Source organism: Homarus americanus, unplaced genomic scaffold (assembly GCF_018991925.1).
Source record: "Homarus americanus isolate GMGI-L3 unplaced genomic scaffold, GMGI_Hamer_2.0 scaffold32929, whole genome shotgun sequence".
Classification (NCBI taxonomy): domain Eukaryota; kingdom Metazoa; phylum Arthropoda; class Malacostraca; order Decapoda; family Nephropidae; genus Homarus; species Homarus americanus.
The window spans coordinates 4381705-4525883 of NW_024737097.1; the positions used below are offsets into that span (position 1 = coordinate 4381705).

General features: G+C 42.1%; 4 protein-coding genes across 6 annotated transcripts; all 4 read right to left on the minus strand.

Moving 5' to 3' along the window:
- Nucleotides 1-32214: 32214 nt before the first annotated feature.
- On the minus strand, nt 32215-49937 carry LOC121873178. Of its 3 annotated transcripts, none has more exons than XM_042376512.1 (5): nt 49356-49937; nt 36155-36315; nt 34765-35899; nt 34053-34219; nt 32215-32516 (listed from the first exon to the last, which is right to left on the minus strand). In XM_042376512.1, exons 2-5 carry the CDS (start codon nt 36313-36315, stop codon nt 32276-32278), a joined length of 1704 nt encoding a protein of 567 aa, XP_042232446.1. In that variant the 5' UTR covers nt 49356-49937; the 3' UTR covers nt 32215-32275. The 3 variants fall into 3 exon arrangements, with proteins under 3 accessions (XP_042232446.1, XP_042232447.1, XP_042232445.1); XM_042376513.1 differs by lacking the exon at nt 49356-49937 and adding an exon at nt 40797-41476 and having other exon boundaries at nt 32215-32501; XM_042376511.1 differs by lacking the exon at nt 49356-49937 and adding an exon at nt 40797-41476.
- A 426-nt stretch (nt 49938-50363) lies between these two features.
- Nucleotides 50364-93076, minus strand: LOC121873179. Its single transcript, XM_042376514.1, has 5 exons — nt 92761-93076; nt 63388-63523; nt 59002-60265; nt 58241-58416; nt 50364-51172 (listed from the first exon to the last, which is right to left on the minus strand). Exons 1-5 carry the CDS (start codon nt 92783-92785, stop codon nt 51010-51012), a joined length of 1764 nt encoding a protein of 587 aa, XP_042232448.1. The 5' UTR covers nt 92786-93076; the 3' UTR covers nt 50364-51009.
- Nucleotides 93077-122746: 29670 nt separating this feature from the next.
- On the minus strand, nt 122747-125442 carry LOC121873180. Its single transcript, XM_042376515.1, has 5 exons — nt 125353-125442; nt 124672-124882; nt 124239-124402; nt 123383-123595; nt 122747-123114 (listed from the first exon to the last, which is right to left on the minus strand). The coding sequence occupies exons 1-5, from the start codon at nt 125396-125398 to the stop codon at nt 122780-122782; spliced, it is 969 nt and encodes a 322-aa protein (XP_042232449.1). The 5' UTR covers nt 125399-125442; the 3' UTR covers nt 122747-122779.
- Nucleotides 125443-140358: 14916 nt separating this feature from the next.
- On the minus strand, nt 140359-141511 carry LOC121873088 (pro-resilin-like). The gene is made up of 2 exons (XM_042376397.1): nt 141420-141511; nt 140359-141293 (listed from the first exon to the last, which is right to left on the minus strand). Exons 1-2 carry the CDS (start codon nt 141439-141441, stop codon nt 140554-140556), a joined length of 762 nt encoding a protein of 253 aa, XP_042232331.1. The 5' UTR covers nt 141442-141511; the 3' UTR covers nt 140359-140553.
- Nucleotides 141512-144179: the final 2668 nt, after the last annotated feature.

Sequence of the window (144179 nt, forward strand, 5' to 3'; positions counted from 1 at the left end):
TTACAGCTGGGTGAACTAGGAGTGCCCCGGGATCCAACCAGCGACTCTCGTTATAGGAGGTGAGCGCTGTATCCACTCTGCCACCGTATCCGCTGTGTTGATTTAGGCTAAATTTGCTCTTAATCTCTCCTTTTCTTTTCTCTCTTTTTTTTTCTCCGGTAATTTTTTTTTTCAATGAGCAAATCACCTATTCCCTCACTCCCCAGTTCTCTTGTAATTTCACCTCTGCTTTAAGGTGAAACAACACAAACTAGAAATCAATTAAAATTTTTCACACAATCCCTTAATGAAAACAACGTTGGTGTCAGGACATCTTCAACATTAAGGGAGGCTACGTGTAAACCAGCTTAGTAAACTAATCAAACAAATCAATAATGTAAAGTCACTGGGTAAACTGGAACACTGGGTCAACAAGGGGGGTTGAGTAATGAGGTTAAACAGCTAATCAAAGTTATTCACGTGAAGTACCAATTATACGACCCCAAAGTAGACAATTAACCCTTATCTTGTTCTAACCTGTAATTGTATTTTTTTTATAATTATTCTGGTTTTTTTTATTCTCTCTCTCTCTCTCTCTCTCAATCATCCAGGTCAGCAGTGTGGGACCCGGAAATGAAAGCCTAGCCATGACCTCACGTGGGAGTGATCTTGTATCGCGTGGCGAAAATCTCATGATCTTTATTGACGATTTGAGTTTTTGGGTCATCTGGGACACATTCTGGGGTAAGCTGTGGAAAAATCGTAAATTGTCTGAAGCATTTCGTGAATGTGACGTGGACTAGAAAATGTTATAGGTAGAAGGTGATGCTGGAGAGATCGGAAGTTTACTGATGTGAGTTTTTAAGCTTCGTGGACACAGACCTGTCAACCATGAAAAAGATAAACTGACGTGAGTATTTTGTAAATGTGCAAGTCACGTATGACACGAGGCTTGAGTCACTCCAGAGATGCTGACAAACTGAGCTTTCAATGAGATCTGTGATAGACGTTGTTTCAGAAGTAAACAAAGACTTTTGACGGGCTGTATATTAACACACGTAGATCTAAGATAAAAAGAAAATGTAGAAAATATACCAATGTGTTCAACTATCGACAAAATCATTTAATACTGAGCTGCTGTTTCAATGTGCTTCTTTCTTTCAACTCTTCAGAACTATTACCGAGGATACACTTCGGTAAATAGATTTGAGAGTGGCACTTCTAGATTGCACTGCTCCTTCATTGTTAAAAATAAATAATTTACGCTATGTAGGTCCATACATTAGACACAAACTACCAACTATTAAGGAAAGTAATCCTTTCCTACACGGACAATATTATAAGCTATCACATCAGGTTAATAAACTTTCAGTTATTTTGGTGTGTATGGTTTGCTTTGCTAACTGCAAAGGTTATCAATCACTGAATTTGAAATCTTAGTTTATACAGTAAACAACTATTACGGTAATATTCTGAAACAGGTGTCCAGGTTAACCAGCAGCTTTGGTTTGGATGTTCTTGAAGTAAGACATACTGTAGTTGTGTTCTCCAGTGGTTGCCAAGAGAATGCAATTGCCGGTTTAGGTGATATTCAACTTGTCATGTACAAAAATTGTCTTCAGATTTACTAAAAATCATATTCTGGAATCTCAACATTTATCGTTCATATTCCTCTAACAGTGAAACAGTCAACACAGTTAGTAAAGGTAACGGCTCTGCAATTTATTCTGTAATTTTAGGCGTCATCTCTAGTGTGTTATATCGACACCTGAGGCAGCGGTTCAACGCCCTTCATTATGGGAAAGAAATATAATGTGGGAGTCACTCAAGGGACCATTAGAGGCTGAGTTACGAGACGTTGCAGATACTCTCAGGTGAGAAGGTAAATAATCGTAGACACACTCCCAGGTCACCCACGAGAAGGTAAATAATCGTAGACACACTTCCAGGTCACCCACGAGAAGGTAAATAATCGTAGACACACTTCCAGGTCGCCCACGAGAAGGTAGCTAATCGTAGACACACTCCCAGGTCACCCATTAGAAGGTAGCTAATCGTAGACACACTTCCAGGTCACCCATTAGAAGGTAGCTAATCGTAGACAAACTCCCAGGTCACCCATGAGAAAATAAATCAAGTTTTCAATGTTTTATGATAAAACAGAATTCAGTAATAAATTTCCCGATCACGAAGGAAAAATTTCTAACTCATCTCGGTGTGTTGTAGGTAGTAGGCAGCTATCAAACAGGGATGTACTGCCGCCTGGGAAGATATTGGAAGCAAAATGTGTTGTCTAATGGTGGACCCTGCTGCTATATGGCACAACGAAAATTGTGACCATGTCCCAGGTTGCTGATCTGACTTGCTGCCACATTTACACACAACTGCAGGGACTCAATTATTTCTCTTACTTTGAGAACACAACATACATATATCGTTTCTCACTATTGATCTTTTATAATTTGTTGTATTTCTTTATGGTTCTTTATTATTATTATTATTTTTTTCATTATTATTATTATTATTATTATTATTATTATTATTATTATTATTATTATTATTATTATTATTATTATTATTATTATTATTATTATTATTATTATTATTGTTATTATTATTATTATCATTATTATTATTATTATCATTATTATTATTATTATTATTATTATTATTATTATTATTATTATTATTATTAGTAGTAGTAGTAGTAGTAGTAGTAGTAGTAGGAGGTGGGCGCCTCGAACTGGTTAACTACGTTACCGAGTAAGAAGGTTTGCCCTCCCAATGCGTGTGTGGCTCTTCCTATGATGGCGATCACGCCATGGTGTGCAAGAAGGGGGGCTTCATATGCATGAGGCATGACGAGGTAAGGGACCTCACAGCAAATATGTTGAAGGAAATCTGCCGGGATGTCATGGTAGAACCGACCCTCCTTCCATTGGATGGTGAGATCTTCCAACACAGGACTTCAAACACATCTAACGAAGCCCGTGTGGACAACAGTGCTCGAGGATTCTGGACGCGGGCACAGCGAGCTTTCTTCGACATCAGGATTTTTGATCCCATGGCCGCATGTCACCGTAACCTAGCTCTCGATGCTGCACATAGGAGGAACGAGAACGACAAGAGAAGGGCATATGGGGAGACAATTCAAAACGTTGATCAAGGCAGCTTCACTCCTCTAGTGGTCACAACCTCTGGTGGGATGGGACCAAGTGCATGATTTTTTTCTACGCCAGACTCGCGGAGGTGATCTCCGAACAGAAGCAGCAGCCCAGAAGTTATGTTACAGCCTGGATGAGATGTCGATTGTCTTTCTTTCTCCTTCGGTCGGCTTTGCTCTGCCTCAGGGGACCGCGAGCTTCTGCCCCAACACCGACAACTGCTGCAGATATTGACTATGAGGCTACTGTCCTGAATGCCGCATAGATCTGCGGCTCAACTAATTTAACACAGATAGGATAGCTTCTTATGTATTATTAAGATATTTATATTAAGGTAATGAAATGGTGGCGAAGGTGTGGTTATTGGGGGAGGCTGGAGGCCACTATAAAAAAAAAAAAGTAGTAGTAGTAGTAGTAGTAGTAGTAGGAATGTTCTTGTTTTTATTATTATTATTATTATTATTATTATTATTATTATTATTATTATTATCATTATTATTATTATGATTATTATTATTATTATTATTATTATTATTATTAGTGAGTGAATTTATTGCCAACTTTTCATATTTGACTTACGCTGACAACATTTTATAATCAATTATATATTGATAATGAGAAATTTACATATATAAAAAAAGTTGTTTTATAATAAAGATTTTGTGCATAAAAGAAATACGAGTATACTATATTACTGAAGACGTATTATGGTCCATTTGAATTAGATTTTTTTTTAATTGGAAAAAATTATTGCCGTTCGATTTTTTTTTAATTATCAAAATTTCAGTAATTACTCATTACAAATCGCAAGAAAAAAATATAAGGATAAATAAAGAAATAATTATTCAGTTTTACAGATATAAATAAAAACTGCAAGTGGAAACTAAATTACAGGAGTATTGGAAAATATATACAAATTGTACGTTGAAATTTTACACAAGATCATCGCAATGACTGTGCGAACTGCTCACGGCTGAGAAATTCACTTAAAGAATTGTAAATGGTGGTGGTAGTCATTCCTACCACTGTCTCAACTGAAACATCATTAACACCCACGCACGTTTCACATAATGGTATATACTGTACTGTAGTTACCGAAGAGTGCCCGGTTACACACACATCCACACACACACACACACACAAAACCGCCAAGAAACGCACTGATAGACTCTTGTATGCATTTCACTCATAAACACAATTTGGCACACATTCATACAAGTAACCTTCATGCAAAGAAACTAGGACACACCCACACACGTGTCTCTCTCTCTCTCTCTCTCTCTCTCTCTCTCTCTATGTTTTAATTTTAGGGGGAGAAGGAAAGACAAACACAGAGAAAGTAAAGGATAAAGAGAGGAAATGAGAAAGAACAACAAAACGTAAATAAAAAGAAGAAAAAGAATGAGAGAGAAAACAGAGTAATGGAAAGCTAAACAAATAAAGATAAAGATATGAGAGAGAGAGAGAGAGAGAGAGAGAGGGGGGGGGGGAGTACGATAAAAAGAGAAAAAATAAAATAAAGAGAGATAGAGAGATGAACATCATACACCACAGGTCAGCAAGGCTGGTAGTACGGTAAGGTACGGAATATTTTTCCGTACTCCGTACCTGGCTAAAATACGGTGCCGTAATTTCGTACCGTACCCCCAATTATTTTTCCGTACCGTACAGTACGGAAAAAAAATACCGTACCGTAATTCCGTACTTTTATCGCACCATCAGCAAAATATATTTACATCAAAATAATTCTCTATTTGTGAACAATTTATTAGAGTACATGTGTGGATTTGAAAGGGAACATTTACGAAGCGACTATAGCTGTAAATATGCCCACATAAAATTGTTGCCTTATTACGGAATTTTATTTCTTAGTCTACCTAATTTACAATGAAGCAAAAATATGTCATCTTACCAATAAGGTGCAATATTAGATAAAGTGCCCCTGTCTGCCTCTGATGACTGCTCCCGACGGCAATGGAAGGAGTGACTGTGGAGTGTGGAGAGTTGGAGACACTACTCTCAACTCTCAAGTTATACGTGAATAGTTCGCGTGACGCAACGTGATCAGTACTGGCAGTACCAGATTACCAACTGGCGCCTGGCAGACGGTACTGATCACATAAGTGCACTCACTGAAGCCACCAACACATTAACCCTCTGAAGATCGATGACACATTTCTTTTCTCTTTTCTGACTATTATTAGATGATTTTATTCAATTTAGGAAGGGTATATGAAAGACAATAGACAGATGGCTAATTCAGCTAGTCTATACTGTTTATTCCCATAAATCCTTCCTAAGTTGCATAAAAGTGTCTAATGATAGCCAGAATAAACTGTCAAAATGCGTCACAATCCTCAAAGGGTTAATAATTGCATGATCATGTTTTTAAGCCTGGGGTACGGTAGGGTACGGAATTTTTCTCATTTTTCCGTACCTAAATCGTACCGTACCGTACTTCAAGGAAAATATCGTACCTTAATTCCGTACCGTACATTCTGACTAAATATCAACCGTACCGTACCATAATGCCAGCCTTACCGGTCAGAGAAACACATACGACACACTCAGGGGTGGCCATACTTGCTCAAGGTCAATGCAGAGAGGTCGGCCGGACAGGGGTCTAGTTTTCTCTTCCTCTGAATAGTCGTGGTGTGACTTCCCGATCTTCCCACAAAGGTCCCCTCAGCCGGCAAGTTTTTGCCAGCATGGGGGGTCAACATAAACGTCCCAGAAGAGGCTCTCTCATGAACGCAAACATCTCTGATACCATTGGCCAACTCGCCTGGTCATACTGAATCCAACACCCTTCAAGAGTAGACCCCAGTGATTATGACAGTGACGGTAATGTTTCTATGGGAAACACAAGCCGGAGTGGAAACACCAATGCCACGGACCCTATCACCCTGCCCTCTGCCAACCAACGAAGTAAGATGAATCTGCACTTCCCCAAGGACTCTCTGAAAACTGTAGAGGAACGCTTAAATTGGATGATGAAGTACTGCAGACAACACGGTCTCAACATTCAATTCCGACAAGGTAAGAACCGGAACTTTATCAAGTGTCAGATTCTTGAGGTCTATGAAAACTTAGTACTGTTGGGTTTGCCGGGGTTGTCCTGGTGCCCCAGTAGAAGCTGATGAATGTTGCCACATCCTAGTAAAACAATTCCCCCTAGACGCTGACATCGAAGATGCGTGTGACTTTAATTCTAGTATACTCAGTATACGTCGACATTACCGGGGGAACACCCAACAAGCTGCTGTCATTGTCAAGTGGAAGGGAAGGGAATGCCCAACCACTGTGGAGGCCCACCCAATCCTCCCTCCACTTTATGCAGAACTCTATCATCTTGGGCCTGCATTTTGTGTTATCTGTTCTCATTGGGGTCACCACTTCACTGCCTGCTGCTGACGTGATCGTCCCAAATGTCACTTCTGTTCACGTAACCATGACTCCGCTGCCTGTGCCCAGAAAATCGAAGACCACCTTAATAGGGGTGGTGAGGGCTATGTGGTTGATCCCAGATGTTGTAACTGTGGCGGCTGGCACACTGGTGACTCACGGTAATGCCCCAATCGCCCGTCTGTCCCAGGGGAAAAGCCTCCCCGAAGGTGGCGTCTACCACAACGCCCCCCCCTCCAGTCTACTGGGCCTCCTCCCTCTGCATCCCCTCTGTCTCCAGCAACGCCTTCTTCAACAACACCGGCCCCTGTCTGGCCTCACCTGGCTGCAACACAGCAGTCCCGGCCGTCTCCTAACTCAACTACTATTGTGCCTCCTCCCCGTCTCTACTCTGACACTGCCAGGCCTTGTGCTCCCATCGGTGCCCCCCCCACAACCCTCTCCAGTGACATGACACAGACCATATCCCTCTTCCAAAAATTTACCAACCGTACTGAAAAACTCTTCGTTACACTCTGTTCCACCATCTCCGACCTACTCCTGCCCTCTGTTGCCACCCAGTCACTCCTCTCTTCTGGGTTGACAAAAGCTGGTAGTCCCCCTGTGAGCCCCCCTGCTCACGGCTTACTCCACCGCCGGCGGCCTTAACTACTGGTGTAGCGCCTACCTGGCCTGCCCTGGTGTGTCCTGCTACCCCGGGAAGAAGTCCTGCCTCATCTTCACGACACATGGTGCCTCAACCTGTCCACCCACCCCAAGCCGCGCCCGCTCCTGTGTCTGTGCTGTCTCCACCATGGCTACCTATTGGACCTGAGGACACCACCCCCGGCTACCCGTACCCCACCGGCATTTCGACGCACACGCCTTCACAATCACACTAAAAGGTATGTCCCTCAATATTGTCAATGCTGATGTGCCTCCCTCCACCCCTACTGTACCTGTCCCACCACACCATATCACCTCCACCCCTAGTGTACTTCGCCACGCCTAGTACAATGGCAACCCTGAGCCTGGCCGCACTATTTGTAAGCTTTGTGGTCAACCCGACTCTCACACCCTCTCTCACTACATCCTCACTTGCCCTATGACCTCCTCCTACAGGTCCCCAGCCGTTACCAACACCTCTTCCCTCCCTGACCAGATATCCCTCCGCCTAGAGACAGGTCTGGCACTTGACATTATTAGTGACCTGCCACACTTTGCCATAAACAGATAAATTGTACTGGGAATTTTCCCCCACACACTCATCATTCTGTCACTTTATGTAACTTGCTGACAAAACCCATGACCCTTCAGGCTTTTATGCCCTTAATGCATGAGTCATAAAGGCAAGCATGAACTACGCATGCTTCCCAGATGGGCGCTGTAAACGCTTCTGCGCTTCACCTTGCACAGGATGTAAGGGGGTGCCCAATAAACTAGCCCCCTCAGGGACAATCTAAAAAAAATCTTGTTCTGCGCAGTGACGTCACGTGAACTATAGCTGGCTGGCCGCTCCCTCTCTCTCTGTCTGTTTCTCTCTCTCTCCACTAGTCTGTCTCTTTCTCTCCACTACTCTGTTTCTCTCTCTCCACTGGTCTGTCTCTCTCTCTCCACTACTCTGTTTCTCTCTCTTCACTGGTCTGTCTCTCTCTCTCCACTGGTCTGTCTCTCTCTCTCCACTACTCTGTTTCTCTCTCTTCACTGGTCTGTCTCTCTCTCTCCACTAGTCTGTCTCTCTCTCTCTACTAGTCTGTCTATCTTTACGTATCATAAAGGGTCTGGTCACTTTCGTCCCTTCATTATGGAGGGAAGGACAGTTGGCATTATTTGAATATTCTTACTAATTTCCTGAAATTCATACGCTCATTTAAGTGCAATTTATATTGTATTTCCCCACATAGGTTATACATAAATAACATATATGATTTACATCAACTGTAACCCAAGGCAATCTGTTTTTCCTACTATCATTTTGATATTTTCATAAATTTTCTACTTTCACTTCTGCAGTTTTTACTTGTTTTCTTATTTATGTTAATACTAATGTTCAGTTTAAGGAGCACAGATATTTTGGCAAAGAAGGGTAAAGCATCATGGGGTACATCAACTCTCTATCTCAGACTATTGCTTTTAAACAGTCTTTCCCCTCTTGAAGACTGTCCCCATGTACAGCCTTAAATACGTCTCTCATAATGGTTAATTGAGAAAATAGAGTGTCGGAAGGTACATACAGTTCACTCTGTTTATTTCTTCTGTCCATATTTTGGTCACAGATGTGCACTCAGTGACTTTCTGGCCTAAGTGAGTGACACATTGCAGATAAGGCACAAAGGTTTTCCTTCTTTAATGGCGAATATAAAATCATCAACCCACTCTGGCTTAAATTTATGTTTTCATCTTCATACTTTCGAGTCCTACAATTTGATGATACCATCTCCCTTCACAGAATTTTCAGGCACTGCTATCAAATAATTTAACAGAATTTAAAAGCAACTTATTTTTATGAGCACTACTTGTATCCGGAGCGTACCGGTTAGATCTGGACACTTTAACATCCTGTGTTACACTGCGTTAATGTGTCAGGTCAGGACGTGAGGCTGGGTCCCCTGCCCTGCCCCTCCATCCGACTTTCCTCCGTAATCCCTGACATGAAATTTACTGACCTGACTCAGTACTGATGGGCGACATCTGACTAAATTCTAGCATTAAAATTAAGATTTAAATCCGCAAATATTTATTCTCACCTTGTATATTTAACTTATGTTTTAATCCAGTAGCCTCTCAGTTTATAAATACAAAATACAAAGGAGTTCAGCCGCATGAGGGCCGCGTTTTGGCTACCCCTGCGTGACTGTACACTGCTCTGATTAACATTCTGCAGACAGATGAACCCCGTGTTAATTAGTGTTACCTGAACCAATTAGTCTCACCTGAGACAACATCCAGCACACAGATAGTCGTGCTTGAGTCTGCAACCCCCCCAGCACCCATCCCCCCTCTCTCTCTCTCTCTCTCTCACTCTCTCTCAGCAGGAACCTCATTAAGGATTGTAGTGTAGTTAACCAGGTGATTAAAAAAGAATTTAAATAATTTCAGATACGTCATATTATTATTGTTTTATTAAAAGACAAGGTTCTGCACCTTGCCTCTCAGATTGGTCAGCCGGTAAGTGATATGTCAAGTTTGTTCTGCTTATAAGGCGTAAGTTGCATGTGCCTGAGGGTAACCTAGGGGGCCTTGGGATGACCTAGGGGGGGCCTGGGGAGTGACCTAGGGGCCTGGGGGTGAACTATGGGTGTCTGGGGTGTGACCTAGGGGGTAACCTATGGTTTCCTGGGGTGTGACCTGGGGTGACCTATGGGGTGCCTAGGGTGTGACCTGGGGGTGACCTAGGGTGAACTATGGGGGCCTGGGGTGAGCTAAAGGGCTGGGGGTGACCTACGGGTGCCTGGGGTGTGACCTGGGGTGACCTAAGGGGCTAGGGGTGTGACCTGGGGGCTGGGGTGATCTAACAGGCCTGGGAGTGACCTATGGGTAAAACGGGTGTACCCTAGGGGGTCTGGGGATGACCTACAGGTGCCTGGGGTGTGACCTAGGGGGCGTGGGGGTGATCTACGGGTTCCTGGGGTGTAACCTGGGGACATGGGGGTGACCTAGGGGACTGGGGGTGACTTATGGGTGCCTGGGAGGTGTCCTAGGGGGGCCTGGGGCTGACCTATAGGGCCTGGGGGTGATCTAGGGGAACCTGGGGGTGACCTAGGGGGCCTGGGGGTGATCTAAGGGGGCCTGGGGGGTGACCCACTAGTGCCTGGGGTGTGACCCAGGGGCCTGTGGGGTGACATGAGGGGTTGTTACGGGTTTGCGAGGAACTGGAATGATTCTGTTTGTGTTTGTGTTTCCACACCATTGACAATAATGTAATAGAGTATAGTATATCGCAACCATATCTGCACTACAGTAAGTAGACCAAACAATATGGATGTCCTGTGTTTTTTTTTTTTTTTTTCTATTTTGTTAAGCGTTTACAGTGCCCAACAGGGAAGCATGCTAAGGTTATGCTTGCCTTTATGTCTCATGAGTTAAGGGCGTAGAAGCCTGAAGAGTCAAGGGCATAGAAGCCTGAAGAGTCAAGGGCGTAGAAGCCTGAAGAGTCAATGGTTTATGTCTAAGCAAGTTATTGGAAGCTCCAACAACTCTCCCTGAAGACGAATTCGCAACTTTCGATTTACACCAGGTACCTACTTTACTGCTAGGTGAACAAAGACCAATTGGGGCTAGGAAGTATGTCCAAACAACTTTTCCACCGGCCCGGAAATCGAACCCGTGACATCTCGCTTGCGAGGAAAGAGCGGTACCGTTCTACCAACCGGCGCCCCTGTCCTGTGTTTGAGATACAGCAAACGTAAAGTTTTTTCGAGAGGTTAAGATCGAGGTCATTGAAAGTTCAAAGTTCACCCTTTTCGCGATAACTCTGAGATGAAGCATCCTAGAAGGGTGGGACTTTTTACTGTAGCTTTTTTCTTTTTCTGTTTTTTTCTATGGCGTCCCGTTTCTCAAGAAAATGCTTCGAGGATGATAATTAAAAAAAAAATCTAAATGCAAGCCAACAGTGAAATGACGTCACGAGCAAAGGGGTTTCCCTTTCCAGTATCAATAGCCCGGCTGGTACGTCATCTTTGATTACCTTGTTGATAATTCGGATGATTCTAATGAGTAGTCGTTTACACGATGATATAACCAAAGAGGAAGGGTTGAGATTCAAATGTGGTCGATAGGTGGTCGGATATGAAGACAGGTTGCTGATATATCGGATGGCCACAGCTCGGTTAACTGTGTTCCTAATTCAAATTACTTTTTTCAGGATAGCCTGTGATGGGTCACTGACACGTCTTTTATCGCCTACCTTGTTCCTCCTCCTCTGACAACGATGACGACGATGCGGAGACTTAACCGAGTATATAGACTTTTAAAAGACCTTAGTTATGGAAGTATTGTACAGCAACGCAATTGAACAGTAACTTCAACAACAGCTGAGTTTTCAACGTCGCTGAGTGTAACCTGCCTCCTCTTCCTCCTAGTTTTCCCCCTCATCCGGTCAAAATCTATGTCAAGTTTTACTCAAGACTGTGTTACAACAAATGATGGAGATGGCGTTGTAAACAGAAACGGTGGGGAAGGTACACACCTTTAGCAGCTCCTCACACTGGGGACGCATGACTCGAGACAAGTTTATCTGAGATCAGTCAACAGCAGGTGCAGGAGGAGGAAGAGGAGACAGCATGAGTCTTTCAACCACAAGACTAGAGAGATCCTGAGAACGCATAATAAAGGTTGAGGTCTTCCCACGCATACACAGTAAGCTCCTTAACAGTGCATTACTTGCAGTATTTTAAGATTTATATCTATATTTATGAACTTTATGATTCTAGAGGTAATTAAGATTTTAGTATGATGTCTTTACTGTTGATTTTATCTTATAACGTTGTGATTTGTTTTTAATGAATATAAACAAACGATGTCTTGAAATATAGTAATCTTATTCACGTCACCTGGAGATTCGTCCCCACCTATATTTTACCTTAAGATTAACAACCCTAACCTAACCTACAGGTACAGTAACTTAATCCAACCTAACCTAAGCTAACGTCGTCTATCCTGATTTAATCTAACCTAACCACCCTAACCAAACCTCATTTAACTTCCAGGTAGCGTTAGGATATCTGATCATCCGTTGTAAAAAGCTTGAGAGGGTGAATCATCAGGTGATCCCTTCATTCATGTTTTTCTCCTGAATGCTGTAATTATTATTGTAAAATACTTAGTGATATTCTGCTGAGGTTACAACGTTAATGTGAAGCATAGCGAGGAATTCATGGTAATAAAGATGGTGTTTTAGTATTGATAACAATAATGATAATAGAAGAAGCAGCATTAGTAAAAACTTTTATTATTTTGTACATAATTATTTGGTGCTGGAGTTTAAAAATTGCCTTATCGCCCACTAACTGCTCTTCCGTTTGGTTACCACCAACGATAGAATTATACACCAGGTCGGCCAGTAAGTAGGTCCCCTCCCACACTTGTCAGGTCTATGACGTCACGTGAGCCGATCTTGACCGTGTTGTGTTACGTTCAAGAGGTGTAGAGAAGATATTATTCACTGCCACCAACTCCACCATCACGAGCTAAGTTAGTCATCAACAAGATTTAAATACAATTAACATCGTAGGTAAATACTAGTAGTTAGCTTCCATTCAAGTGGTATCACATGAGACATAAAACCTAGTTCTCTGTAATTATTAATGTATAAAAAAAACAATTATGAACACTATTCATAGGAGATGACTGGTTGTGAAATTATCTCACTATTACTTGTACACTGGCTTACCTACTGTGTTAAAAACACTAAAAAATCAATAAAATAAAACACAGAGCTGCTGCTTGCTAGACTGTGCTATCCGGCACTGTATGTGGCTTGTGATTTTGTCCAATGTGGCCATTCGGTCACGCACAGACACACACACACACACACACACACACACACGCACACACTTCATTTGCAAATTTGGGGAGAAGCTTCTGCACCATCCTCAAGACCGGCTCTTGCTTCCACCCACGATCCCTCGTCCGCGAATTACCGTTCGACACCACAACCGCATCCAGCCTAAAGGATCACTTACTGATCCCTCTAAGAACAGCCCAGTCCCAACCATTGTAAAAATTATCAACAACTCGTAGTCAACCAATATGTTCACTTTCAGCCAATCTTATTTCTGCACTGTTGTTATGTTTAAATGCCCTGTAGTTAGATCTTCTCCCCAATTACGAAACTGTATAATTTCAGCCTTTTGGCTGCCATGCTCTTTCAATAAACCGCTAATTATTATTATAGTATTATTATTATTACACACACACACACACACACACACACACCACTCCTGGGTCAGGTTAATGGTTTTGACTTGACTGTATAAACGAATGTAGGGAAAACATGCAAAGCCAGTAACGTTCCCACAACACCAACTTGTAGTAAGACGGCACCATTGACAATTTCCCTTTGTGGACAAGAGCACCAACTCGTGCCTGGGCCTGACTAGTAGACTCAGGTAAGACTGTCATGATAGCGACATCACAGAGGAACCATGTATACTTGGTGTTAGGTCATGATGAAGCCGTGAACTCTTGTCATCAAAAGTGCCTAACTGGTCAGACGCCATTCTAATTTAACGTACTCTATTGTCATTTCCGCTACATAATAGCATTATTCCTCTGGGTGTAACGGTCACTTAATTTGGATTACGCTGTTCAGTTCTGGTCACCTTACGACAGAATGGATATAGAATCCCTAGAAAGAATTCAGAGGAGAATGACAATACTAATCCCGGGCATTAGGAACCTTGAGTACAGAGGCAGATTAAAGCATCTTAATTTGCACTCCCTTGAGAGAGGGAGAGTGAGGGGCGTGTATTAATGGAAGTCAGGGTTAAACAAAGTTGATATAACAAAGTTACTCAAACTATCCAACCAGGAGTGAACTCGTAGCAATGGTTTTAAATTAAGCAAATTTAAATTTAAGTGCGAGATATGGAAACACTGGTTTGGAAATACTGTAGAGTAGTGGATGAGTGGAACAATTTACCAAATTTCATCTAACTCGAACACGGTGGGTAACTTCAAATATGGGTTGGACGGATATATGAGCGATAGGGGTTGGGTGTAAATGGGGCTTCCTAGTATAAGCTAATAGGACAGCTGCAGTTTCCTCCATTCTTATGTTCTTGTCTTATTCTGCCGATGTACAGAATTGTACAATACTGGTATTATTAAACACCTTTCAAACTAGAAACTATTAATATTCTTTTATTTCCAAAGGGGAAATGTTTATTACCATTAGCAGTCTTGAAAATAATCAGTGAAATAAAAGTAACCAAGGAAAAAAAGTACTGTTGTTTAAACAGACTTGGGTTAGTGTGGCGGCTCACTGTCTCACTGGGGCTCACGTGAGGTCACGCACAGAATACTATCTGGCCGACCTGGTGTATAAGACCTTCCTTACCACTACCACCAACACCATCCCTACCAGTACTACCACCCCTATCAATACTACTATCACCATCCCAACCAGTACTACCACCATCACCACCAGGGGTGTTTTTCTCCTGGTACAGATGGACGTTTAGGGCAGTGCCGTGAGTCAGCGTTCTGTCGACTTTGACAGTTGCAGCATTTGGGATCAACTATAAGGCCCACACTACCACCGATAGGGTGGGTAGTCCCTGATTTTCTAGTGCAAAGAGGGAGGAGAAATGGCCACGTGAGCAGAACCAACATCTAGGATCACCACCCCTGCCAATACTACCATCATCACCACCCCTACCAATACTACCATCATCCCCACCCCTACCAATACTACCATCATCACCACCCCTACCAATACTACCATCATCCCCACCCCTACCAGTACTACCACCATCACCACTACCTACCAGTACTACCATCATCCCCACCCCTACCACCATTACTCCTACTACACCATCACCACCCCTACCAATACTATACCATCACCACCCCTACCAATTACACATCACCAGTACTACCATCATCACCACCCCTACCAATAATCACCCACCCCTACCAGTACTACCACCATCACCACCCCACCACTACCATCACCACCCCTACCCCATCACCATCACCATACCAATACTATCATCCCCACCCTACCCCTAGTACCCTACCACCACCATCACACCACTCCATCACCACCTACCCATCACCATCACCCTACCATACTACCATCACCACCACCTCCCACCAATACTACCATCATCCCCACCCCTACCAGTACTACCACCATCACCACCCCTACCAATACTATCACCATCACCTACCCTACCAATACTACCATCATCCCCACCCCTACCAGTACTCACCATCACCATACCAATACTATCACCATCACACTACCAATACTACATCATCCCCACCCTACCAGTACTACCACCATCACATCCCTACCAATACTATCACCATCACCACCCTACCAATACTATCATCATCCCCACCCCTACCAGTACTACACTCATCACCCCTACCACTATCACCATCACCACCTACCACCACCATCACCACCCCTACCAATACTACCATCATCCCCTACCAGTCACCATCACCATACCAATACTACAATCATCACCTATCACTTACTACTCACCATCACCACCCCTACCAGTACCACCATCACCACCTACCAATACCATCATCACCCCCACCACCATCACCCAACCACATCACCACCCCTACAATTACCATCACCACTCCTACCAGTACCCCTAGTACATACTGCATGGTGCATGATTGGTGATGTGTGAGAGGGATCAGACAAAAGCTCCGAGGACAAAAGACCTTCTGACAAAAGCACCGTGGACAAACCCCTGGACAAAACTTCTTGGACAAAAAACCCTCAGTTACAGTACAAAAGTAGGACAAAAGCACCTCAGTTAAAGTGCAAAATACGTTAGGTTAGGTGAGGTTAGGTTAGGTTAGGTTAGGTTAGGTTAGGTATTGCAATCTTATGATACAATAAGTGTAATATTTTTCATGTCAGAGACGTGTTCATAAACTATATATAATATAGAACAAAAATAATGTCCTAGGGATCTTTTGTCGTACACTAGTGTGTTGGTTGGTGAATGTTAGTAGTTGTTGTGTGTGGGGGTGAATGTTAGTAGTTGTTGTGTGTGGGGGTGAATGTTAGTAGTTGTTGTGTGTTGGTTTGTGTATGTTAGTAGTTGTTGTGTGGGGGGTGAATGTTAGTAGTTGTTGTGTGTTGGTGAATGTTAGTAGTTGTTGTGTGGGGGGTGAATGTTAGTAGTTGTTGTGTGTGGAGGTGAATGTTAGTAGTTGTGTGTTGGTTGGTGAATGTTAGTAGTTGTTGTGTGTGGGGTGTATGTTGTAGTTGTTTGTGTGGGGGTGGGTGTGTGTAGTAGTTGTTGTGTGTTGGTAAGTGCATGTTAGTAGTTGTTGTGTGTGGGGGTGCATGTTAGTAGTTGTTGTGTGTGGAGGGAATGTTAGTAGTTGTTGTGTGTGGAGGTGAATGTTAGTAGTTATTGTGTGTGGAGGTGAATGTTAGTAGTTGTTGTGTGTGGAGGTGTATGTTAGTAGTTGTTGTGTGTGGGGGTGAATGTTATAGTTGTTGTGTGTGGGGTGTATGTTAGTAGTTGTTGTGTGTGGAGGTGAATGTTAGTAGTTGTTGTGTGTGGTGAATGTTAGTAGTTGTTGTGTGTGAGTGTGAATGTTAGTAGTTGTTGTGTGTGGAGGTGAATGTTAGTAGTTGTTGTGTGTGGAGGTGTATGTTAGTAGTTGTTGTGTGGGGGTGCATGTTAGTAGTTGTGTGTGGGGTGAATGTTTGGTTGTTTTGTGTGGTAAGTGCATGTTAGTAGTTGTTGTGTGCTGTTGTGTGTGGAGGTGAATGTGTAGTTGTGTGTGTGGAGGTGAATGTTAGTAGTTGTTGTGTGTGGGGGTGCATGTTAGTAGTTGTTGTGTGTGGAGGTGAATGTTAGTAGTTGTTGTGGAGGTGCATGTTAGTAGTTGTTGTGTGTGGAGGTGTATGTTAGTAGTTGTTTTATGTTGAGGTGAATGTTAGTAGTTATTGTGTGTTGGTAAGTGCATGTTAGTAGTTGTTGTGTGTGTGGAGGTGAATGTTAGTAGTTGTTGTGTGTGGAGGTGCATGTTAGTAGTTGTTGTGTGGAGGTGAATGTTAGTAGTTATTGTGTGTGGAGGTGCATGTTAGTAGTTGTTGTGTGTGGAGGTGAATGTTAGTAGTTGTGTGTGTGTGGAGGTATGTTAGTAGTTGTTGTGTGGGGGTGAATGTTAGTAGTTGTTGTGTGGGGGTGAATGTTAGTTGTGTGTGTGGGGGTGTATGTTAGTAGTTGTTGTGTGTGGAGGTGAATGTTAGTAGTTGTTGTGTGGAGGTGAATGTTAGTAGTTGTTGTGTGTTGGTAAGTGCATGTTAGTAGTTGTTGTGTGTGGAGGTGAATGTTAGTAGTTGTTGTGTGTCGGGGTGAATGTTAGTAGTTGTTGTGTGGAGGTGAATGTTAGTAGGCTGTTGTGTGTGTGGAGGTGTATGTTAGTAGTTGTTGTGTGTGGAGGTGAATGTTAGTAGTTGTTGTGTGTGTGAAAGTAGTTATTGTGTGTGTGTGAATGTTAGTAGTTGTTGTGTGTGGGGGTGAATGTTAGTAGTTGTTGTGTGTGGGGGTGAATGTTAGTAGTTGTTGTGTGTTGGTTTGTGTATGTTAGTAGTTGTTGTGTGTGGGGGTGAATGTTATAGTTGTTGTGTGGAGTGTGAATGTTAGTAGTTGTTGTGTGGGGTGCATGTTAGTAGTTGTTGTGTGTGGAGGTGAATGTTAGTAGTTGTTTTGTGTTGGTAAGTGCATGTTAGTAGTTGTTGTGTGTGGAGGTGTATGTTAGTAGTTGTTGTGTGTGGGGGTGAATGTTAGTAGTTGTTGTGTGTGGAGGTGAATGTTAGTAGTTGTTGTGTGTGGGGGTGCATGTTAGTAGTTGTTGTGTGTGGAGGTGAATGTTAGTAGTTGTTGTGTGTGGGGGTGAATGTTAGTAGTTGTGTGTGGAGGTGTATGTTAGTAGTTGTTTTGTGTTGGGAAGTGCATGTTAGTAGTTGTTGTGTGTGGGGGTTGTAATGGCTGGTTTTAGGGGTAGAGAGTATAGATAGAATATGTAGTAGGAGGAATGTAAAGAGAGGAAGTTTGGTAGTGTGGCCGGTTAGTTATTAACTCTTATATTATCTTCTTAAGGGACAACTTCTCAAACACTGCTTCAATACAACTATTTATTAATTACGACAATGGCATGTACATATTAATAACCCCTTCTATCGAAGTTACTAGAACATCATATCTACGTTACTAGACACTGACTCTCGGACACAAACATGAATTGAATACACTTCCCACGTAAGTAACTCACCCTATGGATAGCTCTGACAAAGACTCACGTGACCTGAGGGAGGCCCAGCAGGTGTTTCTGGACTGTCTCCTATGGGAGACTGCTTAACTGATGACGCCGGGGTCTGGTTGGGAGATCTCCCTCCCGACCTGATATACTGCCAGATTCTGGGGTCACTAAGTCTAAGGGGATAACTAAACTCTAATCTTAATTTCTAAGGGTCGCTGCCACCAGACCCCCTCTGGACAGCATGTAGCTCGTTAGGTAGCGTGCAGAGTGGACTAGGCATTGGGTTAGGTTTTTCATTGACCAGATCGATAAGGGTAAAGAAGGGTGAAACCATAACATGTCTTAATTGATTTATTCCTTATAAAACATACTGGTAAAAAACATATACATGAATTGGCCTTCCTCAGAAGAACAACGGAAATGTGGTTACCCAGATGGGCCCCAGACTCTTACATTAATGGCGTGTCATCCACCTACTTATTGCATAACAATCTGTGACCACCTTACCTCGGTCATTCCTTCTTACACTATCCCTTAACACATCAGACTGCTCCACCTGTATGGAATATAGCACCGTCGGTTATCATACATAGTAGCACCATCTCAACACACATGTTACACTCCATACCTGCAAGTATGGGACTCCTTGTGACTTTCAGGTATACACAACAGGCACCTCGTTCGCACACAGCCCTTGATGGGTAAAGACGAGGGCTTCACCTAGAGACATACCAACACTATTTCTACGCCTGGTATTATAGGTCGCTCCAAGTGACGACCGCAGAGTTTCACACGGTCTCCTCATTTGTGACTATTCATTTGGAGTGGTGCACTGGAAATCCACAGGTTCACAGTGGATTGGCATAGCGGGGAGTAGTCACCACCTGTTGTGACGCTCAAAGGGATAATGGCGGCCGGGCGGCAAGGTACTCCGACAGCATGGAACCTGAGGTGACGGCAGAACGAGGAAGACTGAGAAATAATGCCTGACGGGCGGTTATCCCACCCCTTAACACATTCCTATTACACTTATATATCCGGCAAAGCTTTAAACTGTAATAACTTCTATTTATAAACCTTAATTATAGGGCGGGATATAGCCCGCTAGGACACTGACCTGAGGTGACGGTAGAACGAGGAAGACTGAGGGCATTGCCCCGCCACTCCTCATCAGGTAGGCCTACAGTTTCCAATCCTTAATTTTCACTTTTGTTTCTTATGGTTCTCACCTGAACACTTTTCGGTATATTGTCACTCATGCCTTATAAACACATATTTTAATCCTAAATTACACACTAAGGTTAGGTCTTGGTTTGCTAGTTCTTGGGTAAATTCATGGGGTTATAATATCAACGTGGCATCCGAGGCGGGTACATGACGTGCCTTGAAACAAAGGCTGAATGTTCATGGCGGGGGTGTATCAACTTCACTTAAAACTGTAATGAGGGATCCTCCTCTCACACATTGCACTATTTGAATACAGACATAAGATTCTCTGATCACTGTACCTGTCGTGGGTATATGTCACGTGAGGATACGAGGTGTATTAAGTTCATACCGACGCATACAAGATATTTCCTTTCAAGTATAGTTTCTGGGTCACTTCCAACACCTCACATAGTTCTGATACATTTATTATTTTTCCAGATCATTGTTCTCATGTATTTTCATATGATATCTGTGGAAGTTATGTTCGCTACACGCTCACAGACGTAAATAGTATGACCTTCAAACCCTGATCCACACTTAGTCTTACAGTACACTAGTCCGGCTCAACTGGACTTTAACATTCATCTTATGCATACCCTGAGTTCTCCTTAGTGCTATGAATACATACACTTAATATGATATAACTGTACCTGGGTACAATACAACACATGGTCTAGGAACATTGAGTAGGTGAGTTGTCCTTTATCAATGTTTCCCGTTTTCTGAGGTTCTACAAGCGCGGTGCATTTGAATGTTATATAGCGTAATATGAATTAAATGGGATTTTTAGGAATTACAATGATGTGCGCAGTACACTGAGGGGTCGGGCCTGACTCTGGGTGAATGAACAGAATGAAGACCCGAATGAGAGAGACAGAATGCTAGAATCTGAATGAGGCGAATGAGGCCGTGGACGGGACTGCAGGGCCTTTATATGGGGGATGAACCAGCCGGTGATTGATCTCTGTCAATTAACACTAAACTGGTTAGATCTAGACAGCTGTGTTTGCCCAGGTGCGTGGTCATGCCTAGGTGTGTCTTGGCTAGGTGTGGTTTGGTCAAGTCACCTGCTAACTCAAGTAATTAGTGGACGAGGTCAGGTCCCTTGAGTCCTGACCCAGGGTGTGTCATCTTAGTAGGTGGGGGTACCACGAGGCATGTACAGTACTCGCTGCTATATGTGTTGTAATTCTCTGGGCTGTGGTCTGATAAACAATCATTACAGGGTAAATGTTAGTAGTTGTTGTGTGTGGGAGTGAATGTTAGTAGTAGTTGTTGTGTGTGGGGGTGAATGTTAGTAGTAGTTGTGTGTTGGTAGGTGCATGTTAGTAGTTATTGTGTGTGGGGGTGAATGTTAGTAGTTGTTGTGTGTGGGCATCAATGTTAGTAGTTGTTGTGTGAGGGGGTGAATGTTAATAGTTGTTGTGTGTTGGTAAGTGCATGTTAGTAGTTGTTGTGTGTGGGGGTGAATGTTAGTAGTTGTTGTGTGTGGGGGTGAATGTTAGTATTGTTGTGTGTTGGTAGGCATGTTAGTAGTTGTTGTGTGTGGGGGTGTGTGTGGCATGTTAGTACATGTTTTTGTGTGTGGGGGTGAATGCTAATACATGTTGTTGCATGTGGGGGTGAATGGTAGTACATAATGTTGTGTGTGGGGGTGAATGTTAGTACATGTTGTTGTGTGTGGGGGTGAATGCTAGTACATATTGTTGTGTGTGGGGGTAAATGCTAGTACATATTGTTGTGTGTGGGGGTAAATGCATGATGTGTGTGATGGTAGTACATATTGTTGTGTGTGGGGTAAATGTAGTACATGTTGGTGTGTGAGGGGGTGAATGTTAGTACATGATGTTGTGTGTGGGGGTGAATGGTAGTACATATTGTTGTGTGTGGGGGTAAATGCTAGTACATATTGTTGTGTGTGGGGGTAAATGCTAGTATATATTGTTGTGTGTGGGGGTGCAGGAGAGTAATTGTTTTGTGAGGTGAATGTACGTAAGACTCAGATTCTCTTTCAGCCTGCCCCTGGTTCAGGCACACCTCCACCATTCATCCAGCTTAACGGTACTACCCTCTCTGATGTTACCCATTTTCGGGATCTCGGCTCCCACCTGTCCACCACTGCCGACATCGATGAAGAGATTCAGCATCGGATCAGGTGTGCATTTCAAGCCCTTGGCAGACTCCGAAACCGTGTCTTCAGCTGTAGGGAGCTGAAATTATCTACAAAGTTACACGTATATCGAGCAGGGGTCTTCCCAACTCTGCTATATGGCAGTGAGACATGGGTCACATACAGGAGGCACCTCAAGGCACTTGAAAACTCTTGCCAACGTAGTCTACTCTCCATCCTCCGAATTCGCTGGGAAGGCAAGAGTACAAATGCTAGTATTCTTGCTGACACCAACTGTAGGAGCATCGAGGCTACCATTATCCATGAATAACTACGCTGGACTGGCCATGTTACCTGCATGGACGACAGTAGACTGCCAAAGCAGCTACTTTACAGTCACCTAACGAATAGCAAACGTAACGCAGGCGGGAGACTGAAAAGGTATATACTGTAGATAGTCTTAAGACAAACTTGAAAAAGTGCCAAATCGACCCCTTCACCTGGGAGCCGATTTCTCCACATCATAACGCTTGGAGGATAACCACACGAGAAGGTGTCAATACGTTCGAGTTAGCCCAACTGCAAACCGAGGCAGACAAATGTTATAACCCTAGGTTAGATCGTTACATAAACACAAATCACTTAGGTCTTTCAAATATATCAGTATTTATTATTATATTATTAAATCCAAGTTCTCCTAACAAAGTTCAAGTTAACAGGTCAATAAAATATAAGAACATTCATTAACTTATTTCCACCACCACATATTTACATAAAATAAAATAAATAACAATAATAATATGACAAGATGTTTGAAAGTGGCTGAGGAAGGACTGGAGGTCCAACAAGATAACACAAAATCAATATCAAGCAAAACAAATCACCACAGTCAAATGCCAACTCCCAAAACACCAGAGAGAGGGTATACTACTTAACTTAAGACGGATGTGTGGCACTGTAGAGATTGACTACCGACTACCAGCCGGTCACTGACCTCACTAGGGGAAAGCTCACGGCAGGGTTAGCTCCCGAAGGATAATTATCAGATATGGCCAGTGCTATGTGCGGTCTTGGTTGTGTGAGTTTGTTGACCAAACTGGAGTGGTCCATGGAAGAATTGGCGAGGGCCAAGGAAGAAATTGAGAGGGTCACGTTGGAGAACCTGAAATTAAAGGAAGAGCTGGCGAGGTTAAAAGGGGAGGCTGGACAGGGAAAGCCAGTATCTGACGAAAACTCAAGCGAGTGGAAAGTTGTGAGGAGTGGGAGGACCAAGCTGGTGGTGAAGAAGTACACCAAGGATACGACAACAACGACAACAACAGCTAAGTGTACCAACTCGTTCAGTCCCTTGATAGACGAATTGGACATTAGTACAGTCAGGGAAAGGGATGACAAGGAAGGTAGAAAAACTTTAATTGTTGGTGACTCACAGGTAAGGTACATGGACAGGGCCTTTTGTGGAAAAAACAATAATAGGATGAGGGTGTGTTTGCCAGGAGCTGGGGTGGGGGATATAGTTGACAGGATGGACAATATCTTGTCTGGTAATGGGAACAAACCCATTGTCTGCCTCAGTGCAGGAGGCAATGATATTGGCCGGTGTAGGAGTGAGGAGCTTCTTGATAAGTTCAAGGCAGCTATAGATCGTATTAGGTCTAAGGGAGGGATCCCTATCATATGCTGTGTCCTGCCTAGAAGGAGAGTTGGCAGTGAATGGTTGTTAAGGGCGGTTGGTGTCAACGGCCGTCTTGACAGATATTGCAAGTCAATATCTGTCCCATTCATTGACAACTGGGACAACTTCTATGGCAGAAAGGACCTTTATGCTAGGGATGGGGTGCACCTGTCTCGGGATGGGGTGGCAACCCTGGCTGGGTCTCTAGAGGGGGCAGTTCAAAGGATATCGAAGTCTTTAAACTGCTAGGGGAACATATGGGCACGGGGGTGGGGGAAACTGCAGTGGGAGCGGGTAAACAAAGTAAAAGATTACAGGGAAATTGTGTTAGGAATGATGACAAAACTAAATTAATCAGGAAGTTTAAAACTAAACGCTGTTAAGGGAGGACTCAGAACACGACTAACTTAAATGTCTACTACGCGAACAGTAGAAGTATGAGAAACAAAATGGATGATATTAGGGCCTTGGTATGTACCGAAAAAATCGATATAATAGCATTCACTGAAACATGGATCAACCTAGACTCACGTGAGTTGCCGGTCGAATACCAAATTGCGGGTTACAAATTGTTCCATACCGATAGGCAGACCAGGAAAGGAGGCGGAGTAGCAATCTATAATAGGGATAATCTGAAGTGTGAAATAAATAAGGAAATAAAAACTGAGCGGAATACAGAAACAATTTGGATAGAATTAAGCGACGGTAGGGAAAAATTAATCACAGGAGTAATATATGGACCTCCCAATCTTGATAGAGTCAATGAGCGACTTATCTGGGATGAAATGCGCAGGGCTTCCATACACAACAAAGTCTGTATAGTAGGCGACTTTAACCTTGGCCAAATAGATTGGACTGACCTTACGGGTAACTCAGAATCAGAGCATTTTCTCGAGACGATCCAGGACTGTTTCTTAAGTCAACATATAACCGAACCCACACCGGGTAATAATATACTCGATTTAGTTCTGTCGAACAGAGAAAACCTCATTAGCAATGTCGAGGTAGGGAAGGAACTTGCAAACAGCGATCACAAAGAAATTAGATTCCAGTTAGATTTTCTGGGCAGACTTAAGGAAAATTCCACTAAAGTACCAGATTTCAGAAGGGCAAACTTTGACAGTTTAAAGAGGCAGCTGAGAGAGGGGGTGTGGCGCTTGGCCGTGAACCTGACAGATGACTCGGAACTGATAACGAGATCTGAGATTGCCGAGTTCCACGTCAATTTAAATAATGAGTTACTTAATGCACAAAGGCAGAAGATACCATACAAAAAACTCAGATCAGACAACAATGACCCTAAATGGATAAATAATTATTTAAAGAACATATTGGCCAAAGGAAGGCTATAGGTAGAAGGATAAAGTGTGGTGAAATTTTCCTCCAGGATTATTATAAGATATTGGCGAGTAGGGTTAAAACCGAGATAAGGAAAGCCAAGAGGAATAATGAGGTAAGGATAGCAAGGGAGGCCAAGACAAACCCCAAAGGATTCTACCAAATGTATCAAACTAAAACACGAGAAAAGATAGAACCAGTACGGTCAGATACCGGCGAGCTAACTGATAACGACAGAGAAATGAGCAATAATCTGAATAAATATTTTTCAACAGTTTTCACCACCGAAAATTTAAACATGATACCCGAGGCACCGACTCTATTCAGAGATAGTGAAGAAAACAAATGAAGAGAGATAGTAGTGACTAGTAACGATGTTAGTAAGCAAATAGACAAACTAAAGCCTAATAAGTCACCTGGTCCCGATGAGATATTTGCCAGAGTATTAAAGGAATGTAAGGAAGAGCTTAGTATGCCCTTAGCAAAGTTGTTTAACATGTCCTTAAAAACAGGTGTAGTACCAGAATCCTGGAGGATAGCGAATGTAATACCGATTTTCAAGAAGGGGGCTAGATCACTATCCTCTAACTACCGCCCAATCAGTCTAACATCAATAGTAGGCAAATTACTGGAAGCAATCATTTCAAACTCTATTCGAAATCACCTGGAGAAGCACGGATTGATCAATGATTCCCAGCATGGCTTCACAAGTGGACGTTCTTGTCTAACTAATCTATTAACATTCTTTTCATCAGTTTTCGAATCAGTGGACGAGGGGCACAATTATGATACGGCATATCTCGACTCTAGCAAAGCCTTCGACAGAGTCCCCCACGAAAGACTAATTAGAAAGGTAGAAGCACATGGCATCAAAGGTAACATCCTTAAATGGATTAGGGCGTGGTTACAGGACAGGAAACAGGGAGTGAGCATTAACGGCACTAAGTCCCATTGGAGCAACTTCACAAGTGGAGTTCCCCAAGGCTCAGTACTTGGACCATTATTATTCATTATATACATAAACGACATAGATATCGGCATAGACAGCAACATAAGTAAATTTGCTGATGACACTAAAATAGGATGTGTTATTAAATCTGACGAGGACTCCTCAAAACTACAGGAAGATCTTAACAATGTGTTTTTGCTGGTAACAAGGCTAATAAAGTACTTGGGTTCATACAAAGGAATGTTAGTTACAAGACTAGAGAGGTCATCCTAAAACTGTATCTTGCTCTTGTGAGACCACACCTGGATTACTCAGTTCAGTTCTGGTCACAGTATTACAGAATGGATATAGAATCATTGGAAAGAATTCAGAGGAGAATGACAAGACTAATCCCGGGCATTGGGAGCCTTGAGTATAGAGACAGGTTAAAGCATCTTATTTTGCACTCCCTCGAGAGACGTAGAGCGAGGGGCGACCTGATAGAGGTGTATAAGTGGAAGTCAGGGCTAAACAAAGGGGACATTACAAAGGTACTCAAACTATCCAACCAGGAGGGAACTCGTAACAATGGTTTTAAATTAGACAAATTTAGATTTAGGCGTGAAATAGGTAAACACTGGTTTGGAAACCGAGTAGTGGATGAATGGAATAAGTTACCAAACATCATCATTAACTCGAATCCGCTGAATAGCTTCAAACATAGGTTGGATGCTTATATGAGCAATAGGGGTTGGGTGTAAACGGGACTGCCCAGTATGGGCCAATGGGCCCGCTGCAGTTTCCTCCATTCTTATGTTCTTATGTTCTTATCACCTCTCTACCGCCAAATACTGACGTAACATATCCTGATTGGCCAAAACATAAACTTTATAAAAATTACCCTTCTGACATTAATTCCACTTATCTAACCTATATACAAACCTAATGCAATCAAACATAATACAATAAATACAAAAAGTAATAAACAAATTTAATACTTAATGATGACTCGGTCAGTGTGGCCGAGTAATGAGCGAAACTGCTCGAGCCAACCACACACCATCCGAACCAACGTACCGTATTTCATACCAAGAACAGAAACTTATGGCGGACACTCGTGATGCAAGCGCCAACGCCAAAAAGATGCTGCCACCGCCGTTCCTGCACTTGATGTAGCCTTCCACATGTGCAACTCATGTGAACGACTCTGCCGGTCCCGTATCGGCCTCTTTAGTCACCTCATAATTCATCAATGTAGGTGACATCCCTAACAACTCATATCATTGTATCATAGCTGGATGATTGTCATACTCGATTCCGAGGTGACAGCAAAGAAGTAGTAGTAGTAGTGTGTGTGTGTGTGTGTGTGTGTTATCAGTATCCTACCTTCATTAACAATATGAGTTGAGCACTATTTTAATTTTCAATGTCATTACCATTACCGCCATAATAATAATTTTAAGTCATTATTTTTAACATCTACAGTACATAATTTTTAAACATACACAGTTTGTTTCCATAATTACCGTCATTAACCACTTCTTCACTACTGCCAATAATAATAATAATAATTATAATAATAATAATAATCATAATAATAATAATAATAACAACAATAATAATAATAATAATAATAATAATAATAATAATAATAATAATAATAATAATAATAATAATAATAATAATAATAATAATAATAATAATAATTTTATTACTTATAAAGTTATGGTTATTTACAGACATAAACCTGACGATGACAGCTCCACAGACAAAATATAGACCATGAGCGAATGGGTCATCAGTCGTCAAAACCATGTGCTTTACGTCCTGTTATCTACATGTTCTCACCGCGAACTGAAGACATCATAACGGTTTGTATTATTACCTCATGCCGGTGTGCTGTGTGGCCTCTTGGTAAGGAATTGAAATATTTAGATTTAAATTTTTGCATTATGTTTTACTCTTGATTATATTATTATTATCATTAGTAGTTGTAGTAGTAGAAGGGCGGCCAGCTCGGCGTGGGTGTGGTGGAGTGTCCTCCCTGATCTAAAGTGTTATTGGAGGGGACATATTCGGAGTGTGGGAGCGGGAATTTCACAGTGTGTCGGTGAATATCGGATGTCACCCTAAGCATTGTCACCGAAGGTTCTTCTCATCCCTTACGGCATTAATCGCAAATATTTCGTGTGTTTACCGGCGATCATCAAGCGAGTTGTGAGTGCTTGGCTGGTGCAGGTGCCAGGTGCCAGTGCCAGTGTCGATAGGCCTACTTTGGGGGGGGTAGCCTCGCAACTCTCGCCCCTATGGTCAGTGACAGAAGACCAGGTGTTCTATGCTTGGGGTCACCTCCCACAGGTAACGGTCACTTCATGTAGTGACCGCCGACCAAATGAGTATACATAACTAATCTTACATCAGTGAGACCATATAAATAGTGGTCATTTCTGCCAAGGATATATAAACAAGTGTTAGGTGTGACAATTCTTGCTCCCAGTGTATCACTCTGATGTGTGGAATGTCGCCCTCATGGGGGGGGGGCGGGGGGGGGGTGGCCAACACACCCCTACTACCCGGATACAGCAGTCCAGCTTGTCACCTCTGCGCCCTTTCCTCATAAGAACTAGTTTCTTCTTCTGTATGGGACCAAAGCAGATGTCGGAGGCGGACGTAACTGTAGCCCGAAGTTCGAAACACTATGCAGGGTAACAGACATTGTTGCGTCTGTGCTAGCCAGAACCAAAATTACACTAGCTGTGATTGTGCGAGAAACAACCGAGCATGTGTGGTTTGCAGAAAGGAAAACAACTGTGGGAACCCACATAACAGGGAGCCGACACAGGAGGCCACAATGGATATCGCCAAGACCCAACCACCCGATGATATCCTAAATGATAGCACTGAGTCTAATTAACCTGAAAATGTAGTACCAATAAACGAGGCTCCAATAGTAGCAGGTGTCTACGAGGTGAATGGCAGACAGCCACCACAGTGGAATGGCATGTCGATTAAAAATGCGGACATATGGGTTAAAGAAACTTACTCAGAAATTGTCAGGTGGTCGCCAGCTAACCTGTTTGAACCACCCAAGTGTGCGGCCACCAAAGAAATGATTCGGGAGATGACTCGCCTCATAACCGAGTACAATGAGGACTGCTTCCTTGCTCTTTAGCTCTTCAAATGCTGACAATAATACCCCATCTATACTGTCAGACGACACACACAAGGACTAAGCACAAAGAAAATGTGGCACAGATGAAGAGAAGATTGACAATGTGGCAGAATGGGCCCCTTGATGATCTCCTATGTGAAGCAAGAACACTGAAGGAGAGACTAAAATTTATAGGAGACAGAAAGCAAAACACTGATGACGTAGCAAGAAAGTTTGGAAACAAAATGAGCGTGGGAAAAGTGTCTTTGGCGGTAAGATCTCTCACAGAGGAATCTTCCGGTGGTGTTATGCCAATAAACAGAGAGACATTAAAACACCTGAAGGAAAAACATCCCACTGCAAGTGAAGAGGAAGACATTAGGTTCCAGGGTGACTATATCCTACCAAATGCTGTCCTGTTCGAGAAAATAACAGGAGGGATGGTGTGGAAAAAAACACTGAAAACCCACGGAGGGGCTGGCCCTTCAGGCCTGGATGCAAACGGTTGGAGAGTCATCCTCAGCACTAACAAGTTTGGCCCCGTAACAAGTGATCTCTGCACTGTCATTGCCGCCCTTGCAAGAAACCTAGAAAGCTCGTGCTGCCAACCCTCCATGCTCTGGCGGCCTGCCGCCTCATTCCCCTGCTTAAGAATTCAGGATGTAGGCCTATAAGGGTGGAGGAAGTGCTGAGGAAGATCATCGGAAAATACATAATGGAGGTGGTAAAGGATGATATCAGGGCAGCGTCAGGGAACCAACAAGTTTGTGCTGGCCACCAGGCAGGAGGGAAAGCTGCCATTCACGCCATGAGAACGATAATTGAGCAGCGTTATTGTGAGGCTGTTCTCCTGGTTGCCGCTTCCAACGCATTCAGCATATTTAACCGCAAAGCCATACTGCACAACATCAAGACCAAGTGTCCAAGCTTTGCAATGTATGTTTAAAACACCTATAGAATTCCATTAGACCTCTATATACTAAACAACAAAGCTCTAAGAGGTGATACCAGCACACAATCAACTGAGGGAACAACGCAGGGGGACCCTGTTGCAATGTCAATGTACGCAATAGGGCTATCAGTGCTCCAACACACAAAAAAATTTGAAACAACCGAGGTCAAGCAAGTTGCGTATGCTGACAGCCTTAAAGGAGCAGGAAAGTAGAGGACATCAAAAAGTGGTGGGACCTGATAACATCACGAGGTCCACAAATAGGGTACCACCCAAATGCCAGCAAGTCCCTCCTCATTGTGAAGCCAGAACATTATGAACGGGCAATGGAGGTGTTCGGTGGAAGTGAGGTCAAAATAACAAAGGACGGCCAAAGACATCTAGGTGCGGTAATCGGTACGAATGATTTCAAGACCGAATACGTAACGGGAAAGGTAAATAAGTGGGTGAAGGAAATCCAAGCTCTGTTGGCTATTGCTAAAACAGATCCACATGTGGCTTATGCAGCATTCACCCATGGAATTACCTGATGTGCACTATCCTGATATCAGATCCCTCCTCCACCCTCTGGAAGAAGCCACCAGCGTCATTTTTATTCCAAAATTAGTGAAACACTTTCATTTAACCCCAGCAGAAAGGTCAATCCTTGTACTACCACCGAGACTGGGAGGAATGGGAACGACCAATCCAGAGGCGCTTGCTACCACCGAACAACATAACTCTGTCAAGGTCACGGCAGCCCTCACTGAGCACATAATAGCTAAGAATGCAACAAGTGAGATGGATACCAACGAATTAAACAAGATTCGACGGTCCATTACGAGAGATCGACAGCACACCCAAAATGATAAACTGCAGCAACTGATGCTGCAATTGCAAGAGAACCTGAAAAAAGTAGCTATTGCGCAGGAGGTGGGCTCCTCGAACTGGCTAACAACGTTACCGATAAGGACAAAAGGTTTCAGCCTTAATAAACAAGAATTCACAGATGCCATTGCTCTAAGGTACGGTTGGCCAGTAGAAAGATTGTCCTCTCAGTGTGTGTGTGGCTCATCCTACGACATCGACCACGCCATGGTGTGTAAGAAAGGGGTCTTCGTATTCATGAGGCATGACGGAGTATTGATCTCCTAGCAAATTTACTGAAGGAAATCTGCCACGATATCACGGTGGAACCGCCCCTCCTTCCATTGGACAGTGAGAACCTCCATCACAGGACTTCTAACACATCTAACGAAGCTCGTGTGGACATCAGTGCTCGAGGATTCTGTACGCGGAGACAGCGAGCCTTCTTCCATGTCAGGATATTCGACCCCATGGCCGCATGTCACCATACCTTGTCTCTTGAGACTGCACACAATAGGAACGAGAACGACAAGATTAGGGCGTATTCCAAGGGAATTCAGAATGCAGATCAGAGCAGCTTCACTCTTCTGGTGTTCACAACCTTTGGTGGGATGCGACCAAGTACAAGATGCTTCTATGCAAGACTGGCGGAGGTGCTGTCTGAGCAGAAACTGAGCCATGAAGCCACGTTGCAGCCTGGTTAGATGTCTATTGTCCTTCTCTCTGCTTTGGTCTGCATTGCTTTGCCTCAGGGGAACGAGACCATCGGCTCCAAAGCCGACAACAGTTGCAGATATTGACTATGAGGCTACAGTCACTGAATGCCGCATAGATCTGCGGCTCAACTAACTCAACACAGCTAGGATAGCTACTTATGTATTAGGATATTTAATATTAAGGTAATAAAATGGTGGCGAAGGTATGGCTGTTGGGGGAGGCTGGAGGCCATTTAAAAAAAAAATATTATTATTATTATTCGTATTAGTAGTAGTAGTAGTAGTAGTACCAAAACATGATACACTAGAAATTAAGACCCGTCTGTTGTTAATGCCAACTAACTTGCATTGTGGCGAGAAAAAATATTGAATATTTAAAAAATAGAGAATTGCGATTTAATGTTCGGGTGAAAGAAAATTAAACTGATATATTTCACACAAATTAAACTAACAAATACTTACATAGTATAATTAATATTCGAACAATCTCTTTTATTGCTGAATCTGGGTAGCCCAATGCTTGTCTTTGCTGTCTCAAGACAAATTAGTTTTATTAGAGCGTAAGCGAGTTTTTTCTTCACAATTGCGGTTTGTTGTAGCCATTGGCAGATTTTCAACCGCCTCCTTGTTTATTGTTAATATTGTTATCATTCCTGGTTAACCTGCTCAGCCTGGAGTGTTTTGAGAGTTTGATCTGTGTGTTGTGTTCGTCTGTTTGCCTGTCTGTGAGATCTTGTCCAGATATGATGAGCAAAAATAGGAATGTAAATAAAACACTAATATTCACGATTCTATGATATAAATCTTTATTAAATCCTTCCCAAATCGTTATAAAGAGAATCCACTCTCTCTACTTAGGTTCAGCCGTGACTCTGGTCCTCTTCCTATGGACATACACACCGTCTTCTTCCTCCTCCCTGCTCGTGACACTCTGGGGGCAAGGGCACTCTGGAGTGTTTGGTAGGATAGAGCAAGAGGCATAGCAATTGGAGATTCCCCTCAGCCATTTGTTCTTGTTTATCTGATCAGCTGTTCGGGCCGCCTCTGTCACCCCGAGAGTCTGAGCGAGACTCGACCTATGGGAGCAGAGACTGTTAGGGAGAGACACAGTGGGGGGAAGGGAGACCTTAAGTAAACGGGATATATAGTGTGAGGGGAGACACTGTGTGAGGGAAAGACTGCCTGAGAGACACTGAGGAAGATGCTAGAGATAGATACAGTACAGCGTAAGTGAAGAGGTTTATTAATGAATGAGAGGTCGAGAGGGAAACAGATGGAAGTTTGTGGGAGAGAGAAAAGACAATAAACTCGATAAAGATAATATACGAAAGGTGAGAGAGAGAGAGAGAGAGAGAGAGAGAGAGAGAGAGAGAGAGAGAGAGAGAGAGAGAGAGAGAGAGAGAGACGGGGAGATGTTAGAAAGAGAAACAGACAGGCAGACAGACAGACAGACAGACAGACAGACAGGGCATATAACTGACAGTAGGTCCAGTACCTTAATTTCCATTTTCAAAGCATAGAAAATTTTAATACCAAAACACGAAATATTTTGCCTTGAGATTTTGTTTACTATATTTAATAGATAATTCGTAAAATTCCAATTGAAGTTCGAGAATTAAAATGTTTTAATTCTTATGATCAAGTTTACTGAATTCTTTTATCGAGTTCATATTCAGTTCTGCAACAAAAATATTTCGACCTCCCAAAAACAGCCTTCAATATTTAGCTCTTTTTTTCATATTCTCGTTCTAACTCAGGTTTTTATAATATTTTAGTATTGTGATATTTATTAATTGTTCAGGTTTATTGGCTTCCTAAAAATATAGGATTGAGAATTTAGTTTTTTATCATTCTCAAATATGTTCATAATCTCATCACAGTTACTAATGAGCATGTTGATCCACATTTTGGGGCGTATAGTCAAGCACTACATGACACTTTTGACACTGAATGACAAGACATGTACGACTTCAAGATTATCTCCTGAATCATACTTCACTAATAACTATTGTATTTGTGTAATTACAAGAAGCTGACAGTGATGTATTGGTGTTCGTCATGCACTCATTATCACATGAATATTAATACACGCTGAGATAGCAATATACTGTATACTGTTATCAAATGAATCAACCACCTGAATATGGAGATGTGGTGCCACCCTCCTCCACCCTGAAGGCTTCCTGCATCCACTCCCTGATGTGTGTGTGTGAGAGAGGGGGAAAGAGAGATAAAGGAAGGGATGATAAAAGGTATGAATAGAAAAGAGATAGAGATAAAAATTTTGAGGTGAAAAGAGAGATAGAGAGTGTACTAGAGGTGAGAGAGAGAGAGAGAGAGAGAGAGAGAGAGAGAGAGAGAGAGAGAGAGAGCGAGAGAGAGAGAGAGAGAGAGAGAGAGAGTATCATACTTTCTCATATCTGTAGTTAAGGGGAATAAATTAACTTAGGTATCTTTAAAAATCCTTCTGTCTCGTATCTTCAGTAAAACACTACTTCTCACATAAAAAAAAACATAAACATCAGTGTGGTACCATAAGTGAGGAGAATGTAAACTAAAGGGGGAAAAAGTCACCACATAACTCTAGCTGAATCTGGACCTTACAGGAGATTTAGGATGGGACTTACACACTCAGCTGCATGAAGGACATCTCAGGACCCAGGAGGTAGGGGAGGTTATGGAGTTGCTGGCATAGGAACCTTCTCACACATATCCCAGACTCAGGTCCCCTTTTGTAGGATCTCCACAGGTTGTTGAAGGCGAGGGAGAGGGACTGTGTCGGGTCGTCGGGGTCCTGCAGGGGTGAGAGAGGAGATGGATGGTTAGCTTCTTGTTTACGGTGTTAAAGGAGAGAACTGTTTTTGTAATGCTAATAGAAATAACAGGAATAAGTGGTTACTGGCTGCTAAGGACATCAAAGTAGACGGAGATTGGTCGAGTGGTCTGAGCCCAGAACAAAGAAATGAGATTTGCAATTTCAAATGAATTAAGGTCAGAGGTCAACGTTTACGGCCAAAAGCCAGAATGGTCACGCAATGAGTTCCTTTAAAATATTCCTGCCATTAATTGACCTAGTTTTCTTATAATAATACCCATATTAAAATCCAATTAGAAAACGATATAATTTAGCTGAAAAAAAACCAATCTAGTCATAAAAACTATATACTGTAGTTTCGGAAAATTTTTAATAAATATTGTTGGATTTCTTGGGACATTTAAAGAGACAAGTATAGGCAGAAACATCGATCATTATCACCTAATGGAAAATTAAGTCATTTTGTACTGTATAGTCAAGACAGGTGTTCACCTCCCATATGTTCACCTCCCAGCTTTACTCACTTGGTTAAGGGCGTCATACGAGTAGAAGTTGTGGGCGTCCTCTACTAAAGCTAAAAGGTCGGGCAGGTCTGAAAGATCGAGGGAGTGAGGGAACTCAGATAAGCTGCGCTTGCTGGTCTTGCTGGATACGACGAGGTAGGTGAGGTAGGAGCAGAGGGTGAGGAAGGTGAGACCAGCCAGGATAACGAAGGGGTCGACCTTGGGCATATATTGCATGTATCCACCATACCCACCATACCCTCCAGAATGGTATCCTCCGCCATATCCACTGGGACTACCACTACCACCATAACCGTCAGAATGCCCGTACCCACCATCAGAGTACCCGTATCCACCATCAGGATACCCGTATCCACCATCAGAGTACCCGTATCCTCCGTGCGAGTCCCTCCTGAATCCTATGTTAGAACTAAATTGATCGCTTATATCCCTGGCTTGTTTAGATTTTGCCGTCCAGGTTTTGACTGGATGTTCTTCCTCCTCTAACATCGAGGACAGACCAAGCAGCTCAAAGATTAGGTATATCTCCTCATTTTTAAACCCAGAAGACTTCATCATCTCAAAAACAAAGTCGACCTCGTGAACGAAAGTTATCGCTTGTTGGTGAAATAAGTGTCCCACTTTGATCAGTAGGAGAGGAAAGAGTTCTTCCTTTATCGCCCTCATGTCTGGAAGCTGGATCGTCCGTAACAAGGGGTTCCTGAAGAGAAACTGCATAAAACGGTCATAGAGCTGTTTAAAGTGTTCATGAAGTTCAGGATCCAAGGAGTTATAGAAGATTTCGGCCATGACGAAGTAATCCTCGACCTTCAAAATCTGGTCGAGCACCGAAATAGGTACGTGACCCGGTTCAGTGCCCGCCTCATTGATCTTCGTCAGGATCGACTTCATGTTGGTGAAGATGCCTTTCAGTCGAGTCCAGTTAGCCAGAGAGTCGTGTGCGGGAGGTGTAGAGACTGAAGACCTGCTGGTAACCACCTCGTTGAAGGACAAATCCAGGTCACCAATGGAGGAGGAACTATATAAAAGATCAGCGTTCATAATCTGAGGTGTGTCTCTACCCCCGAGAGGTCCTCCTGTTCCTTTTATCTTGCTCGGCAGTCCAACTCGAGGCTCGTATGTATCTTGTAACACCCTGTCAATAATAATGATAAGAAGAGAAAGTATAATAATATATTTTAACAGATTTACTACAGTTGCATCCATGTAATACAAAAACACAAGTATAACAATTACTCGTCTTTCAGACACTCAGACAACCAGAGAAATGTATAATATTTTTTTTTCCAATTGTTTATGGTTAATATATTTGCTGAGCTAAAATATGCTCATGAAAACTTTAGCTGTAAAAAAATGCAAGTATACATTATAACATCGACAACACACTCACGTGATCTCATCTTCAGGAGCGATGGGGTAAAACTCTGAGGCAGCCAGACCACCACCCGCTACCACTACTACTACTACCACCTCCAGCATCGCCTTCTGCATCAACATCATCAGAAACATCCCTCCTGCCGCCTGATCAGATAATCCATGAGACCTTCTCATCTGTGTGGCGACGACATTGGCAAGAATTAATTATATATGTGGTAATTAAACCACATAACCTTCTTTCATCATAACTCAGTGTTGTATAAAATGAATAACAAGGGATTATATAATTACTTATGATTATTTAACTGATTTTAAGATTATACATCATCATCATCATCATCATCATCATCATCATCAGCCAGTAAGGGTCTTTGAATACCATTTTGTGTTCATGATATTTCAATAGTGTCTAGTAACTGAACGTGTGAGGAATTAATGATATCTTCCTACACAATGACGTTGTTATTACTCTCTAATCTATGTACTATATTCATTTGACCAATAATTTACAACTATTAGGTTATGTCCCACGTGCGAGCGTCTTGCGGCATCGAGCAACCACACGAGTAAATGGTGTCCACTACACCTTGGTGTAGTGGACATGCATGTATTTTCTTTGATGTGTCCCACATACACATGTGAAGCGTTCGTGAGCAACCAACGCGCTACCTGGAAGCAGTGATAAAATATTTTGATCGTCGCTACCTCAGTCTCGCGAGTCCTCGCATTCTACACCAAAACTAAAGAAATTTATAAATTAATTTCCCACTGTTAACAGCTTGATCTTGAAAAGAAATAGATCCTTGTTGAATACATAAATAGCTGCAAAATGTTTCTCTCACTTTCCTTGCAGAAAGATGTGAAGCATTGTTTATTCAAGAGGGTGCTGTGTTATTCTCAACTGTACAATCTTGAATTGCGTATCACTTTGCATCCAGACCCCTCTGTGTCAATGATAATATTATGGAAAAGTGTAGCACACTTTACAATGTCAACAGCAGTATCTACCTTTGTTTCAATAACTCTATTTAAAATTCTCCATTTACTTGTAAAAATTCCAAATGCACACTCTACAGCACGCCTGGCACGTGACAATCTGCAATTATTTTTCTTCTTTGTTCAGAACATTCCTAGGATATGGTTTCAACAAATATACACAGAGTGGGTAGGCCTCATCCTCAAATAGAATACATTCTGGTGTACTCGTGAAACTTCGTTTGATCTTGGCGAAGTTCCTTGTAGATTGTTTTTGTTTAACAAATTTATTGGCAGAGATTGTAGTACAGTTTGCCTATTCTGAATAATTCAGTCAGGTCTTGACACTGAGGGTGGTATCACTTCTCACTGTCACGCAGGACAGAGGTTCACACACAAAGAAATACATCATTTTCATTAAAAACTATAAATGTATATAGGTCGGGTTCATATGGGTAATGTCACTGTTCACTGCCATGCAGGACAGAGGTTCGTACACAAAGAGTTGCATCATATTCATTGACAGTACATATACATATATGTAAACACACACACACACACATATACATCCATATACGTATATACATACACATATACACGTACATGCACATATACATGCACACACGCACACATACATACATATACGTCGGTCAGATTCATGTGGGTAATGTCACTTTCCACTGCCATACAGGACAGAGGTTCGTACACAAAGAATGCATCATATTCATTGACACTATATATAGGTCAGATTCATGTGGGTAATGCCACTGTTCACTGCCACGCAGGACAGAGGTTCGTACACAAAGAAGGAAATACATCACATTCACCAGCAGCATATATAGGTCAGTGGATCACATACATTGGAGTCATATTCTAATTGAAGACTAATCAGTGTGGGCTAGCAAATTTGGGATAAACAGCAAGAATGTCCTCAAGCACACCTGATTCAATGAAGTAATTACATAGTTCAAGATACAATAAGTCAGGTGGCCTGAAGTCTTTGACAGTGTCACATTCAATAATATAGTGTTCAAGTGTATGCTTTAAAGGTTTATCACAAAGTTTACATGCTGAGTGTTCCGGTATGGGATGTAGTCGTGGCCAGAATTAGGTTAGGATACAGACACATCTGGCAAGTTAGTAACGCTGTACCCATTCCTTGTAGAGATAGTGATGATTTTTCCTGGGTACCTCTGCAGGTACCACACGTTGAAAAGCATTTTTTTCTAAAAGTACCAGCAAACGTCTGCGCTGCATAGACGGCATGTTTACGCTGACAGACACTGGCAGGTGGGACCCAGGTTGCTTTGGAAAGTAGGTCGCACGTCTACGCCATGATCACTCGATGCCGCAGGACGTTCGTACATGGGACATAGCCTTAGGTAATATTTTACCTGTTTAGTTTAATATTATAGCCTTTTTTAACATTTTGTCTTACAGAATTAAAAATGGTAGTTTGATTTCATAAACTGATTTATAGTATTATTGTACAGTCCCAAAAAGTATCGCTAGCCATGGGGGTCGATGTGATTCGTGTAATAAACGTTTTTATTTTACCTTTTTATTTCTTCTTCTTAGTTCTTATTACTATATTTTCTGTCTTCTCTTTATACTCGTGAGATAGAGGGGAGGTGAGGTGGGAGGATTTAGGAAGAGGAAGAGGGTGGCTATGGAATGTGAGAGGGAGAGGTGCAGGTAGTCACTCCGTATGGTCAACCTTCCACCACACTGAGGGAAAGTAGGGAGGGAAGGATGAGGGGAGACTGAGGAGGAGGGAATAACTGGGAATAGGAATAACATGTGATAACTGAGATACTAGAGGACACTGGCAATGGTTATTACTAATGGGTCAGTGTATCACTGCATAACACCAAGACACTTAGGAGGATATACTCTACTCCATACACAAGGGAAATGAGAACTAATCATATGATTCTTCGCTTATTAACAGCGTTACTCAGAATGGACAGTTGCACTTTAAAAACAATAAACCTATTCTCCTAGCTAGTTAAACAGGGGTCACATAAATCGCAATACATTTCGTGAAATGGATACAACATTAAGGGTACACTAAGATATATTAATACCATGCTTCACTACCTCTAACCAGATTCTGTGTTTGAAAACCGAGTGTCCCCTTGCTGGGGCACGAACTCAGCTTCCAGCCAATCATCACAGTTAGGCCTATGATGTCACACTCACAGGTCACTGTGATTGGCTAATTCCTCAGGCACTCCTGGTTTTGACGGGGACGCTGTCGTGTAGTGTGTTATGGCGGATAATCTTTGTCTAAGCAGAATTTATGTATTTCCTCTAAAACATGACACAATTTACTCCAAAAAACATGGCATTGTTACATTTGAGGCTTTGCGAGCATTGTTACTCGACCTGTTTCTGAATGGTTGGTAGTTCAACATCCGCAACCTTAGAGCGTGGATGAGTACTGTACAGTATATGTTTTCCAACAATGTGAATCCTCCGAGGCTTCAGATCATATATTACATGACTCGGAGTGGATGCTGTAAATTGACACCAACGCCATGCCAGTCATCAATGGGATCTAACCTCGAATGGAGCGAGGATATTATCGGGGGGACATAGCAAGATGTGCAAGGTGCTATCATTCCCCTTCACAACGAGGGTATACGTAACGCTGAGACAGTACGGCGAGAACCCCAAGTGTCATGATGGTTTAGGCACCATGAAACAACTGGTGACACACTGAAACTTGCAACCACAAGCGTTTCACTATATGTGGATGGGGGGTTCTGTCCCCGCAAGTCCCTTGATTTGAAACCTTATTCGGTGCTAAACCAATGCAATTTACATATCAGTATCATGGCAGATCCCATGTAGACCGATATAGTGTATATTGCTGTAGCTGTTCATTCTGATATCAAATACTGTTTACTTAATCACTTTTTATAAATCAGACATATCGTGAACAACGTAAGTAGGCATAATGTGAAACTCACTATGAATGAAACTCCGTTAATACAATGACGTCATGGCGAAATGTCCGTTTTGAGGTCTGTCTCAGTCTCAGTTATGATGTTCTGAAATACAGCATTTCCATTTAATGTACAGTATATTTCAGTGTTTTTGTAATCATCAGTCAGTGGCTTGTTTATATACTGTATGCCTTGTTTTTACCCTACACGATACATATATTAATATCATTAATATAAGTTAATGGATTTCTTGTTATAATGAAGTATTTAGTATGCCATACAAGAAGACCCCTCCACTTATTCTATCCCATCTCTAGCAGTTGCTGATATAGCGAGCAGGCATACCAATTAAAATGATGATGCACTGGGGATCATATCGAAGCATTTTGTCTAGCGTTTCAAATTGTAGCGACGGAAAATCTAACGACGCTTTTATGGGGACTGTACAGTACATTCTTTTATGGTAGGAATTATAACAAGTGTCTAATTAACATACCTAACAACAGTGACAACAGTGACAACAGGTAAATAATAATAATAACAATAATAATAATAATAATAATAATAATAATAATAATAATAATAATAATAATAATAATAATAATAATAATAATAATAATAATAATAATAATAATAATAATAATAATAATAACGACGTTTTCTCCGTATTTCGTTTACAAAGATGTACAGAATGTCTTGCCTGAGACTCTCTCTCTCTCTCTCTCTTACCTTTGTATATAACCGGACTTGGCAGACTTTTTTCAATGTTTCCCTCACTATAGCAAGTGCAGCAGAAGGAGGAAGACTTCAGCGTTAGCGAACACCTCCAGAAAGACACAGATGGTAACCCTCTCGACGAAGGCGTAAAGGGATACCCAGGTGTCCGTTAGCACGTCCAGTGGAGGAACAATAATAACACGTCCTTTGATGAATACTTTTTCCTCAGCAGAGACAGGAGACGGAGGAGGGTGAGGGGGGAGAAGACACAGGTGTTCGTCTTAAGGCAACAACTAACTCAACTCTCTTGGTGCTCAGTTCTTCCTTAACTACAACAGGTATCAGAGAACAGGCATCAGGCGTATTTTATCACATCTCCTAATACACACATACACATGTCGTCTCCCACTGCAGCAGAAGGGGCAGAAAAAGCACCAAGAACACGTACCAACAAACGATGCAAAAGCTAACTCTCCTGATGTTCAGTTTTTTCCTTTACTAAAGCGGGAATAGCAGTAAATGATGGACTAAAGACCACTCTTCACATCCATCAATACACATCACCTCTTCTTCCCTTACTACGGCAGAAAGCACAGACGATGCACCGGGCTCTCGTGGGGACGTCCAAACCAGTCACAAAACTCTTGGAGGAGGAGGAACAGCGGGAGGAGAACCATGCGTTCGCCATCACTTCCAAACCAACACAGTTAAACACACGCCTCCTGATGAACCTCTTACCTGTATTCCTGTGTTTACATTCACTGGCCACTGCTTACCCAGTCAATAATGAGTCGCAGGTGAAATTCAAGTTGCGCCCACCAGATGTATTCACGCAAATTCGGTGTCTTAACCATAGTTCTATAGGTTAATGTTGATGTACAATATCTTTAGTTATATGTGTACTTTCGGTGTTGGGTGTTTAAGAACAGATGTTAATACCCTTTAATATGGTTCAGTTGTTTTGTGGGATATTTTTGTTTACTGAGCCAATATTTTCTCCAGATACAAGACGCTTCCTATCTTATCTCTTCTCTTTTCTTTATTATCTTTTTTTTTTCTTTTCTATGTTCTTTTTCGTCTTCTCTTCGTTACTTCTATTATCCCTTCGGTCATACAGTTCATTTACTTCTTCAACTTTTATCTTTAAGTCTTGTTCATCTTTACTATAATAATAATAATAATAATAATAATAATAATAATAATAATAATAATAATAATAATAATAATAATAATAATAATAATAATAATAATAATAATAATAATAATAATAATAATAATAATAATACAAATAATAATAATAATAATAATAATAATAATAATAATAATAATAATAATAATAATAATAATAATAATAATAACAATAATAATAAATACTTCTTCGATTAAATACTAGTAGAGTCAGGGAAAGGTGTATCTATACCCTGTGTCGTATCCCCAGTCAAGATGTGGCAGTGTCGCAGTGCAGAAGTAAAGATGGGGAGAAAAGAGATTAGAGGTGGAGGGAAGGGAGTTATAGTTCGGAAATTGAAGAAATTTATGAGGAGGAGGAAGGAGGCGGGTTGACCGCCGCGCTACTGGTTGGCTAAGCTAACAGTGTGTTAGGTGCACATGGATCGCGCTTTAAGTCATCCCTTGCAGTCGTATATGGATGTGAATTCACGCATGATCTATATACATTTCCCTGACTGTACCAAATACCACCATTACTACCCCTAACTGTACCAAATACCACCATTACTACCCCTAGCTGTACCAAATAACACCATTACTACCCCTAACTGTACCAAATACCACCATTAATATCCCTAACTGTACCAAATACCACCATTACTACCCCTAACTGTACCAAATACCACCATGACTACCCCTAACTGTACCAAATACCACCATTACTACCCCTAACTGTACCAAATACCACAATTAATCTCCCTAACTGTACCAAATACCACCATTACTACCTTTGACTGTAGCAAATACCACCATTACTACCCCTAACTGTACCAAATACCACCATTAATATCCCTAATTGTACCAAATACCACCATTACTACCTTTGACTGTACCACATACCACCATTACTACCCCTGACTACCAAATACCACCATTACTACCTTTGACTGCACCAAATACCACCATTATTACCCCTGACTGTACCAAATACCACCATTACTGCATTTGACTGTACCAAATACCACCATTATTACCCCTGACTGTACCAAATACCACCATTACTACCCTTGACTGTACCAAATACCACCATTATTACCCCTGACTGTACCAAATACCACCATTATTACCCTGATTGTACCAAATACCACCATTATTATACCTGAATGTACCAAATACCACCATTACTACCCTTGACTGTACCAATACCACCATTATTACCCTTGACAGTACTGTACCAAATACCACCATTACTACCCCTGACTGTACCAAATACCATCATTATTACCATTGACTGTGCCAAATGCCACCATTATTACCCCTGACTTTACCAAATCCCACTATTACTACCATTGACTGTACCAAATACCACCATTACTACCCCTGACTCTACCAAATACCACCATTATTACCCCTAACTGTACCAAATACCACAATTACTACCCCTGACTCTACCAAATACCACCATTATTACTCCTGACTGTACCAAATACTACCATTACTACCCCTGACTGTGCCAAATACACCATTACTACCACCAAATTACTCCAACAGACTGTACCAAATAACACCAATACTACCCTTGACTGTACCAAATACCACCATTACTACCCCTTGACTGTACCAAATACCATCATTACTACCCCAGACTGTACCAAATACCACCATTACTACCCCTGACTTTACCAAATACCATCATTATTACCCCTGACTGTACCAAATACAACCATCATAACCCCTGACTGTACCAAATACCACCATTACTACCCCTGACAGTACCAAATACCACACTTACTACAACTGACTGAACCAAATACCACCATTACTACCCCTGACTGTACCAAATACCATCACTACTACCTCTGAATGTACCAAATATCACCATTACAACCCCTGAGTGTACCAAATACTACCATTACTACCTTTGATTGTACCAAATACCATCATTACTACCCCTGACTGTACCAAATACCACCGTCATTGCCCTGACTGTACTAAATCACATACAGCACCTCTTGTTTAAACCTATAGAAGCGAGACTCCAGTGTACTGAGGAACAGCTGACCACACAGTCCCTCAGGTGGGGTGGAGTTTGTTTAGTAATTTAATTCTCTCTCTCTCCCTCTCCCTCTCTCTCTCTCTCTCTCTCTCTCTCTCTCTCTCTCTCTCTCTCTTATTCGCTTCCATCGATGATAATAGTACAAATTATTGTTCCTCCACTTTATGTTCGAAATGAGGCAAACAGAGTATTGGGTTTTATATCTAGAAGTGTAAGTAACAAGAGTGCAGAGGTCTTATTGCAACTATATCTTGCGCTAGTTAGGCCGCACCTCGATTATGCGGTTCAGTTCTGGTGCCCCTATTATAGAATGGATATAAATTCACTAGAGTCGGTGCAGCGAAGAATGACGAAAATGATTCCGGGACTTAGAAACCTTCCATATCAGGATAGGTTAAAGAAACTTAACTTGCATTCCCTAGAAAGACGAAGAGTGCGGGGAGATATGATAGAAGTATTTAAGTGGGTGAAAGGAATCAATAAAGGGGATATAGATAAAGTTCTTATAATATCCGAGCAGGATAGGACTCGAACAACATTCAAGTTGGATAAGTTTAGGTTTAGGAGGGAGATAGGAAGAAACTGGTTCACAAATAGGGTGGTGGACGAGTGGAACAAGCTTAGCAACTTTGTAGTAAGTGCGGGAACTCTGGAAAGTTTCAAAAGGAGGCTAGATAGATTCATGGATGATAGAGAGTGGAAGTAACTCTCGACAGGAGCTGCCATGCACAGGCCAACCGGCCTATTGCAGATTCCTTATTTTCTTATGTTCTTATGTTCTTAAGTCATGAAAAAACCCGTTACGTTTCCCTATTTCTTGCCCCGCCCTCTGTCATACCACCCCACCCCTTCCCTTCTCTGAGGCGAAGGATTGGCGATGAGTGGTATTGGACATACGCGGAGATTTAAATCATTGTTAATAATGATACATTTGAATATTTGTGTGTCTGTATTTAATGTTTTTTCCTTTCACCTAAACTTTCCTAAAGGCTGTCGTTACCCCCGTTGAATGCGAAATTACCCCCAGTGGGGTAATTTACCCTATTTGGGCTAAGTGTGACAGACATCCACAGAGAAACGGTGGGCACCGCGGGCAAGACGTGTGTTTCGAGCCCACTGCCTTACCAGCGGTACACAGGATGCCAGTTATTATTTAACTATGAAAGATTTGGCTGTAAATCATTAATCCACTACCAAAGATCCTATGTAGATTACTGTTGGCACACACAAATGAGTAATGGGCACTTCTTGGATACTTGGCGGAATAGCTTGTTATACCTTGGTCCAAGTCATACCAAGATATTTTGTATGTGAATTAGAGTGCCTTGAAAGGTATATTTTTCATTTCATGTTTGGCACACATGCCAAGGGCCTTCCTTCAGATTGTTTCTATGAAACTACAATAACTACTATCTTCAGTTTGCAGAAAAAGCTGTATATAAGCTACCTTTGAAACACTTCACATAAAAACTACTAAGAAATAAAGGGACAATGAACTAAAATGAAGTTTAACAACATAGTGCTGTTATTGTTTTGATGATTCACTAGTGACCCACTGGGATATATCATCATTTATATTAAATAATGGGTGAAATTTTACTTTAACTACCATAAGTATTTGGATGCTTAAATTCGAGATAGGCTCTGTTGGGTAAATTTTAAGTTTTGGTCATCCCTGTACTTAGACATGCAGAGATTGTTTTTCTGATGGTTTGCGATGTGTTATGAACGATTTAGACCTTCATCTCTATCGGAAATCACTAGTTTTGAGTTACTCCCCCCCAATCTTATAACTCAACATACCCTAACCAGACCTAACCTAACATATGATCTGTATTTTCTTATGCGATAGAAACAAATTTTGCAACAGATATCCTGTAGAGATAATTTGTCTTACAGTTTAAAGTACTTAATCCCATAGTTAGAATCTTAAGGTTCCCCAGATGACCAAAACCAAAATAATACCAATATTGTTTGGAATGTTTGAACTATGAAATTTGTAGTAGGGGCAGCTAATATCTATTAAATTAGTTAATGTGCTCAGTAATATTTATATATCAAATATAGCATTGCTGTGTTGCACAGTAAAGCACAATTAATTATCTAATAATATTTATTTACAGAGCCGATTAGCCGAGAAGGTTGGACAACTACTTCCAGGGTTCATCAAGGCAGACGAAAGAAATTTACCAAAAGTAGATGTGATTATGATAGTAGAGTATTATCAAGAACTCCGCCATCCAGCTATGAAGCGCGTTAAATTACATCTGTCATCTGATCATCTCAAGCCCATCCTCTAGGCCATGGTCGTCCCCAGTCCTTCCACAACATTAAATATGGACATCAGTGACGAAACCTTATATTTTTCAGACATGAAATAGAAAACAGTGATAAAAACTTCCATGTTGGAGTTATCTGTCTTTTGCATCATTTTGGTACCCAGCAAGTAAATACACACGATGGTACTTGAGCAGTAATTTATTTTAACATGAAAATAAGGTATGCCTCTGTATATCAACATTGCATATGGCCACAAGTCCTGTATTTCTGCTGGTAACAACACATACGCCACAGCTGGCTGCCTCGAGGCTCCTGCTCTGCGGCTCGCACTAGTGAGTGACAGAGAGGGCTTGGGGTAGAAGTGGTACCGCTATTGCCTCGCAAGCAAGATGTTACGGGTTCGATTCCCGGGCAAGCGGAAGTTGTTTGGAGACTCTTCCTAGCCCCCTTGGTCCCTGTTCATCTAGCAGTAAAGTAGGTACCTGTTGTAAATCGAAAGGTTGCGAATTCGTATTCAGGGAAAGTTGTTGGAGCTTCTAAACTTGGAACTAACACAATCCGGAGGAGTGGTGACCCGAGGATCACACACCCAACACAGACAAAACCAAATACGTGCGCTATGCGCTAACCAAATAAACGCAGTCGTGTAAAGCCACGGCACTATCTCTCCCACTACAATTCCCTTCCTAACCTCCTGCTCCTTCCTCTGTCATCTTCCCCGCTCTGACTTTCGCTACCAACAACTTTTGGAGCTTCTAAACTTGGAAAGTCAGTGACGATACAACCAACCACAGAGCTTTTCACAGTCACGTGACTTTTTAGCAACTTATTATTTAAGCGTTTTCTTTACCCATTGACCTGCTATCTTACGGAAAAATTCCGACCGTCAACTCGTCCATTATTAGATGTTGTACTGTACAGAGACGCACCATACTTACATTTGTGTATCTTTTCGAAAGCGATGGTATATAAATTCCGGATGAGTATCTTTTCTTCTGCGTATAACACAGGGATGCCCTCCACCAACCATGGTTGTCTTCAACTCATAACACAGGGATGCCCTCCGCCAACCATGGTTGTCTTCAACTCATAACACAGGGATGCCCTCCACCAACCATGGTTGTCTTCAACTCATAACACAGGGATGCCCTCCGCCAACCATGGTTGTCTTCAACTCATAACACAGGGATGCCCTCCACCAACCATGGTTGTCTTCAACTCATAACACAGGGATGCCCTCCGCCAACCATGGTTGTCTTCAACTCATAACACAGGGATGCCCTCCGCCAACCATGGTTGTCTTCAACTCATAACACAGGGATGCCCTCCGCCAACCATGGTTGTCTTCAACTCATAACACAGGGATGCCCTCCACCAACCATGGTTGTCTTCAACTCATAACACAGGGATGCCCTCCGCCAACCATGGTTGTCTTCAACTCATAACACAGGGATGCCCTCCACCAACCATGGTTGTCTTCAACTCATAACACAGGGATGCCCTCCACCAACCATGGTTGTCTTCAACTCATAACACAGGGATGCCCTCCGCCAACCATGGTTGTCTTCAACTCATAACACAGGGATGCCCTCCGCCAACCATGGTTGTCTTCAACTCATAACACAGGGATGCCCTCCACCAACCATGGTTGTCTTCAACTCATAACACAGGGATGCCCTCCGCCAACCATGGTTGTCTTCAACTCATAACACAGGGATGCCCTCCGCCAACCATGGTTGTCTTCAACTCATAACACAGGGATGCCCTCCACCAACCATGGTTGTCTTCAACTCATAACACAGGGATGCCCTCCGCCAACCATGGTTGTCTTCAACTCATAACACAGGGATGCCCTCCGCCAACCATGGTTGTCTTCAACTCATAACACAGGGATGCCCTCCGCCAACCATGGTTGTCTTCAACTCATAACACAGGGATGCCCTCCGCCAACCATGGTTGTCTTCAACTCATAACACAGGGATGCCCTCCACCAACCATGGTTGTCTTCAACTCATAACACAGGGATGCCCTCCGCCAACCATGGTTGTCTTCAACTCATAACACAGGGATGCCCTCCGCCAACCATGGTTGTCTTCAACTCATAACACAGGGATGCCCTCCGCCAACCATGGTTGTCTTCAACTCATAACACAGGGATGCCCTCCACCAACCATGGTTGTCTTCAACTCATAACACAGGGATGCCCTCCACCAACCATGGTTGTCTTCAACTAACATCATTCGGGTAGCAATCAGCTGATTCACAGATGTACAGTAAACATGCAGCTTTGATGCAGTTCCACACTAGCGCCCTCATGAAGCGGACGAAGGAACTTGAGGGTAATCAGTACGCCTTTTCTACACCTTATTTCGGACCTTTACTGTCTTTCTTTAGATGGTCTTTGCTATTAGTGCTTGACCTGTGACTTGGCATGTCCCCTCTGGGATGTAATAAATTAATTAAATAAATAACACAGCGTGACTCAACCAATTACGAACTTCATTTGATTTAGATAAGTTACAAACTTGGAGTAAACAAAGTATAAATCTCATGGAATGGAACCATATGATCCAAAATAAACATAAATCTTGATACAAAACCTTCATTATTTTAGAAAACTTTGAATTGAAACGTGAATATGCAGTCTTTGTCACAAACATTATTGGAACTGCATTCTCAGGATCTTGGTACACTGATACAGTACGAGTATACTCATCATCTCATCAATCGAAATTTTCCAAAACATTTCCAAAATTCGTAAATATGTAGTATAACTTCAAAAAACAGATAATGTTGTTGATGTTCCATACTAAATTAACATTACGTGTAAGTGATATATGACCGCCTGAGCGATTATGGGATAATAAGACCAGTCACGTTGAACTCGAATAATATAATTCGGTCAAACCTGTTGAACACAATTCATTCTTAGTATTTCAAATAATAAATCATACGTAGGTAATCATAGATAAATGTCTAATTGCCATATTTCCATGTTGTCACAACGATAAACAATACAAAGTACACAGCCTACCTGAGTATACTTAAGTACAAGTTTAACTTACGTGTTGAAGGTCTCAAACTGAATAGGTTTGGTGTTCACCCTCTGATGGTATCAGCTAGAGTGTTGGAGCCGCTCGTAGCAGACCTGCCTGGGCCGACACATGTTTCTGCGTCAGGTGTTTTATATACAAACAAGTCCCTCCCTACTGCCACACAACATCATACTACGTCTTGTCTCTGTAACTTCACTAACTAAATACTCTATATACGGTCAGGCACGCCCACTAAACATGACATGACTTACAACTTAACATAATATTTGTTTAAGGGTTATCCTCCTTATTACTGCTTGCGGTAACATAAGTTAGTTATTAAAAATAGTGTACCTGTAAAGTCCGTTTAAGAGATCCAAATACATTAATCTATCCATCTATATGTCAATAAGAAATAGGATAATGCAGGCACAAAATAGATCTATCTATCTTTTTATCAATTTGTTCATTTATCGATACTTCTCTTTTCCTATCTCACTGAGAGAGGTAAATCAACTAATTCCTGATATAAGCAAAATAAAACATCCTGAGGAAAGAAATACGGGATAGGACTATAGAATTCAATATGACGAAAAGTGGCAGATTATACTAAAAGAAAACAAATATCATAATAAATGTACAAGAATATATGAGGAGAAAACAATCAGATTTTCACTTATCTTTTTGTAAGACAAAATCGGCAGAGGGCTACTGACGCCACTACATATTCGTATACTCTTAAACATTCGTGCATATACTGTACAGCATACACATACAGTATATAATTATTTTAATACACAGTATAAGGATAATTAAAAATAAAAGCTTTGATACTGTATGTATTATAAAAGTTGAACATTCAGGCCTTTATAAGAAAATATACAATACATATACTGTAGACACTATTTTCTTCCTTTAATATATATATATATATATATATATATATATATATATATATATATATATATATATATATATATATATATATATATATATATATATATATATATATATATATATATATATATATATATCAGAAACAACTGGAGACATCTTATAAATACCTTAAAACTGTGAATACAATATATATCTCAGGTAATATAAATAACATTAACGATAGCTCAAACAATATACAGCAGCGATTCCTAAATAGGGGTAAATTACCCTAGCCAACTGTCGTGAAAGAAGAGAACGAAAAGATCTTGAATGTGTGACACTGGTCTTGAAAGTTCTGGAAGGCCTGTATTAGGATGTCTTGTTTCTGGAAGATTTGCCCTGGATGGCCTAACTCTGGAAGATCTGCCCTGAATGCCCTAACTCTGGAAGATCTGCCCTGAATGCCCTAACTCTGCAAGATTTGCCCTGGATGGCCTAACTCTGGACGACTTGCCTCCGGATGCCCTAACTCTGCAAGATCTGCCCTGGATGGCCTAACTCTGGACGACTTGCCTCTGGATGCCCTAACTCTGAAAGATCTACTCTGGGTGTCCTAACTCTGGAAGATCTTCCCATAGATACTCGAATGCCCGAACTATGAAGTCCTGTCACAACACGATCCACAATTGATCATGTTCGTCACACTGAAGTTCCAGGACGAAGGAAAAAGGAAATGGACTACTGAAGTCTTTCATCTAAAAGACCTGGCCCTTACTCTTGGACTTCAAACGTGCTACCGCAAGACTTCTTAACTCTCGAAAGCGTCCCCCTGGACGCCTTGGTACCCTACGTCGTCACATCGAGGGGAAATAGCATTACAATGGACGTCTTTGCCCTCCAGCATCTGCGCCTGGATCTTATCAACCATAGTAGCACTGTCCTCCTCCCCGAACAGCTGGGCCAAACTTGTCCTGTAGAAAAATGGTAGTTTGATCAGTAAGGAGGGAAGTAAATGGTTGTCAGGAAAAAGAGAACAAAATTAGTAGTTAGGGAAAGTGACTATCTTATAGTTACAGGAGGGAGAAAAGAAGTTGATCTTTTAGTGAGAACTTCGTGAGTAATGTCCGGAGGTTTAAGGGTTTGTGATTGGATATTTTATAAAGCTCACAAGGCACTACTTGTATGTATATTATGTATGCTGTATTATATATTATGTATGTATATTATGTATGTGCTCCATTTATATACATTATTTATTCAGCCTAGCTAGCAGCGTGTGGCAATGTAATTACCATGTCCCACATGCTTAATTAATGTGCCTGGCGACATATGGAAGCTGTTTATGTATCACTTACCATACGTCGCCTAGAGAGCAGTTGACCTCCAGACAGAGTAAGGAGCGCTAACCCCCTTGTGTACATATCTCTTATCCAGTAAATAGAACCTACGAAAACTATCCAGGCGTTTTTGTTCGCTCCTGTAGATAGAATTTGATACCCAGAACACGTACATGGCGCAGTGTGTACTTTTACTGGATAATTACGAGTGAAAGTGTAAAGTTCGTGGGAAGCCGGCTTATGGACTCGTCCTCTGCGTCAACCGCAGCTCCTCCAAGAATTTATAGCAACTTTGAGCAGTGTCAGTGACAGTGATTTTCTGTGAAGTGTTTAGTGCATTGTGTGTTTCGTGCCATAAATGTGTGACCTTGTTCTAAAGGATTCCCAAGGTACAAGGCATATCCTGGGCATTAGTAAGGAGTAAAGTTTTTCGCATCCTCCTCTCGCCATGCCTGGAGGGTAACTGACACCAGTCGTCGTTTCCACCCCCCCTCACAGCTCGAGGAGAGTGCTCTCGCCCGCCCAGCACACACACATACACACACACTGACTGCGGCTATCCCTCTATATATATTTTATATATATAATCTACTTATCTGTGTATTTAATTAATTTTTTGTCTGAGATCTTGTTGATACGATGGGCTGACCGGTCAACACTGATTTAAGACACAGTACACAGATGACGTAGTTATGTCTCGTGCCTTACGCAGTCGTGGAGCCAACGCCCGGATGAGTCAATCGGATGACAGCTCTACAGAGATGGATGACCAGGCTGACCATGACGCTCCAGCTTCCACCACATCGTGCAGCCCTTCACCTCGATATTCAGCATTGTCGCCAGATATAATTGCATTAATGAAGTTTATGAGAGATGAACGGCGTCACGACTTTGCTAAAAGACGTGTGGAGGACGAAGAAAGAAGACAAGCAGCAGCAGAAAGAGACCACCAACGGAGATTGGAAGACAGTGCACGGTTTCAAGCCTTGATATCTCGCCTCACTGTTAACCAAGCCCCTGATTCTAACACTGCCTCGGTATTGACTGGTTCAGATACCTCATCAATGCTTCCTTCACGCCCCCCAGCCCCACCTAAAGCGGCAGCTCAAACACCGCCCATCTTGAAGCCTGATGTGAATTTCCAGACTTTTCGTGAATGGCGGCGACGGTGGACTGATTATGCTACAATGGTGGATCTCCAGAGTTTGTCACAGCCTAAACAACTCATTCAGCTGCGTATGTGCCTGTCCTTGGAAACTCAGCGTGTCTTGGAACATACGTTGCAGGTACCTCCGACCTCTTCTTTGTCTGTAGAGGAGGTACTGGACATTCTACAACGGCACATCAAAGGACAGCAGAATGAAGCTCTGCGCAGGAGGGAATTGTTTAGCTGCAGACAGATGGAGGGCGAGACTTTTGACGCCTCTTATGTACGACTCAAGAGAGCCTCGGAAGAGGTAGATATATGCCTAGGCCACCACCAGCAGTGCGAGGAGACCCAGTTGAAGCAGGTGATCCTGATGGGTGTTAAGGACGAGGAACTTGTCCAACGCCTCACCTCCCTCGACTCTTCCTCTTCTCTTAAGGATGTGTTGACGATATGTCGCTCCTATGAGGCTGCCAGGTGTGCCACCTCTGCCATCCGAGCTCCCCCTACAGTTGTACGCGCTGTGTCCCGGTACAAGAAGGACAAGAAGTCTGCTCCTACGCCTTCGCCCACCACGTCCACGCCTGGTTCATTTTGTAACAACTGTGGTAAGCAGCACGGAACACAGGTGTGTCCAGCTGCTGAGTCTACCTGCAACAGTTGTGACCGTAAGGGCCACTGGTCACTCACAGTACGGTGCCCAGCTAAACGCGTCCAGTGCAATGTGTGCAGTCGTCTGGGCCACTATGACAAGTGTTGCCTTACCAACAAACCCAAGGGACAGCGTCGGCAGAAGCTTCAGCGCCCTTCCACCAGTGAGGGCCGCCCACAGTCTTCCAATCAGAAGCATGACGACCCTGGACAACGCTCGAGCCATATTAGGAATGTGTGCTCCCCCCCGCGTCCCAGGACCAAAGTCCCCCAGTACATCAGTGTCATCGTGACCTACGGCAGTGTGTCATCCCGTCTTCAGATGTTGTCCGACACCGGCGCTGATGCTACAGCCATCGGTCCCCAGCATTTGCAATGCTTGTGGCTCTCTCCAAGTGATGTAGGACCGCCCCCCAAGGATCTCCGCTTCACGGCAGATGGTTCACAGATGGCCTCAGCCCTAGGTTCACTCCAAGCACAAGTCACCTTTGGCAACAGGTCGTGTCAAGCCTGGATTGATGTGCATAACGGTGTCCCGACTCCTTTGCTGTCCTACAGACATTGTCAAGAGTTGGCCATCATCTCCCAGGGCTTCCCCAAACCTATTTTCGAGGTAAAACACGCCAACAGGGTGCAAGAAGGGAGCAGCAACGACCCTGCTGCCGCCCTACCCCTGCCTCTTGCCAGTGACACCTCTCCTTCGGATGCTCGGAAGTACTTCCTGAAGGAATTCAGCGACGTTCTGGTTACCAAGTCCGCTCTGGAATCCAAGCCTCTCAAGAAGATGGTAGGTCCCCCCATGAGGATCCACCTGAGGGACGACGCGAAGCCGTTCGCTATCTACACCCCTCGACTGGTCCCCCTGGCCTTCCGCGAGGCGGTCAAAAACGAGCTGGACTCCATGGTCGCCCAAGAAATTATTGCACCAGCCGGTGATGACCCGTCTCCATGGTGTCACCCTATGGTAGTCGTCGCAAAACCCAAAGGTGGTGTTCGGATCACCACTGAACTCTCCAAGCTCAACAGCCAGGTGTCTCGTCCTGCGCACCCTTCTCCCACGCCCTTTGCAGCTATACGCAGTGTGAACCCGAAGGCGCACTTCTTCACGACGATGGACACCCTGTGTGGATACTGGCAGATAGAGCTTGCCGAAGAAGACCGACCACTTACAACTTTCATCACCCCGCATGGACGTTACAGTTATTGCCGTGGCCCCATGGGATTCGCTGCTACAGGAGACGCTTTCTGTCTTCAAGGTGATATGGCTCTACAAGGTCTGGCAAACTGCGTGAAAGTGGTCGACGACATACTCGTGTACGATGAGGATTACATGGATCACCTCTGCCGTATCTACGAGGTACTCAACAGGTGCTGGAAGCACGGCATCAACCTAAATGCCGACAAGTTTGTTCTGGCCAGCTCTTCAGTGGACTTTTGTGGGTACACCCTCTCAGGGAATGGTATCGCAGCTGACACGGAAAAGGCCCGCGCCATCACGGATTTTCCCACCCCTGCTAACCTCACCGACTTGAGGTCCTTCATCAGTCTCGTCAACCAGTTAGCAGAGTTTTCGTCGGACATCTCCGCAGCTGCCCAACCACTTCGCCCCCTAATGAGCCCCAAGAGGACATTCCTGTGGACCCCCGACTACGACAAGGCCTTCCAGCAAGTGAAACAGGCCCTGTCTAGTCCACCTGTCCTCGCCACGTTTGACCCAGCCTTGCCGACGGTTCTGCAGACAGATGCCTCACGCTTGTACGGCGTGGGATACGCCCTACTGCAGGATCATGGTGGAGGGCAGTTCCGGCTCGTCCAGTGTGGCTCGCGTTTCCTCTCTGACACCGAGACGCGCTACGCCACTATTGAGTTAGAGCTGTTGGCTGTGGTTTGGGCGATGTCCAAGTGCAGGTTTTACCTTATAGGCCTGCAACACTTTCACCTATTGACCGACCATCGCCCGCTTGTCCCGATCCTCAACCACTACACGCTGGACGCCGTTGAGGACCCTCGCCTCCAGCGTCTGAAAGAGAAGCTCTCGGCGTACGTCTTCACAGCAGTGTGGCGTGCTGGTAAGGAGCTCTGCATCCCTGATGCCTTATCCCGCTCTCCTGTCAGCCACCCTACTCCAGAAGACCATGTGCTCGACGCCGACCTCGCTCTTTCCGTCAGGACTGTGGTCACTCTACACGTCGTCCAATCCCTTCGTTCGGGCCTGTCACCAGATGACGACAAGGCAATGGAGGACCTTCGAACAGCAGCCCGAGATGACCCTTCCTACGTCCGACTCGTCGAGTGTGTGAGGAATGGATTTCCTAGCAACCGCTACGACCTTCACAACACCCTGCTCCCATATTGGAAACTCCGCGATGAACTCTACTGCAACGGAGACCTTGTTCTGTACGGAGCACGTGTAGTTGTCCCTGCTGCCTCACGTCCCCACGTCTTGGCTCGCCTTCACGACAGTCACCGTGGAGCTGAGGCCACCAAACGACGTGCACGACAGACTGTGTTCTGGCCCGGTATCAACTCCGACATCTCCAATGTTGTCCGTGCGTGTGAGCCCTGCCAAGTATTACAACCCAGCCAGCAGCAGGAACCTTTCATGAGTGACGACAACCCCACCCGCCCCTTTGAGTCTGTGTCGGCCGACTTTTTCTCTGTGTCAGGAAAGTCCTTCCTTGTTATAAGAACATAAGAACATAAGAAAATAAGGAGTCTGCAATAGGCCGGTTAGCCTGTGCATGGCAGCTCCTGTCGAGAGTTACTACCACTCTCCATCATCCATGAATCTATCTAGCCTCCTTTTGAAACTTTCCAGAGTTCCCGCACTTACTACAAAGTTGCTAAGCTTGTTCCACTCGTCCACCACCCTATTTGTGAACCAGTTTCTTCCTATCTCCCTCCTAAACCTAAACTTATCCAACTTGAATCCGTTGCTCCGAGTCCTATCCTGCTCGGATATTATAAGAACTTTATCTATATCCCCTTTATTGATTCCTTTCACCCACTTAAATACTTCTATCATATCTCCCCGCACTCTTCGTCTTTCTAGGGAATGCAAGTTAAGTTTCTTTAACCTATCCTGATATGGAAGGTTTCTAAGTCCCTGAATCATTTTTGTCATTCTTCGCTGCACCGACTCTAGTGAATTTATATCCATTCTATAATAGGGGCACCAGAACTGAACCGCATAATCGAGGTGCGGCCTAACTAGCGCAAGATATAGTTGCAATAAGACCTCTGCACTCTTGTTACTTACACTTCTGGATATAAAACCCAATACTCTGTTTGCCTTATTTCGAACATTAACGCACTGTTTTCTAGGCCGTAGGTCCGGGCTTACAAGTACCCCTAGGCCTCTTTCACAAGTCATCAAGTGCGGTAATGACACGACGTCTGCCGCCACCATCAGCAAGTTTCGCCACTACTTCCGTGACGTGGGCGTTCCTGTATGCCTGCGAACCGACGGAGGGCCTCAGTTCACAAGCCGGGACTTTGCTGTGTCCCTTGACCAATAGGGAGTCCGGCATGTGTTTTCATCGCCCCGTTACCCGCAGTCCAACGGCCACGCTGAGGCTGCTGTCAAATCCTTGAAGCACCTCATCCTTAAGGTGGCCCCTTCTGGGAATATTGACTGCGAGGCCTTCGACCGGGGTCTTCTTGAACTCCGCAACACACCTAACTACACCGGACGCTCCCCTGCCCAGGTTTTGTATGGACGCCCCCTTCGCTCTTGTGTCCCTGCTCACCCTCCATCCTTCTCCAAGGAGTGGCAGGCCAAGACAGAGGATTGTGATCGCCGAGCCGCCGAACGTGTTCAAGACGTCGTCGCCCGCTACAACGACCACGCCCGTTCTCTCCCCAGGTTGAGTGTCGGCACCCAAGTCCGTGTTCAGGACCCGACCTCCCTACGTTGGGACAAAGTGGGCGTAGTCATAGGTCTCGGTAGGTCACGGGACTACCAGGTGCGGTTACCCAGTGGTCGTGTGTGGTGGAGGAACCGCCGTTTTCTCCGCCCAGTAACAATGCCTTCTGCTGACCCCGCCACCAGTGTTGAGTCCCATACCCTTCCCAGTGATCAAGTCCCTCGACGCTCAGAACGGATCCAAAAAAAAAGGTCCACTCAAGACTTTGCTATGAGCGTATAGGGGGGAGGGAGGTGTATGTATATTATGTATGCTGTATTATATATTATGTATGTATATTATGTATGTGCTCCATTTATATACATTATTTATTCAGCCTAGCTAGCAGCGTGTGGCAATGTAATTACCATGTCCCACATACTTAATTAATGTGCCTGGCGACATATGGAAGCTGTTTATGTATCACTTACCATACGTCGCCTAGGGAGCAGTTGACCTCCGGACAGAGTAAGGAGCGCTACCCCCCTTGTGTACATATCTTTTATCCAGTAAATAGAACCTACGAAAACTATCCAGGTGTTTGTGTTCGCTCCTGTAGATAGAATTTGATACCCAGAACACGAACACTACCAGATGATCCTATTAAGTAGTTTTAGTAGTTTGTGGTCGATAGAGAGACTAATAAGAAAATTTCTGAGTTTTTAGGATTTTTTTTTTAATATTTCATAAGACTTACGAGAATTGATGCATCATTTAGGAGCTCGTGAGTATGGGTCATGGGGTAATGGCAGGTGGACTCATGGATAGGTTGAGGGACACAAAAAGACTTACACAAAGATATAGGACTTATAGAAGGACAAGGGAACTTGTAAAAAGACAAAGGACTTACACAAAGATAGAGGGACGTGTACAAAAACAAATGGACTTAAACAAAGGCAAAATGACTTACTCAATGACTGACGGAACAAGGACAGAGGGACGTAGACAGAGTGACCCATAGAAAGACAAAGAGAATTATTCAAATGGACGAGAACTTACAAAGCCAGTTGCTGGAGGATGGAGTCCGGAGTCATCATGGAGGTGCTGGTGGAGGTCACGTAGTCACACATGTATCTCTTCACACACGCGTGAGACAGACGGTCCACCTGGAAGCTTGACCACATCTTGTTGGCCGCAGAGCTGAAGTCTAGAGCTCCTTCCTCCTTCTGATCCTCCTGAAAGAGAAGTGTTAACCCACTGATAGCTCTCTCTCTCTCTCTCTCCAAATTCATTTGATGTGAGCAGAATATAAAATCATTGTGATTGTTAATATTAATTTGGCCTGGGTAAATTTATGATTTTTTATCATTATATATTTCTTTCAAATATATGCTCCTCCTTCCAGTTATTTCAGAGAACAAATTTAGCTGCAATGCATCGGAAATTTATTTGTTGTTTAATTATTTTTAGAAGAATTTTCTATGATATTTCTAATATTCTGTATTGTTTATACTAAATAAACTATGGGAAAAGCCTCGCCTTCTTCAGGCGTCCTTAGCAACCGTCAAGATTCATGCAAGTTGATTGGTTGTTGAGTCACATCTATGCAAGCAACCAGTTAATTTTTATGATCTGTGATGGGTGTCAGTGATATTAAGAATAGGCGGGGCTCTATTCAAAAGTGAATTTGGTCTGGGAAACGATACTTTTTGGTGTTCATTTAGCCCAGGGTAGATATACCTGACTGCTATACAATAACATAAACATTTAACCCAAAGATCCTCTCTAGGTTAGAGTCAGCGTAAGCGAGTACTACTTACCCTTCCAGAGCGTCCGTACAAGTTCTCGGTATTCTCCAGCCAGGTGTACAGGTTGCCTACCACGTCAGGAAGGTCAGACAGATCGAGGGCCAACGAGACGTCTGGTACTTCCCTCCTCCTTGCTGCCGCTGTGCTGGACAGTAGACGGTAGATGAGGTAGGCCAGGAATGTCGCAAAAGCCAGACCAGCCAAGAGCACGAAGGGGTCGAAACTCTGCATGTATCCGCCGCCGCCGCCGCCTCCATAGCCGCCGCCGCCACCGCCATAGCCGCCGGCACCGCCAGAGTGCCCATATCCACCTGATTTGTCGAGTCCGAGGTTGTAGCCCAACTGGCGGGATTCTGCTGTGAGCGTCTCGTTATCCCTAAGTGAGTCTGTGGGTAAGTCCAGGAGACCGAACACCTGATGGATCTCGAAGTCCTTGAAGCCCGAGGATCTCATGAGCTCTGTGACGAAGTCCAGCTCGGATAGATGAGTGAAGGCCTGACGATGTAGGATGTGACCAACCTTCCGTACCAACGCTATCATGAAGTTCCTACCCATCTGTTGACTACTGGAGGACGCGACGAACTTGAAGATAGGATGACTGTTTATGATATTTTCCTTGACGTCTTCCCACTTATGGGAGAGGAACCCTAGAAGACCATGATCGAAGGTGCCTTGCATTTGATTGAGAAAATGTACCTTGTCTCCCAAGGCGATGGCTTTGTCAAAGAAGGAAAAGGAGAACTTCTCGTTTTTGGTCTCCGGTGGGTACATCTGTTCCAAAATAGACTTCATATTCCCGAAGATGCCTTTTATCCTCGCCCAGTATTCCTCGGGGACGTCTTTCTCGCGACCCTGCACCTCACTCGTCTCATTAAAATCACCATCCTCAATATTTTTACCTCTGAGATTGTTGTTCATGCTGCTTCCCAGATCACCGTCGTTCAAGATATGGTCGTTCCCGATGTCGTTCCCCGAGACACTCTTTTGCGAGTCACTGATACTTGGCTGCCGCATATCCGCCTCAGAGAGTCCGTTTTCACTGGGCTGCTCCTGTCTCAGACCTTTACCGTATATCTCTGACAACTCTGAGTAAACATTGTCTGAGTTCACATCTGCGGCTGACGACGACCACCAGCCCAAACTCGACTGTGTTATTTGGGGTGCTGCCGTGGTGGTGGTGCCGGGTGTCATCGTGGTTGGTTCAAACGTAGGGAACTGTGGTATGACTGCTTCCCGAAACGACTCGCGAAGATTATATAGATCCCCAAGTTTGGACCTATTGAAACACATAACATGTTTTAGGGATAATTAAAATTTATCTTATTGTAATGAAATAAATAAATAAATAAATAAATATATATATATATTTATATATATATATATATATATATACATATATATATATATATATATATATATATATATATATATATATATATATATATATATATATATATATATATATATATATATATATATATATATATATATATATATATATATATATATATATATATATATATAGGCTTTGGCCGTGGGTTCGAATCCTGGCTGGTTGAGGATTATATATATATATATATATATATATATATATATATATATATATATATATATATATATATATATATATATATATATATATATATATATATTTCATAACTAATTTTCCATTCATATGTTGTCTATCATGCTTGAACTAACCAAAGAATAATTTATTTATTTTTCTTTAATTTTATTTCATTAACCCGACTCATAAATCACTGCATTTTTAATCAATTAATTTTCAAACTACATCAATGACACTTCTTACAAAAAATAAACTGAATCTTCCAAATATCTAACAGACCCTTCAATAACTGGACAACAAAATTTTGCTACTGGTGTAAATACATATGTTTTAGACTAAATCAAGTATGCTGATTTTGAATATAAACTCAGAATTTTCCCAGCCCGTCAGGATTTTAAGTTATACATATGATCCAGTTACACTGGGCTGCCTCGCACCAACCCAGCATAATTGGCTTAAGAACTGGATATTAAAGGTTTTAAATGTAATGTATACCTTTTAAGAATGCATCTAGTTTGGAATTTATTTCATGGTAATAATATCTACATCTTTTCAGGGTATAAACTAATATTTTGTCTGTATATTTTCAGGTTAGGCCTATGTTACTACAGACATTATGAACAGACGAGGCTGTGTGAATCACCCTGATAACTTTTGCTATATCTGTGGAAAATACACTCCACGTGACCAGTGCAAGAACCTTGTCAACAGAGTGAAAACTGCTTACAAGTATTATTTTGGATATAAAGTTGAAGACCAAGACAAGAGCTGGGCACCTCACGTTTGCTGCACCCTGTGTAATTCGGGGCTTACGCAGTGGTTGAATGGCAAAGGGAAGGGAATGCCTTTTGCTGTGCCAGTGGTATGGCGTGAGCCAACGAATCATCACTCTGACTGCTACTTTTGTTTGACAAAGATTGCTGGTTTCTCAAAGAAAAACAAATAAAAAATTGTTTATCCAGAATGTAAGTCTGCTCTGAAGCCGGTCCCCCATGACTTGGATTCGCCTGTGCCAGTTACCCTAGCAGCTGCTGCAGTTGAAAGCGATGACAACTCTGATGATGATGAGTGCGATGATGCTGATATGGATCAACTGTATGAATCTTAATCTGAGGAAATTAAGCCATTCCTGCAAAATGAAGAAGAGTTGAACGATCTGGTGAGAGACCTGTCATTGTCAAAGGAGAAAGCAGAAGTGTTGGGCTCCAAACTACATCAATGGAACCTCCTAAAGGAAGGTACCAAAATTTCCCTCTTTCTTGATCACCACACAAACTTAGCTGCCTTTTTTAAGATAGAAAATTATATTTGTTTCTGTACTAACGTTAATGGCCTCATGCATGAGCTACGAAAGAAACATGTGCCTCATGAATGGAGACTCTTCGTAGACTCCAGCAAACTGAACCTCAAAGCTTTGTTGTTACACAGAGTTAACAAAAAACCTTCTGTTCCTGTAGCTCATGCTGTCGGCATTAAGGAGACGTATGAGTCGATGGAAATCCTTCTGAAAGTGATTAATTACTCAGCTCATGAGTGGAACATTTGCGGTGATCTAAAGGTGATTTCTCTCCTCCTAGGACTGCATCTGGAGTACTCAAAACATATGAGCTTCTTGTGCCTATGGGACAACCGTGACGACAGCAATCATTATGCTGTAAAAGACTGGCCTGAAAGACATGAACACACAGTTGGCAGGTACAATGTGCAGCACAAGCCATTGGTAGACCCTCAGAAAGTCTACCTTCCACCGCTTCACATCAAACTCGGCCTTATGAAAAACTTTGTAAAGGCAATGGAACATGACGGTAGTGGCTTCCAGTATCTCAGAGAGGAGTTTGGCGCAGGGAAAACTGATGCTAAACTTAAAGCAGATCCGAGAACTGATGGATTATCGCGAGTTCAAAAATAAACTGAACCCACTTGAGTTTGCAGCATGGGAAGCATTTGTGTTGGTTGTGCAGAACTTTCTTGGGAGCCATAGAGCTGAACAGTATGCTGAATTAGTGGACAATATGCTAAAGGCCTATCAGCGAATGGGCTGTAGGATGTCTCTTAAATTGCACTTCTTGCATTCTTATCTTGATTTCTCTCCTTCTAATCTGGGTCAGGTAAGCGATGAGCATGGTGAAAGGTTCCACCAAGACATGTCGGTGATGGAAACTAGGTATCAAGGTCGGTTCAACCCAAACATGATGGGTGATTACTGCTGGCTCCTACAACGGGAGATCATTTCCACACACAAACGCAAGAGTAAGTGTCTCACATAACTTTGAACACTTCCGAGCGGTGCTTACGCTGAATATATTGAAATTAGCTTAGCATATCCTAATGTTTGTATTGGGGTCTTTTTCTGTAACTTGTTTATGTTCTTGAGTTGTATACTACGCATTATAAACGTGGAGATCAATCATTGTTATCTCAATATGATGTGAAAGTAATTACTAAGCACTGTTGTTAAATGTACAATGTGGCAATATACACTCATAAAGTGTCAAATATAGCTGCCGGGTATCATTAATACATATACATAACTTGAAACGTGATGTGATGGCTGAATTCTGACTTCAGATTTGAAATCAGCGGCCCAGATTTACTCAAGAACACCTGCGTTTCCCTGAATAGCAAACAAAAAAATTTGGGGATTGCCCAGTGAATTCTCCCTACAGAAGTGACCGGGGGAACCACTGTGGAGAAACAAGGGAGAACCAAACCAAACTTAACCTAACCTAACTAGACCTTCCACCTGAACACTCCCACCACTGAGAGACTGAACCACCACCCCCTTGAACAACTGAACACTCCCACCACTGAAAGGCTGAACCATCACCCACCTGAAGAGGCCTGCTGCGGCCCTTGAACCCTGAGCGGCCACTTGCTGTACTAACTTCTCTTGCAGGAGACCCACCATCATCACCACCATCAAGTAAGGAGGCAACCTGCACCTCCTGCCGTAGCAGCTGCTGTGTCCTGCAGGAGTGAAAGATGAATATGAATCTATCTGCATAATACAGCTCTATGAATACTAACTCTAACTGTCTGACCTACTGACTGATCGACAGACAGGACTAGTTGAATTATTTTGTCTGACTGAGGAACTGTTGTCTTATCCAGCTATTATTATTATTATTATTATTATTATTATTATTATTATTATTATTATTATTATTATTATTATTATTATTATTGTTATTATTATTAATATTAATATTATTATTATTATTATTATTATTATTATTATTATTATTATTATTATTATTATTATTGTCGTTGTTATTATTATTATTGTTATTATTATTATTATTATTATTATTATTGTCGTTATTATTATTATTATTATTATTGTCGTTATTATTATTATTATTATTATTTTCATTATTATTATTATTATTATTGTTATTATTATTATTATTATTATTATCGTTATTATTATTATTATTATTATTATTATTATTATTATTATTATTATTATCATTATTATTATTATTATTATTATGATTATTATTATTATTATTATTATTATTATTATTAATATTATTATTATTATTATTATTATCGTTATTATTATGATTATTATTATTATTATTATTATTATTATTATTATTATTATTGTTATTATTATTATTATTTATTATTATTATTATTATTATTATTGTTATTATTGTTATTATTATTATTATTATTATTATTATTATTATTATTATTATTATTATTATTATTATTATTATTATTATTATTATTATTATTATTTCTGCTAGCTTAAGAGCGGATACCTCTAGATTACTTGACCTACAGCACAGTAAATCTTTAATTTGTTGTTAACATCTTCACTTTTATTATTTTATTTGACTAACTTCAAACGATTTATTCAACTCCGATGGGACCCTGTACAAAAATGGTTAATAATGGTTAATTGAATTTTCTGAAGAGACCTGTAAAGCTCTCTCTCTCTCTCTCTCTCTCTCTCTCTCTCTCTCTCTCTCTCCATAGCATTACATTTTTGTACCCACCAAGTTTCCATAAGACAATTTTCTGTTCTTATCCGAAAGTAAATAAATAGTTTTTCACCCAAATTTAAATTTTCGAAGAAGTAAAAAACCAGCAAAAAAATATCCAGTATAGTTTAAACAAATTATTACAAAAATTTTGAGATTTATATATGATGAACAATATAAAGTCCCCGAATGTTTTTTCTCCATCACAAGAAGTTGGGATTGCCTGAAGATTAGGCCTCCCAGCTTACTGCACCTGATGGTCTAAACAGGGTTCCTACTCTAAACTAATCTAACCTTGTATTGTATTTTTTGTATTTTCGCCTTCATGCTGTGCTATCATTTAATACCCCATAAGTCAACTAGTTCGATGCATTCACCTTACATCTTTAGTTTACGGGTACAGTATTATCAGTGTAAAAACATCTGGTAATCGCCTTTGTTTTTCTTAGGCTACGTTACGTTACGTTACGTTACGTTACGTTAGTGCAGTCTGTTGTTATCTTGGAAAGTGATAAAAGAATTCCTAAGCTATTTATCCAAGCCAAGACGTTACCCAGTACAATCCCTTTATGGCCTGACTAGGGAGGGGGTCTTTTGACCCACATGGCTCCCCAACGGCCGCCTCCACCCTCAGGACTAGTGAAGGGTTACGGAAGAATGACTCTGTTTTTATCATCTACCGTTACGCTGCTCAGAGAGGACACAAGGCTCTAACGCCCCCCAAAAGGCGCCAGTCATAAATAACTGTGTTCTAATGAGGCCTTTTATTCATCTGATAGATTTCCTGTTAGTCTGATCGTGTTGTTTGTTGTTATTGCTGTTGCTGTTAATGTTTATTGTTGTTGTTGTTGTTATCGTCGTTTGTTTTTGCTCTTGTTTGTTATCGTTATAGTTTGTTCATGTTGTTTTTTGTTGTTTGTTGTTGTCGTCGTTGTTGCTGTTGTTGCTGTTGTTGTTATTGTTGTTGTTGTTGTTCGTTAGTTTGTTGGTGCGGTTTGTTGTTATTGCAGTTGCTGTTTATGTTTGTTTGTTGTTGTTGTTATTATTATTGATGTTGTTGCTTGTTGTTTGTTATAATTGTCGCCTACATATGTCATCACTTGGAGTTATCGCCACGTAGTTAAAATTTAAATTGAAATATTTTGTTGGATCACGTGAAGATTAGGCATCCTAACTTATTTCACGTAATGATCAATCAGCCTAAATAAAGCTACCTGGAAGAGTTGGGTTAGGTTAGGTCAGGTCAGGTCAGGTTAGGTAAGATTTGGTTAGCGTTAGGGTGTCTAATCATCAGGAGAAATAAGCTAGATGCCTAATATTTACGTAATCAGATACAACAATATTAACATGACTGAAGTCTTTCGAGTATTACAGCTGTCTTGAAAGAAATGGTTCTTTTGTTGATCGATACCTCGTGAAAATTTGTAACTACTCTGTGTACGCAAAAGGGGCTCATGCCTCTACCTACTAACCTCAAATTCCACCTGGAGGACCGTCAGTAAATATTACCAGGGTGCTGCCTCATCTACCTCCACGTTGTCCACCAATCGACCCTCAAACACCTCAACTTTGTCATAATATCCGGTTAGTTAAGGTAAACACACACACACAGCTGCTCCGTCTTTATTTTCACGGGTGGGTTACTCCCCTGATATATGGACCAACCGAGGGATTAAAAGAGGAGGGGGAGGAGCAGAAGGAGGAAAATAATGAAAGCGGCATGATAACAGGAGCTTAAAAAAATAATATATTGGTTTGACATCAGATTAATTTTGCCACATTATTCATCAGCTGCTTTTGATAGGATGTAACGTGACATAATATATTCTGCATAATTTTCTATATAAAGACAAGATGGAAATTACGATTCATTGTATAAACCATCAGATAATAATATACGCAATTTAGTTCTGTCAAACAGAGAAAACCTCATGATTAATGTCGAGGTAGGGAACGAACTAGCTAACAGCGATCACAAAGAAGTGAGATTTTAAGTGGAACTTAATATCAGCCACCAAGGAAAATTCCATTAAAGTCCCAGATTTCAGAAGGACAAACTATGATAGGTTGAAAAGGCAGCTGAGAGAATGAGTATGACGCTTGGGGGTGAATTACATGATCTCACGTGAGGTGACCTGACACAATGTACCCACAGAGGGCGACCTCACTTTACCTGGTGACCTGACAACGATAACCACACAAAATATGAGGTTGATGATGACCTGATCACGAGATCTGAGGTTGACGAGTTCCACAGCAGTTTAAATAATGAATTACTTAATGCACAAATGCATCACTATATAACAGGAGACAAGATTGGACCAATACAGTCAGTATCATGAAAATTGTTGCTGATCTGACTTTCTGCCTCATTTACACACAATTGCAGGGTCTCAATTGTTTCTCGTACCATTGGTTGGTGATACGGAGGGACGAGAGCATTAGCTCTGAGGGTACAGGAAGGGTACAGTACAAGGTAAAGTTCAGAAGTGGGAAATATAGGAGGTTGACAGCAGGTGGGCTATCACAACACAACATACATATATTGTTTCTCACTCTTGATATTTGTTTTAATTTTTCTTATTTTTTATGGTTCTTTATTATTATTATTATTATTATTATTATTACATTTTGGCCCCCAGGCCCCGATGTGGGTCAGTGACTTGTGCCCGAGTGGGCTAATCCCTGTAAAAAAAAAAAAAACTGCGAGCTAACGGATAACGGCAGAGAAATGAGCAATAACTTGAACAGATATTTTTCAACAGTTTTCACCACTGAAAATTTAAACATAATACCCGAAGCACCGACTATATACAGAGATAGTGAAGAAAATAGATTAAGCGAGATAGTAGTGACTAGTAACGATGTTAGTAAGCAAATAGACAAGCTAAAGCTCTAATAAGTCACCAGGTCATGATGAGATATTTGTCAGAGTATTAAAAGAATGTAAGAAAGAGCTTAGTATACCCTTAGCAAATTTGTTTACCATGTCCTTAAAAACGGGTGTAGTACCAGAATCCTGGAGGATAGCGAATAAGATACTATCCTCTAACTACCGTCCAATCGGTTTAACATCAATTGTAGGCAAATTGCTGGAAGCAATAATTTCAAACTCTATTCAAAATCACCTGGAGAAGCACAAGTTGATCAATGATTCCCAACACGGTTTCACAAGTGGGCGTTCATATCTGACTAATCTATTAACATTCTTTTCAACTGTTTTCAAATCAGTGGATGTCGGGCACTATTATGATTATGGTATACCTCGACTTTAGCAAAGCCTTCGACAGAATCTCCCACGAAAGACTAATACGAAAAGTGGAGGCTCACATAATTGGAGGAGATATTCTAAAATGGATTGGGGCGTGGTTACAGGACAGGAAACAGCGAGCAATCATTACCGGCACTATATCTGATTGGGATAACGCCTTTAGTGGAGTACTCCAAGGCTCAGTACTTGGACCATTACTATTTATTATATTAAAAAACGACATAGATATAGGCATAGGCAGCAACATAAGTAAATTTGCTGATGATACTAAAGAGAGCACGTAATGAAATTTGACGAGGACTCTGCAAAACTACAGAAAAATCTAAAAAAAAAATTTTCAGTCTGATAAATGGCAGATAAAATTTAATGTGGACAAATGTAAAGTACTTAGTCTAGGAGATGTAAACAGAGAAAGCAGATAGCAGATGAACAACGTTGTTATAGAGAAAGCCAACTGTGAGAAAAATTTAGCAGTAATAATACGTAGGAGTCTTAAACTACGACAACAATATGTATTTGCTCAAAACAAGGCTAACAAAGTACTTGGGTTCATATAAAGGAGTGTTAGTTTCAAGACTAGCGAGGTTATCCTAAAACTATATCTTGCGCATGTGAGACCTCACTTGGATTACGCAGTTCGGTTTTGGTCACCTTACTACAGAATGGATATAGAATCCCAAGAAAGAATTCAGAGGAGAATGAGAAGACTAATCCTGGACATTAGGAACCTTGAGTACAGAAACAGGTTAAAGCATCTTAATTTACACTCCCTCAAGAGACGTAGAGTGAGGAGCGATATGATCGAGTTGTATAAATCTAAGTCAGGGCTAAACAAATGTGATATAAAAAGGTATTCAACCAGAAGCAAACTCGTAACAATGGTTTTAAATTTGACAAATTTAGATTTAGGCGCGAGATAGGTAAATATTGGTTTAGAAACAGAGTAGTGGATGAGTGCAACACGTTGCCAAACATCATCATTAACACGAATACGCTGGAAAGCTGCATCATAGGTTGGATGGATATATGAGCGATAAAGGTTCGGTGTAAACGGGACTGCCCGGTATGGGCCAATAGGCCCGGTGCAATTTCTCCATTCTTATGTTCTTGGATGGCTGGGTGTAATGGTACAGTGCCTGCATTTCGGCACCTCAGCTACCCTGAGAAATTGGAGCGCCCGAACTTGCCTAGCTTATACTACAGACGGGTAAGGGGGGACCTAGTTGAGGTGTATAAGCATCTCAGGAGGCACTACTCAGTTGAGTGTCCTTACTTAGAGCTGGCGGACGTTCGCCCGACAAGGGGTCACAGCTCAAGATTGAAGAAGCCGCAAGTCCAGAAAACTGTGAGGGCAAACTTTTTCGGAGTGAGGGTTGTAAACTCTTGGAACAATCTACCAGAGAGCATTGTGAAGGCACCGAGTGTGAGCTCTTTCAAGACAAGACTTGACCAACGCTGGAGCGAGTTCAGGCACATTCAGGAGCCGGTGCATGCCCAGTAGGGAGTGACAGTTTGGCAAAAGTTTTCAAAATCTAATTGCTTGGGTTGGATTATTTGTCTATCGGCCACGCTAATTCCGAATATGTTTGAGTTTTTTACATCATTGCATTAGAAGGTTTGTGGATACTTTTGGGTTTGGCATGAAAAACGCGAAAAAACTGTAAATAATAAAGGGACTGGCAATGTGGCACAACCTGTTAAAATCAAGTTATTGAATTGGATTATTCGACTACTGTGTACACTGGTTCATAATATGCTATTGTTTTACAACTCAATGCGCTACAAATTATGCCGATATTTTTGCTGCAAGTCACCACATACGTATATTTCGAAAACCAGGGCCCAATATTACCAACGGCGTGGATAGATTCCGTGGAATGAATTCAGGACATTCCCGCTCATGGAACATTACCAAACTCCGTATATGTGCCAATGGCAGGCCAATGGCAATATTTACAGAGTTTGTTGAGGCTCCCTGGACGGGAATGCCCTGAATTTATTCCACGGAATCTATTCACGCCGTTGGTAATATTCGTCCCAGGGCTGATCAACGAATTCAGCCCAAGTAGCTTGACTTGGACAGTTAAGGACAAAATCTCAGTCCGTACTTTTGAATAAAATATTGTTCAATAGGTGGTGATATTGAAGTGCTGAAAGTTGTTTCTTCTGTGTTGTTTTGCAGTTAGTTCAAAGGGCCGCAACCAAGATGGGTCATCCTAAGATTAGTTAGTTCAAAGGGCACCAAGATGGGTCAGATTAGCAACACTCAGCTGCGCCAGGGTAACGATAAGGTGTTCGGGGTTCGGATGCCTCTGCCATCTAACAAGTTGCCTCTGAACAAGGAAGTTGGAAGTGCCCTGGCTTATGAAGCAGAAAACGAGAGGTTAAGGAGAAGAACAAATGCTTTTGATTATATGGATGCCACCAACAAGGTGACTGAGAAGGTACTGGATGTGTATAGGAAGGCCACTGTCCCCACTATCTCTGAAATCAGGGTGAAAATGAGAGTCCACGACCTGTGGAGGATGCGGAGGGAGACGATGATGATGAAGGGAAATGGACAGAAACAGAAAAGGAAGAAAACGAAGAACGGGAAGCTGAAGATGAGGTTCGAGGATATAGCTGAGAAGTTGTTTGATGTGGCAGACGACAGCAAAGTGCACGAACGAGAGAAAAGCTTCCTGGCAGCCCAGAGGAAACCGGGAAGGGAGGGCTGCATTGATGGCGTTGACAAAATTGTGACTGCCAAGCTGAAAGAAGAGAGGGAGAAGGAAGCGAAGAGGGCAAAGAAAAGGGCTGAGGAAGAGAGGAAAACTGAGAAGATGAGGTCAAAGAGTAAGGAGGAGATGGAGAGGATGTCGTGTAAAGTGTCGGCAGTGGATGACAGTGCTCAGGAAGAAGATAGTGATTATAAGGATGTCAATGACAATGAGTTCAAGGCTATGGTCGACAGGAGAGCAAGATCAGAGAAAAGGAAAAGGGAGAAAGAAGCCGAGGACAGGATCGGAGAAACTGCTGACAGGTTCAAGGTATCCAATGATGCAGTGGCTCACATCGCAAACACCATCAGAGCTGCAGACAACATCATAACTGAAGGGGACAAGTCTAAAGTGACTAACTGGAAGAAAGTGGAGAGAGTCAGGAAGAGGTCACGAGAACAGAAAAAAGAAAAGTTCAGGGGATTCAAGGTCAGAGGTCTCATGGTAGATGAGAGGATCAATGAGAACAAGATAGTGACTGGTGTAGGTGAGAAGAACCACAAGAGATTCGCCATGGAAAAGAGGGAAGACTGTGCAGTGATCGGCTTCCCTGGTGAGGAGTTCCTTGGTCACCTGGTCCCGGTGGGGGGAAAGGGGGTAGACCTGGCCACCAGCCTGCTGGCCTTCCTGGAGGAGCGCGGTATTGACACCACCGACCTCCTGGTTGTCCTTAGCGACGGTTGCAACAAACTGAGTGGCTATAATCACGGTTTCATCGCCGAGTTTGAAAGGCTGTTGGGACGGCCTCTCCTCCACATCCACTGCCTGATCCACAGTCTGGAGAAGCTCTTCGGCCATCTATTCAACCATTACGCTGGCCCAACCACTGGTCCCGCCTCCTGGAGTGGTGAGGAGGCTCGGAAGCTGACCGGCAACGTGTGGGACCTTCCGGTGGTTGAATTCGAGGCCGTCACCAACACCTACCTCAGGTCTCTCCTGGATGCCATCCCCTCCGTCGTCTGGGAGGAGTTCAGCTGGGACACCCGGTATCTGTTGGAGATGGCCAAGACGGTGGAGTCCGGCCACATTGAGGAGAGATGGGCCAGGGCACGGGCCGGAGCCATGACCAACGCCAGATGGCAAAACACGGAGAGCAGGGAGCTGAGGGCCTACATGAGCACCACCTCCCCCAGCGAGTCACAGAGACGGATGACCTCCTTCATCATCCTTATCTACGTGCCCTCCTTCCTGGAGATCAGGCAGAGGAATCTGCTACTGGAGGGCCCACGCCACCTCCTCGCCATCATCAACCGGGTGAGGACGTACTGCACCCTGGAGGAAGTGGAGCTGCTTACTCCATACCTCCAGTTCAACGGCTACTTCGGCCAGCACGAGGTGGTGCTGGTCTCACTGCTGGCCTCCATGGACAAGAGTGAGAGGGAGTTGGCCCTAAACATCATCAAGCAGCTGAGGAAGAAGGAAAAAAGGCACAAGAGAAAGACAGTGAGGAAAGTGAGGAACCCTCAACTGAATCTGGCAGCCACCAAGCTGTCAGAGTTGGTTGATCTGCAGAAGGCCAGCTCCTCCCCTCCCATCCTGTTCCAGCACAGTGACCAGGAACTGGAGCAATTTCTGGAGGAACCGTACAGTGAGCCAGGTCTGCCCTGCACCACCACCGCAGTGGAAAGAGGAGTGAAGCTCACCACGGAGGCGGCAGACGTGGCCAGCTCTGCCTGGCAGCAGGACCAGGTCACCTGGAACAAGCTGGAGGCCAGGAAGAGAAACAAGCGGAGGGCTAAGAAAGAGGACTACCAGTGCTAGACTGTGGGGACACTGGGACTGAGGGGACACTGTGGGGACAGCCAATGTTAGTGTGCCAACTGTGCTAGTGTGCTGCTGATAAATTGAAGCATACATGCCAATAATAAAGAATGTCTACCATTATTCTTGTTTTTTTTTATGTCGAACCGAAAAGTATCCACAAACCTTCTAATGCACTGATGTTAAAGATTCAAACATATTCGGAACCAGCGTGGCCGATAGACAAATAATCCAACCCAAGCCACTTGATTTTGAAAACTTTTGCCAAACTGTCACTCCCTAATGCCCAGTATTTGCCAACAGTGCGTGACAGAGACATGACCGATCGCCCGGGCGGCTAGCGAGCAGATCTTTTGGTGAAGAAGATAAATGAAAAGGAAAAGTAATCAAAGACATGACCGATCGCCCAAGCGGCTAACTAGCCGATCAGTGGCGAAGAGGATAAAGTGTAAAAAAGTGCAGTCTACGCGAACCTCCGTTTTCTCTAGCGGTATCCATTTTTTACTGTCTTCACAACGTGTGGTAAAAATTATCACCTCAGTATCGGTACACTCGGCTACTGCCACCTGACGGTTTGCAATATCATTTCTCATTTTTTCTTTTCTTTTCTTTTCTCTTCTTTTCATAACAACAAAATCCGTTAATTCAGTTTGTTAATTTTATTGATAAACACAATAGGCTGAAGAAGAGCCAAAGGCAATTCGGGAATATATATATATATATATATATATATATATATATATATATATATATATATATATATATATATATATATATATATATATATAGCAAGTAAATCACTGTAGGTGCACGTGATCTAGGTATATCTTGTGGTTATCATATATATATATATATATATATATATATATATATATATATATATATATATATATATATATATATATATATATATATATATATATATATATTAGTAGGGTCATTACCTAATACCTGACCATTGTGGACTTGATCTCACCCTCCTCTGTATATATATACCTAGTTTTGTACTTCCCCTTAGTCTGTACTCACCCCTGAAGATGTGAATTACACGAAAGCGCTTGGGAACTTTGTGTTTTCTTTCCTTGTGGTTATCAGCATATACCTGGATTACGCGCACCTACAGTGATTTACTTGCATATATATATATATATATATATATACATATATATATATATATATATATATATATATATATATATATATATATATATATATATATATATATATATATCAAAGAATCCGAACCCTAGTATACTGCTATGTAAATAATGACATGCCACTTGGTTGTCTCATACTCTACGCCTGAGGAGGTTTATTGTCATGCGTCTTCCTCATTCCAGTTACCTTATCTGTGACAAATGAATATATTCAGGGTGTAATTGTAAAATCATACTATCCAGGCTAGACCACTACAGCTCCATGGACATGAATACTTAAAGAGCCAGTCAAGAAGAACATGCCCGGTAACCATACGAGTGGCTGGTAAGATTACGTATGTAGTGTTGTGCATAATGATGATTAATGTATTAGTGCGCTTCAGCAATTAAAGTATTAATTATAAGAGTAGTCAGATTAGGACATACATCAGTCATGAAGAGTTAGAGGTTACGTGAGATACTGTACAGCGGAAGGAAGAAAATAATGTGAATAGTGGAATGGGAACGTGTGGTGTATGTTGCCTGGGGACACGGTGAGACAACTGTTGTTTGCTTGGTCCCTACGAAGGAGAGTGTGGAGGGGGGGGGGGTGGGGAGGAAACAGTTAGAAATATTTCCTTGCTTATACCTAGTGTGAAAATCAGAATATGTTTATGTATTATGTGAATCATATATATATATATATATATATATATATATATATATATATATATATATGTGTATATATATATATATGTGTGTGTGTGTGTGTGTATATATGTGTGTGTGTGTGTGTGTGTGTGTGTAATGAGATGGTAAGTAAATAAATTTCTGCATTATCTAATAAACCGTCATTTTTTTCAACACTGGCAAAGATATTAACGTCAGAATAGGAAATGCAGAGCTGGAGATAGATAGTTAAATACAGATCGATAGATGGATACATAGATGACTAGTATTCAGTAAATATTTATTTTGATTCAGTATCTTCAAGTTTGTGAAAGTATACAAATAATGCACATAAACAACGCAGGTATACAAACAATGAACATAGACAGTACAGGTATACAAACAATATACTGTGCAGCGACAGTGCAGGTATACAAACATTGTGCATAGACAGTGCAGGTATACAAGCAATATACAGTTCATAGACAGTGCAGTTATGCAAACCATGTACCTGTACATAGAGGTATACTAACAATGGTAAATAGAGACTACCCGATCAAGGACAGCCCAAGAAAGCCATCATATATTTTCTTCTATTAGGGTCTTTTGTTTAGGTTGGCGGGTTTATCAGTAACAATAAATCTACAAAACTATTCATGTAAATTGGTGGTTAAATGCTCTACTTAGTAAATAATGGTATACTCCAGGTAGCATGTAACAATACCTTTGACTCTGCTGAAAAAGGGCCTGTAGTTTTTGCCTTTACGTGGGGGATTTTTTTCAGCTTAAAGGAGATGTAAATAGTAATGAAATTTCCCTGAGCAGAGTTTATTTATCGTTATTTTTATTTGTTCTTCATTATACTGTTGCAGCATAACTTCCCTAAGTCGAACTATATAGTGATTAAGCCAGTCGACCTTAGAGGTAATAACCTCTATTGGTAACGCTTAGTGTAAAAAATTATGCCTAAAAACTTACCAAAGCCCTAAAGAGTGAATTTTATATGTTATATTAAAAGAGATAATAACAACTGAACACTCCAGGGCACTTACCTTTTCCAATATACCCCCTGTACAGTAATTGCTGGAACCTTGGTGGGTGGAAAGGCACTACACTTTGGCTAGTCTGTGACACGCTTAACATGTACAGTACTGTATTACACCAAACTTAATTATACTACAGAATAAACTAAGTTACACTAAACTTAAATTTAATCACTTAAAACTATGTACTGTACAGTAGTCACTATTTAATCACTTAAATAACTACTGGATGCTATCATATTATCCGGCAGTACAGGTGTCACAGAAGGATCAGAGACGGACACTAGTGACTTGGTAGGCCCTTTAGCACCAGGGGGATTTAGGCACGGCAATTAGTGAAAGACTGGTGCTGCACAAAGCGGCCGGTTACAACTCGGCAACTCAGCGGTAAATCCGACTTAGAGAAGTCCGACTCAGGGGAGTTTTACTTCTTTAAATGTACAATACTTGTATATCTGCTTGTATTTGTATATCTACCTGTATCTGCAATTATATACGTACCTGTACCTGTACCATTCCTTCTATTTGTACTTGTAACTGCATCTCTACCTTAAATCTTTCTTATACTGTATGTTGTATTAGGGCAGATGCATATAACTGTATTTCCTCTGAAAGAAATGTAATTAACAAGTATATTTGTGTCTGTCCAACGAGTCAGAAAAGTTATACAGTGTGAAGAGTTGGATGTATGGGTATAAAACCTACATCCAGAATATTAGTGATTAAAGTAAGAACAGTATTTTAAATAGCCTCACCACCTCCGCCACCACCAACACCACCTCCACCACCATAAGAGCCTGCGAGGAACTAAAATGTACGGTATGTTTGCGTTACGGGGCGTCCTGCAATTTTTTTTTCTCCAGATCGTCCGGGGAGTTACAGACCGATCGTACTCATTTCATTACTTCCCTTGACTCTCACGTTCATTCCTGTATTTTGCCATTTGCTTACGTATCCATTTATTCATAGACGTAACTTGTGGATATCTCTCGATGCATGAGGCAATGTTTCTGGAATGGTCCCAAGAGCCGAGTGACCTAATCTTTCTCTTTACTACCATCTACCGTTATTGTCTTGTTTGCTTTATTTTTCTTCCACTTATGTTCATTTATGTTCCTTTTTCCTCTCTCAGTGCTAGACTCCCTAGGTTATAACGAGACTTATATAGGACTTTGTTGATGGAGTCAATAAGTGTGTATATGTATGTACAGTACAGTACTTAGTGACCAGATGAAGGAGGAAGGTTGGCTCGCTGATTTAGTTAGTGTACAAGAGACAAATAAAAAAACAGCAATCATATCAAAGATGAGGAGAGGAATCAGGGCAGCCATTAGGATATCCTGATGGTGTTAAGATGTCTTGATGGTATTAAGATGTCTTGATGGTGTTAAGATGTCTTGATGGTGTTAAGATGTCTTGATGGTGTTAAGATGTCTTGATGGTGTTAAGATGTCTTGATGGTGTTAAGATGTCTTGATGGTGTTAAGATGTCTTGATGGTGTTAAGATGTCTTGATGGTATTAAGATGTCTTGATGGTGTTAAGATGTCTTGATGGTGTTAAGATGTCTTGATGGTGTTAAGATGTCTTGATGGTGTTAAGATGTCTTGGTGGTGTTGAGATTTTGTTTTTCCACTTGTTATTTATAGATAAAATCAAGTGAAAATAAATATCAAAGTGGAGAGTTGGTAAAAAGAACTTTGAATCGGAACACCTGAAAACATGCCTTAATCCTTTGAGTCCTGAAGGGTTAAATAAGCATTCTTCAAGGGATAAACAATCACTCTCAAAGGGTTATATACTCGTCGTCAAAGGGTTAAAGTTTATTTTACCTGACGATTAACCACCCTAATGCTATCCTAACCTCGCCAACCACCCCGTGTAGCGTTTGGGTTGTCAATCTTCAGGTGAAATAAACTGGGGACGAATTTTCAAGTAATCCATTGAATCGTGTAGTTTAGGTGTGTTTGGCTTCTTAACAGCTGAAAGTCATATCTTAGAATTATACGAGTATATGTCTGTTAGGTTAGGTTAGCTTAGGTTAGGTTTGGTATGTGTTGAAATTGGTTTTGAACTGGTGTGAGCCATAGTTCAGGTGCGACTACCAAGTGGAAACTGCACTCGCCTTTCCTCCTACGGTTAACTCACCTGCATTGGGGACTTAACTTTGCAAGTGGGTGATGTGAGAGCAGTCAAGAGCAGTGGCTGTCATACTGCCATCTTGCGTCGTACTCTAGGTTTTAGTATTCAGTGCACTGTATCCACATTGCTGGGAGAATATATGGATTCAGGCAGTTCCTATGATCAACTTGAATTCAACAAGTACAGTCACAGTACAAGAGAGAAGACATACTCAATAATTCTCTCTTATAAGTGAAGACAAGATAATATATCCGGTTACTAGAGTTCAAGTGAAATTTGCGTGCCATTTTGACCGCCATCATGTATCGTTCCCAGATACTTTATTGAATCACATGTGACCAAAGGTGACCTAAATAACTTGACCTGAAAACCAAAAGTGACCTGACCTGGAGGTCAGAAGTGAGCTGGACACTAAGCACCATATTCTAAATATTTCTCCTGTACAGTACATGCATACTGTACATACTTACATGCATACATACATTGTTTGTATGTGGAAGTTTGCGTGTATATGGACTGTTGAGATATACATACATACATACATACATACATACATAAAAAATAATTTATTGTTCCAAATTTACGACTTACGTACAGTACAATGAAAAATGTCAGTTTGGCGATGATTAAAACTATAACATTTAAATTGTGTGATGTAATGTCTCGGTGTCAACCGTCTTTTTAACCATCAACCATCTTTAAATCGTTGACCGTCTTTTAATCGTTGACCGTCTTTTAACCGTGGTCTGTCTTCTAACCGTTAAACGTCACCTAACTGTTAACCGTCAACCGCCATGCAACCAGGGTGAGTGGCGTGAATCCATAGACCTTGAATCCAGCCGTCCATGGTCGTACGTTGGTGCATTATCATGTGTTAAATTTGCACGCTTAGACTCTTCATTGAGAGAAATAGAAAACCACCAATATACGCATTCAACACAGCATGGAACACACATGTACAGTAAATCCTAATATTATCTTCGTGTGATTTTAGTGTCTATTCACCATAATGATAATATTTACAACGTGGGTTGTTCTTAACACCACCACCGTGAAGTAACAGGGAGGGAGGAAGGGAGGGAGGGAAGTACACTTGATTTTAAATAATAATAATAATATTGATAATAAACGGTTTATTGAAAAAGTTTGCAGCCCGAAGGCTGAAAATATACATTGGACATAAATGACTTATTACATACATTGGTGGTTTAACAAAAGCCTTAATTAGAGAAAGGTGAAGGAACATATACAGTGAACATACAGATTAATGTTTACACACGTAGATCATGTGAGCTGAGGTGTTGAACAGCAGACACGTAGTGTAGTAAGTCCCTCACAGATGGCGTTATGAGGGGCATCACGTGGAGTACTAGTTCCCTCACAGGTGGTGTTATGAGGGGCTTGACGTAGTGTAGTAATTCCCTCACAGATGGTGTTACGAGGGGCCTGATGATGTAGTAGTTCCCTCACAGATGGTGTACCCTCCCTGAACTTCCTGGTTCCCTCTACCAGATGACACCTCAGGTACTAAGCCGAGTGAACTATTCTTCACTGAGTTATTAGTGATAGTAACTATCTGATAATAGTGTGATAGATGAAAGATATACTGCAGGGTATAGAGGAACTATTATCGATATATACTGTATATATATATATATATATATATATATATATATATATATATATATATATATATATATATATATATATATATATATATATATATATATATATATATATATATATATATATATATATATATATATATATATATATATATATATATATATATATCATTCCACTGTTATATATAGTACCCACTACGGCTGGGAGGAAGGGGGTCATGAAAGGTCACGGTGATCAAATCATGAGTACATTAATGACCAGCAAGATACAGACATACAATTATCAACAGGCAAACCACAACGCACATTTATTATAATATCCTTCATCGATTCTTCCCCTCTCCCCGCCGCCTTCCCTCCCAATACCGGGAAGAGATTTATTGATTTAAAATCACCCTTTAGCTTCATGCTACAGGATACTGCCCTCTTCTTCCGCCCTCGCCAGGGGTAGGTCTACTTCCCCTGGAGAGGACGGAGTCACCTACAACATCATTAGACTACTAAGGCGCGTGCCAGGCAATCCATTGTTGGTATTGTACAATATGAGTCATGCCGAGGGCCAACTACCCACATCATGGACCAGCAGTATTGTTGTACCAATACCGAAACCAGGACAGCCTGATGCCTTTCGTCCCATATCACTAACCAGCTGCCTGTGTAAAACCTTTGAGAGGATGGTTCTTGGCAGACTCTTATATAGAATCAGAGAACACATGTCTCCTAACATAAATGGCTTCACCCATGGTAAAGGTGTACATAATTGCATCACCACATTCCTAACTGTGCATGGTGATGAAAGGCACAGATACACCACATTTCTTGACCTAAAAGCTGCATTTGATATTGCCAATAGGCAACTGATATTGTACGAACTAGCCAAAATGGATATAGGAGGTAGGCTGTTACACTGGATAAGTGGTTACCTAACCAACAGAAGGGCTGCTGCACTGTTTCAGGGTTACAAAAGTGAAGTTACAGATATGCAACTTGGTACCCCTCAAGGTGGAGTACTTAGCCCCACTTTGTTCAATGTTCTTATGAATGCATTATTAAATTTAATACCAGACAACCCCAGCAATATCTCAATCAGCTATGCTGATGATATTCTTATACATACTAAAACTCATCGTGAAATGCAAACCACCCTGAACCATGTATACGCAGCCTGTGAACACCTCGGTCTTATTATCTCCACTGACAAAACTAAGGTGTTCAACAAACAAGCTGGTAACCGCAAACGCGGCCCCGCCAAGTTCAAGATAGGTAACAACACTATTGACTATGTTTCTTCTTTTAAATATCTTGGTGTTTCCGTCCCTTGTACCCTACCTGCCATACAACAGCTAACCCGCCAATGTACTGACAGACTGAGACCTCTTAGAAGTGTAGCGGGGTACAGCCCGCACTATGGTGCTAATATTAGAATTGTTAAAACAATGTACCTAGGCTATATAAGATCTCTGATAGATTACCACGCACCAGCCCTGGTCATTCGTGACGGGAAAGGCGTTGACAAGCTCGAGAAAATGCAAAATAAAGCCCTCAGAATTATCCTAGGATGTCCCATGAGCACTAAAGTACTTAATATGAGGAAAGAACTAGGTATACCCAGTGTTAAAGATAGAATAATTGAAGTCAACCTCATGATAGCCCTGAGGCTTCTGCGTGGTGATCCTGATAACATTGTTTCCTTAAAATTGCTAGAATGTATGAACCATGGGACTACTGAGTCTAAATGGATCCAAACTACAGCTACACATATGAAGATATTTGGACTAGACCACCTGTACAAAGTTGAGACACAACAGCGCTTCCTGCCACCCTGGCGGACAGTTCCCTTCGATATCACAATACCGACGTATCCGCCTAAAAAATTAATTATACAAAGCATTTATCTCCAACACACTGCCAAATTGAAAGCCCTTGAACACATACACACTCTACAGACTGATGATAATATCACACAGACCATCTACACTGATGGATCTCTAAACACCGCCTGTGGGAGGGCTGGAAGTGCTATTGTTGTGACTCAACCTGACGGTAATATAATTGAGAAAGGAGTTAGAATTAACAACTGGGCATCCACTCTACAAACTGAATTAGTTGCCATACTCACAGCTATTAAATTCATTGAAACCACTGTTACTGACAGTCTCATCATCACTGACTCTCTATCCTCACTACTTGCCCTTGGTACCCTCGACTCAGGTTGTCACGATCTTGTCTCTGAAGCCAGACACAAATATGCGTGCCTTGTTGACCGGGGTGTCAAGGTCAAACTGTTGTGGATCCCCTCTCACATAGGCCTCATAAAACATGACAGAGTTGATGCCCTCGCCAAACTCGCGTCTAACAAAGACACCGTTGAATACAATTTGGGTCTGTCAAAAAGAACCCTTAAAACTGTAATTAGGAAAGAACTTATTGATGAGTTTGACGCAAGTAGACAAGTGCAAACAGGCACTAGTCGATCCATAGTTTACCATGATGAGATGTATCAAGTGAAACATGTATATGGAGCAAGTAACAAGATCACTAGATTACAAGATGTTGTAACCGCTAGATTAAGGTTAGGATATAAGTACCTCTGGCAGTATGTTCCTCAAGCAGATGTAAACAAAACTAAATGTAAAGTGTGTGGCCATACATATGGCCACACACTTGAACACTACGTCCTCGACTGTGTGAAGATAGAACCTTTTAGGGACAGGTCCAAGCACACTGTGTGTGAAATGGCACAACACTTCATCTCTAATGGCAAGATAGCCGACATATTAAGATTGTATCCACTTTTTTGCACTCAGTAACTATATCAGTTCTCATGTACAGAACCAAATACGCAATGTGCTTGAATACCTCCCACGTAAATGTGAATAACAAAGTGTGAGGCCAGACATACTGCCTCACACGCCTGTTCTCACGCATTTGTGAATAAGTTACCCTTTATGTATAGAACTAAACAAATAATGTAAATGAAATACTGTGTAACTTTCGGTGCCATAATATCCTGACAACCGGGGTTAATTATTATGACCCTTTGTAAACCCTACTCTGTAATCCTTTTGCGCTACCGCTCACAGGATGAGTGTGGGGTGCACAATAAAGTAGCCGCTGCAAGCGGCAAAATCAAAATCAATCTTTCGTCAAGTGGAAAACATGGTTTCTTGACCAACAATTATTGTGATGGTTTCCTGGCTGTGACTGTGGAACGAGGGGCCGACTGTTTCCGTCTCCGAATCAGTGCATTCTCTATTCTCAAAGACTGTTATGTTATTTTCCTGTTCATGAGGACAAGAGAACGCATTTTGTTGTAATAGTTTCATCGTCACGTTGGCTACCACTTAAGTGAGACACCTTGATGTTTTCTCATACATTGGTGTTTCAGTAATGAAAAGTTTATCTGTCAGAGCTCAGAATACCAAGAATTGATACGTAGTTATACGACAGAGCCCGGTAGAGCCAGTGTCTCAGTATTATCATTCTCGAAATCGGAAAATAATAACTCCAACACTTGTACCAAGAGAAGTACTGCCGTTGCGACTTAGGAGAGCTTAGTGAAGCTAAGGGTTTACGGTAAATTCGCCCACAAGTCAATTCGCCCACAAGTCCATTCGCCCACGAGTCCATTCGCCCACATTTAGAGTTTATTCGCCCACACTTAGGAGTTGGTTCGCCCACACCTAAAATTAGTTCGCCCACACTTTGTCAAGTTCTATTTATGTTTATTCATGTACTAGATAACAATGTAATATATACACATTAAATCTCAGGTTGTTTATTCGGTGACTTTCAAATATAAAAACTTTTATATAAAATACACAATCATAGAAGTAACTTAGAGTGAATTTAGGATATTTGGTCACATATAAGCTGCTGACTGGTCCATTGAGATGGGCGCAAGCTCTCAGGAGTTGACAAGCTGACCTCTCGTTCCTCAAGCATTTGTCCCAAAGAGCGAATATTTTGGCCTGCAACTTCCTATACTTTCTGTGTTGGATCCTTCGGAGCTTCTTTTCTGATACCAGCCTTATATGTACAGAGGCTAATCTGACCTCTTTGTGGAGAAGGTTAACAAGTAGATAAAACTGAAGGTGGCATCTTCCGGCAGCACGTTTATTCAGTCGGTTGCGCCATCCTTTAATGTCATTATTGGTACGCACGGACCGGTTGAAAATGTTCCAGCTGGATGGTGGCCATGTGGAGCTGTGGATCCTTGTTCTCGATATATAATCTACCATAGTTTGTAGTTGCGCTGGAGACGTTCGAACATCGGAACTATTTCTTCCTCCGGCAGAAACGGAAGGGCCAACAATTTACGCAGGTACTGTTACGCAGGTACTTGAATGCAATAATCTTGACAATATGCGATCTTGCCATTGATTGACTAAATCCGCTGGACTTTAAAAATTACGAAACCTACAGACGATATTTTCACAGATTCGAAAACTTTATTGAAGTTCAGTTCAGTTCTTTACATTAATACATTACTAAATTTAAATAAAACAGGTAACAACACAGGTGTGGACGAACCGACTCGATAGTGTGAGTGAAATGACTTGTGGACGAAAATGACTAGTTTCCAAGCTAACTTATAAGTGAACGCAATTTATTGGTGTTATTTATTGGTGGTGATAGTTTATTGGTGGAGATAGTTTATTGGTGGAGATAGTTTATTGGTGGTGATAGTTTATTGGTGGAGATAGTTTATTGGTGGAGATAGTTTATTAGTGGAGGTAGTTTATTGGTGGAGATAATTTATTGGTGGAGATAGTTTATTGGTGGAGATAGTTTATTGGTGGAGATAATTTATTGGTGGAGATAATTTATTGGTGGAGATAGTTTATTGGTGGAGATAGTTTATTGGTGGAGATAATTTATTGGTGGAGATAGTTTATTGGTATTGGTGGAGATAGTTTATTGGTAGAGAGTTTATTGGTGGAGATTTTATTGGTGGAGATAGTTTATTGGTGGAGATAGTTTATTGGTGGAGATAATTTATTGGTGGAGATAGTTTATTGGTAGAGATAGTTTATTGGTGGAGATAGTTTATTGGTGGAGATAGTTTATTGGTGGAGATAATTTATTGGTGGAGATAGTTTATTGGTGGAGATAGTTTATTGGTGGAGATAATTTATTGGTGGAGATAGTTTATTGGTAGAGATAGTTTATTGGTGGAGATAGTTTATTGGTAGAGATAGTTTATTGGTGGAGATAATTTATTGGTGGAGATAGTTTATTGGTGGAGATAGTTTATTGGTGGAGATAATTTATTGGTGGAGATAGTTTATTGGTAGAGATAGTTTATTGGTGGAGATAGTTTATTGGTGGAGATAGTTTATAAACACCATCAAGACATCTTAACACCATCAAGGCATCTTAACACCATCAAGACATCTTAACACCATCAAGGCATCTTAACACCATCAAGACATCTTAATACCATCAAGACTCCAAACACTATCAAAACATCTTAACACCATCAAGACATCTTAACACCATCAAGACATCTTAACACCTTCAAGACATCTTAACACCATCAAGACATCTTAACACCATCAAGACTCCTAACACTATCAAAACATCTTAACACCATCAAGACGTCTTAACACCGTCAAGACATCTTAACACCATCAAGACATCTTAACACCATCAAGACATCTGAACACCATCAAGACTCCTAACACTATCAAAACATCTTAACACCATCAAGACGTCTTAACACCATCAAGGCATCTTAACACCATCAAGACATCTTAACACCATCAAGGCATCTTAACACCATCAAGACATCTTAATACCATCAAGACTCCAAACACTATCAAAACATCTTAACACCATCAAGACATCTTAACACCATCAAAACATCTTAACACCATCAAGACTCCTAACACTATCAAAACATCTTAACGCCATCAAGACGTCTTAACACCATCAAGACATCTTAACACCATCAAGACATCTTAACACCATCAAAACATCTTAACACCATCAAGACTCCTAACACTATCAAAACATCTTAACACCATCAAGACGTCTTAACACCGTCAAGACATCTTAACACCATCAAGACATTTTAACACCTTCAAGACATCTTAACACCATCAAAACATCTTAACACCATCAAGACTCCTAACACTATCAAAACATCTTAACACCATCAAGACGTCTTAACACCATCAAGACATCTTAACACCATCAAGACATTTTAACACCTTCAAGACATCTTAACACCATCAAAACATCTTAACACCATCAAGACTCCTAACACTATCAAAACATCTAAACGCCATCAAGACGTCTTAACACCATCAAGACATCTTAACACCATCAAGACATCTTAACACCATCAAGACGTCTTAACACCATCAAGACATCTTAACACCATCAAGACATCTTAACACCATCAAGACATCTTAACACCTTCAAGACATCTTAACACCATCAAGACATCTTAACACCATCAAGATTCCTAACACTATCAAAACATCTTAACACCATCAAGACATCTTAACACCATCAAGACATCTAAACACCATCAAGACATCTTAACACCATTGTATCATGCATGAGCAGCCGTAAGGACTAAGGGGTGAACGTAAAGTCATTCAACAGTGTGTGGTTTACGTCTTTACTAAGTAGCGGACCTGCAGGTAACTGCCCACTCTAACGGTGGAGCTACAACAAGTAGTTAAGTGGGTGGCCAACATACGAACGGATGGTAGTATGGGTGGCCATCTCTCAGTACAGGTGGTAGTATGGATGGCCATTTCTCAGTAGATATGGTAGGATGGGTGGCCAACTTTAGTACAGATGGTAGTATGGGTGGCCAACGTTAGTGCAGATGGTAGTATGGGTGGCCAACTTTAGTACAGATGGTAGCTTGGGTGGCCAACTTTAGTGTAGATGGTAGTATGGGTGGCCAACTTTAGTGTAGATGGTAGTATGGGTGGCCAACTTTAGTAGAGATGGTAGCTTGGGTGGCCAACTTTAGTACAGATGGTAGTGGGTGGCCAACTGTACAGATGGTAGCCAACAACGTTACAGAGATGGTAGTATGGGTGGCCCAACTTTAGTACAGATGGTAGTATGGGTGGCCAACGTTAGTGCAGATGGTAGTATGGGTGGCCAACTTTAGTACAGATGGTAGCTTGGGTGGCCAACTTTAGTACAGATGGTAGTATGGGTGGCCAACGTTAGTGTAGATGGTAGTATGGGTGGCCAACTTTAGTACAGATGGTAGCTTGGGTGGCCAACTTTAGTACAGATGGTAGTATGGGTGGCCAACGTTAGTGCAGATGGTAGTATGGGTGGCCAACTTTAGTACAGATGGTAGCTTGGGTGGCCAACTTTAGTACAGATGGTAGTATGGGTGGCCAACGTTAGTGCAGATGGTAGTATGGGTGGCCAACATTAGTATAAATGGTGGCCATCTCTCAGTACAGATGATAGTATGGGTGGCCATCTCTCAGTACAGATGGTAGTTTACATGTCTACAGTAGATCAGGTACAGCCACGCGTGTTAATGTCTAAATCAGGTAAAGTTGCTTATATAAATGTACAAATTTAGTATAAAAAAAAAGTCCTATATAACTCAAAGTGAATTATGTAGGTACATATTTAGGACTGGGAGGTGTGTAAATTCAGAAAAAAGTGTAAATGTGTCACCGGTATGAGAGATGATTTAGCTGATGTCGGAGGAAAGTGTAGACGTGTGGTGGCTGTGGCCAAGACAAGATTGTTATAAAATTAATGGTCGCTTGCTGGAACGGTATTGTTCACTGTTGTAATATAGTGCATCATCTTATATAAGTGCAAAGAAAAGGCAGACGGCATGGGGGAGTAGATAAGTAAGAGTTTATAAATGAGAATAAGCAAGAGGAAATAAGAAATGTGCGTAGGCAAGAGTGAGTAAAGTGAGTAGAAGTAAGGAAAACTAAGTAAGAGTAATATAAGCAAGAGTAAGCAAATATAGTCAAGATAATAAGTAAACAAGAGGAAGCAAGCAAGAATAACTAAATAAGAGAGAGTAAGCAAGTGAAAGTAACTAATGATCAGGAGAGTAAACACAATTGGTACGATTGGAAAATTTTAGGATGAAATTGAATATAAAGCAAAACACAGAAAGAAATGAATGACTGTTTTAAGTAAAGTCGTTTCATGTTATAGTTCTCTACAGTAGCGCCATTATAGGTTCTCTACAGCGCCAACATAAGTTTCTTGCAACACCATCACAACGACTCTATAGCGCCCCAACAACGTCACCATAGGTCTTCTACAACGCCACCACAGGTCCTCTACAACACCACCACAGGTCCTCTACAACGTCACCATAGGTCCTCTACAATGCCACCACAGGACCTCTACAACGCCACTACAGGTTCTCTACAACGCCACCACAGGTCCTCTACAACACCACCACAGGTCCTCTACAACGCCACCACAGGTCCTCTACAACGCCACCACAGGTCCTCTACAACGCCACCACAGGTCCCCTCTACAACGCCACCACAGCTCCTCTACAACGCCACCACAGCTCCTCTACAACGCCACCACAGCTCCTCTACAACGCCACCACAGGTCCTCTACAACGCCACCACAGGTCCTCTACAACGCCACCACAGGTCCTCTACAACGCCACCACAGGTCCTCTACAACGCCACCACAGGTCCTCTACAACGCCACCACAGGTCCTCTACAACGCCACCTCTACAACGCCACCACAGGTCCTCTACAACGCCACCACAGGTCCTTCTACACAACGCCACCACAGGTCCTCTACAACGCCACCACAAGTCGGCCAGATCATATGGCAAAGCACAGAACGGTAAAGCGAGGTGACGCCTTGTGAGAGTGTTACTCGTCACTGTTGTGTTCACTGTTGTAGTCACGTGTGTCACTGTTGTAGTCACGTGTGTCACTGTTGTGCTCACTGTTGTAGTCACGGTGTCACTGTTGTAGTCACGGTGTCACTGTTGTGTTCACTGTTGTAGTCACGGTGTCACTGTTGCGTTCACTGTTGTAGTCACGTGTGTTACTGCTGTGTTCACTGTTGTAGTCACGTGTGTCACTGTTGTCATCACTGCTGTAGTCACGTGTGTCACAGTTGTTTTTACTGTTGTAGTCATTTGTGTCACTGTTATGGTCACTGTTGTAGTACGTGTGTCACTGTTGTCATCACTGCTGTAGTCACGTGTGCCACCGTTGTATTCACTGTTGTAGTCACGTGTGTCACTGTTGTGTTCACTATTGAAGTCACGTGTCACTGTTGTGTTCACTGTTGTAGTCAAGTGTCACTGTTGTGTTCACTGTTGTAGTCACGTGTCACTGTTCTTTTCACTGTTGTAGTCACGTGTGGCACTGTTGTGTTCACTGTTGTAGACACGTGTGTCATTGTTGTAGTCACGTGTGTCACTGTTGTAGTCACACGTGTCACTGTTGTGTTCACTGCTGTAGTCACGTGTGTTACTCTTGTGTTCTCTGTTGTAGTCACGTGTGCCACCGTTGTATTCACTGTTGCAGTCACGTGTGTCACTGTTGTGTTCACTGATCTGTTACGTTCGACAATACCTCCACATATTCACTGTCTGTCTTCACTGTCATGGTCAATACCGTCACTGCACTCACTGACAGAGATAAATATAGCAGTAGGTAATTACAGGCGACTTCAACAACAACTTGTGGCTTGCTGTTCGCGCCATATGGCCTTCTGCTTGGTCAGGAACTCGACACTTATTTCCGCGTGTCTTAACAAAACAATAACTTCTAAAGGTAAGTTCTTGTCTCGTGTTATTCGGTTCTGAAGGGTGACATCTCTCTGTCCCAATCTATGTTAATGCGGTATGGTCAGGTCGTAATAGCTCATATAGTCTCTCGTTGAGTTTTGTCCAGAATTTTAGCTCTGTCGTTGAGTTCTGTCCAGGCTTGGAGCTCTGCCGTTAAGTTCAGTCTAGTAATGTAAGGCTTTCGTTGAGTTCTGTCTTACATATTACGCCTTTCGTTAAGTTCTGTACAGATTTTTAGCTCTTTCCTGTAGTATGTCTAGTTTCTTATATTTATGCAAGTACGTAAGTACAAAACCACTTATATTGTATTATACAGTGAGGTATATAGACATTCAAAATAAAGTAAATTAAAATGCACTTAACAAATTGAGTATCATAGTAAATAACAGTATCATTGTGAGTAATGACAATTCTTTTCAACTCATGGCTGGGTCTTGATGTTGCTACATACAGCCTGAGGATTCTACTCCATAAGGTGTTCCACCTTGACACACAGGGAGGACCTGGCTCCTTTACAAATCCTATACAGGTATTTCTGATCCCAGGACAGATCTTTCTCCACTTCATCATTAAACACAGGGAAATCAGGGAAACTGACTGGCTGGAAGGCGACAACTGGAAGCTCAGACAAAGACTCCTTGATCTGCTTTCCAATGGGACCACGCCAATGCTCAGGACCACTTGGTTTACCATCATAGTGATAAAAAACTGCGCGGAAAGGCAGCTCATTTCCGTGAAGCTGACATATGAAATAATGGAGCGGGTGACCAAGTAACATTTCAAGATGATGAATGACTCCATTTTCTGATCCTACATTTACATTGGTTCCATCACAACCAACACACACAATGGGCTGCTGGGTTAGATTTTTCTCCACCAGAAACTCGTGAATAGTTTTGGCAATCTGCTTTCCGTGTCCAGTCTTGGGAGTCACATGTGTGAGATATTCATTGCCAGGCTCAACCATGATGACATAATGATCTTTCACCATCATCCTCGAACTCCATTTCTCGGTCTTCTCATTCTTTATCATCACACGAGTGGCGGTCTTCTTACCATCAAAATAGAGTGACGTCAAATTATCTAAACTAGCCATCTCAATTTCTTGCCTCTTAAATCGGTATTTTTGTCTCGCATCCCACAGCTTATGTGGTCCAATAACCTGACTCTTGTCATCCTTTGTGATAATGCCATAGTCAGTTAAGGTGGCAGTAGCAATGGCAGCTCCAGCATAATCACTAATCAAGTATCGGTCACAAGCGGCAACTTACCCAGGTCTCCCCTACATTACAGTACAGTAACACAACATTGAGAAATGAAATGAGAAAACGCTGATAATCAATATAGACATAGCACCATACTCATCTGCAACAAGACAACTTAAATGAAATAAGAGATATGAAAAAAAAGTTGATAAACACTGAACAGAACATTGCACCGCCACAGCGGCTGTTTGGCTAGTACTGTAGGTAAATTTAAAAATTTCAGTAGAAAATGCGGCAGACTAAACCTCGACATATCAGCTTCAAATTTGGCATGGAGTCTTAGATATGTATAAGGAACAATGCCTGAAGAGTGCAGCTTTGAGCAAAATTTCACTGCCCCCTATAATAGAGTATCATAGTGAGTAACAAAGTATCAATGTCTGTAACAGAGTATCATAGTGAGTAACAGAGTATCATAGTGAGTAACAGAGTATCATAGTGAGTAACAGAGTATCATTGTGAGTAACAGAGTATCATAGTGAGTAACAGAGTATCATAGTGAGTAACAGAGTATCAGTGTGAGTAAGAGTATTATAGTGAGTAACAGAGTATCATAGTGAGTAACAGAGTATCATAGTGAGTAACAGAGTATCATAGTGAGTAACAGAGTATCATAGTGAGTAACAGAGTATCATAGTGAGTAGCAGGGTATCACAGTGAGTAACAATCACAGTGAGTAACAGAGTATCATAGTGAGTAACAGAGTATCACAGTGAGTAACAGAGTATCATAATGAATAACAGAGTATCATAGTGAGTAACAGAGTATCATAGTGAGTAACAGAGTATCATAGTGAGTAACAGAGTATCACAGAGTATCATAGTGAGTAACAGAGTATCATAGTGAGTAACAGAGTATCATAGTGAGTAACAGAGTATCATAGTGAGTAACAGAGTATCATAGTAAGTAATATAGCACTAACAACATTTCGTATATTAAATCAAACACATCATGAAAGATGCCTTAAAATATACGGTGGATTATGGTGACGCCGCTCTTCTACACGCTTAATGTTTTGCAAATTGTCGATCCCTAAGTACTTCAGTGGTCGTAATGAAGGAGATCTACTTTAACACTCAAGTCGTAATGAAGGAGTTCTACTTTAACACTCAAGTCGTAATGAAGGAGATGTACTTTAACACTCAAGTCGTAATGAAGGAGTTCTACTTTAACACTCAAGTTGTAATGAAGGAGATCTACTTTAACACTCAAGTTGTAATGAAGGAGTTCTACTTTAACATTCAAGTCGTAATGAAGGAGTTCTACTTTAACACTCAAGTTGTAATGAAGGAGATCTACTTTAACACTCAAGTTGTAATGAAGGAGTTCTACTTTAACATTCAAGTTGTAATGAAGGAGATCTACTTTAACATTCAAGTTGTAATGATGGAGATCTACTTTAACATTCAAGTTTATCTTTTTCGGAATGAAAGAATTATTGTTTGTTAGAGGAGCATCCCAGGTGTTGGCACATCAGTGTGAATTCTGAATGTCATCTCAGTACAATAACTTTTGTAATCAAAGAGTCTGGGATTCTCGACACGATTCACAATGTACATTCGCTTGGATCTGTAAAGGTTCTGATTGCCTTGATAACGGCTGACGTAACTCAGCTGACAGTAAATTGGACTCTTATCCCGTGAATTGGAGGTTGTGTTCCTCAAGCACTTATAATATTAGAGGGGTGTTGTGTATACAGGCTGTCACTCTCTGTGGTATCCAGAGTCAACTGTTACATCAAATTCTAAGTTTAGGGGACGAGGTGACCGCCAAGTATAATACCATACCAACTGGAATTAGCAACACACACACACACACACACACACACACACACACACACACACACACACACACACACACACACACACCGGCGCCTACTACCACCCGAGATCCCTCGTCCGCGAATTGCTGTTCGACACCACAACCTCATCCAGCCTATACGACCACGTACTGACCACTATAAGAACAGATCAATCCCAACCATTGTAAAAATTACCAATAACTTGTAATCAACCAGTGTATTCACTCCCAGTCAATTTTAACTTTTTTGCACTGTCACTATGTTGAAATGCCGTGTAGAATGACCTTCTCCTCACCTAGTTATTGTATATCATATTTGTATTGCAGTTGTTACTTATATGTTATTTATCAATCAAGAGACCCATTCCCCAATTATGTAACTGTATATTTTCAGCCTTCCGGCTGTCATGCTCTTTCAATGAACCTTTAATTATTATTATTATTATTATTATTATTACACACATCTGGGTATTACAACAAGAATCATAGTTTTCGGATGATCTCATCTCGAAAACGTTTAGGCCAAAGTGCTTTTCATTTAGCATTCACATTCCTTAGTACCAGGCAATGTGCTGCGATGTGCTCTGAGGAAATGTAATCATCGAAAAATTCTCATAAGAACAAAGTTTTACATTACTATCAGGTTTGCATCTCTTTACACACACCTAAATTACATTCAATAAAATCTCAATATCCGGCTGAAGGGGAAATTTTTTTGAGCTCTTTTCATCCATTTTCCTGGTTTTCTAACGAGGAAACTTGTTACGATTGTTTTAGTCGTTTCCGACCTCAAGATGAAAACGAATTGGCTATGGTTTTCTGAGATAGAGAAAAATGTCGATGTTTTGCTCCAAGAGAGCAAGAACATGTAAATTGGTAACCAAATAGATACATAATTACATATTCATATCTACATAACTCTACATATATAACTGTAATGGACCACTCATTACTTACTGTGTCTATCGTTTGCGTGGAACATTGTATCGTAATTCCCCCAGGTCCTCAACCCAGGCTCGACACCAAAATATTCTACAAAGTCCTCTGGGAATACAACGACGTAATACTAATCTTGAGTCGCTCCTTCCAGCCTGAGACACCCGTGCCTTGTAGCGTCGCGAGATCCACCAGTAGCAGTAGACGAGTGGGAGGCAGACAATATCCAGCGACGGTTCACACCCCACGACGAGACAGACAAACGCACGTACTCGAGCTACTGTATAGGGGTGGTGGGAGGGAAGGAAGAGCGACCCTACTCTTAGCCAGCCCAGCCAGCTAGTGAAGTGAACGGCAGCAGAGAATGACTCCACAACTACCGTGACGCTACACACACACACACACACACACACACACACACCTTGACATCTGTTAATCTTCTCTTAAGTTATGCCTGTCTCAATAATGATGAAGGGTGAACTCTTATCACCATCATGCAAACCCGTACTTATGTTTTAACTCCCGCTTTATATTAACGCATAAAATATTTCATCCCACAAAGAAAAGAATCCCACCTGACACTTACACTAACCTTCTGTTGGCGTATTACATTTTATTGGAATCACAATAAAATGGGCACAGCAAAATTACAACGTACTCATTTTAATCCGAGTTATAGAATAAACCTCAAAAACTCTTAATTCCTAAGAATTACATTTTTTTTGTATAATAGTGCGTTCACGTAACAGAGGACACATTGTAACCTTTTGTCATAATTACACAGGTACTGTACCATGGAATACGTTTACAAAAAAAATCAACAAGTAATGGGGAAAAATCAACAAGTAATAGAGACAAAAACAACAGGTAATAGACACATAAACAACTGGTAATGGGACCAAATCAACGGATAATAAACACAAAAACAGCAAGTAATGGGGTCAAATTCAACAGGTAATGGGGACAAAGTCAACAGGTAATAGAGACAAAAACAACAGGTGATAGAGACACAAAAACAGCAGGTAAGGTGGACAAATTCAACAGGTAATGGGGCCGAAGTCAACGGATAATAGAGAAACAAAAACAACAGGTAATAGACACAAAATCAACCGGTAATCAGGGCCGGATTCAGGAGTGGGCAAAGTGGGCAGCTGCCCAGGGGCCTCCACAATCTGGGGGCCTCCACATATTGCAATATTTTATTTATTTGTTTATTAATTTGGATTATTTTTATTTTAATTCTTTAAAATTCATGTTTATCTATTCCACCACGTAAAACTATGTTCAGCAAGAAGCGTGATAGAAATTAGGCTAGCTACTCCTTGAAATTCATGAATAATGCAAAGAATCATCTCTCTGTAATAACTAATAATATATTCTTTTCTGTGAAGTGTCTTGAAAATTTTTAACATGTGCGGTAGTAGCTATATCAGGGCTGGTCGACTTGAAGCCACATGAATGACTCCAGTCATGTCTCACTTGTGTGTGTGTGTTTGTGTGTGTTGGGAATTTGTACACTATCAATAAATATACAGTTAATTAAAAATTTCTCAATGTTCTAATTTCCTCAATATAACTGCATATGGCTTCAAAATTCTCCAAAGAAGTGTTCAAATTTCAAAATTTTCCCGGGGGGCTTACAGCACCCCCGGAACTCCCAGATGTTTAGGCTCGCTTCACTCGCCACCCCACCCTCTTGGGTAGATATAATGAGGGGGGCCTCCACAATGAGGCTGCCTGTGGGCCTCCACTGGTCTAAATCCGACACTACCGGTAATAGAGACACCAAAACAACAGGTAATGGGGTAAAAATCTACATGTAATTGAAAAAACAACTAAGATGTAATAGTCACAAAAACAACAGGTAATGGGAACAAAATCAACATGCAATAGAGACACAAAAACAACCGGTACTAGAGACACATAATCAACAGGTAAGTATGTACCTGACCGAATGTAGGAAAAAATGGCGCAGGGAAAAAATGGCACAGAAAAAATGGCAATAGGAAAATATGGCACCGGAAAAAAGGGAATAATCATCAGATGGTGTTAAATCTGAGTGGGGCCGTGTAACCAGTGGGGTTCCCCAGGGGTCAGTACTAGGCCCACTCCTGTTCATAATCTACATAAACGATCTAGATACTGGGATCAGCAGTGACATAGGCAAGTTTCCGGATGACACTAAAATAGGGCGGCAGATAAATTCAGGGCAGGATGCAAATGCACTACAGGAGGATCTAATTAAACTGCAGGGGTGGTCTGAAAAATGGCAAATGAAATTCAACACCAGCAAGTGCAGCGTACTTAATATTGGAAGAACAAATACTGTCAATGTATACAGCCTTAACAACATCAACCTAGAGAAGTCGATTTGTGAAAGAGACCTAGGGGTACTTGTAAGCCCGGACCTACGGCCTAGAAAACAGTGCGTTAATGTTCGAAATAAGGCAAACAGAGTATTGGGTTTTATATCTAGAAGTGTAAGTAATAAGAGTGCAGAGGTCTTATTGCAACTATATCTTGCGCGAGTCAGGCCGCACCTCGATTATGCGGTACAGTTCTGGTGCCCTTATTATAGAATGGATATCAATTCACTAGAGTCGGTGCAGCGAAGAATGACGAAAATGATTCCGGGACTTAGAAACCTTCCATATCAAGACAGATTAAAAAAACTAAACTTGCATTCCATAGAAAGACGAAGAGTGCTGGGAGATATGATAGAAGATATAGATAAAGTTCTTATAATATTCGAGCAGGATAGGACTCGTAGCAACGGATTTAAGTTGGATAAGTTTATGTTTAGGAGGGAGATAGGATGGAACTGGTTCACAAATAGGGTGGTAAATGAGTGGAACAAGCTTAACAACTTTGCAGTAAATGCTGGAACGCTGGAAAGTTTTAAAAGGAGGCTAGATAGATTCATGGATGATAGCGCGTGGTAGTAACTCTCGACAGGAGCTGCCAGGCACAAGCCAACCGGCCTATTGCAGACTCCTTATTTTCTTATGTTCTTATGTTCTTAAGACGACTCCATGCAAGAATAAAGGTGTCGGCAGCTTCCATTCCTGAACTTTAGCATGCAGATGACTCTCACCCTTGTTGCTCATACTGAAAACGACCTACAGGAGATCCTAAACAGCTACGCAGATGCGTATGCACACTTCGGCCTTGAGTTGCATGTACGTAAGACTCAAATTCTCTTTCAACCTGCCCCTGGTTCAGACACACCTTCACCATCCGTCCAGCTTAACGGTACTACCGACATTGATGAAGAGATTCAGCATCGGATCAGATGTGCATCTCAAGCCTTTGGCAGACCCCGAAACCGTGTCTTCAGCTGTAGGGAGCTGAAATTATCTACAAAGTTGCACGTATATCAAGCAGTGAGCCTCCTCACCATGCTATATGGCAGTGAGATATAGGTCACATACAGGAGGCACCTCAAGGCACTTGAAATCTTTCGCCAACATAGTTTACGTTCCATCCTCCTTGTTCCCTGGGAAGACAAAAGAACAAGTGCCAGTATTCTTTCTGACACCAACTGTAGGAGCATCGAGGCTACCATTATCCATGAACAACTACGCTGGACTGACCATGATACCCGCATGGACGACAGTAGACTGCTAAAACAGCTACTTTATAGTCACCTAACGAATAGTAAACGTAACGCCGGCGTCAACTGAAAAGATATAAGGATAGTTTTAAGACAAACCTGAAAAAGTGCCAAATCGACCCACCTGACCTGGGTGTCGATTACTCCACATCGTAACGCTTGGAGGAGCACCACACGAGAAGGTGTCAATACTTTCAAGTTAGCCCGACTGCAAACCAAGGCAGACAAGCGCCAATGCAGGAAAGACACTGCCACCGCCCTTCCCGCTCTCTGGGTAGCCCTCCACGTGTGCAACTCATGTGAACGACTCTGCTGGTCCCGTATCGGCCTCTTTAGTCACCTCAAAACTCACCAAATGAAGGTGACATTCCTAATAACTCATATCATTGTATCATAGCTGGATGATCGTCACACTCGATTCCGAGAGACAGCAAAGTAGTAGTGTGTGTGTGTGTTCTTTAACAAAACACTAGTTATCACTAAGTAAAGAATTTGTCAAAATTCACCGTATCACGTATGCTCCTCATCACCATCATCATTGCTACCATCAAACCATCCAACATCATCATCACTATCGTCATCTTTATTATCATCATCATCATCATGTTAAAACAATTAACAAGAACACCGTAGTAACTAACCACACCTGATGGACCTTAAGAGTTAATAATTCAGCACGACTCAAATCCAGTTCGCAGGTGATAACAGGTAAGTAGATTAAAGACCCACAGATGTTATTTGCACAGCGTTAGATACTGTCCATGACTCCCAAATGAGACGTGAGGTGCGTTGTGTGGTGTCCGACAGACTGTTATAAGGCTCACCGTGAGAAGGCAGAGTGGTATTGTTAAGATCATAAATCTGGATATCAGGTGGTGGTGCTCATACTCACCACAGCCACACACGGATGCCTCTCTTACTTGACCCGGAATTCCAGTGGTTCGTGGGTTATGCACTCTATTTTTAGAACTTGGGTAAAAGAGAATCCAAGCAGAGGCAGAGAAAGAGAATCTAAGCCGAGAGAGGGATAAGACTTAAAGAATTAGAAGTAGAGGCAAAGATGGGTATAAGACTTGTAAACAGAGAAAAAGGTTAAAGAATTAGCCAGTTACCAGAGTTTGTTGAAGAGGAAGCATGAAGATTTCTTTATCCAGTTTGAGAAAATAGCAAAATTAAGAATGGGATGAAAATGATTGGGCTCTTCTGGTTCAGATGCGGTTCGTAGGAAAAGCGAGGGAGGTTTATGCTTATTTAGATATGACAGAGTCTGTTGATTATGAGGCTGTGAAAAAGGCTGTGTTAAACACGGTACAAATGGTTCCAGAAGTGTATAGAGTAAGGTTCGGGGATATCAAGAAATTGCAAAATCAGACTTACCTGGAGTTAGGTAGGAATTGTAGAGTGAAATTTGATAGGTGGTGCAAGGCAGAGGGGGTGAAAACTTTTGAGGATTTGAGATAGCTGGTTATGTTAGAGCAGTCTAAAAATTTGGTACACCCTGATGTGAAAGATGAAATAAATATGGGACTTGATGGAGGCGGCACGGTTAGCGAGCAGCTAGCAGTGGCATAAAAATGTACAGAAAGGATATCTCACACAAACAAGGTGGATAGAGGCAGTTCAGGACCCAGTATCGTGGGAAGGGTCAACAGAACCAACTGTCGCCAGGTACTAGACGGTGCAGTTAAGAGTCAGGTAACTTTGAGGAAGAAAGCAGTCAGTGGTCAGGCAAAAATATGACTGGAAACCCTCAAGGGCAGTCACAAGGTAATTTTTATAAGTCACAGCATGAAAATAATAATGTAGGTCAGCAAGGAAGACCACCAGTAAAATGCTATAGGTGTGGGGAAGTTGGTCATTCTAAATCTCAGGGTAGAAGTACTCAAAAGTCAACAAGGTTAATCGTATCTTGGGAAAAACCTAGGAGCTTTCACAAAGATTTGATTGGTGCAGCACCGTGAGTTAAGAAGTCTGCTGGAGACTTTGAGGCATTTATAACTGAAGGGAAAATCTCCATTGAAGGAGGTCCCAAGAGGAAAATTAAAGTATTAAGAAACACTGGGGCAGATCAGAGTGTTGTCCTCAAGAAATCACTGGAGTGGATGGCAGAGTGACGTTCAGGTGATGTGAAAGTGTTAGGCTCAAAATTTACCATACCCATACATGTAGTGAACCTTGACACCGACCTTGTCGTTGGTAAAGCTAAGGTTGGGGTGACTGATGAATTACCGGTTGATGGAGTGGATATGCTATTGGGTAATGATCTAGCAGGGTACCGTGAGGTTCCGGAACCTAAGATGGCGAAAGATCCTCTAACTCGTAACGGGAATGACACTACTAAGGTATCTATGAGTGACATATATAAAGTAAATGTTAAATATGATCAGTGAGAGAGGAAGTTGAAAATTTTTAGATTTTTTCAGTGTGTGCTATCAATAGATCTATGGCTAAGAAAGACCAATGTGAGGATAACATTGATTTAGGTCAGTTGTTCATGGAAAGTGACAAGTATGATGAGGTAATAGTGGATGAGGGAGGCAAAAATGGTAAGGTAGAGTTGGAGGTATATTTTTGTCCAGATTTTATTGTTGATAAAGGTGAATTAATCAACTCGCAGCTTGGGAATGACAGTTTAAGAGAAATCCGGAGTGAGGCTGAAAGGAATGGTAAGCCTGATGATAACTCTGTGGGATTTTACTACCAAGGTGGTGTGTTGATGAGGAAGTGGAGACCTCCAGAGGTCCCAGCTTCAGATCATTGGGAAATGAAGAAGCAAATTGTTCTTCCGAAAGAGTATCGGAATGATATAATATCTTTATCCCATGATTCTACTTTGGCATGATATTTAGGTGTTAGGAAAACCACAAGCAGGTTGCCCATGCACTTTTACTGACCTGGTGTGAAAAAAGATGTGGTAGCATTTTTGCAGAATCTGTTCTGTGTGTCAAAAAGTTGGTAAGCCAAATCAAATTATCCCACCTGTTACCGCCCACGGGTAACCACGTGGACGGTGTTAATAACTTGTTAGAAAATAGTTTTAGTTACGAGGTAGTGAAGATATAAGAGAGGGGAGTGAAGCGAGCTATATGGGTATTTACCCTGAACTACTCTGGTATTTGCTGAATACACGATTCTGCAGATGGCGAGAGGCCATCTACGCAGGGGATACACTGAGACTACCCGGTCAGACTACCTCTTACAGACATACTGTGAACAGCTATAAGCCTCTGCTGGCATTAGACTCATAACACGTAAGTGTGATTGTGATGTATTAAATAATTTACATATATCAGAATTACTTATATATAATTACACATTCTTTAATATAAGTCAACACAACATTCTAGATGTTAGAATTTGAGGAATAGAGAGATGTGGGTCTGTTACTGTGTCCTGTTATGTTTACTGTGTCTACAATAATTATGTTAAGGCTTTATAACAAGTTATGACCGAATTATATTGTTCGAGTCCATCGTAGCGAGTCTCACTATCCTGCAAGCCCATAGTCGTCTTAATTGGCGAGTACACCACCTGTACCATGAAACCCATTCCGGCTTTTTGTAACCCCTTTAGAAAAATTGTAATAGACTGTAGGATCTTTGCCAAAGACACGGAGAAGAAATCAATATCTGTTAACCATTATGTGTGCATCTATGCTTTTCCTAGAAGCTAAACCTTTGACGAGTATTCACAGTAAATATATTATTATAAGAGAATTAGTTAAATATTTATCATGGGTAGGACTGCCTGATATTATTCAGTCAGATCAGGGAAATAACTTCACATCTAGTATGTTTAAGAAAGTTTTGAAAGACTTGCATATTAATCAGAAGTTGTCAAGTACATATCATCCACAGTCACAGGGTTGTTTAGAGAGGTTTCACCAGACACTTAAGAACACACTGAGAATGTATTGCGAAGAGAAGGGAATAGACTGGAATGAGAGTGTGCCTTTGGCTCTTTTTGCTGTGGGGGTGTCATGGTCACAATAATGTGGCAAGTCTGTTTAACACTCAATTAATCTTATTATGCTCCACCGCCCACAAGACATGTGTGACACTTTTGAGTCCACCAGTTGAGACGTCCGTTTTCTTCCCACTTCAGTACGTCTGTGTCCTCCGTTTTCTCTCATGTACTACCTCAGACACTCAGATATTTCTTAATATCTCATATGGTGTGCAGAGATTTGAAATTGAGAGTGAATTAATTTATTGTACAATAAATCAGGCATACCTACAGTGAGAGAAGGCATTCTAGGTGTATTGAGTACATGTTGAAGGCATCATATATCTTTATGTGTAGAGTATATCGTGTAAGACGTTGTGTTTTGGGTACTCATCCACCTGCTGCAAATCATTAGATTTCTTTTGTACTTATGCAAAAGCAATTCAAAACTGAAGTCATATCTTTTTTATCTGTGAACATCAGAGAATCCGATGGAAGTATAGAAATTGTTGTCAGTCTTCTATTATAAAAAGTAAATAGTGTTCTTAAATGTAAACAAACTCTCACTTATCCCTGGAATATAACGGGAAAATCTCATTATCTCCTCGTAAAGCTCCGCCCACAATACACTGTCATTCTTAATACTTGATGTCAGTTTAATTCTTGCCTTTGAATGCTCAATCATTGCTGAGTTTAAAAAGTTAATCTTAGAAAATTAATATAAGCTCGTAGCCTAATTTTCACATGCCGAGGTGTACAGTGAAGGAGTCTGACGCTATATCTGTGAAAGTTCCGACTTGGTAACTCGGGGTCGTGAACGTTGGGAGCGAGGCAGACTACTGACCTCACTCTCAAGCATGGCTTCTCTCTGTGAACAGGTTTGTCCAGTGTCCCACCTCGTCATATTAAGTGAATTGACTTACTGTAGTTGTTTTGTTTGAAAATGCAAGTGATCCAGTAAAGTAACTTTGATGTGTTTAGTAAAGCGTTCACGCGCAATCAGCTTAATACTGTAAAACATTATGACATTCGTGTCAAAACTCTCAAGCATGACTCCTCTCTGTGAACAGGTGCCTGATAGCCCAAGGGTGGTCGTTGTTTGCCAGGAAGACATCCAACACTAATATTTTTTTACTTTTATCCTCTTCACCACTGATTGGCTCATTAGCCACTTGGGCGATCGGTCACGTCTCTGTTACTCACTGTTGGCAAGTAATGGGCTTGCACTGTAATAACCACGGTGTCATGGTCACATTGACTGCTGGTCTGTTTTAAAACCTGTTGATTCTTATTAAGCTATTATACTTCACGTCCGCAAAACATCCCTAGGAAGAAACGCGTTTTACACCAAGGCTCCCTCCGTAAGTCCTGCCTTGTGAACACAGTTGTCAACACGTATATTCCCTTTTCTCCTGGCAAGCTCAATCTTGAATCAGTTTATGTAATTCATCTTAAGCAATTCGCCAGACCCGTGTCAACTGAGAGTCATCCTTGAATGTGTAACAGTTGGTTTGTAGGTAATTTTTGTCATTGCGTGATTAGCCACCTCTGGCAACTCACTGGTATAAAAACCCGTGTGAGAAGGGAGATCAGCCTCCCCTTGAAGCTTCTACAAATTTGTCTCAGGTATGTAAGCGTGTGTTCCCCGCAGATATAGCCATTCAGTTTGACTTAGTTAATTTTGTGAGTATCAGTGTTCATGTTGTAACAGTGAAATTGTCATTTACTCAGTGTAAGAAGCACTAACGTAAATGCCATCTGTCGTTGCCAGACGAGAGATTGTTTGTGATTAAGTCATCATCATCCCTTTCCATAACGCTTCTACAAATTTGTCTCAGATCCAGTGTGTGGGTTATTTGAACACCCCACCGGCTGCCCAGGGTCGGTGGATACCTAACAGTTAGCTGTCGTGGACGATGTCGCCGATTCGGCAGGATTGAACGGCAAGTCTGCCTCGTGGGGCTAGACCTCAGACTCTCGCCACGTGTTACCACCATTGCAGGATTTAGACCTGTGGAGGCCCATGGGCAGCCTCTTTATGAAGGCCCCCCTCATTATAACTACCCAAGAGGGTGGGGTGGCGAGTGAAGCGAGCCTAAACATCCCCGGGGGCTCTGTAAGCCCCCCGGGAAAATTTTGAAATTTGAACACTTCTTTGGAGAATTTTGAAGCCATATGCAGTTATATTGAGGAAATTAGAACATTGAGAAATTTTTAATTAACTGTATATTTATTGATAGTGTACAAATTCCCAACACACACACACACACACACAAGTGAGACATGACTGGAGTCATTCATGTGGTTTCAAGTTGACCAGCCCTGATATAGCTACTACAGCACATGTTAACAATTTTCAAGAGACTTCACAGAAAAGAATATATTATTAGTTATTACAGAGAGATGATTCTTTGCATTATTTATCAGATAAACCTCTGCTCAAATAATGGTTCTGCCCAAGAATGCATGTATAGGTTTCTCTAAGTCCAAGGTCAGATAGATTCAGAATAAGTATTTACTCAACTATAAATAAAAATGAAGTTTTGCATCCAAGAGTAAAACATTTGCAAGACATGTTCTAGAAAATGACAATTCAAGATCATTCATCACTGAGTGGCGGTGACTTCACTCAACAAGCACACATGACAATTCCCTCTCTCATTTTACATCTGCAAGACATGTTTATGTCTACTCGTGGGAAGTTCACGAATCATGGGCGACGCAAGTCTCCTCTTTAACCGACAGACACATGACAACCGATGTGCAGATAATGAAAAAATATTTTATTTGCTTTTTTTAATCTCAATTTCGTTATTCCATGTAGTTCATTTTTAATCAATATATGTTTGTGTATAATATGGACACGAAGTAGTACCTTAAGCTGTGTATTATTATATTACTGTATTACTTATGTATAGTAAAGTATTACAGAACATGTATTAATTCTATGTAATATTTCCATTTATTATGCACCATGTTATGTATATAAATTATCATATTTACATTTTATGTATTCAGCTTGTGAATGCTGGCATCTGTACAGGCCAGCGCGCAGTAATACATAGAGTGGAGACCACCAGTCGTTATGGTGTGGAAGTGCTCTGTTTCCTAGTCCATCTGTATATATCTCCTGTACGAGAATAAGAACCTACTTTTAAGATAACAAGTGTTTGTGTATACCCTCAGTAGTGTAGAACATTTTGGGGGTACCAAAGGCAAACATAGATGGCGCAGTGAGGTTTCTCAGTGAGATACAGTGGACCCAGCCTTCCTGCCCGGACTGTGTTAATGGCGTCTCGTCTTCAGCTTCAAGGATTTACAGCAAGACTACTGTACAAGCCTCTGGACTTACAGTGTTGTGAAGTGCTATGCTGTGTACAGTGCTGTGCTGTGAAGTGAAGTGCTGTGATGTGTATTTTAATCAGAATTGTCTGTGCAAATTGCATCAGATGACTAAGGGAGCGGCCCAACAGTACGTGTGCTCCCGCCTCTGGTCAGAGGGTAACTAACTGACCGCGCGACTCTGCCCAGTTGCCAGCGCGCACCAAGCCTCCCCTCCCACCATACACACACACACATGCACTCACAAACCCACCTTATATTAAATTCTTGCGAATTACTTCAGACTTCTGTAATTCTGTGCATAGATTACTAGGGGTTGACCCGGTCTTTGCACAGATAGAGTACAAAAGCTGTCGGCATGTCTCACAGGGATCAAAATGATACCCTGGACGATGGGGTTACGAGTTTTAGTCTGGGAGACCTCTCTCCACCCACACTCAGGCCCCACGCTCCCCACAGTGACAACGCCCAATCACCCACAGAATCTCCTCGCCGGCGCCTGCGTCCACAGATCTCCTTCAACTGATTAAGTGGATGGAAACTTCTCGACGCCAGGACTATGTTGCAAGGAGAGAAGAGGAAGAAATTCGATACAGAAAGTCTGAAAGACGGCGCCACGAAGAGGAACAATGACGCAGAGAATTAGAAGATATACGTAGAAGTGAGGATGACCTGAGAAGAAGAGAGGATCAAGCCAGATTTGAAGTCTTGATTTCTCTGTTAGCCTCCCCACAACGATCTACTGTACAAGATTCTTCTGCTACTACTAATACTGATACGACTAGAGGTACTGGTACCTCATTTCCCAGAGTCGATTCAACAATTCCTCAAAAGGCTGCAGCACAAACGCCTCCCTCTCTGAAGTCTGACGCTTCCTATCAGATATTTCGGGAATGGCGTCGACGTTGGCAAGACTATGCAACATTGGTTGACTTGTCAAGTTTACCACAGCCTAAACAAATGATACAGCTTCGTATGTGCTTGTCCTTAGAGACACAACGTACTCTCGAGCACACACTTCAAGTGCCTCCTACGACAACTCTGACGGTAGAGGCCGTGCTTGACAAGTTACAGGAACATGTTAAGGGACAGCGCAACGAAGCACTCAGAAGAAGAGAACTCCTCCAATGTAAGCAGCTTGATGGAGAATCTTTTGATGCATTTTTTGTAAGACTCAAAAGATGTTCAGAGGAAGTTGATGTTTGTCCTGGAAATTCTCAAGTCTGTGAAGAGACACAACTCAAGGCAATTATTTTAACGGGTATTCGAGATGAAGAGCTAGTTCAGCGTCTCATTTCACTTGACCCCACTTCCTCCCTTCAAGATGTTGTTACAAAATGTCGAGCATACGAGGCCGCCAGGTGTGCGACTTCAGCTTTACTTTCACAACCTGACCAGGTGAGGGCGGTGTCTTCCTACAGAAAGGGTAAGAAGCAGCAAGGTAACTCCCACCCCTCACCCTCCAGCTACACCTTCAGCAGCAGCTTTGTGTAACAGCTGCACGAGACAGCATGATGCCTCCCAGTGCCCAGCTGCTCAAAGCGTGTGCAGAAGTTGCGACCGCCAGGGTCACTGGGCTTACACAGTCAAGTGCCCTGCTAGCAAATTTCAGTGCAGACTTTGTGGTCGTGTGGGCCATTATGACAAATGTTGTTGTAAGAAGTCACAGAAAGGACACCACCTAGGATCCAAGAAGTCATCCTCAGGTAGTGCTGGCGCGCCCCCTCCTTCTGGCAAGCATCAAGACGCTGTGTCCAGTCGTTCCTGCCGTCGTGTACATTGTTCCACAGACATGACGCCCCAGCACATCAGTGTCGTCATTTCTTACGGTAACTTGTCATCCAGTCTTCAGATGTTACCTGACACTGGTGCTGACGTCTCAGTAATTGGTCCACAACACTTAGCAAGGTTGGGAATACCCAGGAGCAACCTACAGCCCCCTCCTCAGACAACGAAACTGACAGCTGATGGTTCTAAGATGGCTCCACCTTTGGAATCTTTCTGAGCTACTCTTACCTTTGGTAAGCAGTCTTGCTCAGCCCGGATTGATGTTCATGATGGGATCCCGACTCCGCTTTTATCATATGGCCATTGTCAAGAGTTGGCCATTATTTCCAAGGAATTTCCCAAACCTATTTTAAAGGTCACCCATGTCAACAGGTTGAAGGAATTCCCTATCTCTACTAACACGTCCCCTTCTGATGCAAGAGCTTACCTTCTCAAGGAGTTTGCTGACGTGTTGGTTACGAAGAAATCTTTAGGATCCACACCACTCAAGCCGATGGTGGGTCCACCTATGAAGATTCATCTTAAGGATGGTGCCACACCTTTTGCCATCCACACCCCTCGTTTGATTCCTCACGCCTACAAGGAGCTAGTTAGACAAGAGCTTGACTCCATGGTTGCTCAGGGAATCATCAAGCCGGCCGGAGACGAACCTTCACCTTGGTGCCACCCTCTCGTCCCAGTCGCCAAACCTCATGGTGGAGTACGGATCACCACTGATCAGTCAAAACTTAACCAGCAAGTTTCCCGTCCAGCCCACCCTTCACCCACATCCTTCGCAGCTGTTCGAAATGTGGACCCGAAGGCAAAGTTTTTTACAACAAAGGACGCCTTATGTGGTTATTGGCAGATCGAGTTGGCCGAAGAAGACCAACATTTGACCACATTCATCACACCATATGGAAGATATCAGTATTGCAGAGGCCCCATGGGATTTGCCGGTACGGGCGATGCATTCTGTCAACGTGGTGACGCAGCCCTTCAAGGAGTCACGAATTGTGTCAAGGTGGTTGATGACATTTTACTCCATGACGAAGACTACTGTGCCCACCTCTCCCGAATATATGAAGTTCTCACCAGATGTCGAAAGTACGGGATTACCCTCAACGCTGACAAGTTTGTAGTCTCCGCACCATCAGTGAACTTCTGTGGGTACACTCTCTCAGCATCAGGTATCGCAGCTGACCCGGAGAAATTAAGTGGAATCAGGGATTTTCCAACCCCTGCCAACCTGACAGACCTCCGTTCTTTTTTGGTGTCTGGTCAATCAGCTGGCTGAATTTTCACCTGACATCTCCGCCGCAGCCCAGCCGTTATGCCCCCTGCTGAGCCCCAGGAGGACATTCCTGTGGACCCCAGATCATCAAGAGGCCTTCCAGCGAGTCAAGCAGGCCCTCTTAAGTCCACCTGTCCTCGCCTGTTACGACCCAGCCCTACCCACCGTCCTCCAGACTGACGCCTCCAGACTCTACGGCGTTGGTTACGCCCTTCTGCAGGACCATGGCGGTGGACAACTCCGCTTAATTCAGTGTGGATCCCGGTTCCTGACGGACGCCGAGACCCGATATGCCACGATTGAGCTGGAGATGTTGGCTGTTGTCTGGGCGATGGCGAAGTGCCGCTTCTACCTGATAAGACTTCAGCACTTCACCCTCTTCACGGATCATCGCCCTCTTATACCCATTATCAATCACTACTCTTTGGATGCAGTAGAGAATCCTCGCCTTCAACGTCTGAAAGAGAAGCTCTCGCCTTATCTCTTCACGGCTGTGTGGCGTGCGGATAAGCTGCTGTGCATCCCGGATGCCCTGTCCCACGCCCCTGTCAGTCGCCCCACCCCAGAGGACGAGATGTTGCGTTCTACAGCTGCTGCATCCCTCAAGTCAGTAGTTTCATTGAAGGCCGTCTTCACATCAGAACAGTCTACAGCACTGGATGCAGACAAGACCCTTGAAGATCTCCGCACCGCAGCCCGGGCCGACCCTTCCTACATCCGGCTCGTCGACTGTGTGTCCCAGGGATTTCCATCTAACCGATATGACCTTCATGAATCGCTACTCCCGTACTGGAAGATACGCGAGGACCTCTATTGTGACGGAGACCTCGTCTTGTATGGTCCACGAGTAGTCATTCCTGCTGCCCTACGCCGCCGTACCTTGACCCGCCTTCACGACAGCCATCGAGGAGTGGAGGCCACCAAGCGACGGGCGAAGCAGACTGTATTTTGGCCCGGAATCGACGCGGACATTGCAAGTACCGTCCGTGCCTGTGAGCCGTGCCAGATTCTGCAACCCAGCCAGCAACAGGAACCTTTAATGTGCGACGACAACCCTTCAAGACCCTTCGAGTCTGTGTCGGCTGACTTCTTTGCAGTGGCAGGGAAGTCCTTCCTCGTCATTGCCGACCGAATGTCTGGATGGCCTGTTGTCGTCCCCTGTGGTAGTGATACAACGGCTACTGCTACCATCCGGAATTTCAGGCATTACTTCAGAGAAGTTGGTGTTCCCGTCCGCCTCAGGACTGATGGAGGACCCCAGTTCACCAGCCACGAGTTCCGGAACTTCATGGACCGTTGGGGAGTCCGTCATGTCGTGACCTCGCCCCACTACCCCCAGGCGAATGGACACGCTGAAGCCGCAGTCAAGACTGTTAAACACCTGATCCTTAAGGTGTCACCCTCAGGAAATATCGACTGCAAGGACTTCGATCGAGGTTTGTTAGAGTTACGCAACACCCCGAACTTCACCGGACGCTCCCCAGCCCAGGTTCTATACGGACATCATCTCAGGTCTTGTGTTCCTGCCCACCCGAAATCTTTTTCTCAAGAATGGCAGGCCAAGACTGAGGAATGTGACCGCCGTGCAGCAGAACGAGCCGCAGATGTCGCTGCTTGGTACGACTGTCATGCCCGCCCCCTTCCCAGGTTGAGTATCGGCCAGCAGGTCAGGATTCAAGATCCGGTATCTCACCGCTGGGACAAGGTTGGGGTTGTCATGGGTATTGGCCGGTCCAGGGACTACCAAGTGCGTCTTCCTAGTGGTAGAGTATGGTGGAGGAACCGTCGTTTCCTCCGACCTGTGGAGCTGCCTAGTGTTGACCCTTCCCCAGTTGAGTCCCCAAATGTTGATGTCTTTAAAGTAAATCCGTCCCCACCTTGTGTTTCTGCCCCAGCACTCCGCAGGTCCGAGCGACTCAGAAACAAAAGGTCCGCTCAAGATGAAACTATGAGCGTATAGGGGGGAGGGAGGTGTATGATATATATGGACACAAAGTAGTACCTTCAGCTGTATATTATTATATTACTCTTATATTACTCTTATTAATTATGTATAGTAAAGTATTGCAGAACATGTATTAATTCTATGTAATATATCCATTTATTATGCACCATGTTATGTATATAAATTATCATATTTACATTTTATGTATTCAGCTTGTGAATGCTGGCATCTGTACAGGCCAGCGCGCAGTAATACATAGAGTGGAGACCACCAGTCCTTATGGTGTGGAAGTGCTCTGTTTCTTAGTCCATCTGTATATATCTCCCGTACGAGAATAAGAACCTACTTTTAAGATAACAAGTGTTTGTGTATACCCTCAGTAGTGTAGAACATTTTGGGGGTAACCAAAGGCAAACATAGAGTTTGTGGAATTCTAAATATATTATTACCAACACAAACAATAGCATTCATTAAAAATATATGGTTCATAGGAAAACCAGGTATTCATGAATTTCAAAGAGTAGCTAGCCTAATTTCTATCACGCTTCTTGCTGAACATAGTTTTATGTGATGGAATAGATAAACATGAATTTTAAAGAAGGAAAATAAAAATAATCCAAATGAATAAACAAATAAATAAAATATTGTAATATGTGGAGGCCCCCAGATTGTGGAGCCCCTGGGTAGCTGCCCACTTTGCCCTCTCCTGAATCCGGCCCTGGTGCTGGTGATCACGAATAGAGGAAATCCGCATAGATGGGTCAGGGAAACCACCAACGGAATTGATGATCTTCGTGAAGAACCCAATGATTGCGAGTTGTGATTACAAGAGTCCAGCAGAGTCGCACTTCCAATAGTGAAAGTCATGATGGAGGAGAAGAACCAAGAAGCGAAGGATCAGTGGTCACCGGAGCTCTCTTGGATTCAGGCAGCAACCAATCATACTGCACGCATAGTCTAGCTAACTGGCTGCAGGCAGAGAGAAGGCCATTTTTTTTTCTCCATTGGCACGATCATGAAAGAAAGAAGTAGTGTAAACACCGAAGAGATCAGTGTAAAGGTGGTTAGCGTAGGAGTAAGAAAGAGCCGATCCATCATTATCCCCAAGGTCATTGTTGTTGAGAACCGACAGTCTTCTCTGAAAGTTTTCGGACGTGTGGAACAAGTTACCAAATATCATCATTAACTCGAATACGCTGGATAGCTTCAAACATAGGTTGGATGGATATATGAGCAACAGGGGTTGGGTGTAAATGGGACTGCCCAGTATGGGCCAATAGGCCCGCTGCAGTTTCCTCCATTCTTATGTTCTTATGTACTTGTCAACAGTATGTAACAGAGACGTGACCGATCGCCCAAGCGGCTAACAAGCCGATCAGTGGTGAAGAGGACAAAGGTAAAAAGTAAAAAGATGTGTTTGCGGTTCGAGCAGATGTGTCTGGGATATCGTGAACATCCCTGGGTAGGAACTCGGGGTGTACCCTTTTAAGCCTGCCATATATACTACGTCTGAGGTTTGTGTTTGGCTTCAAATTTTTAAATATGTTGTCCCTTTCCTTTTACGATAATCAGGGATAGACCTGGAAATTTGAGTGAAAGTTGGGAGATCCGTTCATGTTCTCTAACCATGACAGCGTCGCCTATTTCTAGAGTTATAGGCTTTGCCTGTTTGTGCTGCTTATAATTCATTTCAGCGCGTGACGCTGCTAAATGTTTCTGTATTTGACCATGGATGTCGTGAAGACGCTGATTTTCTAAGTAGCGAAATCGTCTATTTTGAAGACAGGGCGAGATTTGCCTGTAAGTGCGACATAAGGTATAACATTTGACTGTGCCATAAACAATATATTAGGGTGATTTGCCTGTGGAGCTATTGATCGAACCCGTTAATAGAGTTGCGACTTGAGGTAACCCATCCTACCATGCATTGTGCGTTGAATTTACAAGATGCTAATACATACATTAATTAGCAAATCCTCTTAAACTGTGGAATATCCAAAGAAAAGCACAATACAAGCAACATAAAATAATGGCATGAAAAGTGTCTGTAAAATACACTCAAAATCAAATTATCATTGTATTTAAACAATAAGCAATTCAATTAAGATATGTCATGGCATTCTGGATTCCGCCGTTTTCTCCTCTTCACGACGTGCTTGCTTATAACAGTTATAACTTGACTCGTCTTGACTTCCTCGAAGCGAATTCGTCGATTACATAGTCATACGATAACTCCCTAGACACTGCATGATTCACACTGATGATGGCCAGCCCACTAAGACGTTCCTGCGCCATTGTGGATTGCAAATAAGTTTTTATCAATTTTAACTTAGAAAAGCTCCGCTCTGCTGCCGACACCGTTACAGGGAGAGTTGCACAGATCCGCAGAGCTACCCACAAGTTCGGGAATACTTCAGTAAATTTCTTTTCGTGCAGGAAGGTGAGAATATCCATTGTTGTCATTCTCTTGGAAGGCAAATCTGAAACACTCTGCAGCTCCATGGCCAGTTCCCTTCCATCAATGTCTGAGTGTCCCTCATGAGTAAGCGTGTTGCTGAGGGTTTGGCAGTGATCGACGAAGTCTTTGTCAGACATGTCAGTGAACCCTAACAATACCTTGAACTTTTCATTCACCTCGCCCAAGGTCTTGAACCTCTCATTAAGAGAGGAAATCGCAGTGTCCACTACCACATTGAAAAATCCTCTTGAGTGCATCGCTGACAGGTTCGTCTACGTTCATCACTTCACAGATTTCTTTAGCAATAGTTAGTGCATCAGCAAAACCTGTATTTCTGTAGCTGACAATAATTATCTCTGGTCTTCTTAAGCAGACCTACAGCCACGCCGAGCTGCATCGTAGTCGACTGCATTAGTTTGCTCACGTGCTGAATTTTGCTGAGTTTATCATACCACACAACTGAGCAAATGACAAAACCGTATGACCTTACTTCCTCTGCCAACGATTGAACCTCAACTTTGATGACAGGGTCAGCTGCAGATTCTTTGAGCTCCAAAAGCGCTTCCCTGATTTGCGCAGGTTGATATCTAATTGCCTCCACACTTTTTACTCGGCTTTCCCATCTGGCGTCTGACCACGATTTCAGAGTAATATTGACATGTTTTAAAAGAACTTTCGTTAAATATCCGAAGTAACAAGTTGCATCTAGGGACCTCTTGGCAGCATCACCTCACATCAAATTCAAATTATGGGCACCACACGGGACAAATAAGGCCCGAGAATTCTGTTGAAGAAGCCTGGCTTGAACTCCTTTGATGTTTCCTCTCATATTTGCTCCATTGTCGTAAGATTGACCTCGACAATCCTCAAAAGAAATGTTCAGTTGTTTCAGTCTTCCGAGTAGAAGGCATGACAAATTTAGCCCTGTAGACTTCTCTCTCCCTAATACAATGCTATCACCCTGCTTAAAGCAGTACGAGCCATCACCGTGACCACTGGTAAACAAACATGGCGACAGCGTTCGTAGCCAACCATCCTGGATTCGTCTGGATTCTCCCGGATTCCTGTTACTCTCCCGCCTCCCGAAATGGATTCCTAATCTCCTGGAATCTTAGAAAAATATATTCTGTTTTCAGATCTTTGGCGCCCTTAGCATTTGCTAACCTCGCCTAATGGAAGCGGCGGCCCTGTTCTTAGGGACTAAAAGCCTTGGGCAATTGAAAAAGGATTTTGAATGTGTCACAACTTCTGTTCTAGCATATCTTGAACCATGTCTTGTACTACAGCACGCTGGCTATGAGGTAGTCTGGGAAGATATTGGAAGCATAATGTATTGTCTAATGGTAGACCCTGCTGCCATATGGCATCACGAAAATTGTGACCAAGTCCCTGGTTGCTGATCCGACTTTCTGCCTCATTTACAAACAATTGCAGGGTTTCAATTATTATTATTATTATTATTATTATTATTATTATTATTATTATTATTATTATTATTATTATTATTATTATTACAGTGTTATTTTTATTAGTGTTATCATTATTTTATTGTGTTATTTTTAATTGTGTATTTTTTATCATAAATTTCTTTACTATGAATTATTATTATTATATTATTATTATTATTATTATAATTATTATTATTATTATTATTATTATAATTATTATTATTATTATTATTAAATGTTTGCCCCCCCCCCTCAGGCCCTGATGTGGGTCAGTGACCTGTGCTTGAGTGGGCTAATCCCCGTAAAAAAAGCTGGTATGTAAATCGGGTTTGTGTTCTGTTTTTAAAGATATGTGAAGTAGCACTCGTCTGACCTGGCGGATTGCCAGGTAAAGTTATAATCTTTTTTGTAGTCGGCAAGCAACTCGAGGAGCCTAGGCTTGCCTTGGGGGTGATCAGTTACCTTAATGCGGTATTATTCGATCCATCATCTCCTGTTTGGTTTATGTAAGTGTATGTGTAACACTACCAATTAGAAACTGTGTACGCTGTAAAGCAACACTAGTATGGTAAACCAGTTAATCACACAAACAACATCCCTGTTTTAATATTCTGGGAGCGCCTGGTCTGTGGAGAACGAGGACATCTATTAAACCACCAGGACGAGTCGTACTCAATGCAGATTCACATGCAAGACCTTTAACCCTGGGAGTTTCCATATGACAGACTATGCCAGTCCCAGTGAAAACGTCTGGGAAGAGAACAGCGGCCCTGGTTGTTTCCTCATTCTGAAAATGAAGAGTACCTGTTAAGACTGCAGGTACTTCTATCATTTTTTGCTGCAAAAATCACACCGGGTAAATGAGTCAGTAGGGACTGGGACATGCTGATACTCGAGATCCATCTTCCTCGTAGTAGGAGAGCTGGGTAAAACATTGATCCCTGGCTGAGAGCAATGGTACAGAATTGTGCATGGCACGATAGGTAACGCCACCAACAGTGATAGTATTGATGAGTTAACGAGATGTTAGATCGCACTAGGATGGAGGTGAGAAGGGAAACTCAGCTTTGGTGTTTTCTCTATATAAATATATTATATACAAAACAGTCTGGTGCTGGGGAGTTGCTGCGTGGTAGAGGAGTTGCTGTGCAGGAGCTTCTTTAGAGGAGGTGTTGTGTGTTGCAGAGCTCTTGGTAGAATCAATTTCACGGCGAGGCTATGAGCTTATATAGGAGGTCCGCCGGAAATAAACGACGCTGGTGGCCGGAAGTGAGCGTCCCTGGTGGCCGACCCCGCGCAGTCAAACACTAGGCTTGTCAGAGAAACTTGACGCGGGATAGGCTGATCAGCGACTAACGGCAGTGGCAATTGTAGGGGAGAGTATCCACTACAATACTCCCCCTCCCCTCCGAGCACTGCAGGAAACCTGTTGTCGGCAGGGTTGTATTCCACATGTGAGACATAAGGGGCGGGAGTGTGAACCACTCGGCAGCAAAGGGTGACGACTCCGTCTAGGGACACGAGATCTGTGGGAGAAGCAGAGGGAGAAGGAGGGTTGTGGATAAGAGAAGGTTGTACAGGCGAGGAATGTGGTGCTTCTCTCGTGTCCGGTGCAAAATCCTCAGGGGCGCCGGGTGGGGTATCTGGGTGCAGGACCCTCATCAGGAGCAGGGTCCACGTCAGGAGCAGGGTCCGTATCAGGAGCAGTAGGTTCCTGAGGATGAAAAGAGGGTACCCAGAAATGTTGTGGGCGAGGTGGTGCTGCAAGTGGCAACTGTGGGCAGACTGGCGAAGGAAGTGCGGGATGAATTTGTTCAGGGCGATGAGAAGGCTGGCGAGGGGCAGTAACCTTGAATGCAGAAACTGCTTGTCGTAGTGTTTGCAGTAGGTCGTGACGGGCAGCAGGAGTGAAGTGGTCAAGATCAGGAGTAAGGCGTGTGGTGTGCTGCTTGATAGTGTCGGCGACTGCGGCACGTGTACCCCGGATCGTGTATGCTATAGGCTCATGGATGAGGCAGTGGTTGCTTGGGTTGACAACGAGTTTGTGGAAGGTGAGGAAGTCGAAGCCAAGGATAGGGTGAGAGACATCTGCCACCACGAAGGACCAGCGCAGAGTCTTGGGAAGACCAAGGTCTAAGGCGAGGATATATGCGCCGTAGGAGGCGATGGGGGTACCGTTGGCAGCGAACAGGTCATATGAGAGTTGCTTTGATGTGTCTTGCGGCGAGGGAGGGATGATGCTGACCGATTTCCCTGTGTTAATGAGGAACTTCCTGCAGGAGATGCGGTCGGTGATATGCAACAGTGAGACGCCTGAGGTGACGGAGGTTGTGGCGTTACCAATCCCCGTCGATGTTGCTTCCTCGTGTAGTTGCAGGGAGCCTCACAGCGTATAGAGTCAGCACCAAAACGTTGATGGTACCAACAGGAGGTAGGTACACTCTGCTGGGGGCTGGTGGCGGCGTCTGAGGCAGGACGGGGATGTTGAGTCCGTAGGACACAGTGCGTGGGGCAGTAACAGTAGCAGCAGCAGGCATGGAGGAGTAGAGCTGCTCGAGGGTGTCCATCCTGCGGTGTAGAGACTGTAGCAGGTCCCTCATGTCTTGTAAGGAGTTGCTCGTCTGGGGAGCGTTGATCCGGTTGACTCGATCAGAGGAAAGTGACGGTGTGGCCGCTGCGTTGTTCGCTGCAGCATGGCGCACAGCAGTGTATTCGTGGAATGCTCTGCCTGCCATGGCTGCATAGGTCGCCGAAGTAGTAGAGTAGTCCAATGCTGAGAGGACCAGACGAACTTCTGCAGGGAGCTTCTGAGTGTGAAGCTGGCGCAGGATAGTGTCAGGAAGCCTGTCTGTGTGGCGGGAGTTCAGTCTCCGCTTCTCTTCCCAGACGCGTGCAGGCGTTGAGTTGCCGAAGGAGAGACCGGATAGGTCTTGCAGGAGACTGGTATCAGGCCGCTGGTATCACCTCTTGAAAGCATCTCGTAGAGCTGCGAATTTGTTGTCATCTTGGGGCTTAATGATGACCTCTGCAACTTGTGTGGCGATTTCTGTGGGCAGGGAACAGGCCAGGGCGACGTACTTCTGTTCGTCTGTAGCTGTTGAGCCGATGAGAGCTGCCTCCATGTGGATTAGCCAGTCTTCAATGTTGTGATTGAAGACTGGGAGAGTGATCCGTTTCTCATCCATCCTGTGTGAGTGCGTTTCTCCGGGGTTCACCATTGTTGGGTTAACAAGATATTTGATCGCACTAGGATGGAGGTGAGAAGAGAAACTCAGCTTTGGTGTTTTCTCTATATAAATATATTATATACAAAACAGTCTGGTGCTGGGAAGTTGCTGCATGGTAGATGAGTTGCTGTGCAGGAGCTTCTTTAGAGGAGGTGTTGTGTGTTGCAGAGCTCTTGGTAGAATCAATTTCACGGCGAGGCTAGGAGCTTATATAGGAGGTCCACCGGAAGTAAACGTCGCTGGTGGCCGGAAGTGAGCGTCCCTGGTGGCCGACCCCGCGCAGTCAAACACTCGGCTTGTCAGAGAAACTTGACGCGGGATCGGCTGATCAGCGACTAACGGCAGTGGCAGTTGTAGGGGAGAGTATCCACTACAGTATGTTGACTTGGCTGGACATCTGTCATGTTGCATTTAACCATTGGAGGATCAATTAATCCATCAGCTGGTAAGCTAAAGTTATTGACTATGTAACACCCTGCAGAAATGGTTTACCACGTCAAGAAAAACGTAAAGGTAGTGTTACCACTCCGGTAATGTCCAGCTGGGCACAAAAAGCTCCTAAAAGATCGGTGTCAGTAGGTCGAACTTGAAATCCTCGCTGAGGTGAATGTCGCTGTATCATAGTCACGTGAGTGCAGTTTGTCCTTTCAACGCTTAATTGTTCATATTATGCTACAGCGCCCACAAAACACGTGAAACGTTTGAGTCCCCCAGTAAAGACGTTCGTTCTCTATCCACTTCAGGATGATTTAGTCCTCCGTTTTCTCTTTAGGCACTCGCTCGGTGACTCATGTATTTTTTAATTAACTCGGGATGCTTAGGGAATTTGAAATTATGAGTGAATGAATTTATTGCACTGTTTGTACAGTCAATTGGGTACACCCGCAGAAATGTTGAAGGCATCTTGTATCTTATATGCAGAGTATTTCGTGTTAAGAGATTATGTGTTGAGTACTCTGTTTACCAGCATAAGAACATAAGAATGGAGGAAACTGCAGCAGGCCTATTGGCCCATACTGGGCAGTCTCATTTACACCCAACCCCTATTGCTCATAAATCCACCCAACCTAAGTTTGAAGCTATCCAGCGTATTCGAGTTAATGATGACAATCTGACAATCTACACCCACAGTATGTTGTTTTATAATGCGTGTGAGCCAAGGGCCTTATCATCTTGTGTAGTCATATAACAGGTGAACTCGGCCCTTAGGGAAACTCAATGCCCTTAGGAGAATCGAAGGCCTTTAGGAAAACTCGACCCTTAGAACGCAAGGTCCTAGGAGAGCTCGGCCTCCCAAGCACTAGGAGAGCTCGGCCTCCCAAGCACTAGGAGAGCTCAGCCTCCCAAGCACTAGGACAGCTCGGCCTCCCAACCACTTGGAGATCCCGGCGTGATTGTAAATAAAGTGTCCACACAATTTTCCGAGAGTTGGAACCGAGTCAGGAGATGTCCATACTATATGCACCACGAGAGTTGATTAATCCTCGCACAAGAACAGCACAGTGTAGGAGAGCTGTAAATCTTATGTACTGTGTGTTCTTACGAGGCGGCCGTTCGTAACTAAAGTCATTTTGTTTTGATGTATGTACATCAGAGAATCCGATGGAAACATAGAAAGTGTTGTCAGTCTTGTATTGTAGAAGAAAGAAAATTGGCTGAAATGTAAACACATAACCTATTTATCGCTCGAGTTTAACGGAAAGTTTCAGTTATCTGCCCCACCACACTGCCGTTCTGAGTATTTGTCGTCAGTTTTGTTCTTGTTTTTGAGAGCTCAGTCACTTCTTAGTTTGAGAAGGGAAACTTTACAAGATTGAAATGAGTTAGTTGCCTCATTTTCATACGCCGCTGTAAAGAGTAACTTAAGTCTGTCGATTTACTTTGTGTAAGTGACGCCTTGGCAACTCGCGGTTGGAGATTGCCCCTGAGGGGGCTAATTTATTGGTCACCCCCTTACATCCTGTGAAAGGCGAAGTGCAGAAGCGTTTACGATGCCTATCTAGGAAGCATGCTAAGTTCATGATTGCCTTTGTGACTCATGCATTAAGGGCGTAAAGGCCTGAAGGGTCATAGGTTTTGTCAGCAAGTTACATAAAGTGACAGAATGATGAGTGTGTGGGGGGGAAAGTTCCCGGTACATTTTATCTGTTTATGGCAAAGCGTGGCAGGTCCCTAATAATGTCAAGTGTCAGGCCTGTCACTAGGAGGAAGGACATCTGGTCAGGGAGGGAAAAGGTGTTGGTAACGGCTGGGGACCTGTAAGAGGAGGTCATAGGGCAAGTGAGGATGTAGTGAGGGAGGGTGTGAGAGTCGGGTTGGCCACAAAGCTTACAAACAGTGCGGCCAGGCTCAGGGTTGTCGATGTACTCCCATAGGTACCTGTACCCTAGGAGCAGTCTCATGTACATAATCTGTTGAGATCGAGTCAAGGATTGATACTCTTTGTAGTGGCGGTTGGAGACCGCTGGCTGGAGGAGGGTCAGAGTGTCATGGTCACGTTAACTGCTAGTCTGTTTTAACTAATGATTCTTATTAAACTCCACGACGGCAAAACATGAGTGGGTTAGCAACCCCTGAGAAGAAGACATGTTTTTCCCCATCGACGCTACACGTGTTCCCTCCCAGTGTCTCGCCATTGTGAAGACGACAGTTGTCGATCAGTTGTTATTCCACTTTCTCCTGGGAAGCTCAATCTTGAATTAGTCTGTGTAAATCAACTCAAGTAATTTGCCAGACCTTTGTCAACTGAGGGTCATCTTTGAATGAGTAACAGTTAGAGTTGTTTGTAATTACTGTCATTGCGTGAGTAGCGATCACTGGCAACTCAGGGGTATATATACCATCGCATCACGCAAGGCGAGCGTCCCCTGACGTCTCTCCAACGTTTGTCCCCAGGTATGTTTATGTGTAGCCATTCAGTTTGATTCAGTCGATTGTATTGAATATCAGTGTTCATCAGTATTCATGCTTTAACTGTTGAATTGTCATTCACCCAGTGTAAGAAGTACTATAACGTAAATATGTCTGTCGTTCCCAGACAAGAGATTTGTTTTGTTTGTGTTGTCATGCTTCCCAAGTCCCCTGACGCCACTCCTACATTTGTCCCCAGATCCAATTGTGACTCGTGGATCATTCAACAACTGCCCAGGATGTAGTAGCTACCCAGCAGGGATCAATATATGAAACGATGGCACCGATGCGGCCTGATTAATATGCTCCACTGCCTCGTAGTGCCAGACCCCAGACTCACCATGTGTCTGGCTACCACCGACCACAACAACGGTCTTTGAGCCCCAGTGTTCTACTCCGGGACACTCCCTGGAAGTTATATGTCAACAGAGGGTGTTGTAACATATATGTTGGGGATAATTAGTTGGAAATAATTATCCCATGTTGGGTAGTGGACCCCTGTATCTGCTAGTTTCAGTATTAACGTGTATGTTGAGTAAAGTACCTGGTAATGTGTGAAAAGTGAAGTTGTCCACTTGGGACTAGGAGTAAGGTCTTGTAACTGTACTGAGAAGTACCACTTGGAGTGGCAGTAAAGTAATGTACAAGGAATGTCATGTAATATGTATTGTGAGTAGGGCCAAGGAACCAGTCCTGCTATGTAATGTAATGTAACACCAGTAAGGTTGTGTGCAGTAAGAGTGTAAGATCTGAGTAATTACTGTTGAGTAAAGAAATAAGAAAATAAGTAAATAAGAAAATAAGTAAAGAAGAAGGTACTGAGTCTGCACTAAGCCCAGGAGTTGAGCCTGGTAGTTATATGTTAATAATATTTCCTTTTTCCCTTTGATTTCATATTAATAAACTTGTTCTTAGAGTATTTTAGGTGTATTCATTTCTCCCACAGTTTTATACCTATATTTCCGTCCAAGTGACTTGATACCAGAATTACCATACCCATGTGCCTAGACCCTCGTCCATGCTACCAAAAGAATATGTGACGGAACTGAGTAAGAGTAAGAAAAGAACAAGAGAAGTAAGAAAGATAAGGGTGGTGTAGGTGTTGGAAAACACGCGCCCTTACAAGAGGGCCCCTGACCTGACCTCACTCTAAGCCATGCATTCCATCCGTACACAGGTAACGTCTTGTAGTCCATGTTCCATCTCGTTATATTAAGTGTTTTTGACTTAACTATTTGTTGTTTGAATATGCAGTGATCAATTAACGTAGCTGTGTTGTGTTTAAGTTGTGTTCAAGCACCTTCAGCCTTGTAATGTTACAACATTCGTGTCACTCACTCTGAGCCGCGAGTTCCATCCTTACAGAGAGAGAGAGAGAGAGAGAGAGAGAGGCCAAGCTGGTCGTGTCGACCATGGGACGACGTCACACTGTCATGGTTACACTGGCACGGCTGATCTGCTTGAAACCTGATGATTCATATTATGCTCCACGCCCTCAAAACATGTGAATAACTGGTGATGTAGTGTTCGTGATATTATGTTGTCTAGCACTCAGGATGGATGGATAGAAACTCTAGATGGTGGTTTTCTTATATAAAATATATTGTATAAAAGACAGTCTGGTGCTGGAGATGCTGTGTGGTGAGGAGCTTGCTTGGAAGATACGTTCAGTGAGTAGCGTGCTTGAAGAGGTATCTGTGCAGGAGCTTCATTAGAGGAGATGTTGCATGTTGCTGTCCTCCCGTTATTTAGAAGGAGGACAGGTACCCAGACATAAATATCCCCAGACGACTATTGACAAATTTGAAGTAGCGGAGGGGGTATTGTATTTAGTGAAGGAACAAATTGATAAAGCATTGATGTACTGCCTTGTAATACCTGATCATTTGCATAGAGCAGCATAAGAGTGGGCACATAACAGAAAGACATCAGGTCACTTAGGACAATGGAAGACTATAGCCAGAGTAGAAGGCCTTTTCTATTGGCCCAATTATCGCAGAGAATGTGTGAAATTTGTAGAATCATGTGAAGTGTGTCAATGATTTAAAGGGACAAAAGGGTTAGAACAGCAATGGCAGGGGATGTCAGAAGTAACTAAACCCTTGGAGAGAGTATCTGTGGACTTGACAGACTTACATAATAGTGTGAATGGATATCGCTATGTGTTGACCGTCATAGATCACTATTCTATGTTTGTCCATTTCTATCCTTTGAGAACCAAATCCACTAAAGAAATGACCAGAGAATTTGGTAAATTCATTAATGTTTTTGGTAGGCCTGGAGTAGTCATTGCAGATAATGGAGGTGAATTTAGAGCAACACAGTTTAGAGAATTATGTAAAGTAACTGGCATTAAGAACTATTTTACATTGCCTTACCACCATAGAGGTAATAGTGTTGAGTGGGTATAGGTAAACAAAGCCTCGAGAAAAGTAAGGCGGCCCTAAAGCACACCTTACAAAATCACGGCACGGCAGTATCCAACCTTTTCGTGAATTACTGTACTGTACGTCACGACGTGTATCAAAATCATCAGTTTCTAGTAATGAAAACTTAATATGGTTTGTTTGTCCTGCTCAAATATCTAAATTAAACATGGGCCATAAATAATAAACAAAGATGGATAGAGCAGGTCACTGAACTCGATTGGGTAAGTAGTAATATGAAGATGCATAGCAAATTACACTTCAATACACAGTACCATCCACAATTTGCTAAATGGACGAGGCATATCATAAGAGACGCACAGATGGACGAGGAGATGGGTAAAACACTATATGCCCTCCTCATATTATCTGGCAGGGGCTAAAAGGATAAGGTAATTTTCTGGTGTGTGTGTTATGAGGATTACGGCAAACTCGCCCAAGTACCAGAACAACTCAAAAAGTGTAAACTCTCTGACCATAAATAAATAATAGAAATGAGGAAGAGAAATTAGCAACAGATACAGAAGAGGAGATGAAGAATGCAAAAGCAGCAGAGGGAAAAGAGGAAGTGTAGTGGCAGCCAAGATGGCAACAACACGAAGAGGACTACGGTATTCCAAAACAAGGTGTAAAAATGTACAATTGGTTTGGTTCATTATAATACAACAATGTCCTTAATTACCTTCATAGACTGCACATTCAAACATTTAGCCTTATAAAAAGAACAATTGCAGTACTACAAATAAATAATATTTTCACAATATACAAAACTCATCATTGAAATTCTTGCTCCCACCCCTCTACAGTATTGCAAGTCATCGTGGAATCGACGGGACACTGTCCTAACAGACACGCCATTAAGCAACCTTGGATTCTGCTCCTTAAATTGCCATGCAGACAAACATGGATTGTGTAGGGATGCAATAGCTACTAGTACATCCCTTGACAAAATATTGTAATCGCTCATTCTTCCGCGAGACAGCACAATGCTTGCACAAATGTGTAAAATCCTGGGTCACAGGTGGGAAGGTCAGCAACAGGGGTGCTAAATCAAGGAAGCTGCGCAGGCTACGAATCTCCATTTTCACGCTTCTTCCGGCCACCCTGATCCCAGGTGCAGTTGCCAGATGTAAAAAAAAAAGCGACCAATTTGAACGGTAACTAGACTAAACATGGTGGGTCGATTGTAGCTTTTGAAATTGTCGCCGCGCTCCCGGCAATAATTTCAATGACAGGTACTGTATACTTACACCTCAGACCATTCAATCTGTCATAGGAAAATAAATAGCAAGAGAGCACCGAGTTACCTGGTGACTGTAGAGAACCAACGAGAGCCACCAGGTGACTGCATAGGACCACTGAGTTACCTGGTGACTGTAGAGGAGCAATGAGTCACCTGAGTGCACCAACTTCCACGTTGACTTGCTCAATAAAGCTTATAACAGCTTACTTAGTGCAAAGCAATGTACTCTAGCCAAAGAAATAGGTAGTATAATCAGCACGATATACAGATACTTGAAATATAATTTAACCCTCCTCAATACTGTGCTATACATTTGGTAGATACAGGTGTGATATATTATCACAATAGGAGGAGGTCTTTACAATATCTGGAACACAAAACTATAAAAATATACTGATAAAGGACTGTATTCTTTAAACTATTTAGCATATACACCAGCCCATCGACTGATTTCCCCCACCATAGGAGATCCCCCAATGTGTCAGAATTGTCCTGAACACTGGCAGGCGAGTGACTAAATAAACACAGCAATTTAATGGTGGAAATCTGTCAACCCTCGGGGCAATGTACACACACACCATGGTGGTACAGTTTGAACAATACCTCCTTGAGACATGTAATAAACTAAAACAATGTTGATGATTGAGCCCAAGCGACATGAGGCAATCAATTGAAGAGGACCGACTCTGGGTCCTCACTCTCCAGGAACTTGATGTGACGCAGAACATCCTTCTTGGTGATGATCCCCAGCAGCCGTCTGCAACACCAGACACAATAATCTTCAGTTCAGCTGTCACATGCACAGTCCTTACACCTAACTTCTACTGACAATAGCTTCTGACTGAGGGCTAATGGTTGCAAGAGGTGCACCGGGGCACAAGGCCAGCTTTCATTCGTGAGGTCTTGTACCCAAATTGTACTAACCCACATAGAATATGAAGAAAAAACCATGCATGGATATCTTCAATGTGCCGACTGATACCTAAAGATTATAACCAACGGAACGTATAAAAGCAAGACCTTACCCATTGTGTGTGACGAGTGTTTGCCGCAACCCCAGCTTTCTGAACATGTCGACCACTGTCTCCATTGGCGTTTGGTCAGTGATGGTGATGGGTGCGAGATCCAGGATCTTGCGAAGGCGGAGAGGTGGAGGACCCATCCACGGTGATGGCACCGACGCCGTGAACAACACAACCGACTCACCCACAATTCCTTCTGTGCTTTTTTAGCTTGATCTGTGGATATTAATTTAGTTGTACAAAATGCCACAATAAAAGAAACTACAGTACTACAACTCTATTAATCACAAAAGAAACTACACTATCAATCTATTTAACCTCACAAGAAATGAAAGAAATTATTATAATTTAATTTAACCTTTAAAACATAATACATCTCAATACGCAGCCATCCTCTTACCTCTGAACTGTCACATTGCACATCCACCTCACCATTTTCATTTCAGCTCACTCAAGGCAGTAAAAGATGGTCTTTAACTGCCATACAACATCACACTTCTCCAATAAGCTACATACATTCTGCCTTTCATGTGGAGGAAAGGTTACTCTTGCTGTCAATAAAGGCAGCAGCTCCCTAGCTACCTCCAGCTGTTTCTGACTCTTGCAACAGAGCAGGCTTCAGCACCACCACCGCCACTGACCATGTCACCCGAATAACATGATAACTTAATAACCTTAAACAAGCTCAAGCAACAAACAATACATGTGTACAAGTTTACCAAAATAAGAAAAAGAGTTGTTTGTCAAGTTGTTTGTCAAGTGTTATAAAACTGGAGTGTTCTCTCAATAATGTTTTTGGTGTTATTAAGTTTTAAAATGGTTCAGATAATTTATGGACACTCAGACACTGGTGACTTACTGATGGCAATATTTAGGTCCCTTTTGGCAACAAAACCAACCAGGTACTGAGACTGCCGGCTCACCACCACGGGGAACCCATTGTGGTCCGTCTCTCGAAGAAGCTGCTCCACATCGTCCAGGGTCATACTGTCTTGGGTTATCACGAAGAAAGACTCATGTTTCCTGTCGATGATAACCAGGGTAAGAATCATTGGTTAGTGATTAGAAAATAGTTCTTTGACAATAATTTTCTTTAAAAAAAAAGAATTCATAATGTACTTAAGCTCATCAGTGATAAATGAAAAATGTTCCACCACAACTGTAAGGCAACAAGTACAGTACAGTACGGTAAACCCTCTATATAAGGGACAGGTTTGCATTCATTAGTCTGGTATTGGAAGGGTTTACTGTAAGGAGAAAAGAGGAGGAGTGCAAATTCAGTAAAGACTCACCCTGACTTCATCACATCATGTGCAAGAGTGGTGTGACTGAACTCTTCCTTGGAGTCTAAGAATGGATAACCGTTGAGGATAATGTGGGCATCATAAATACCCTCACGACCAAATGCGTCCCCAATCCACTTGCTGGGCATCACTGCAGCCATGAGAGGCACAATGTAACGTACACCTCCCGTCAGCTCAAACATGATCACTACCAATGACACTGTGGAAGAAAACTCGTGTAAAAGACAGAATCTCCTTTACAGAAATCTTTCCTGGGTGACCAGAAAACTCTGCAGCAAAAAGGGGTAAATCAGCTCTTACTGTAATATTTGAGATCTAATTTTTGGGTGTCTTTTGTGAATACAGGACATGACAGGATATAAAATATATATACATCTTTATTATACAAAATATAATTTATCTTGTATGTAGTAAAATAGTCAAGATGTGTTAGTACAATTGCAAGGTTTTTCTAAATTTGGAGGACAAAAATTACTAAAACAATAAAAAGCAGGTAAAATTTTACTACAACTTTTTCATTTATAAATTGATACAGTGCTGTAGTTGTGACTCAATATCTCCCATTCACACACACAAAAAAAATAAACAGATATTTGAGACGAATCACTAAATTAAATTAAACACCAATATATAATATACTGCATACATAAAATACAAAGGGTTATTTACCAGTCATGCGCGTGACCCCACCAAGCACAGCTGCCGCCCCAACCATGGCATACAGCCCAGGTGTAATGCAGTTCTCCCCTGTGCTGCACTCCCCAGCAAACCCCGCCCAGTCTTGATTGTGAATGAAAAGAAAAAGATGTTGGTTAAGGGTTTAAGTTTCAAAATGGCTCTGATAATTAATTTATGGGCACCAGTTATACTGCCAGACTGGGGGTCACTAATTCTAAGGGGGAATACTTAACTCTTATCTTAATTTCTAAGGGTCGGTGCCACCAGACCCCCTCTGGACAGCATGTAGCTCGTTAGGTAGCGTGCAGAGTGGACTAGGCATTGGGTTAGGTTTTCCATTGACCAGATCGATAAGGGTAAAGAAGGGTGAAACCATAACATGTCTTAATTAATTTACTCCTTATAAAGCAAACTGGTAAAAAACATACACATGAATTGGTCTTCCTCGGAAGAACAACGAAAATGTTGGTTACCCAGATGGGCACCAGACGTCTTACATTAATGGCGTGTCATCCACATACTTATTGCATAACAATCTGTGACCACCTTACCTCGGTCATTCCTTCTTACACTATCCCTTAACACATCAGACTGCTCCACCTGTATGGAATATAACACCGTCGGTTATCATACATAGTAGTACCATCTCAACACACCTGTTACACTCCACCCCTGCAGGTATGGGACTCTTGTAACTTTTAGGTATACACAACAGGCACCTCGTTCGCACACCGCCCTCGGTGGGTAAAGACGAGGGCTTCACCAAGAGACATACCAGTACTATTTCTACGCCTGGTATTATAGGTCGCTCCAAGTGACGACCGCAGAGTTTCTCACGGTCTCCTTATTTGTTACTACTCATTTGGAGTGGTGTGCTGGAAATCCACAGGTTCACAGTGGATTGGCATAGCTGGGAGTAGTCACCACCTGTTGGGACGCTCATAGGGATAATGGCTGCCGGGCAGCAAGGCACTCCGACCGCATGGAACCTGAGGAGACGGTAGAACGGAGGGTACTGAGAAATAATGCCTGACACATTACTATTACACTTATATATCAGGCAAAGCTTTAAACTGTAATAACTTCTATATAAGCCTTAATTATAGGGCGGGATATAGCCCGATAGGAGACTGACCTGAGGTGACGGTAGAACGGAGGGTACTGAGGGCAGTGCCCTGCCGCTCATCACCGCGTAGGCCTACAGTTTCCAATCTTTAATTTTTACTTTTATTTCTTACGGTTCTCACCTGAACACTTTTCGGTATATTGTCACTCATCCGTATAAACACATATTTTAATCCTAAATTACACACTAAGATAAGGTCTTGGTTTGCTATTTCGTGGGTAAATTCATTGGGTTATAATATCAACGCGGCACACCCGAGGCGGGTACATGACCCGCCTTAAAACAAAGGCTGAATGTTCATGGCGGGGGTGTATCAACTTCACTTAAAATTCACACATTGCACCATTTGAATACAGACATAAGATTCTATGATCACTGTACCTGTCGTGGGTATATGTCACGTGAGGATACGAGGTGTATTAAGTCCATACAGACTCATACAAGAGTATTTCCTTTCAAGTATAGTTTCTGGGTCACTTCCAACACCTCACATAGTTCTGATACATTTATCCTTTTTCCAGATCATTGTTCTCATGTATTTTCATATGATATCTGTGGAAGTTATGTTCGCTACACGTTCACAGAATAAATAATATGACCTTCAAACCCTGATCCACACTTAGTCCTACAGTACACTAGTCCGGCTCAACTGGACTTTAACATTCATCTTATGGATACCCTGAGTTCTCCTTAATGCTATGAATACATACAATTAATATGATATAACTGTACCTGGGTACAATACAACACATGGTCTAGTAACATTGAGTAGGTGAGTTATCCTTTAACAGTGTTTCCCGTTTTCTGAGATTCTACAAGCACGGTGGATTTGAATGTTATATAGCGTAATATGAATTAAATGGGTTTTTTAGGAATGACAATGATGTGCGCAGTACATAGCCTTCCCCTCCCAAAGATTCATATTATGCGGAATAATATGCAAAAGCACTAACGCTGTAGTGTACATACATTTTACAACACCCTAACAGTTCGTGATTACAGTGCCTTAATACATCAAACAAAACATAAGGAGACTTAAACGTTTCCCACGAGCGTCTCCACTACCATATACATCGGACAACTGTTTACAATCCTGCTACTTCGGTACACAATATATCATTAAAAAGAAAATTATAAGGAGACAAACTTTTCATACTCGAGTCTCCGTTACCTGTACGTCCAACAACTTATCAATTCTTATTTCAGTACAATATAGTATAGGGAACATGCCCCTAACAGTTCATCAGCGTATTACCTCAACATACTTTTGGCACCAGCACATAAACAGTGACTCTTTGACATTACATCTACAACAAAAGTTCTCTGCATGAAATTACATATCCTAAGGAATTTAAATTCTTGTCTATGAATGGGGAATTAGTTACATCAGACACTTCCTCAGATTACTACTTCGTTTCAATAATAATTCACCTTTTCAACACAAAACCGTGGTTCTAGACTACACATTGGGGCTCATAACACAAGACACGTATTTTCTATCTCACAGTTTAGAAGAACTGGTATTTCAAGGTCGGGGTGACTCCCTCACCCGGAGCGAGTCAACAACCCAAAAAACTTTCGACACACATAAAAACTGAGATTTCTCCCTTCGACAACATAGGCAGCAACTGGATTTCCGGACTTCAGTTCATAAGAACTGGGATTTCAAAGTCGGGGTGACTCCCTCACCTGGAGTGAGTCAACAACCCCCCCAAAAAATATTCTGACACACATAAACTGAGATTTTTCCTTTCGACAACATAGGCAGCAACTGGATTTCCAGACTTCAGTTCGTAAGAACTGGAATTTACAATGTTGGGGTGACTTCTGTACGACTGACGAAGTCAACAACCCCAAAACAAAACATTTTCAGACAATATAGATACCACTACTAACAGCTGATCTTCAAAAAGCATCCCGACAAACCATCTGAGCAACTGTCTCTCCCACCAAAAACTTTATAATTCAACAAATCAACAGAACAAACTGGAAAGCCAAAAATATTCAATTGAAGCAACATTCTGGAACTATATTTCCTACAAATCCATTCTAACTACTGGTCTCCTCTGCCTCACAGGGAATCTACTTGCAGGTTGACCTTCCACATTTCCGTCATCACTTTCCTCATCTGTTTCGTCTGAACCTGAGCCCGAGGAAGAATCATAAGGTGGTAGTAGGGGCTCATTCAGCTGAACAAACATGTCTCTACATACATACCTCTTTACTTTCTCAGCCGCTCTCTTTATCACCTTACTTTCGTCCAAGGGGTTAGTCAACTCATACGCCGCACCATCTCGTATAATTTCTGTTATAGTGTACGGACCCCTCCACTTGGTATTCAACTTCCTACTGGTCCCAGGGTTGGGCCATTCATTCCTCACCCATACTGTTGTAACGACCACGGTCGTACACGTCAGTTAACGCCAAAATCAAATGATTCATATTACGCTCAATAGCCCACAAAACATGTACCTCTGCTTTTATTTTGAGTCCTCCATCTGAGGAGTCCGTTTTCTCATCACTTCAAGACGCCTCAGTCCTCCGTTATCCCATTTTCTCTGACTTACTGAAACCAACCTCTCTATATAATGAATTTGAATGAGAGAGAGAGCACCCTTGTTTTGAGTCAACTTAGATATGTCTGTTTACAGTTGGAACATTCAAGATCCATTGTGAGTGGTGTTGAACGCTTCAACTGTCCTTATTGTTAATAAGACATGTCAAGTAAGTGAGTGTTGAGTCTGCCAGGACAAACAATACCCATCTGTTTCGTTCCCTAAGAATACCCATGAGTTTCTGATCGCTACTGAAGTTATGTTATTTTGTCGCCCCGACATCAGAGAATCTGATGTTCATAGTTTAGTTAGTGTCAGTTGTCTATTTAAGGAAGTCATTCATCTTCTGAACAGTTCCTGTCAAACTCAAAATTCTCCCAGATTTAACGGCCGTTTGACCGGGGATGTGGTTTGCGGTCAGGTCAATAGAGTTGCGAACGCATATATAACTTCAATTCACCTCTTTACTGACAAACTCAATCTCTGATTAAATCATAAATATAGATGTAGAAAATTAGCCTGATCTGTGACACTGACGGTCACAGCTAGGTGTCCAACGACTACTGTGAATAGAGGGTCTATTGTTAGTGAAATTTATCTTTCTGGTAGGAATATGCCCTCAGGCCTGTATATATGCAGGCGCTCGAGGGGAAATCACTCCTTCTGTGATTTCTCCTCCACGTCTCCAGGTATGTTCACGTGTGTTCCACGCCGCCATATTAACTCAGTTTAACTTAGTCATTTTTTGTGAATATCAGTGTTCATGTTTTAACATAGTACCTTCAGTGCCAAGTGAGTCAAGTAAAGTAGAGGTCTAGCTATCGTCTGAACCGGTGCCAGACGTATGTTTTGTATAGTGAAGTAAAATATTCACGCCTTCTGTGATTTCTCCTCCACGTCTCCAGACGCGGATGTGTTAGCCACTCTCCTGAGGGTCGATAGCTACCTATGGGCAAGATGGTTCTTGAAGACTGTCTCTAAGGGGGCGCATTTAGAATCCCAGGACACGATTCCCCCGGGAAGCGCCCCCACCACTCTGCCAGTGTGTAACGAGTCAACCTCCCTGAGTGCACCTAGCGAGAGAGCCTTCAGCTTGGCGGTCGCTGTAAACAACTGTGCCCGCTGACTCCACCTGGAGATTGTACTTCATCTATTGCATGGAGCAGTGTCGGCCCATGTTTGGAGGGATAACTAGCAGAAATATAGTATCCCGGTTAGGTATTGAACCCCTGAATGAGAGTTCAAGGTACCAGGTGGTTCCTTGTGAAGTGATAAGAAATATTGTATGTTACTAATTGTGGAATTGCCCAGTGTGTTATGTATTCATCTGTAGTACCCATGAAAGAATAACCTGAGAGTATCATGCTCTACTCAAGAAGTGGAGAGGTAATTTGTTACTTGTTAAAGTAAGACCTGAGGGTCCAGTGATGGCTTGCGAATAACAGTACGGAATCTCATGTATCACGGTAATGATATCCCAATTGTCGAATAAAGTAATGAGTATTTGGAGGTGTTGAATGAGGTAATAAGTTCTTGAAGTGTTTGATGACGTAATTAGTTAATTGCGGTTCTGTTTAGCCTGAGTGAATCTAAGATGCATCTTCTCCACTCACTTGTTAATAAATATTGAATTAGTAAACTACGAGTATCACCACTCTACTCCTTCTACACATTGGTTCCCAGAAAATAATACTTACTCAACTGCCTAGACATCTACCACACTACCCAACAACTTTCCATGAGTTAGGTTATATAATGAAAAGTCTGGGTGGTGGCAGCTACCCTTTGTAAGTATAAAAAGTGTTGTACAAGGAATAACATGGTTCCCCAGACCAACCCATGTATAAGAAAGACATAAAACCAAGTATACTTCCGAAAGGTAAGAACATTGAAACTGAGAATATAATATATATATGAAAGGAAATGAAAAGAAAGAACATTGACTTGGAAAACATAAGCAGAGAAGCATAAGAGTTACTTATATAAGTATATAAGAATATAAGGTATATAGAGATAAAGAACATATCAGAATATGAGCAAGAATACATAAGAATAAGTATATATATATATATATATATATATATATATATATATATATATATATATATATATATATATATATATATATATGTAAAGAATTGAAGAAGGATAAGTATATAAAACAGGGTACTCATTGGAAAGAGTGCTACACACAAGCTATAAGTATATGAATAAATAGAATACTAACAGAAAAGAATAGCTGGATGGTAAATTATTGAAAAGAGAAAACTCGGCCCGTTACACTGTTTCTCCTAACTGCATAGTTTGGTTCGTTCTTGATCTATTTGCTCTCTCTCTGGTCTCTCGTGACATTCTGGCAGACGTCTCTTTTATCAACCTATGGGCTTCTTTCAACTCTTGACTGCTCTCATTCTCTATTATAGGTAAGTCAATTCCTACTTGTCTTTGTACATGCCTCGAAAAAAAGCAAAATGAGGCTGTACCCCAGTTGTGGCATGGACAGACGTGTTCAGAGCCGACTCCACGGGACTGAGAAATTTTGGCCACTGAAGTGAATTATCTTCACACATGATTGCAAGTGTTGTTTTAAAGGTCCTGTGCATTCTCTCGGTGACACTATTACCTCTAGGGTGGTAAGGCAATGTAAAATAGTTCTTAATGCCAGTTACTTTACATAATTCTCTAAACTGTGTTGCTCTAAATTCACCTCCATTATCTGCAATGACTACTCCAGGGCTGCCAAAAACATTAATGAATTTACCAAATTCTCTGGTCACTTCCTGAGTGGATTTAGTTCTCAAAGGATAGAAATAGACAAACCTAGAATAGTGATCTATGACGGTCAACACATAGCGATATCCATTCACACAAATATGTAAGTCTGTCAAGTCCACAGATACTCTCTCCAAAGGTTTAGTTACTTCTGACATCCCCTGCCATTGCTGTTCTAACCCTTTTGTCCCTTTGAACTTTTGACACAGTTCACATGATTCTACAAATTTCACACAGTCTCTGGCAACAACTGCCTTATATGTGATTAACGGCAGCAGAGGGGCGAAAACAAAAAATGGCAACAATTGCCTTATATGTGATTAATGGCAGAAGTGGGGCGAAAACAAAAAATGGCAACAATTACCTTATATGCGATTAACGGCAGCAGAGGGACAAAAACAAAAATTGGCAACAATTGCCTTATATGTGATTAATGGCAGCAGAGGGGCGAAAACAAAAAATGGCAACAATTGCCTTATATGTGATTAATGGCAGCAAAGGGACGAAAACAAAAAATGACAACAATTGCCTTATATGTGATTAATGGCAGCAGTGGGGCGAAAACGAAAAATGGCAACAATTGCCTTATATGTGATTAATGGCAACAGAAGGACGAAAACAAAAAATGGCAACAATTGCCTTGTATGTGATTAACGGCGGCAGAGGGGCGAAAACAAAAAATGGCAATAATTGCCTTTTATGTGATTAATGGCAGCAGAGGGACGAAAACAAAAAATAGCAACAATTGCCTAATGTGATTAATGGCAGCAGTGGGGCGAATACAAAAAATGGCAACAATTGCCTTATATGTGATTAATGGCAGCAGAGGGACGAAAACAAAAAATGACAACACTTGCCTTATATGTGAATAATGGCAGCAGTGGGGCGAAAACAAAATATGGCAACAATTGTATTATATGTGATTAATGGCAGCAGTGGGGCGAAAACAAAATATGGCAACAATTGTATTATATGTGATTAATGGCAGTAGTGGGGCGAAAACCAAAAATGGCTACAATTGCCTTATATGTGATTAACGGCAGTAGAGGGACGAAAACAAAACATGGCAACAATTGCCTTATATGTGATTAATGGCAGCAGAGGAGCGAACACAAAAAATGGCAACAATTGCCTTATATGTGATTAACGGCAGTAGAGGGACGAAAACAAAACATGGCTACAATTGCCTTATATGTGATTAATGGCAGCAGAGGAGCGAACACAAAAAATGGCAACAATTGCCTTATATGTGATTAATGGCAGCAGTGGGGCGAAAACAAAAAATGGCAACAATTGCCTCATATGTGATTAATGGCAGCAGAGGGCGACAATAAAAATGTCAACAATTGCCTTATATGTGATTAATGGCAGCACGAAAACAAAAATGGCAACAATTGCCTTATATGCTATTAACGGCAGCAGAGGGACGAAAACAAAAAATGGCAACAATTGCCTTATATGTGATTAATGGCAGCAGAGGGGCGAAAACAAAAAATGGCAACAATTACCTTATATGTGATTAATGGCAGCAATGGGGCGAAAACGAAAAATGGCAACAATTGTCTTATATGTGTTTAACAGAAGCAGAGGCGCGAAAACAAAAAATGGCAACAAATGCCTTATGTGTGATTAACGGCGGCAGAGGGGCGAAAACAAAAAATGGCAACAATTGCCGTATATGTGATTAATGGCAGCAGAGGGATGATAACAAAAAATGGCAACAATTTTCGTCATTATCTACTACCTCGAAGACTTTCCTAAAAAACGTTAGCAGATTTGTTAGACAAGATTTTTCCTTTGTAAACCCATGTTGAGAGTCGTACATTAATTTGTTTTTCTCTAAATGAGATCGGATGGTATTTGCTATAATTGATTGAAGAAATTTCCCCACTACTGATGTCAAACTAATTGACCAGTAATTTGACGCTGATGCTCTGTTTCCTTTTTTTAATATGTGTACTACATTTGCCTGTTTCCACAAGTTTCGCACAACTCCCGTGTCTAATGATTTTGCAAACAAATTTATGAAGGGTCCGCTAATCTGTTCCCTACACTCTTTCAAGACTCGAGGGAAAATTTCATCCGGCCCTGGGGATTTTGTGTTCTTTAGTTTATTTATCTTCTTAAGAACATCCTCTTTTCTGATAGTGATATTCTTTAATTTCTCTTCTTGCTTTCCCTTAAATATCAGTTCCACCTCCGGAATTTCATGGCAAATTTCTTCTGTGAAAACTGATAAGAAGTAGCTGTTCAATGCTTTCCTTATTTCATCACTGCCATTTATCAATTCTCCCCTCCCTGACTTTAAAGGCCCAACTTTGTCCTTGACCTTTGTCCTATATACCTGGAAAAATCCCTTGGGATTCGCCTTGGATTCTCTTGCTATTTTGATTTCATAGTCTCTCTTTGCTTTCCTTACATTTTTCTTAACATTCCTAGATAGTTCATTATACCTGTTTCTGAGCTGCTCCTGCCCTCCCTTTAATTTCTTATATATTCCTTTCTTTATTCCTATGTCATGTTTAAGTTTTCTTGTCATCCACCTTGGCTCATTCTTATTTGACCTAATTTTTCTGTGTGGTATATTTTGTTCTTGTGCTTTATGTAGTCATGATCAAGTTTAGGAGGGACATAGGAAGGAACTGGTTCACAAATAGGGTGGTGGACAAGTGGAACAAGCTTAGCAACTTTGTAGTAAGCTCTGGAATGATGGAAAGTTTTAAAAGGAGGCTACTAGATAGATCCATGGATGATAGAGAGTTGTAGTAACTCGACAGGAGCTGCCATGCATAGGCCTAATAATTTCTTTGCCTTTTTTCGAACATTTATGTACTGTTTTCTAGGCCATAGGTCCGGACTTACAAATACCCCTAAGTCTCTCTCACAACTCGACTTCTCTAGGTTGATGTTGTTAAGGCTGTATACATTGACAGTATTTGTTCTTCCAATATTAGTTACGCTGCACTTGCTGGTGTTTAATATCATTTGCCATTTTCTGACCACTCCGGCAGTTTATTTAAATCCTCCTGTAGTGCATTTGCATCCTGCCTGGATTAATCTGTCGCCCTATTGTGGTGTCATCTGCAAACTTGCTTATGTCATTGCTGATCCCAGTAACTAGATCGCTTATGTAGATTATGAACGAGGGTGGGCCTAGTACCGACCCCTGGGGTTACACAGCCCCACTCAGATTTATCACCGTCTACGCTGACCGTCTGTGTTCTGTCCGTAAGCAATGATTTTATCCAATTTAAAACTTTCCTCTCGATACCATGAGCCTTAACTTTTCTCAGAAGCCTCTGATGCGGTACTCTGTCGAACGCTTTGCTAAAGTCTAAGTAAATAACATCGTAATTTTCGTCATTATCTACTACCTCGAAGGCTTATTCCATTTGTAAATCCATGTTGAGAGTCGTACATTAATTTGTTTTTCTCTAAATGAGATCGGATGGTATTTGCTATAATTGATTGAAGAAATTTCCCCACTACTGATGTCAAACTAATTGACCAGTAATTTGACGCTGATGCTCTGTTTCCTTTTTTTAATATGTGTACTACATTTGCCTGTTTCCACAAGTTTCGCACAACTCCCGTGTCTAATGATTTTGCAAATAAATTTATGAAGGGTCCGCTAATCTGTTCCTTACACTCTTTCAAAACCCAGGGAAAATTTCATCCGGCCCTGGGGATATTGTCTTCTTTAATTTATTTATCTTCCTAAGAACATCCTCTTTTCTGATAGTGATATTCTTTAATTTCTCTTCTTTATTTCCCCTAAATATCAGTTCCACCTCTTTCATTTCCTCGTGAATTTCTTCTGTGAAAACTGATAAGAACATAAGAATGGAGGAAACTGCACCGGGCCTATTGACCCATACTGGGCAGTCCCATTTACACCCAACCCCTATTGCTCATATAAGCATCCAACCTATGTTTGAAGCTATCCAGTGTATTGGAGTTAATGGTGATGTTTGGTAACTTATTCCATTCATCCACTACTCGGTTTCCAAACCAGTGTTTACCTATTTCGGGCCTAAATCTAAATTTGTCTAATTTAAAACCATTGTTACGAGTTCGCTCTTGGTTGGATAGTTTGAGTACCTTTGTAATGTCCCCTTTGTTCAGCCCTGACTTTCATTTATACACCTCTATCATAGCGCCTCTCACTCTACGTCTCTCGAGGGAGTGCAAGTTAAGATGCTTTAACCTGTCTCTGTACTCAAGGTTCCTGATGCCCGGGATTATCCTTGTCATTCTCCTCTGGATTCTTTCCAAGGATTCTATATCCATTCTGTAATACGGTGACCAGAATTGAACTGAGTAATCCAAGTGAGGTCTCACAAGCGCAAGCTATAGTTTTAGGATGACCTCCCTAATCTTGTAACTAACACTCCTTTGTATGAGCCCAAGTACTTTATTAGCCTTGTTTCGAGCAATTACACATTGTTTACATGGCTTAAGGTTCCTACTTATCATTACTCCTTAATCTCTCTCCCAGTCGGATTTCTCAATGGCATCGTTGTTCATCTGGTAACTGGTTTCCCTGTTTACATCTCCTATACTGAGTACGTTACATTTTTCCACGTTGAATTTCATCTGCCATTATTCAGACCATTCCAAAAATTTGCTTAGATCTTCCTTTAGTTTTGTGGAGTCCTCGTCAGATTTAATAACACGTCCTATTTTAGTGTCATCAGCAAATTGACTTAAGTTGCTGTCTCTGCCGATATTCATGTCCTTTATATATATCATAAATAATAATGGTCCAAGTACTGAGTAGCTGTTTAATGCTTTGCTTATTTTCTCACTTTCATCAATTACTTCCTTTCTGTGGTGGATCTTTTATATAACTTAAGTATCTTTAGATTCTTCTCAAGTTACTAATTACAGATATGGGAAATCCTATGTACTAACAAACTGAGCAAACCGATCTGGAGGAGCTAGGAATACGGAAAAACGTAAATATTTTTGTTGTTACCAGACTTTGTCAACAAAGAATTTTTCACACCCAACAGTTTCAGATTCTAGACCAGTGGTTCTCAACCTTGTTTGCCCCATGCACCCCTTTCACCATATGTCAGAATGTCATTCCCCCCTCCTTTCCAAGATTGTCTGCCTCAAAAAGTGCATTCCAAATAATATGCATATAATACTGAAAATCCTTTATTTTTTCCATATTAGTATCAGTTTCCCCTCCCCCCCCCTGAAAACCTGAGGGGGGGAAATTCCCCCCTGGTTGAGAACCCCTGTTCTAGACCGAGGTTTACACCGTTAATCAAGCTATACCTTCATGACTAAAACAACATCCCTGTTCAAGACTTCATCTGCCAGGTAAAAACAATAACATCTTGTCTGGGGAACGTCAACACACTGCCTTACCACTCCTCTCAACACTGTAGCAACTTTCACTTTCCTGTAGACGGGAGCTTTGTGTGCATCCGTTTCGTCTTTTCCACTCAAGGTTAATGATTTATTGATAAATTGTGTCTGTTACGCCCATGGAACATTAATCTTTAATAGCATCATATGTTTTTGGGTTAATTCTCTCATTAAACCCTACAATGCAACGGGCTGGAATTAAATTCCATTGTATTGCTAACTTCATGGAAATGAATGAATATATGGTATGAGTATTTTTATTTTATTGAAGATATTCTTTGCTATGTTAAAATATCCAAACATTTCTTAATTTAAGGTTAGGTTCGGATAACTTAGTACTATATACAAAATTTGGATAATTAGGATTGTACTGCTGGTATTCATATCATGTTTACCAACATAATTTTCACTACCTGCAGACCACTTCAAAATTATGTAAAAGTCAGAAAAAGATTGAAATTATCTTTGTGAAAATCGTCCTTAAATACATGATATTAACTCTCCGGTAGGACGGTGTTAACCACCACGTGATGACTGCTGAGGAACTGCAGTAGTGGACTGTAAAAAATTAATTACATGATGATAATGAAAAAATGGAATGATAATGAAAATGAGATGTCACCCGTATATTGCTGTTAAGGGTAACTTATGAAATAAGTGAATGATGAATAATTCCTTTTCATAAGGATTGTAGGAGGGCTGAAAAGGAGTTCCAGAGGCTGGTTGCACGCGAGGTCAAGTCAAACCCAAAGGCGTTTTACCGCTATGCAAAGTCGAAATTGAAAACGCGAGTAGCAGTATCAGACCTGAGGCTTGAAGATGGTAGTTACGCAGATTCTGACCAGGATAAAGCTGAGGCATTGAACAGCTTCTTTTCCTCAGTGTTCACAAGAGAGGATGCAACTAATCTTCCTGCGTTTGAGGACAGACGGTTCGACACAGCACTGACCCACATTGTGTTCACAGAAGAGGGTATTAGAAATAAACTGTCCAAGCTAAAGGTCCATAAGAGTCCCGGACCTGACATGGTGCATCCTAGAGTGCTAAGAGAGCTGTGCAACGAGCTTGCAGAGCCCCTGAAGATTCTCTTTTGTAAATGCCTGGATGAACAAATGGTCCCCAGTGAATGGAAAGTGGCTTATGTGAGTCCTATCTTTAAGAAGGGCGATAGTCACTCCACGAACAACTATAGACCGGTGAGCCTGACCAGCATAATATGTAAAGTACTTGAGAGTATTATCAGAGATGCCGCGATGGAACATCTACTACGAAACAACCTTGTAAAAGATTGCCAACACGGTTTTATGCCGGGGCGCTCTTGCTTAACACAATTGCTCAAGGTATTGGATATTTGGACCCATATTCTAGAACGGGGTGGTAATATCGACAATATTTACCTAGATTTTGCCAAGGCTTTCGACAGTGTACCCCACGAAAGGTTGAAAATCAAACTGGAAGGGCACGGAATTCGGGGAAATGTCCTAGCGTGGATAGAAGACTTTCTACATGACCGCAAGCAGTGTGTGGTGATTAATGGCACGAAATCGTCATCTGTACCTGTAACAAGTGGGGTACCGCAGGATAGTGTATTGGGCCCGCTGTTGTTTGTTTGTTTCATAAATGACATGCCTGACGTTGTACAGTCCTCCATACAAATGTTTGCCGATGATGGCAAGTTATTTCGGGAAATTAAGAACCAAGCGGACTGTGAAGAGCTGCAGAAGGACCTCTGTGGGCTCCGGGAATGGTCGAAGAAATGGCTGCTGAGATTCAATGTCACGAAGTGTAAGAGGATGCACCTGGGGCGTACCAACGGTAAGGAGGCGTATCATATGTCTCAACGGGATGAAGAAAATGCACTAGTTGAGACTGCGTGTGAGAAGGACCTAGGTGTGTATGTTGACAATGAGCTGAAGTTCTCGGGCCATTGTGAGAAGAAGGTAAATCAGGCAAATAAATTATTGGGTCTTATAAGAAGGTCGTTCAGATATCTAGACGGTCCGTCCCTCGTGACGATCTTCAGGAGTGAAGTGCTTCCCCATCTGGAGTACTGTCACCCCATCTGGTCCCCGAGATATGCTAGGGACTGTCAGTTGGTTGAAAATGTTCAAAGGAGGGCCACCAAACTGGTGCCTGCACTTCGGCACCTCAGCTACCCTGAGAGATTGGAGCGCCTGAACTTGCCTAGCTTATACTACAGACGGGCAAGGGGGGACCTAGTTGAGGTGTATAAGCATCTCAGGGGGCACTACTCAGTTGAGTGTCCTTACTTGGAGCTGGCGGACGCTCGCCCCACAAGGGGTCACAGCTCAAGATTGAAGAAGCCGCAAGTCCAGAAAACCGTGAGGGCAAACTTTTTCGGAGTGAGGGTTGTAAACTCTTGGAACAATCTACCAGAGAGTGTTGTGACGGCACCGAGTGTGAGCTCTTTCAAGAGAAGACTTGACCAACACTGGAGCGGGTTCAGGTACATTCAGGAGCCGGTGCATGCCCAGTATTTGCCAACAGTGCGTGACAGAGACGTGACCGATCGCCCGGGCGGCTAGCGAGCCGATCTTTTGGTGAAGAATATAAATGAAAAGAGACGTGACCGATCGCCCAAGCGGCTAACAAGCCGATCAGTGGCGTACAGGATAAAAGTAAAAGTAAGTTATCTGTCATTCAATCAGAGTACCGTCCTCATATCTGGAGGTTGGCGATCACAGTCCTCGACTCTAAACGTTCTTGGGCTGTTTTACCAATTATCGAAGGTTTTGTATCTCCCTGGGGAAACACTTTTTAATTTAATTCATCTATCCTGCTCTCTACCTTCCCCTAGCCCTCCTACCCTCAACTATGTCCATTAATATTTCTGTATTATTCCCTCGTCTCTAATTATATGACCAAATGATCTCATTTCTCTTTTTTCGTAGATTTCAAGTATTTCTCTTGAAGTTTTTGCTAATTTTAGTACTTCTTCATTAGTTTTTCTATCAGTGTAGCTTATCATTAGCATTCGCCTATAACACCACATTTCAAAGGCTTCCAACCTCTTTCTGGTGTCTGCTGAAAGTGTCCATATAATGACTTTTCACTTATTTAAGTTCCCTGTTGCCTACCACACTTTTCATTTTAGGACTTAAAAGTTCTCGATTCACACAAGAAGGATACAAAGAAGTTAAAAAATATGATCATCAGAAATTTTATTATGTAAATATGATAAAGAAAACTTTCATTGGTAAACCACACTGATAATAAATTATAAATATATACAAAGATGGGAGTCCAGTAAACTCTTGGATCATGGTTGAGTGGATGCGGGAATCATTTTACCAGAGAGACAGTCGAGTGAGAGAAGACAAGTGTCAAGTTATAAACATCTTAAAATGGAGTTCCATAGGAAGTAGGTGGAGGAACTGGAGGTCCATAACCGTTGCTGGCACCATTCCCACCGTTACTGTTTGCTCGATAGCCATTACCGTTGACAGCATTTCCGTTTCTTCCGTTACCATTTGAGCTATAACGGTTGTCATTACCATTACCTTTCCCGTTACCGTTAGAGCCATAACGGTTACCATTACCGTTGGTGGAGGGTCCATAACCACCGTAGGGGACGACGCCGATGAGCTCATTGACGGAGTAGAAGTTCTCAGCCTCAGAGCAGTCCACGTTGAACCACCAGTCACACACCAGGTACTGCTGGTTGAAGATGGTACCGTTGGGACAGAGGAAGGAGTCCTGCTGGCGTCTGCGGGCGCGGTCCTGGCAAATGTGGAACACCTGGCAGCCGGCTTCAGAGGCGGTATCAGCGTAATAGCCTTGCACCGCCTGGTCATCACAGGAGAAGCCAGTGTTTGGTGGAGAAGCCAGAATGGGGTAGTCTTCACCAGGGACGCCACCACCAGGGATGCTCTCCAGCAGAGCAGCAATTTCATCTTGTCCGTAGCCACTTGGGGGGCCGTACCTGTTACTTGGGGGAGCTCCGTATCCGTTGCTCAGAGGTGCTCCAAACCCGTTGTTTGGGACTCCATTTGAAGCGCCAAAGCCATTGCTGAAACCTCCGTTTGGCCCCCGGTAGTTGCTGGAAGGTAGTCTATCAGCGACAGACATACCCAGGAAAGCTATAAAGAAAAAACATTTAATTAAGCTCTGGTTCGAGACGGAAATTTCATTACTTGTAACTGTTTACCCTTTTATAAAAATTCAATATTGAACAATACAACCAGTCATCGCTCTGTTATAGTTACCAAACACGAGAAGAGTTTTCATATTTGAAGATCACCAAAGAGGTAATTTAAAGACAGAAGTACAGAACAGACAGCCAGAGGAAGGTGCTGCTGGAAGATGATGGTGGACAGTGAGTCTCGCTGGCCTTTATACCCGTTCCTTCACCAAGCTCCTCCCACTCGCCTTGAGCTCACCCCGTATCTTAGATCATCACTTTCTTAACTGGTTCAACTTCACATCAACTGATACATCCTCAATTTGGTATAATTATTTCCAGTAAACTTTTATGAGATAAGAAACAGGTAAATAAATCATTATAAATACGATAAAATTCGACAATACTTTGTAATAGATTTTCATGTTTTATCAGACAAGTCAAACATTAAACCTATAACTTAAAATTTCAAAATATTGCATCACTTATGCAACCAAAATTATATAAAAGAAAAATAAATTAATATGCCACCAATGTATCAAAAGTATGGCTGGAACAGAAGCCCATCTTCGCCAAGCAATGTCTGAGTCTGCCCTCCATTCATTCACCATCAAGTATCGTGCCGTGTCTGCCCACCACTCAGTCACCATCAAGTATCGTGCCGTGTTTGCCCACCACTCAGTCACCATTAAGTATCGTGCCGTGTAAGCCCACCACCCAGTCACCATGAAATACAACAATCAGAATTAATAATTAATATAGTAAACTACATAATATAATAAAGCTTGTCGCTGGTAAGCACAAGCAAATTTCTGTTTATCGGTAATCTGTGATAGAACCAGTCACTTATATTTAATTTGAGACCATCTCCATTCTCTAATATAATCACATTCTACCCCTTCACTAGCCAGATACCGTAAATTGCTACCAGCTTTTGAGCTCTCTCCTTCTTCAAGCTATTCGAATATTGGTTCAAACAAGCCTAAATGAGGAAACAACTAGTTTAATCAAACTAGAGCTGGGAAGACATAAATGAAGGGAAGCAATGAATGCAAACTTGCACAGTAGCCATTGGGTAGTTTTCTTTATTTTGCCTTTTCTTGTTTCATATGCTATTATTCTCCACCAATTCCAAGGGAACATGCTTCACGTGATGCTGGATCCAAACATGTGGGATATGAATTCTTCATTGTCTTTTAACTTAAAAGCATAAAGTCCAACATTCTGCTTTACTGTCAGCTTCGCCAGTGATATTCTCTCCAATGAATAAACATATCTAAACGAAAGTGTTATATGGATATTGTATCCATAACTTCCACACACATTAGGTACTGGTAATCTAATACCTGTATGTTGCATATATTCACAGCATTCCGCAAACAAAAAATTAGTTACCACTAAATTCCGGAACAATGTAAAGTTGATTGGTCTCAACTAGACAATATAATTATGTTTCTTGACTGGAACCCAGTCAAAGTTGTATTGTTTCTTACCGTGATAACGTGGATCAGTGAGCCATGAACGCCAAGTAATGGAAAGGTTCCATGGCGTTCCTAAACCTGGACTGAATTCCTTCACGGTGCTGAACCAGGTTTTCATTTTTCAGAGGGAATATCCAAATAAGGATGCCATTAGAGGCGCGAGATCTCTCAGCTTGAAGCTGGGAAAACCCAAAGTTTTGAGATTTATTTCGTGAAATCATTATTCTTATACACATGAGTAGATACTGAGGTATTAAAGTTTTTATATGACTATGGTTGTAACGACATATACTCGTACAGTAGGTCCTTCCTGATCAAGAACACTTCCAAGAGTTTCAGCTGAGAGAGAAGATTCGGGACTTCCCGATAAATCCCTAAAGTCGTTATAATTTTATCAATATTTGCTTGGACTGCTGTCTCATGCTCTCCTCTGTTCTCCAATAATAAATGTAATTTCAAACATGCGTTTCAACACAAACTATTTACGAGTTCCATCGTATTTTATTTAGCAGCTGGAGCATTTTACTTCCCTTATCTTTTTGCTAACTCTGTGTTAGAACAAACAAACATTTTCTTGAAAACTAAAAAAACAATTGTTTTATTTAACCTAATCCCCAAATTCCTGTATAAAGGAATATATAACAAAAGTAATTTCATTATAATGTTTGACATCTTGTTTCTTAAGTACTTGCAAACTTCTTCCCCATTTATCAAGACTGTTTTTTGGAGAGATGGTTTTATAAAGTAAATTAAGATAATATGCTGACACTCCGCAAGTGAATAGGTTTGGGTTCTTCTCATTCAAGATCTCTTTCATCTAAAGCATTTTTTTTACGTTATCTGGCCACGGGAAACACCTATATAACAAGCACATAACACCAATGCAGATAAATTTAACGAATATATTGACATAGTGCAAGGATCTTTATACCATAAGAAGCGTACACATATAAATATAGCATTTATACTTCTCGACATATCTGGTATCGTTGTAATCGCCTTGACCCACAGATGGTCCACAACTGGGTTTCATTTCATAAATTTAAATTTAGGAGTCTTGTAGCCTTTTCTCCCATCTCCAAGAATCTGTGGTTAATGGCGTCGTTTAGAACACCAGGAACGGTTAATGTCGTTTCCTAGAACATCACGAGTGGTTAAAGGCGTCTCCTAGAACATCACGAACAGTTAATGGCGTCTCCGAGAACATCACGAGCATTTAATAGCGTCTTCTAGAACATCAAGAGCAGTTAATGGCGTCTCCCTGAACATCACAAGCAGTTAATAGCGTCTCCTAGAACATCACGAGCAGTTAATGGCGTCTCCGAGAACATCACGAGCATTTAATAGCGTCTTCTAGAACATCA

What these genes read in the sequence shown, in the direction of transcription:
- LOC121873178 (XM_042376512.1), bottom strand. Translation starts at nt 36,315, where the DNA reads ATGAGAAGGTCTCATGGATTATCTGATCAGGCGGCAGGAGGGATGTTT. An exon ending in GCTCCTGAAGATGAGATCAC is followed by an intron (nt 35,900 to 36,154) that starts GTGAGTGTGTTG and finishes TATTATTGACAG; the next exon opens with GGTGTTACAAGATACATACG. An exon ending in CGTATGACGCCCTTAACCAA is followed by an intron (nt 34,220 to 34,764) that starts GTGAGTAAAGCT and finishes TCACCCCTGCAG; the next exon opens with GACCCCGACGACCCGACACA.
- LOC121873179 (XM_042376514.1), bottom strand. Translation starts at nt 92,785, where the DNA reads ATGTTCCACGCAAACGATAGACACA. An exon ending in CCACGCAAACGATAGACACA is followed by an intron (nt 63,524 to 92,760) that starts GTAAGTAATGAG and finishes TCACTCCTGCAG; the next exon opens with GACACAGCAGCTGCTACGGC. An exon ending in TGTACGGACGCTCTGGAAGG is followed by an intron (nt 58,417 to 59,001) that starts GTAAGTAGTACT and finishes CTTCTCTTTCAG; the next exon opens with GAGGATCAGAAGGAGGAAGG.
- LOC121873180 (XM_042376515.1), bottom strand. Translation starts at nt 125,398, where the DNA reads ATGGTTGGGGCGGCAGCTGTGCTTGGTGGGGTCACGCGCATGACTG. An exon ending in GGACCTAAATATTGCCATCA is followed by an intron (nt 123,596 to 124,238) that starts GTAAGTCACCAG and finishes TAATATCCACAG; the next exon opens with ATCAAGCTAAAAAAGCACAG. An exon ending in ACACTCGTCACACACAATGG is followed by an intron (nt 123,115 to 123,382) that starts GTAAGGTCTTGC and finishes CTGGTGTTGCAG; the next exon opens with ACGGCTGCTGGGGATCATCA.
- LOC121873088 (XM_042376397.1), bottom strand. Translation starts at nt 141,441, where the DNA reads ATGAAAACTCTTCTCGTGTTTG. An exon ending in GAAAACTCTTCTCGTGTTTG is followed by an intron (nt 141,294 to 141,419) that starts GTAACTATAACA and finishes TTTTCTTTATAG; the next exon opens with CTTTCCTGGGTATGTCTGTC.